Source organism: Sorghum bicolor, chromosome 4 (assembly GCF_000003195.3).
Source record: "Sorghum bicolor cultivar BTx623 chromosome 4, Sorghum_bicolor_NCBIv3, whole genome shotgun sequence".
Taxonomy (NCBI): Eukaryota; Viridiplantae; Streptophyta; class Magnoliopsida; order Poales; family Poaceae; genus Sorghum; species Sorghum bicolor.
This window is the reverse complement of record NC_012873.2, coordinates 15,610,508-15,754,686: the sequence shown is the minus strand read 5'-3', so window position 1 is coordinate 15,754,686 and position 144,179 is coordinate 15,610,508. Positions and strand designations below refer to the sequence as shown.

The window sequence follows — 144,179 nt, the reverse complement described above, 5'->3', positions numbered from 1 at the left end:
TTGAGTACTTTAATCTATAGGACGCTATAGGTGAGAGTTGTAGTATAGGTGTAAGCGTGGTGCTTAGACCTAGATTACTTGTGGATATCCCCTGTTAGCTGGATCGTGTGGTAGGCTGCATAGGTGACAGTTACATTGGTCCCCTGTAGTCCACCTCCCGTTAGCAGGACTGGTAGGGTTTATCGACCTATGGATAAGCATCCTTTGTGGTGTATTCTTATCACGTGGTTCGTCCGAGACATAGACATACCCCTTTGAAGTAGAGAAACCCTAGTTATCCTCTCTATTCTTCTACCATCACCCATATACTAGATTTCTCTACTCTCTATTCCCATATTATCACCCATTGTTATCTTACCTTTAATATTGTTCTTATTCAATTCTACCATCTTTCATATTTACACCTACCTATCCATCTAGGTTAAGTTAGAGCATAGATCAGTTCTCCCGTTTCCCTGTGGATAAGATAAAACCTTTAACCGGGTAAAAGCTACAACGGTATCCGTGCGCTTGTGGATTTATCTGTGTGCGTATAAATACCATAGTACACTCTAGTGCCATACTGGGGATGACAACCTAATATTCAAGTGGTGTTAACAAGTGTCAACAATGTGCAAAAAGTGAAACACTTGGTGGTTAGCACGTTTGAGCATAGGTTCAAGAGGTGGAGAGGAGTTGGGTCTCTCTCTCCCACCTGCTGAGCTTGCAAGGCGAGATTTGGTGCTTTTGAGAAAATGAAACACATATTTTTATTGTGCCAATGAAAAGTTTAGCGAAGTTGTGGAAGTGTTTTTTCATAGGAAAAACACTCACCAAACGCTGACTCTAGGAGCATCGGATGCTGGACTGCGTCCGACATGTGTTGGCTGAGTGTGCGCCAGGAGCGTGCGGTGGAGCATCCGGTACTCACACTATAGCAATGGTGTTCCTGCGTTGTGTGCATCGAACGCTGGCGTATGTCTGTTGTTCCACTATTGGATGCATCCAACGCATCTCAAAGAGTTTCTTGAACTCTTTGAGTAGCGCTCGGTGTGAGGGTCGCAAGTCCGACGCCTCCTAACTATGAATTTTAACATTTAAGTGACGATTGGAAATCAACAGGTCACATTTAACTAAGGATACATGGCAGCGATCCAACAGTGCTATCAAGGGAGCATCGAATGTTGGGCAACATCAAATGGCCAGGCGTCGGCGCGTCTGACACCCTCGACAGAGGCAGTCCCTAGAGTCTAATGGCTCTATTTGTTGAGAAGGCTTATAAATAGCATTTGGCTAGCTTGGGGCTCACTCTTTTGACACTTTGACATACTTGACATCCTTATGAGCCTAAGGAAACACCTTCCACTCATCTCCATCATTGATTCATCATGATAGTGAGATTGGGAGTGATTCCAAGTGCATTTACTTGAGTGATTGCATCTAGTGGCACCAAGGGATCGTTGTGGCTGTGGTTTTCTTGTTACTCTTGGTGGTTGCCGCCACCTAGATGGCTTGAAGTAGTAGAGGAGCATTCACATGAGTTGGTGATTGTTTGTGGCCATCTCCCGGTGTTTGTGAAGGGTCTTTTAACTTCCTCGACGAAGAGCCAAAAGGTAACTCTAGTAAATTGCTCATGTCATTGAGTTACCTCACTTGTGGATAGGTTTTTGTGGTGTCCTAGTGAGGATTTGGTTCGTGCTACACCTCTTAGCCACCTAACCACCAAGTTTGTTCGACACAACGGGGACTGCGTGCCGGCAAGCACATGAACCTCAGAAGAAAAATCAGTGTCTCATTTGTGATTGATTGGCATTCTCCTAATGTTTGGTTGGTTCACATCTTGGTGATTGGTTCATCCCCTACAAGGTGGTATAAAGATCATAACCTCTCTTTTACATTCTAGCAAAGTAGTGTGATTATTTTATCTGCTAGTTTTTCCTTTTGTAGCTTAGTTCACTAGTGTAGCTTGTAGTGACCTAGCTTGTGTGTGCCTAGTGATCTTAGTAACTAGAATTATTGGATATGTGGCTTGCAACCCTTGTAGAGCTAGAGCAAAATTGCTTTACACTTTTTGTTGTACTAATCGTTTGCTCTAGTGGTCTGTAGATTTTTAAATAGGCTATTCACCCCCTCTAGCCATATTAGGACCTTTCAAGTGGTATTAGAGCCGTGGTCACTATTTTGTGAAGGCTCAACCTCGATGTTCAAATTATGGCTCAAATAGTGTTCAACCATGTTGAGGGCAAACCACTGTTCTTTGATGGCACAAGTTCCTTTGACAATTGGAAGAGAAAGATGAAGATGTACCTTGGATCAATCAATGATAGAGTGTGGGAAGTCACCAAAAAAATGACTTTTTGATCTTTGATCCCGCCAACCCCACCGATAATGAGAGAGCTAACAAACAACACAATACAATGGTTCTCAACGCAATTTACAATGGCATTGATTCAAAGGTGTTTGAGCAAGTCAAAGATTTTAAGAAGGCTATTGAAGTGTGGACAAGGCTAGAAGAAATATATGAGAGCACTACAACAATAAAGAGTGCCAAGCTCTGTATGCTCAAGGACAAGTTATCCAACTTCAAGATGAAGAATGATGAGTCCATACCAAAGATGTTCTATAGGCTCCAAGTCATCATCAATGATCCAAGGGCCTTGGTGAGAAGGTCAAGGATGAGGACTTTATTCACAAGTTCTTGATGTGCTTGCCTAAGAGGTTCAAGACATTGAGAACCATCATATTTGGAGGTGGATTGAAGGATGTATCTCATAATGAGGTACTTGGAGATGTCATGACTGAAGATCAATACAATGATGATGATGATGAGGTTGTGAAGAAAGAGGATGATGACAACAACAAGAAGAGTGTAGCATTCAAAGCTAGCTCTTCATCCAAGAGCAAGAGGAAGGGAAAAGCCAAGAACGAAGAATCAAGTGATGAGGAGTGCTCTAATGATGATAGTGATGATGAAGCTCTAGCCCTCTTTGTGTGCAAGTTTGGTAAGATGATGAAGAATAAAGGCTATCACACAAGAAAGAGAAGAGATCACTCTAAGAACAAGGAGTATGTGAGGCTATACTACAAGTGAAAGAGTCATGATCATGTTGTAGCAGAGTGTCCCTACAATAGTGACAATGATGAGCATGAGAAGAAGAAATACAAGCGTGAGAAGAAGGATAAGAAAATGGTCTTCAAGAAGAAGAAGGGTGGCTCATATGTTGTGACTTGGGATAGTGATGCTTCTTTGGATGATGACTCTAGTGATGATGACAAGACATCTAAGAAGAAGAAGGCTCTTGCAAGCATAGCTATCAACAACAAGGCCTCACTCTTTGACACTCCATCATGCTTCATGGCCAAAGGCCACAAGGTAAAATATGATGAGTGAAAATGAAAGTGAACATGATAGTGATAGTGATAGTTATAATAAGATGAATTTACTAATGAATAACTCATGGACATGCTAGAGCAAGCCGATTCACCTATTCACTCTAAAAACAAGTAGTGCAAAGAATTGGTCAAGAAGTTAAAAAGCTCTTGAATAATCCTTTGATGAGCTCAATGCTAATCATGAGAGGCTAATGGATTTCCATGAAAAGCTTGGCAAAGCTCACACTAAGCTTGAAAAAGCTCGCTCCTTGTTGTTAGAAGAGAACAAGAAAAGGTTGTTGTATCATGTGATGTGGGCACAACATATGACTTAATTAATGAATCATCTAACAAACCTATTGTTGTTGTCACTAACTCTTCTTGTAGGTCTTCATCCATAAAAACCAACTCTACCTCCACTATTAGTGATGGTCTCACTTATGATGCCTTACTAAAGGTTGAGAATGAGACTCTCAGGAGAGAGGTGGATGAGCTCACTCACACCCTAGGCAAGGCCTATGGTGGTGAGGCCCGCTTGCTAAAGTGCTTGGGTAGCCAAAGGTTTTCTCTCAATAAAGGAGTAGGCTACACCCCAAGAAAGGCAAGGCGGCCTTTGCATCTCACAAGCCTAGCTTTGTGAAGAGCAATGGTCGGTTTTGCAATAGATGCAAGCAAGTTGGGCACTTAGAGCATAATTGCAATAAAATGAACAAGAACAAGAAACATGCTATCGTACCTTACATTTATTTTGATTCTTGTTATGTGCTTACCAAGGGTGAGAAGGTTGTGCATGCTAAGTTTGTTAGTACACCAACTGTGGGTTCAAAAAAGAAGGCCATTTGGGTATCAAAAAGCTTAGTCACTAACATCCAAGGACCCAAACAAGTATGGGTACCTAAGAAACATTGATTTATTTTGTAGGTAAACTATAAAGCTAGAGGAAGGCATTGGGTGCTTGATAGTGGGTGCACACAACACATGACCAATGATTCAAGAATGTTCAATTCAATCAATACAAGCGATGACAATGGTGTTGATAGTATCACATTTGGTGACAATGGGAAAGACAAGGTTAAAGTACTTGGTAAAATTGCTATATCCAATAATTTGAGCATTTCCAATGTTCTGCTAGTAGAAAGCTTGAACTTGAACCTATGTCGGTAGCTCAACTTTGTTATCTTGGTTCGTGCATATTTGGAGTTGATGATGTAGAGATCATAAGTGTAGATGACTCTAACTTGATCTTCAAATGCTTTAGATATGAGAATCTATACTTAGTTGATTTCAATTCTAGTGAAGCTCAAATGTCAAAATGCTTGCTCACTAAATCTAGCATAGGTTGGTTATGACATAGAAGACTTGGTCAGGTTGGAATGAAGCAACTGAATAAGTTAGTAAAGCATGATCTAGTTAGAGGCTTGAAAGATGTCACATTTGAGAAGGATAAGCTTTGTAGTGCATGTCAAACTGGAAAACAAGTTGGCAACACACATCCAAAAAAGAGCATCATGAGCACATGCAAGGCATTTGAGTTGTTGCATATGGATTTATTTGGTCCAACCACATACACAAACATTGGTGGCAACAAATATGGATTTGTGATAGTGGATGATTTCACAAGATATACATGGGTGTTCTTTCTTAGTGACAAGAGTGATGCTTTTGCAACCTTCAAATCATTTGTCAAGAGAATACACAATGAGTTTGAAACAACCACTAAGAAAGTAAGAAGTGACAATGGAAGTGAATTCAAGAATACAAGAGTTGATGAGCTTTATGATGAATTTGAAATTAGGCATCAATTCTTGGCCAAGTACACCACAATCAAATGGTCTTGTTGAGAGGAAGAATAGAACTTTGATTGACATGGCAAGATCAATGTTGAGTGAGTACAATGTGAGTCATTCCTTTTGGTCTGAAGCAATTAATATGGCTTGCTACTATAGCAACTGACTTTACTGTCAACCAATGATGGAGAAGACACCATATGAGCTCTTGAATGGTAGAAAGCCCAACATTGCATACCTTTAGATTTTTGGTTGCAAATGCTACATATTGAAGAAAGGCACTAGATTGAGCAAATTTGAAATGAAATATGATGAAGGTTTCTTGCTTGGTTACACCACTACTAGCAAAGCTTATAGAGTTTGGAATTTAGCTAGTGGCACTCTTGAGGAGGTCCATGATGTTGATTTTGATGAAACTAATGGCTCTTGAGAGGAAAATGAAAATTTAGATGATGTGAGAGGCACTCAATTGGCCAATGCAATGAAGAATATGGACATTGGTGACTTAAGACCTAGAGAGGTGATTGATGTTGAAGATAACAAAGATCAAGTGCTCTCTACCTCAAATATAGAAGCTAGTGGTTCTCATGATCAAAATCAAGCTAGTACAAGTGGCACTCAAGTGCAAGATCAACAAGCTAGTACATCATCTCATGATCAACCAAGTACAAGCAATCAAGTGCAAATACTCCAACCAACTAATATTGCAAGATATCATCCATTGGATCATATAATTGGTGATATATCAAGAGGAGTGCAAACAAGATCAAGACTACCATAATTTTGTGAGCATTTCTCATTTGTGTCTCACATAGAACCAAAGAAGATAGATGAAGCTTTGAGAGATGTTGATTGGGTTAATGCTATGCATGAAGAACTCAACAACTTCAAGAGAAATCAAGTATGGGAACTAGTTGAGAGGCCTAGTGATAATAATGTCATTGGTACTAGATGGGTCTTTCACAACAAACAAGATCAAGATAGGATATTTGTAAAAAGCAAAGCAAGATTGGTAGCACAAGGCTATACTCAAGTTGAAGGTCTTGACTTTGGTAAAACATATGCCCAGTTATAAGATTGGAAGCAATTAGGTTCTTGTTAGCCTATGCTTGTACACATAACATCAAGGTATACCAAATGGATGTAAAGAGTGTATTTCTCCATGGCTACATCAATGAAGAAGTCTCATTGAGCAACCTGTCGGTTGAAGATGAAAAGAAACCCAACCATGTTTACAAGCTAAAAAAAGGCACTGTATGGTTTGAAACGAGCACCTAGAGCATGATATGAGAGATTTCTTACTCTCTAGTTTAAGATGGGGAAGGTTGACACCACTCTCTTTACCAACAAGATAGGCAAAGACTTGTTTGTGTTGTAAATCTATGTTGATGATATCATATTTGGATCAACCAATCAAGAATTTTGTGAGGAGTTTGGAAACATGATGGCTAATGAGTTTGAGATGTCAAGGATTGGAGAACTTAGTTATTTCCTTGGACTTCAAATCAAGCAATTGAAGAATGGCACATTTGTAAGTCAAGGCAAGTACATCAAAGACATGCTCAAGAAGTTTGGAATGGATGATGCTAAATCAATTAGTACACCAATAGGAACAAATAGAAGCTTAGATAGTGACACAAGTGGCAATATGGTAGATCAAAAGATGTATCGGTCTATGATTGGAAGCCTACTCTATGTGACCGCATCAAGACTAGATATGATGTTTAGTGTATGCATGTGTGTAAGATTCCAAGCCTCACCAAGGGAAAGTCATTTGAAGGCAACAAAGAGAATATTGAGGTACTTGAAGCATACACAAAATGTTGGATTATGTAATCCCAAAGGTGCAAAGTTTGAACTTATTGGATATTCTGATTCGGACTATGCGAGATGCAAAGTTGAGAGAAGAAGCACATCGGGAACATATCAACTATTAGGAAGATCACTTGTCTCATGGTCATCCAAGAAGCAAAATAGCGTTGCACATTCAACTGTCGAAGCAAAGTACATTGCCACCGGTAGTTGTTGTGCACAAATTCTATGGATGAAGGTCACATTGAAGGATTTTGGAATCAATTTCAAAGAAGTGTCATTGCTATGTAACAATGAAAGTGTTGTGAAGCTCACCAACAATCTGGTTTAATATTCAAGAACAAAGAAGATAAATGTCCACCATCATTTCATAAGAGATTATCAACAAAAAGGGGACATTTGCATTGAGAGTGTGGGCACCGATGATCAACTTGCCGATATATTCACCAAGCCACTTGATGAGAAGTGGTTTTGCAATCTAAGGAATGAATTGAACATACTTGACTTCTTAAATATGTGTTGATGCACCCCACTTATATGACATGCCTCTCCTTCAAGCAAACTAAGGTAAAATTGGTTGACATGTGTTATTAAGGACTTGTTTAGTGCATCTAGTCATTCCTAGCATGTCTTAGGTTCATTCATGAAAAATAAATAAATTTGATGCTTGTTTGGTACCACTATTTCTTCCATGCTTGAATTGATCTAGTGGTAGCATATTGACATGTTTGTGCGCTTGCAATCCTAGTGTTTGATCTAGAATATGAGCTATAAGTGTTTAACTCAACATGTTACAATATAACTCTTACTTGAGGTGTGAAAAAGCTTGTCCTTAGATCGAACTGAGTTAAATATCTTAGGCAAGTAATCTAGATTGAACCAATTTTGGAAAAATGATCTCACTTCACATGGTTTCACACTAACTTATCTAAAATTTGAGCTCACCTTTTGTGGTCTTTGATGACAAAGGGGGAGAGAAATTTCCGAAAAGATTTGATAGAAGAGGGAGAAGTACATGATAAAGCAAGGGGATCAATTAAAATTTGGAAGCACGCAAGTAGAGGGAGCAAGCTAATAAGCTTGTATGTTACAATTGAATGTGCATTACATATGTTTGCTTGCATTTGCATTAGCTTTAAAGCTTTTCTCGGATACCTTTCTTGTGTGGTGTATGCTAGTTGTAGGTTTGATTGTTGAAATGAAGAACTAGAATGTATAGAAAGTGTAACTAGACTTATGTGCTTTTCACAAGTGGTGCTAGAGCCTTGTTTATAATGTTGATCTCACGAGGTGTTATAGTTTTTGTGTGCCTAGTTACTAATGGTGCTAAGGATGGTGTTGAAAGAGCATCTAGGCCCCTAGTGATTTCGGTGATTAATGACAAAGTTAATTACTATGACTAACGTGTGTTTTGCAGAGGCAAAGTCATAGGTAAGGTCATGGTAATAGGTACTCGATGGACAGGGACGTACATGCCTACTTAATAGTGAAAATCGTTTCGGTCTTCAAAGGATGGTTGGACATCGTCAAGACTAGACTAGGTCTAAGTGCCATATGGTGAAGAAGGGTACTTAGAGTAGTTTAGGACTTTGTTTTCCTTAGGCCGAACTATTAAGAGGGGCTTTGATCTAATAGCTTGACTTAGGCAAGGCTTTAGGTTTAGGTGTGGTGCACACTTGGTAAACCTAGCACTAGGCAGCTCAGAGATAGTCCATAGATCGAGAGGAACCAACTTTGTTTTGGAGCGATCGCGTTTCGACGAAGTTTGGGTGCCCAAGGGGGCATCGGACGCTGCACCGGACGCTCTGTGAGTGCGTCCAGTGAGGTCCTTAGCTGTTGGAATAGTATGGTGCTTAGGATTAAGCACCGGACGCTGGCACCGGTCGCACCGGGCAGCGTCCGGTCTCACACCCAGGGAGGTTGTAAACTTCCCCTGAGCACCGGACGCACCGGGTAGCGTCCGGTCCCATGCGCAGGGAGCATGTAAAACTCCCCGGAGCACCGGACGGTGCCACCGGACGCTGAAAGTTAGCGTCCGGTGACCTGTCAGACGCAGGTACAGTTAGCCGTTATGGAGCACCGGTCGCTCGGTGCAGAGCGTCCGGTGCAACATAAAGAGCGTTCGGTGACCCCGTTTTCAGTGGAAAACGGTTGGCTGACCTTTGGACTTTGTGGGTAGTATTTATACTCCTCCACCTCGTCCATGAGAGGTCTCTTGCCCATTTGAACATCTGAGAAACTTGTTGTGGAGCAAGAGAGTAGCAAGAGCCTAGAGAGGATTGAGAATTGAGTGATTTCTTGAGAGAATCCTTCTCTAGTGAATTCCAAGAGTCAAGTGTGCATCCACCACTCTCTAGAGCCTTGTTTGGGTCAAGTGAGAGTTCTTTGCTTGTTACTCTTGGTGATCGCCATCACCTAGACGGTTCGGTGGTGATTGGAGGCACGAAGACCGCCCGGAGTTCTTGTGGGTGGCTCGTGTCAAGCTTGTGAGCGGTTTTGGGCGATTCACCGTGACGGAGTGTCGAAGAATCAGCCCGTGGAGAGCACTTGGTCCTTGCGCGAACCAAGGGGGAGCAAGACCCTTGCGCGGGTGCTCCAACGAGGACTAGTGGAGAGTGGCGACTCTTCGATACCTCGGCAAAACATCACCGAGCACTTTCTTCCACTACTCCTTTACATTCTAGCATTTACTTTGTGCTTTTACATTCTTAGAATTGCCTTGCTAGAATAGGATTGGAACTAGGTTGCAAAACTTTTATCCGGTAGCTCTCTAGGTCACACTAGGCACAAGGGTTTGAATTGGAGCTTATAGGTTGCTTAAATTTTTAGAGAAGCCCAATTCACCCCCCCCTCTTGGGCATCTTGATCCTTTCAATTGGTATCAGAGCCTAGTGCTCATTATTTAGGCTTCACCGCCTAGAGAAAAGATGTCTAATGGGGATGGACCGCCACCCATGTTCGATGGGGATGACTTCCCGTATTGGAAAATACGGATGGAGTCATACCTTGAGGCATGCGATGTAAAGTGCCTAAAAGCCGCGACCGAAGGTTTTACCCCTCCGGCAAGAGACACCGCTCTTACTCCACAAGAGCAAGAAAACGAGAAGTGGAATGCGAAGGCCAAAAACCACATCTTTAGAGGCCTTTGCAAAGAGGTGTTCAACCGTGTTCGGAGCCACAAAACCACCAATGCCCTTTGGAAGGAACTTTGTGCGCTTCATGAGGGATCAAAGAGTGAACGCGAGGAACGCTATCACTTAGTGATGAACAAGCTTAATACATTTGAGATGCTTCCCAAAGAAAATGCTAATGAAATGTATTCTCGCTTGAATGACATTGTAGAGGAGCTTAATGGACTTGGGCTCACTCAAATGAGTATGGTGGATGTAGCAAGAAAGATACTATGTGTGCTTCCCATTGAGAAATATGGGCACATAGTAACCGTACTTCACCAAGGCGATCTCTCCACCGCTACACCAACCGCCATATTGGGGAAGATCAATGCTCATGAGATGTACATGCACATGAACCCCCAAGATGGCTCCTCATCGGCCAAGAAAGAGAAGAAGGACTTGGCCCTCAAAGCTTCTCACAAGGGCAAGGCCAAGAAGATTGAAGTTGAGTCATCAACTTCAAGTGATGATGATGCATCTATTGCCCTCATGGTGAGAAGAACCACAAAGATGTTGAAGAAGCTCAACAAGAATGGAGTCAACTTTGACTCCAAGAAGAAGAAGTTCTTCACAAGTAGCAAGAGAAAGCCCATCTCCGAGATGGATTGCTACAATTGTGGTGAGCTTGGTGTTGACGGTCCTTAATGCTCATATTTAACCATCAATTAATCATAGAAAAGGATCCAAATGCAACCAACACCTAGACTTAGGGTTTTATCTGACAGAATTCCACGAGTTTTGGTGTTTGTCTATTTCTGCAGGGGGTTATCACGAAATACGGAAGAAAGGCCCACGCGTCGGGTTTACATAGAGATATTAACGTGCCGCGCAATTTTCTATCATCTAGAAGACTCCAGAAGCCACGGGACCGAAGCGGAGGCCGAGAGGACACAGGGACAGGGCGCCCGCCCTCCTTTCCTGGGCGCCCGCCCTCAGCCAGAGTCCAATCAGGACTCTCTTTCGGGACAACACTCCACCGACCTAATACTTCAAGGAAAACCACACGATCAATGTCGGTTTGATCCGACGGCCCAGATTCACTTGAAGGGACTATAAAACCAGACCCCCTGGCCCCTGGAGATCATACCTCTTCTACAGAATCAAAGTTAGGGTTTCAATTCTTCATCCAAGTAGAGAGGATCCCTCTAGTTCTTCTAGTTCTACCTCTAGTTCATCTAGATCTAGTTCTAGTTCATCTAGTTCTAGTTCTAGTTCTTCTAGTTCTAGTTCTAGTTCTAGTTAGTTCTAGTTGTAATCTAGAAAATAGGGAGAGAGAAGAGGAGAGCGGAGGAGGAGCCGGATCTGTCGGATCTTCCTCAACATTATACTTTTGCAGCATTTGGTTCGTTCTTCATCGTTCTCCAGGTTCTTCAATTCATAATTCCTGAGTTCTTTAATTACTTTTATTTACATTCAAGTTATTTATTGGATTCCCGCTTGCATCAAGTGCTCTAGTCTTTATAACGCTAGAGTAGTAATTAATAGATTAGACGTGGTGTTTAGTCTTGCGATTACCTGGAATTGCACCCAATCCTGCGGATTGTTGTGGTAGCCTTAGGGTAGTGACAGCCCTAACGGTCGACGTATTCCACCACGTTCGGATCGGTGTTTGTAGGACCGTAGTCAGACCTTCCTAGCCCCCTTCTCATCTCTTTCTGTGGTTAGTGCTCTGATGTCCCGATATAGATAACCTTGAAGTAATTCTTGATTCTTAGATCAACTAGAGAACTCTCAGGAAACTTCCTCTCTTCCCACCAAAAACAATTATATAGTTATCCTTGGGCGATCTTGGATCTTAATTAGTACACTCACGTTCCCTGTGGAAAATCGATACTCTGGAATACTCCCGGGTGAAAGCTACATCGGTATCCGTGCGCTTGCGGATTTTTCTGTTTGCATTTAAAATACCCAACAAGCTTTCTGGCGCCGTTGCCTGGGAGCGGTAGCTGTGCTAGTTTCGAACCAAGTCGTCCGTGTATCCTTTTTATTTTCCTTTTTTACCACACTCACCATATCATTTTCACCATACCACATGGATTTCACTCTAAGCATTAATGAGCATGGAATTTATTTCATAGCCACTTCATTTACTCCATGCTCATATGCAACATCTTCACAATCCATTGGTTTTTCCAGCATCACCACATTCGAGATCTCCAACCCCCTCATCCTTTCTATTTATAAAAACTTTAAAAGGGCGGTTGTCGATGCATATGTCTATAATAAATTTTGCAGATTTCGTTGAGTTGATCTTGATATAGGTTGGTGTTGGAGGGGAAACCACTTCACCAACATAAATTGATGGTTTCCCAAGGACAAGCTTAGTGTCCTAAAACAAGCACTGATCAGATCGTAACATGAGCTTTTAATTATTTGCAACATTACCTTGTGTGTTGAGCATATAAGGATAATTGTAAAAACATTCCTTCGGGTATTCTTGTCACTAACCTTTCTAGGATTAGAGCAAGAAGATCGGAGGAATGACAAGCACAAGGTATGTCCAACCAATCATCATACAACATTGAATTAAATTCACCCAAACTTGAATTTTGCAAAATTCAAGCTTGGGGGAGTACTTTATATAAAAACATCATTTGCCATGTTGCTATGTTGGTTGTCCCTACCTTTGAGACATGCTCAATTTGTTAAATAGTAATTACACTACTTCATCTCCACTTGAGTAGATCTCTATAAAAGCCATCACGCTACCTTTGTTTATCCTAGTAAGTGTTAGTTTGGAAGTACTGTACATACTTCTATTGGTTTTTAAATTAAGCATGGTGCTTAGGTTAAACAGCCTTCCTTAATCTAATTAGACATGGAGTCTAGTTTGGTTATTGAACTAAAAACTGCTTGTGTAGACATTGGTATATTTTGTTGGACTAACCCCTGCAGGAAAACTTTCAATATCGACCTGGGAAGTCCTGAGATAAACTCACATTGGAGACAAAGAGAGACACACATGAAGTTTAACAATTTACACAAGGAAGGCGTAGCTCACAAGAGATGATCCATGGAGGGTGCCACAAACACGATGCACAACCGCTAAGAGAGGAAAGCTTCCACAAGGTGATACTGTACCATCACTCTTCAAGTAAGGTAACATCTTAAGGTACTTGACTATCACTTCTATAAGCTTCTCCTTGGTTCTGGCGTTCACATGAATAAAAGAGACAAACATGTATGATTTGCAACTCTAGATTAACCAACCCAATCGATTCAACATGTTTAGTCCTTCCACCTTTGTGATCCCACACTCCTAATCATATGAACTAAAATGTTGCACATTCAATCTCTGGAAGATATAAACAAAACATAAGTATAGATAGATTATCTTTCCATTAGGTTGAGTGATCTAATCTGACAAATGTTAAATGCTACACTCATGATCTTATTATCCATCAACTTTGTCTTGCTCACTATGCTTAAGGTTAGAGAAGAACAAATACACTTTTGGTTCTGTTGGTGTTTACCACCAACAGGGCCCATGCACTTGATCTCTGCCTTGTCTCTATGAGCAGGTACACTTCGAGCAAAATATGAAGGACTTTTATAACTCCCAGACTCCACCAAGTGAAGAACTTAGATCTACGAGCACAAACACACTGGAGAGACTGGACACTCAGGCAATCACTACCCTGAGATGCTTGAGGACATAACTACTGGAGTAACCCGTGGAAGTAATTACTGACCTTCTGCCGATCAAGAGAGGCGATCCAGGACGCACCGTCATCCCGATCTCCATCGGCATGATGGACTTCCCAGAAGCACTCTACAACTTTGGCTCCAGCGTCAACATTATGCCCAGGGGAATATTGAAGAACCTTTACGTCCGAGTTGGTACCTTGTACGTCCCAGCAGACTTCATAGTGATAGAGACTGGTACTGATGAGAGGGCACCCATCATCCTAGGGAGGCCATTCCTAAACACCTCAGGAGCTGTCATCTACGCTAGTGCTGCTAAGATCAGTTTCTACATCAAGGGAAGGAAGGAGACGTTTACCTTCAAGAATAAGACTACACAAATCTCGGAGCAATCCCGACATGAAACAAGGAAGAGGACCAACAAGAGGAACAGGAACAAGCAAATGTGTACCGCGTCAGCTAAGATGGTCACTGCAGCTCAAGGAGGTCAAGATCGTCAACTTAAGTCACCGTTCCTAAAAAGGACGACCCAAGTATACCAAGCATCCAGTGCTCCATTGATGGATACAACTTCCAGAAGATGCTTTGCGACACCGGGTCAGGCGTCGACATAATGGCCGCCAGTCACCTATCAGCTCCTATTCGGAACCATGCCCCTAAAACCGACATACATTCAGCTTCAGATGGTAGATCAGACATTCTGAAAGATTGAAGGTTATTGACATGGGAGAAGACGAGTACGATCCACCCATCATCCTTGGAAGACCATTCCTCAGCACTGTTAAAGCAATCATCTAGATTGGAACCAGAGAAGTCCACATGCACTTCCCCTCTAACAAGGCACGCCGCTATTTTACTGAACTTAATTATATAGTTGAAGACTCTAAGCAGGTCAGGACAAGAAGAAGACGACGCAACCGCAACCAGAGAAGGCAAAATCATCAAGGACGGATGGGTAGACTATGATGGAGAAGTTGTAAGGTCTGAAGTCATATAACTTGAACAGAACTGTCCTGAGGAGACCGTAGCATCGAGTCAGGTGTGGAGAAAAAAGATAGTTATACATGAAGAGCAGGCTCCACCGGAACCACCAACTACGCCATCCAGCAAATCCCAGGACGACTGAGGAAACGGAGAGTCCCGTTCGGAGGACTTAAAAACACCGAACGCCTTGCCAAGAGGTAAACTTGGTAGTTATCTTTCTCCTTTCAATTATTTAAAATAGTTTGCTTAGTTAATCAGGTTCACATCATCTTGAAAAGAAAATAAAAATGTTAAAAATAGTAAGCCCCATGTGAGTATGCTCATGGCATAAAACCCATAAGTACATTCACTGTGGTGGCGTAAAAATAAAATAAATATATTCCTGTCCTATAAAAATAAAAATATAAAAATAAATTTATGATCCTACCAAAGAAAGTAATATTTATTGAGGAGGCTCAACATGATAAAGGCTAGATATTTATGCTAACACTTAACTAGTTCCACAAAGCTTTGTTGTCTATTTGAGCTCCACAGAATTCAAGGATCAAAGAAGACTAGCAGACGGAGGACATCCTACTCGCTGTCAGAGTGCTGCAGACATTCAAATTCACCTCCACCATGTGCTAGCTACAACAGAAGAAAATACGTCAAAATCCAGCTTGGGGGAGAGCACCCCCATTTATCCAGCTAAGTATTCTACTCACGTTTATACTTTACTCTAATAATAAAAAGATGCATAATCATATAAACCCAAATAAAGATTTTGTGCTTATATACATATATCTTTGCTTAGTTTGCTAAATAAATAAATAAATAAAGTTTGCTATGAACCCTCATGATAAGCTCTCACATGGATATGATGAGTAGTTGCTCTGCCATGACTAGTTCTTAAAATTGAAATCTCTCTCAAGTTTAGGCATGACTGTTATTAATTAAGATTTGCTCTAAACCTGAACTTGTGGGGAGAGTACTTGATCTAAAGTCTAAGTCGTTAACGGATATGATATGGGAAGGTTGAGCTGCTGTTTATCTGTTTCTAGAGATGCTAGAATTCTGGAGAATTTATCTTTAAAAAAATCTTTAAAATGTTGCATGATGAGTTCCTGTATGATGAGAGTTTAAATTCCTACCACAGCCATATATACATGCTTGCTAAACTTTGAGCCACACATTTACTTTACTGCTTATGAGCATTGAGTGTGGTCAAGCTTTGTAGACCCTTAGGAGCTTGTCATGTGGTTAAATCAAGATTCACTTGCACGTTCACTCATACATGCTACTTCTACTCCGGAAGTACCATCCATATATATCCATTTCCATCTCCAGAACCACCCAAAAATATTCTACTCCTAATCCGGGAGAGAATAGCCAAAAAGATTATCATATTCCTGTTTTTCCCCTGTGAAATAAATGCTCAAGTTATCTTGTTACTACCACTTGCTATATTATCTCATGAGATGAGTGCTCTAAAAAAAAGAAAAAAAAGAAAAAAAATATATATACGAGGAAATAAAAAGGGGCAAGTGCCCGGAACCTCAAAGAAAAGAAAAAGTGAGACGAGAGGTAAAAATGGACAAGTGTCCGACAGTAGAATTAGGGGTACAAGATACCCACTTGAGAGAAAAGAAAAAAAAAATATAGAGCATCTCGTTCTCCTCAAAACGTTTCAAAAGAGCACAAGTAGAATTAGACTTTCACCATTGTTATCACCATCATCACCATATACCATTCATTCGCCACACATGCACATCTTGATTTGACTTATTGACTTGTTCTTCTGGATCCATGGTTTGACTATGCAATAAATGTCTTGTAAGTATGTATTAGCTGTCTCCCACCTATGAGCTCCAAATATCAAAAGCCTTATTAGAGTAGGGTGAGCGAGAAGGCAATGTCACTATGCCTCATACCAAAAATACCACATACTTTGAGAGTAGGCATACACCATTACTGCCTTGGTAAGGATCTAGAAATACCACAAATGAGAGACTAGAGAGAGTCATACAAGGAATCTCTGAGTTTTATTTGAAAATCTGCAAAAACCCAGAGCTATAGCTGATCAAGAATAAGAGACATGGTGCTTGACTAGACCGTTCTATCTTTTAACTACTCAAAACAGAAGTGACGGTTACAAGTCCCATGGTGAAAGGTAAATGAGTAAGTTTTAAGTCTTAACAGTTTACTCTAACCAGAGATGAGATCTTGTTTAAACGCATCTGTATCTTTAAGTTATGAAACCACTGCAGAAACTCTTGAGTCAATCTTTGCTCAGGGACGAGCAAAGGTTAAGCTTGGGGGAGCTTGTTGACGGTCCTTAATGCTCATATTTAACCATCAATTAATCATAGAAAAGGATCCAAATGCAACCAACACCTAGACTTAGGGTTTTATCTGACAGAATTCCACGAGTTTTGGTGTTTGTCTATTTCTGCAGGGGGTTATCACGAAATACGGAAGAAAGGCCCACACGTCGGGTTTACATAGAGATATTAACGTGCCGCGCAATTTTCTATCATCTAGAAGACTCCAGAAGCCACGGGACCGAAGCGGAGGCCGAGAGGACACAGGGACAGGGCGCCCGCCCTCCTTTCCTGGGCGCCCGCCCTCAGCCAGAGTCCAATCAGGACTCTCTTTCGGGACAACACTCCACCGACCTAATACTTCAAGGAAAACCACACGATCAATGTCGGTTTGATCCGACGGCCCAGATTCACTTGAAGGGACTATAAAACCAGACCCCCTGGCCCCTGGAGATCATACCTCTTCTACAGAATCAAAGTTAGGGTTTCAATTCTTCATCCAAGTAGAGAGGATCCCTCTAGTTCTTCTAGTTCTACCTCTAGTTCATCTAGATCTAGTTCTAGTTCATCTAGTTCTAGTTCTAGTTCTTCTAGTTCTAGTTCTAGTTAGTTCTAGTTGTAATCTAGAAAATAGGGAGAGAGAAGAGGAGAGCGGAGGAGGAGCCGGATCTGTCGGATCTTCCTCAACATTATACTTTTGCAGCATTTGGTTCGTTCTTCATCGTTCTCCAGGTTCTTCAATTCATAATTCCTGAGTTCTTTAATTACTTTTATTTACATTCAAGTTATTTATTGGATTCCCGCTTGCATCAAGTGCTCTAGTCTTTATAACGCTAGAGTAGTAATTAATAGATTAGACGTGGTGTTTAGTCTTGCGATTACCTGGAATTGCACCCAATCCTGCGGATTGTTGTGGTAGCCTTAGGGTAGTGACAGCCCTAACGGTCGACGTATTCCACCACGTTCGGATCGGTGTTTGTAGGACCGTAGTCAGACCTTCCTAGCCCCCTTCTCATCTCTTTCTGTGGTTAGTGCTCTGATGTCCCGATATAGATAACCTTGAAGTAATTCTTGATTCTTAGATCAACTAGAGAACTCTCAGGAAACTTCCTCTCTTCCCACCAAAAACAATTATATAGTTATCCTTGGGCGATCTTGGATCTTAATTAGTACACTCACGTTCCCTGTGGAAAATCGATACTCTGGAATACTCCCGGGTGAAAGCTACATCGGTATCCGTGCGCTTGCGGATTTTTCTGTTTGCGTTTAAAATACCCAACACTTGGCCATCTTGCTCATCAATGTCCAAAGCCCAAGAAGGACAAATACAAGAAGAAGAACAAGGAGCAAGATGACTCAAGCGATGATGACAAGAATGACAAGAAGCAATACAAGAAGAAAGGTGGCAAGAAGAAGGAGCACTACAAGAAGAAGAATGGCAAGGCTTACATTGTTGGTGATTGGCTCACCGACATTGAGAGCTCAAGTGGTGACTCCTCCGACAATGAAAGTGATGATGAGAAGGTTGCCGCCATTGCCATTGATGCTTCATCACCATCATCTTCACCACCATCTACATCCTCTACACACCTATGCCTCATGGCTAAGGGTGACCGGAAGGTACATAGTGAGGATGAGAGTAGTGAAAGTGATAGTGAATATGAATCACCCTCTTATGATGAACTTGTAAAATTTCTTAACAAATACACTAAAGTCATAAGAAAGTCTAGAAGTGAAAATGAAAAGCTTGAACTTGAAAATGAAACACTTCTAGCAAAGCTTAAGTCTAGTGATGAGCTTAGAGACCAAAATGAGATCATGACCACTAAGCTCAAGGAGCTCAAACTTTCTTTAAAAGAGCTTAAAGAAAAACATGATAAACTTGAGAGTGTTCATGATGAGCTTATCACTAGATATAGAGCAATGAAGGAAGAGCTAACAACTCTAAAAGCAAACTATGACAACCTTGAGATTGCTTATGAACTTGCAATTGATGAAACACATGTTGCTACTAACAATGTTGCTAAGCTTGATGTAGCCACATCTTGTGATGACTTACTTGTGGAGAGCTCAAGCAAATGTGTTGATTGCAAGGGCAATAAAGTGGTAGTGGCCGAGAGCTATGAGGATACTATCAAGCTCAACGATGAAATTGTTATACTCAAGAAAGAGTTGCAAGACCAAGCCAAGCACAAGACTATTGTGATTGAGTCACTTGATCAAGACAAGAAGCTTGCATATGAGAACAAGTTACTCAAGGAAGAAAATCAATATCTCAAGCTTGGTTTGATGTATGACAAGCAAGAAGAAGATGAGACATTCATCTTGGATGAGTTAGCTAGCAACAATGACCCAATCATCAAGAAGTTAACTCAAGAGAACAACAAGCTCAAGAAAGAGAAGGAACATCTAACCATGGGGTTAGCAAAGTTCACAAAAGGAAAGGACCTTCAAAGTGAGCTTTTCATGAACACCGTCATGAAGATGGATAAGAGTGGGATTGGCTACAAGGCGCATCAAACAAAGCTCATCAAGTCACTAGCCACTCATGATCAACCAAGCAAACCAAAGCCAAAGAGATTGTTGATGCAAAAGCGGATCTGCAAACATAAAGGGCTAATACCCGATTTAAACGTTAAGGCGTGCCAGCCGATTTGACCTTACTATCGGCAAAGGTGGTAACTCGAATACTTTGGTCCCGACAACAGCGATGCGCCTGGATGCCACGGCCAAGAGGTATTCACGCGGAACTTGAGAACACGTCGAGCTTAAGTCGACGAATTCCTAAGAACTCGTAATAAAAGGAAAAAAAGGTATGACGAAGTCGTCGAAAATAGATGCTAGAATATGAGTAAAAACTGGTGTTTGATTGATTGATAGATTGTTTGATTACAAAGCCCTAGGGTCTACATTTATACCCTGCTCAAAGAGCTACAACCAGACACGACTAGAACTCAAATTCCAAATTAAACAGAATCCGTATGCAAAACGATCTAAATAACTAAGGAAAACGTAAAACTATCCTCAGGTGACAAACTAGAACACCCCCACAAGCCGATCGGCAACTTCCAGGCTCTCCCTCCGTATCATCTGCAGACTTTCTTGTTATAGCCATCGGCACAAACGCATCACCACCTATGGACTTGGTCACGTTCAACCATCCTTTCATCGGCAATCATCCTCATCGGCAACTCTAAAGATCAAGCACTGCCGTCTTATCTACATTTTACCAATCATGGACACATGCCCAAAAATGGTGTCAACACATGCCCCCCAATTTCGGAGTATGAAATCATTAATGCTCCGAAATTCTCTGCAGTAATAATGCCTTTTCGTAATGAACTCTCCCAATCTGGTAACCGACAGCCTTAATCTGAACAACTCTGATCCTATTTCTTTATAGATTCTTCGAAATCCTCAACCTCCCAAACGGACATTTCCACTTCAGTCGCGCATCGGCAATATTACCGTTACAGGGACTTGCCGATGGACTGACCAGGACGTCCATATCTTATCCTCCCAAACGGCTATCCCCACTTTATTCGCCCATCGGCAATACGACCGTTACAAGGCGCTACCACTGGACCGACCAGGAGATCTCGCACAGTAAAATATCTCTGGATAATGACCGCTTCCTGTCAAATCGCCTGCACAATCCATTGATTACCGTGCGAACAGTTATCACATCTACCTGAGTACCCTCGGATTTCACGGATACGGCGAAGAGATAAGTCAGACTTGCCCTTGCCCGTTTTGTCCTATAAATAGTTCCTTCTCGGGTACTCCTCCTCCATCACATCATTCCACAGCTCCAACTTCACTTTCCCAGCGGCGGCGCTGTTCGAGAGCTCCAAGATCTCCAACGAAGCCCCTCCTTCACCAACTCCGAAGCCTTCGACCACCCTCTTCGTGACAAGATGGCCATCAACTTCACCGTTCCTGAGGTCAGTTCTTCACTCCACCTTTTGTGCTTTTTCTCGCATCCCTGTTCATCCGCAATCCATTTTACTGAACATTTTCTTTTTCTTTCTTTGTTTTTCCTTTACCTTCAAAACCATTAGGATCTGTCCAACAAAATTGTCATCCCCACCGATCAACCACACCTCCAATGTCTTGGTCCGTTAGGGAATCCAGATCCAACCGACCTTATTAACGCAGAAACCAACAGGATCCCTTTTAGAGCCGAGAACTTCTCTTTGGATCTATGGAAGGATACTTTCCGTTCTTGGCCCAGTCCTACCGTGGGATGGAAAGACTGGTTCTTGATGGTTAGCCACTCGAATGAAGTCAAATGGGGCGAGAAAAAACTGGACCAATGCATCAGATTGTCCATCGCCGATATGCATAGGAATGAGTCATTGTTGATAGCTGCATCGTACTTCTGGTCAGACACACTCAATGCTTTTGTCTTCGGCCACGGCCCTGCTTCCCCTACTCTTGCCGATGTGGTTATGCTTACTAGCCTAGACGTATCTTCTGCCGATAGCACCCACTTCTTTGACACTACGCCTAGTGCCAAGGTAGAAACCCGCTCCATCGGCGGCTGGTTCGGGTACATTCAGAAGTACCGCAAAACAGGGTCCGTCGATATAAAGGAACAAACCACCTTTCTGAACATGTGGCTGGACAAGTTCGTATTCTGCGGCCGATCGGCAGGCCCGACCTCCGTCTATCTATCGGCAGCAGAGAGACTGGCTAACGGTGGCCGATTCCCTCTCGGTCGATACTTGCTTGGTGCTGCCTACCATCTTCTCCACCAGGTAGCTAAGAAACTCCTGCTCGGCCAGTCTATCGGCAACTTGGGGGTCCCTGGTGGTTTGTCAACATGTGGCTCAGCCTCCACATGCACAGGCGCCTTGAGTTTGATCTCTTCGCGCAGCGTTTCCCCAGAGATATAACCGAGGACCATGAATTGGATGAAGAAGAATCGGCAACACACCCTCCCCTAAACTTTGGCGAGGCTGTCATAGTTCTGCCCGGCACAGGAGGCAATGCAGACCAAATCAGCCGATTCTTCCAAACCTTGTATGAGGGCTTGACCAGAGAGCAGCGAGCATGGTTGCCTTATGATGATCCAGACACCATGTTTCCTCTGGTTTTCAACCTGTTCAATGATGCTCTCAACAAGGATCATGAAGTAATGATGGCACTGATCACTCCCAGAGCTATACCAGTGAATTTCTTTGGCAGTGGGAAAACCTCCATCTAGACCTATGAGTTCTACAATCCATCGACACTAGCTCGTCAATTAGCTTTCGGTCAGCTGCCGATTGCACTCTGTTATGTCGATGTGATAAAACCCAGGGAAACCATCACTAGCCTCCTTGAATGGATTCGAGTAGCCCAACTGACATTAAGTGCCGATACAGATGCAAACTTGTCAGAGTGGGTTCCAGCCGCCTTCATCACTCAGGCGTACAAGCAATGGTGGGCAGAATGGAAGGAGCATCTGTTCTGCAGATCGGCTCTTACGTACCGCGGCATGATCGATCCCGAGTACGAAGTCCCCAATAATACTATAAGTATCTTCAAACCGATGTTTCAATTTTCTCAATTTTAATTCTATCGGTGATTCACCTTTGTGTCATCTTGCACGTTGACAACACCCCTCCATCGGTCAGCAGGAGTGGCAAGCCGATTGACCTATTCCCACCAGGTCCAATCTCTTCAATCGGCAACAACGCTCCCACTCTAGCTGCCATCATGCATCGAGGCGTACGCCTTAAGAAAGTGACCACCAAGAGGACCAAGACATCTCCATCGGTAGCCGCCTCCACCTTAGCATAGGCCTTCAAGGTAATTTTTAAACCTTTTCATTTATACCAATTCCATTTTTACATCTGCCACACTTGTGCTTACGAATTCTTATTCCTGACGCAGCATACCGGCGCATCGGCAAGGACCAAAAGCAAAGGTGTCGATGCCCCCCAGTCTAGCCAGCAGAAGAGAAAAGGTGCCAAGAGTACCAGAGCACAAACAAAGCGCCAGAGAGTGGCAACTCCCCCTCCTCCTCCGGTATCTCCAATTCCGGTGGAATCCTCTCCTTCTCCAGAAACACAGACTCAGCAAGTACCATCTCCTCCTCAACCGCAAGAAACACCACAAACGGAAGAACCCCAACCAGAAGAGCCCCAACTAGAGGTGCCTCAGCCAGAAGACACATCGGATGATTTAGGTGAGCAGACTACCAATCCAGCAGGATCGATCATAGCATCGGTAGCTTCCTCAATCCAGACAAGTACTGCACCTCCCCAAGGTAATATCTTTACGAAGTTGTTGCCGATAATCCCATCTTTTGGTTCTCATGATTCCTTCTGCCAATTTTTAGCTGACATAGTCCCATCGGCAACTCCGGCCGATCAGCCTATAGTACCACTGGCATCTTCCACTCAAAGGCGAGAGATTGCCTTGAAGCAAGTAAGCCATCCAATCTCCATCAGTATCATTTGCCGATGCTTTGACCATAGAATGACTCACCTTGTTTTCTTTTTTAGGAACAGGACTCTCCCGATAGCTTATTCTCCTTTGCCATTGATATCTCCGAAGACGAAGGTGAGGAAGCAAGCTCTTCTCGAGCAGTTGGGGTTACATCAGCAGAGATCAGGGCAAGGCTGGAAGAACTGTCGGCTCTCTTTCATCAAGACACAGCCCAACTAGTTGATGACTCCGACCCGGCCAAGGCTTTGTTGAAGACCCTGAGAGGCCAAATCCCCGCCGACGCCGAAGAAATCCTTTTCCAAGCAGCACATCTAGAGAGTCGTCAATTGCAATACCAGAGGGCTGCCCGGCGCCTTGCCGATAGAGCCGCTCAGACCCGGCTTTCTGAGGAGATGATGAAAGAAAAGCTCCTGACCGATGAGAAGCACAAGAACATCGGCACCTTGAAGTCCTCAGGAGACGTACTGAAGCAGAAGATCTCTGATCTATCGGCCAAAAGAGAAGCCTTGTTGGCAGAACTCAAGCAAGTAGAGGATGCCCTGTCCCAAGCCCGATAGGAAGAAAGCCAACTGCCGGAGACAATCTAGCTTCTTGAGCAGGAGCGAAATGTCCATGGTCACAAGGCACTGCTACTGAAGAAGAAGTTAAAGCCGATAGAAGGTTCTGCCGATGACGATTTGAAGGAGATAGAGGACGCCAACCAGATCCGCCTGCGCGCCATATCGGCGATCCAGGCACTGCTGAACCCATGAGCTCCTTATCGGCAATACATCCTCGTTTCTCTGCTTTCCAGCTTTCCTGACATTTAGTCTAGCCGATAAGACTGTTATCGGCGCCTTTTAAAACGCTGAATGTTATCCTCAGATACATTTTGACCCAACCGATAGGGATGTTATCGGCATTTAACTCTTATGCATCGACCCATATACTGGGGTAGTATTTCTTCAGATATTTGCCATTTAATGCTCTAGGAAATTCAACTCCTTTGAGAGTTTCCAAAATATAGGCATTTCTAGGAGCCGATCGACTTACCCGATAGGGACCTTCCCAATTGGGAGACCACTTCCCAAATTTTAAACTTTTAGTCCCGATCGGTAAGATTAATTTCCATACCAAGTCTCCATCGGCAAATTTCTTAGCCTTTACTTTCTTGTCATACCATCTGGCAACTCTCTTCTTATTCTCTTCTATACTCATCAAGGCCTTCAGCCGATGTCCTGCTAGATCATCCAACTCGTCTGTCATTAAAGTAGCATAATCATCGGCAGCCAATTGATCTTGAAAAGATATTCGCCTAGACCCAGCCTTAATTTCCCAAGGTAGCACTGCATCATGCCCATACACCAATTGATAAGGTGAAACCTTGGTCGATCCATGACAAGCCATCCGGTATGACCACAAAGCTTCATTTAATAATGTATGCCACCTCCTAGGATTTTCTTCAATTTTTCGCTTGATAAGCTTGATAATCCCTTTGTTAGATGCCTCGGCCTGCCCATTAGCTTGAGCATAGTAAGGAGAAGAATTCAATACTTTAATTCCCATACCGATTGCGAATTCATCAAACTCCCCCGATGTAAACATGGTACCCTGATCGGTAGTAATTGTTTGAGGAATCCCAAATCGGTAGATAATATGCTCTTTCACGAAGTCAATCATATTGGCCGATGTAATTTTCTTCAAAGAAATAGCTTCAACCCACTTAGTGAAATAATCGGTGGCAACCAAAATAAATTTATGACCTTTGCTAGACGGTGGATAAATCTGGTCGATCAAATCAATAGCCCATCCTCGGAACGGCCAAGGCTTTATAATAGGATTCATGGCCGATGCGGGCGCCCTTTGAATATTACCAAACTTTTGACATTCTTGACACCCTTTGAAATACTTAAAGCAATCCTCAAGTATAGTCGGCCAATAATATCCATTCCTTCTAATCATCCACTTCATCTTGAAAGCCGACTGATGTGCTCCACATGCCCCTTCATGGATTTCTCCCATCAAACTCTTAGCTTCATCATCACCTAAGCATCGGAGAAGAATCCCATCAATAGTTCGATAATACAATTCATCTTCAAGGAGCACATACTTGGTGGCCTGAAACCGAACCCATCTTTCAACTTTCTTAGATGGATCCTTCAAATAATCAATGATTTCTTTTCTCCAATCATCGGCACCGATTGCCGATTTTTCATTAATCATAGGCTGATACCCTGAGGCATGATGAGCCAACCGATTGGCCTCTTCATTATGCAGTCGAGGAACATGCTCTAATCGGAAATCTTTGAATTCCTTCAACAGTTGCATACTCCTTTCGTAATAATTTATGAGAACTTCACTTCGGCATTCATAGCTTCCAGCCAATTGATTTATAACTAGCATAGAATCCCCGAAGACTTCCACAGCATCAGCATGAACTTCTCTTATAACTCCAATCCTTTTATTAAAGCTTGATACTCAGCCTGATTATTCGTCGACGTGGCAACAATCGGTAAGGAAAACTCATACTTCCTTCCCCGAGGGGAAATTAATACTATACCGATTCCTGCCCCCGGTCACACGTCGATCCATCAAAGAAGAGTGTCCAAGGTATAATTTCCAAAGCCTCCACTGTACCGCAATGTTGAGTTACAAAATCGGCTATAATCTGTCCCTTAACCGCCTTGGCCGATTCATATCGCAGATCGAATTCCGACAGCACCAAAATCCATTTACCGATCCTGCCACTCATGATCGGCATAGCCAGCACGTACCGGACCACATCATCCTTGCAAATAACAGTGCATTCGGCCGATAGCAAGTAGTGCCATAACTTGGTACAAGAGAAATACAAGCACAAGCATAACTTCTCAATAGCCGAATACCTGGCCTCATCATCAATCAACCTCCTGCTCAAATAATAAATTACACGTTCTTTCCCTTCAAACTCTTGGATTAAAGCCGAACCAATGACCATCCCATCGGTAGACAAATACAATCTGAAGGGTTTCCCTTGCTGAGGTGGAATTAGAACCGGAGGATTCACTAAATAATTCTTGATTTCATCCAGAGCTAACTGCTGTTCTTTCCCCCAAACAAATTCTTGATCGGCCTTCAACTTAAGAAGAGGACTGAAAGCACGAATTTTACCAGACAAATTAGATATAAACCTTCTGATAAAATTTACCTTGCCGATCAAGGACTGGAGCTCGGTCTTATTGGTAGGGGCAACTATTTTGTTGATAGCATCAATAGATCTTCGACTAATTTCAATCCCCCTTTGATGCACCATGAAATCGAGAAACTGCCCTGCCGATACACCAAATGCACACTTATTGGGATTCATTTTCAAACCATGCTTCCTTGTGCACTCCAACACCTTTCGTAGATCGGCAAGATGTTTTGCGAAGTCTCCAGACTTAACCACCACATCATCAATATAAATCTCCACCAGCTTACCGATGAACTCGTGGAATATAAAATTCATGGCCCTCTGATAAGTAGCACCAGCATTTTTCAAGCCAAAGGTCATGACTATCCATTCAAACAACCCGACATGACCAGGACATCTGAATGCAGTCTTTGGAATATCCTCTTCAGCCATGAATATTTGATTGTATCCTGCATTGCCATCCATAAAGCTAATAATCCGATGCCCAGCCGCAGCGTCAACTAGCAGATCGGCAACTGGCATTGGGTATCCATCCATCGGCGTAGCTTTGTTAAGATTCCTGAAATCGATGCAGACCCGAAGCTTCCCGTTCTTCTTGTAAACCGGAACAACATTGGAAATCCACTCGGCATATCGACATTGCCGAATAAATTTGGCTTCAATAAGTTTAGTTATTTCGGTCTTGATATCGGGAAGAATATTAGGATTACATCGGTGAGCTAGCTGCTGATGTGGCCGAAATCCAGACTTGATAGGTAACCGATGTTCAACAATCGATTGGTCCAAACCAAGCATCTCAGTATAATCCCAAGCAAAGCAATCTTTATATTCCTTTAACAAATCAGCTAACTGTTGCTTACACTCAGGACTTAACTTAGCACTAACAAAAGTAGGCCTAGGCTTATCACCACTACCTATATCTACTTCTACCAAATCATCGGCCGATGTGAACCCCTGGCCTAACTTTCCATCATCGGCGAACCTATCCATTAAAAACCTTCGTCAGAACCGACTGCTTGGATCGGTGGAATTTCATAATCAGCAACCTTGAGAAAATCCTTTTTCCAAACTTCTCCTGAAATACACCTAGTCCTTTCGTAGGTGTCTGCCTCTGCCGATGCAATAACATAGGAAGAATCTCCCGGGACAATCTCAATCTTGTCACCTACCCACTGGACCAAGCACTGGTGCATTGTAGACGGGATGCAACAATTGGCATGAATCCAATCTCTCCCTAGCAACAGATTGTAGGCACCTTTCCCACCGATTACGAAGAAGGTCGTCGGCAAGGTTTTGCTGCCGATGGTCAATTCTACGCAGATAGCTCCCTTAACTGGAGACACATTGCCTTCAAAGTCTTTGAGCATCATATCGGTCTTGGTTAAATCTTGATCTCCTTTCCCAAGCTTCCGATACACTGTATAAGGCATAATGTTGATAGCAGCCCCACCGTCAATTAAAATTTTGGTCATTGGCTGACCATCAACCCTTCCTTTTACAAACAGAGCCTTAAGATGTTGCCTTTCATCATCGGCAGGCTTCTCGAAAATAGCTGTCATCGGATCTAGAGCCAACTGAGCAATTTGATCAGAGAACTCCAACTCATCATCGCTGGACGGCGCAAGGAACTCCATCGGCAACATAAAGACCATGTTGACATCTGCTGATGGACCCTTCCCCTTAGGATCTGGTTGTTGCTGATCCCCAGACTGTCCAGAGTTCTCCCCTTGCTTAACTCTTCTCGCCTTTCGCGCTGCAGCCTTCTTTTCTGTGTCCTGGTCAACCCCTCTGGACACCATGGAGGAAATTGCTGCTGCCTCACCGCTGGGCGACAATTTTCCCTTGACTCCATCCGATAAGTGTTGGCATCCCTGCAAAATATGAACTCATTGGGAACCCGTGCATTAGCCATTTCTTCAAGTTCTTCCTGGCTCCTGGGGAAATACTCAACACGATCTCCAAGCCTGTCGTGCACGCTGAGCCTGCCCCCCAGTCGATCATGAACGGATGCTCTCCCTCTAATCGGCCCATTAAATTGTCGATCATTATCACGATAGCGCCGATCAGACCTGTCATACCGGTCATAACCGTTGCACTCAGGACAATCTCCGACAGTGGGAAGTTTGATATTCTCCTCCCAACAATGAATGAAGAACGGGCAATTCCAATGATCCCTATGCCGATTCCACTCCTGTTGGCGTCTTTCTTCTTCCCGGCGATAGTCCTCTTACTGGCGCCGATACCGATCTTCACGTTGCTGCCAAGTCTCCCGAGGCCTTCTGTGGGTTATCACAATACCAGATCGGGGAGGCCTCCCTGAGTTAGCTCCCTCTTGGACTAGGCCTTTTCCTTTTGCATCGGCGGTAGTGATTTGATGCTGAGGATCCACCGATGCACTTCTTTCAGCTGCTTCCGATGTCAAGACCTTGGCCTTTCCCTTAGCATCCAGCATGTTTGTTGGGAAAGGATGTTGATCAATCTTCATCGGCTTCTGAGCTTTGGAGCTGTCAAATTTGATCCTCCCTGACTCTATAGCCGATTGCAGCTGTTGCCTAAACACTTTGCACTCATTGGTGCTGTGAGAAGTTGCATTGTGCCATTTACAATACTTCATCTTCTTCAACTCCTCAGTCGATGGGATCACATGATTAGGTGATAATTTTATCTGACCTTCTTGAAGTAAAAAGTCAAATATCCGATCGGCCTTAGTGATATCAAACGCGAACTTCTCTGGTTCCTTGTGCCCGAAAGGGCAAGACATCGGCTTCTTATTTTTCACCCATTTTGCCAAGCCGATGACCGGTTCCTCATCAGAATTTGAGCTTGCTGCTTCATCAACAAAGGACACCTTCTTATTCCATGCTCTTTTGAGTTCAAATGGCTTGATATCTTGATCAGAAATCCTCTGAACCAAATGACTTAAGCTTTCAAACTCCTGAGATGCATACTTGTCCTTGATGTGTGGCAACAAACCCTAGAAAGCCAAATCGGCTAGCTGCCGATCATCCAGAACCAGGCTATAGCATTTGTTCTTGACCTCCCGTATCCTCTGCACAAAACCTTCCACCGATTCATCATTGCGTTGCCTCAATTTAACCAAATCGGTGATCTTCTTCTCATGGACCCCAGAAAAGAAGTATTTGTGGAATTGTTTCTCGAAATCGGCCCAAGTAATCACTGAATTAGGAGGTAATGATATAAACCAGGTGAAAGCCGATCCGGACAATGATGACGAGAATAAACGAACCCTTAACTCGTCCCTGTTACCAGCTTCCCCGCATTGGATGATGAACCTGTTGACGTGTTCCATGGTCGACGTGTCATCCTGCCCAGAAAACTTAGTAAAATCCGGCACCTTGTACCGATTTGGAAGCGGGATCAAATCATACGCTGGAGGATACGGTGTTCGATAAGAGTAAGTGTTGACTTTGGGTTTTATCCCAAATTGATCTCTCATTACTTCAGCAATCTTATTGGCCCAATAAGCATCGGCATCTTGCCGATGAGGTGGTTGCGGATCTGGCGCCTGCTGGTAAGCTTCCACGTGTCGGTGCGGTGCGCGATCTACATAGAACATTGGATTAATAATTTGTCCCCCAATCTGCAGACCACCGAGCTGTTGTGCGCCAATCTGCTGTCCGCCAATTTGCTGGCCTCCCAGATGTTGACCTCCGAATTGCTGACCAGCGATCTGTTGGCCGTGATTCATCAGCTGATTGATTGCCCCTTGGTTCTGAAACCCGGGATAGATTTGGCTTTGCTGGAACCCTGTAGCCTGATGATTCGGTTGGGGCGTCTGCGGAAAGACTTGCTACCCAAGCCATCCATTATTAGCGTTCATCGGCATAGGACCTGCCGATGACTGGTAATTGGGCATGATCATTGAATTGACATACCCTGGCTGAGTCACAAACCTCTGTTGCATCAGCATTGAGTCTGCCGATGTATTAGGCATCTGGAACGTCGGAGCTTGAGAATTCCCAGTGTAAGGTCTTGCAGTAGTAGTTGTTGTATACTGGGGACTCTGATTCATCGGCACGCTTGGGGGTGCCGATGCCATAGTAGCCTTGCCTCTCACATCAGTTGTTTGTGATGTACCCGGTGTTAACTCTGGAGGAATACCATAACCCCACCAGTTAGGAGAAGGAATCGATCCCGACATTGCCGATGCCAACAGATCTGTAGCGAGTTTAATCTGCCCATCTGAAGTCGGTGGATTTGTCATCGGCGTAGATCGTGCATTAGTGACTCCTAACGTGCTTGGAGGAACAGGAATTTCCATGCCCGCAGTGGCTGTAGCAGCCGATGGAGCTGTGACTACTGGTGACCCTGGTTGATGATGAGAGGGGCCCACATAATCTGGCGGCAATTGTCCTTCCTTGAAAGTTCTAGCCACGACATTGAAAACCGTATTGGACAGCACACCAGCTTGGTTGATCAATGCACGGTTGATAGCACTATCGACCATCTCTTGAAGTTTACCAGGATTGGCTTCAAAAGTAACCTGCCGAGGCATCGGCAGCGCATCCTTCTGGATCACCTCGCTGCTCCTGTTTATGCTGAAGGATCTCAGGCATTGCTGCTTGTAATCCTCCATGGCTTTAGCAATAGCTTGCTTCTGCTCGTCTTTGAGGCTATCTTCTGTCACGGGGATGACGTTCTCCAAGTCGAACTCAGTATTCGACATGTTGATCTTGACTTTGAATCTTGAATTGGTCCCACTGGGCGTGCCAAAAGATGCGTTGATGCAAAAGCGGATCTGCAAACACAAAGGGCTAATACCCGATTTAAACGTTAAGGCGTGCCAGCCGATTTGACCTTATTATCGGCAAAGGTGGTAACTCGAATACTTTGGTCCCGACAACAGCGATGTGCCCGGATGCCACGGCCAAGAGGTATTCACGAGGAACTTGAGAACACGTCGAGCTTAAGTCGACGAATTCCTAAGAACTCGTAATAAAAGGAAAAAAAGGTATGACGAAGTCGTCGAAAATAGATGCTAGAATATGAGTAAAAACTGGTGTTTGATTGATTGATTACAAAGCCCTAGGGTCTACATTTATACCCTGCTCAAAGAGCTACAACCAGACACGACTAGAACTCAAATTCCAAATTAAACAGAATCCGTATGCAAAACAATCTAAATAACTAAGGAAAACATAAAACTATCCTCACGTGACAAACTAGAACACCCCCACAAGCCGATCGGCAACTTCCAGGCTCTCCCTCCGTATCATCTGCAGACTTTCTTGTTATAGCCATCGGCACAAACGCATCACCACCTATGGACTTGGTCACGTTCAACCATCCTTTCATCGGCAATCATCCTCATCGGCAACTCTGAAGATCAAGCACTGCCGTCTTACCTACATTTTACCAATCATGGACACGTGCCCAAAAATGGTGTCAACAGAGATGTTTTGAGTGTGGTCAAGAAGGACACTTTGCTCATGAGTGTAAGGCACCACTACCACCACCCTTGCCCAAGCATGCAAGACCATTTGCCTTCAACGCTCACTACATTGTAAGGAAAGACAAGTGTGGCAAGGTCAAGGTTAGCTTCATGGGGCCGCCCAACAAGCAAAGGCCAAAGAAGATTTGGGTGCCAAAGCAACTAGTTGAGAAGGTCAAGGGCCCTAAGCAAATGTGGGTCCCTAAATCTCAAGCTTGATCTCTTGTGTGTAGCTGAACTACAAGACCGGTGGATCACATTGGGTAATTGATAGTGGTTGCACTCAACATATGACCGGAGATCCCCGGATGTTCACCTCTCTTGATGATGTGACAACCAAGAGAAGATCACATTTGGTGACAATTCAAAAGGCAAGGTCAAGGGACTAGGAAAGGTTGCTATATCAAATGACAACTCCATCACCAATGTGCTCTATGTGCAATCATTGAGTTTTAACTTGCTCTCGGTTAGACAACTTTGTGATCTTGGATTTGAATGCCTATTCAAGAAGAAGGAAGTGATTGTGACCAAGGAAGATGACAATGAAGTGATATTCAAAGGCTTCCGACACAACAACTTATATGTAGTTGATTTCTCATTCGATGAAGTTGATGTCAAGACTTGCTTATTCACCAAGACTTCACTTGGGTGGTTGTGGCATAGAAGGTTAGCACATGTTGGAATGGGCACACTCAAGAAGTTGATGAAGAAAGAATTGATTAGAGGCTTGAAGGATGTGACATTTGAAAATGACAAGCTTTGTAGTGCATGTCAAGCGGGCAAGCAAGTTGCAAACACTCATCCAACCAAGGCCTATCTCTCTACTTCAAGAGTGCTTGAGTTACTCCACATGGATTTATTTGGACCAACCACATATGCTAGTCTTGGAGGCAACAAATATTGCTTGGTCATAGTTGATGATTTCTCACGGTACACTTGGACATTCTTCTTGCAAGACAAGGCCGAAGTTGCATCAATATTCAAGAAGTTTACAAAGAATTCCCAAAATCAATTTGATGTCAAGATCAAGAAAATTAGAAGTGACAATGGGAAAGAGTTTGACAACACCAACATTGAAGAGTATTGTGATGAAGTGGGAATCAAGCATGAGTTCTCCTCAACATACACACCACAACAAAATGAGGTTGTAGAAAGAAAGAACCGGACATTGATCACCTTGGCAAGAACAATGCTAGATGAGTACAACACTTCGGAGAAGATGTGGGCCGAGGCAATCAACACCGCATGCTATGCTTCAAACCGGCTCTTTCCTCACAAGTTCCTAGAGAAGACACCATATGAGTTGCTCAATGGGAAGAAGCCCGATGTCTCATTCTTTAGAGTGTTTGGGTGCAAATGCTACATCTACAAGAAGCGCCAACACTTGGGGAAGTTTCAAAGAAGATGTGACATTGGCTACTTGGTTGGCTATTCATCAAAGTCCAAGGCATATAGGGTCTTTAACCATGCCACAAACATGGTTGAAGAAACATTTGGTGTTGAATTTGATGAAACTAATGGCTCCCAAGGAGCAAGTGATAATCTTGATGATGTAGGTGGTAAACCATTGAGGGATGCCATGAAGAACATGCCGGTGGGAGACATCAAGCCAAAAGAAGAAGATGATGATGTGCAAGTTATTGAGCCACCATCCACCTCACATGTGCAACAAGATGAAGACAAGGATGTGAGAGATGCTCATGAAGACACTCAAGTCACTCATGAGCAAGTGGTGGCACAAGCACAAGATGTTGATGCTCCCCAACCAACCCCACAAGTGGCACCAAGAAGAACATCACATCTCCTCCAAGATCACTCTCAAGATCTCATCATCGGGAGTCCATCACGTGGTGTAACTACTCGTTCTAGACATGCTTTATTTATTGAACATCACGCTTTTGTGTCTCTTGAAGATGAACCAAAGACTATAGAGGAAGCTCTTCGTGATGCGGATTGGATCATGGCCATGCAAGAAGAGTTGAATAACTTCTCTCGAAACCAAGTATGGACACTTGAAGAGCGACCCAAAGATGCAAGAGTGATTGGAACAAAGTGGGTCTTCCGGAACAAAAAGGATGATCAAGGCAAAGTTGTGCGCAACAAGGCAAGACTTGTGGCAAAAGGCTTTTCACAAGTGGAAGGTCTTGACTTCGGTGAAACCTTTGCACTGGTGGCAAGACTTGAAGCAATCCGTATCCTACTTGCATATGCATCTAGTCATGATATCAAGTTATTTCAAATGGATGTGAAAAGTGCCTTTTTTAATGGATATATTAATGAGCTTGTCTATGTTGAGCAACCCCTCGGTTTTGAAGACCCTAGGTACCCCAAGCATGTCTACCGGTAGTCCAAGGCTCTCTATGGTCTCAAGCAAGCTCCTAGAGCTTGGTATGAGAGGCTTAGGGACTTCCTCATTGAGAAGGGCTTCAAGATTGGGAAAGTTGACACAACACTCTTCACCAAGAAAACGAATGGGGAAATCTTCATTTGCCAAGTTTATGTTGATGATATTATTTTTGGCTCCACTAATGAAGTTTTTTGCAAGGAATTTGGTGATTTGATGTCCAAGGAGTTTGAGATGTCCATGATTGGCGAGCTATCCTTCTTCCTAGGATTTCAAGTCAAGCAAATGAAGGAAGGAGTCTTCATCTCTCAAGAGAAGTACACTCAAGATTTTCTCAAGAGGTTCAAGATGATGGCAAGCCAATCAAGACTCCCATGGCATCAAATGGGCATCTCGACTTGGATGAGGGAGGTAACCCAATTGACAAGACTCTCTATCGCTCCATGATAGGAAGTCTACTCTACCTCACCGCATCTAGGCCCGACATCATGTTTAGTGTGTGTATGTGTGCTAGATATCAAGCAATCCCTATGGAATCTCACTTGATTGCCGTCAAGAGAATTCTTAGGTATCTAAAATACACACCTTGCCTAGGTTTGTGGTATCCCAAAGGTGCAAGATTCCAACTTGTAGGCTATTCCGATTAGGATTATGCTGGGTGTTGGATTGATAGAAAAAGCACATCCGGAGGGTGCCACTTCCTAGGTAGATCACTTGTCTCTTGGTTGTCAAAGAAACAAAATAGTATTGCCTAGTCAACGGCCGAGGCGGAATACATTGCCGCCGGTGCTTGTTGTGCACAAATACTCTACATGAAACAAACTTTGCTAGACTATGAAGTAGTCCTAGACAAAGTACCTTTGTTGTGTGACAACGAAAGTGCCGTAAAACTTGCAAACAACCCGGTTCAACACACCCGCACAAAAACACATTGACATCCTCCACCACTTCCTTAGGGATCGTGTTGCTAAAGGTGACATATCTCTAGAGAATGTGGGAACGGAAAATCAATTGGTGGATATCTTCACAAAACCCCTAGATGAAGCTAGGTTTTGTATGTTGAGAAATGAACTTAATGTGCTTGATATCTCTAACTTCACCAAAAGATAAAGTTGTGTGTTAAAACTTGTAAATAGCTTTTGCTTTGCATATCATGCATACTAAAACTAAAAATGAACAAATCCTGTGTGTAGGGCTTGTCTAACATGGTTAAGATAACCCCCTTGTGTGTGTGAAAAAGCTTAACCTTGGATCAAACTTGACAAGCATTAGTTTACCTACAAGTATTGCATTTCACCTCATATCATATGCATGCTTGTTAGTAGATCGTTTCTTTTTGGTTATTCTTTGAGCATCCGTTGTGTTCGTCCATAGATAGGGGGAGCATTCAAAGCTCATTGTGATTCAAACCCCTAGCTTTATGGCCATATGATGCTCCTTGGTGATTTCTCGAATTATTTTCATAAAAACTACTAAGCCTATGGCTAAATATTTGTGAAAATTTGAGAGTTTGAGAGAAGTCACTCATACCAGTTCCATTTCGTGTTTATTAGTGTGACTTTGAAGATGGAACTTGGTTGGGTCAAAATCGGACGTAGTGCTAAGTTGCAAAAGGACTCAGAGGTGCACCGGACGGTGCACCGGACGCTGTCTTGGTGCGTCCGGTGCGGTGAGTGTGCCAGATTGCACTCACCGGACGCAGGAACAGTATCCCTGCAGCGTCCGGTGAGGTGCGTCCGGTGCTCACGAGGCGTGCCCTAGGGCACCGGACGCTAAGGCCAGCGTCCGGTGGCCATCGTCCGGTGATATGCCAAATTTCATACCTCTCTACACATGAGTCCGGTGCCACATAATGTGCGTCTGGTGACCCCGCGGCAGGCGCATATAACCCTCGCCCAGAGAGGTATCCTGGCGGTTTCTCTTTTCTCACTGCGTCTCAGCCCGACCGCCACCCGAGCCCTAGCGAAACCACCGATCCGCCGCCGTCAGTTCGTCGCCCCCGGCGACCTCGGAGCTCTTCCCCCACACCAGATCCTCTTCGCGAACTCCTCTCTTCCCTCTCCTCGCGCAGGGTCTTCTCTCCTGCGAGGTGGTTAGGGTTTGGGTGAGTTCCTAATCTCCTGCCCTCAAGGTGTTCGATTCAATGTCTGAATGGATCTAATTGTTGTTTTTGACGACGATTCGATTCGTTCTACTCTTGTAGCACCTTGAGGAGTTGGTTCGCGTCCTCCGGCAGGATTTGAACGTGTTTTTTCTTCCAGAACGCGTCCCGTCGCCCGATCGTAAGCCGTTCGCGCCCGTTCCTTATCTATTCTTGCGGTCTATAGGGTTTTCTCATCTCTAGCTACTATATTTGCTTATGTATGCCCTATCTTGTCTATCTCTTGCAGCGCGTTGCTCTCCTTTGTCAGTTGGGTAGTTGTCGGCAGTTCTTTCAGAAAGTTGTTCTTGCGATGGCTCGTACCAAGAACGTCAGTGGTCCGGCAGCTGGCTCAGGAGGGTCTCCAGGAGGTGATGGTGGAGGTGATCCTCCCCGTCGCCTGTCCGCGGCAGAGAAGGGCAAAGGCAAGAAGTTAGCCACCAAGAAGCGCAAGGCCAGTGACAGAGAGGCAGAGGTGGCTGAGGCAGTTGCAGCAGCAGCAGAGGCAGCTGAGAGAGGTGGACGCTCAGGTGCTCTGAGGATAGGAGCCGATCTCACGCCATGTCAGAGGCGTGCTGTTCTTGAGGCAGAGGCTATGCATGGATCACCTCCAGGCACCGTGATGATAGGAGGGCAGCGTGTGAGGATCAGTGTCAGAGATCCAGCTCAGGAGGACCCAGACACAGAGACAGAGGCTGAGGCCCAGGCAGAGGGTTCTACAGAGGGACAGCAATAGGAGCAGCCTCTCAGGAGGTCGACTCGTGCCCGTACTCAGGCCACTCCCAGACCTGGTACACAGGGCCAGTCTACCTCCGCTGCTCGTGCGGCTCCAGCTAGAGGCACACCAGTTCCTCGTCAGGCACCAGTCAGGATTCATAGGGACCTCACTCTTGTGTCAGCTAGGGAGATCCAGCAGTTGTGGTTCCTTTCTTTTCCCACTTGGTTTCCACCTGCTAGGGATCCCCGAGCCGGTGCCCGGTTCTACACAGTAGTCCAGGAGGACATCTATGAGGCACTTGTTCGCTCACAGTCTCAATTCAGGGAGCACAGAGTGATAGATCTTGAGATACTAGAGAACGTGGTTGGAGCAGATATCCGTCAGTACTTCACTTACCTCCACGGCCTCCCTGAGTTACTAGCTCTCCCTGGTACTTACTGTGAGCAGTGGGTTCGAGAGTTCTACGCGTCAGTGTGGGTGTCTCCAGATCACAGCTATATACACTACACACTGGCAGGGACAGACTATAGGGTCACAGCACAGAGGGCCAGAGAGGTGCTTGGCCAGAGGGCTTACTCCACCAGGATTCACCAGCTTTGCTATGGGAACTTTGAGCCTCCCCGATGTCCTCACGGTGGTGAGATCCCACCTGTTGACTTTGTGGCTCCTTGTTTCCGTCCACCTTTTGGAGAGGGCTCCAGTCGGACAGTGGGAGACTTGACTCGCCCAGCTAGGATCCTCGACTTTGTGTTGAGGAAGACACTACTCCCCAGGACAGACTACAGAGATGGTTTCACTCGGATTCAGCAGTGGCTCGTCGCTCATCTCATCTCGAAGACTCCGTTTGACCTATGGGATTTGATAGTCTCAGAGATTGAGGACACTATCTCAGAGAGCTTCAGGGGACGGCGTCAGTTGCCATATGCACACTAGATCACCCTGCTCATTCTTCGTGCTAGGCCCGTACCCCTGCCAGCTCACCTGCAGAGGGAGTTGACAGACTCAGACACCGTCTTCCCCCACTACGACCCCAGGCAGATGTTGAGAGCACATCACGACCTCCGAGCTACACCACCTCCTCATGCTCCATGTGGACCGGTGCCCCCACCTTCTCCAAGGGGCACTCGCAGTACAGGAGCAGTACCAGAGACCGAGGAGCAGCAGGACATAGCCATTGGGGTTTTTGCAGATGCTAAGGCTGAGGGAGAGTTTGACTTCGCTTCAGATAGCTCAGACGATGACTATCGTCCTCCAGTGTCAGACCTTCCACCGAGGGCACACGACCACGAGGCAGGAGGCTCCTCGAGTGCTTCAGAGCCCGCTCTGCTTGCCATTTTAGAGGGGATGAGAGCCGATCAGCAGCGGGCAGCTGAGGAGCAGGCGAGGAGAGACAGGGACCAGGCTGCCATCAATGCAGCCGTGCAGGCTAGGCAGGATGAGCTCCAGCGATAGTTTCTGACCTTTCAGGAGCAGCAGCTTGCGTTCCAGGCTCAGCAGACAGCGATGATGGCCACTATCATGGCCGCCTCAGGGATTCAGATTCCTCAGATACAGCTCCCAGGCACTTCGTCTGTCAGGCCTCCTACTCCAGCACCTCAGACTCAGAGTCAGTCTCAGCAGCCGTTACAGCTTCCCGCTCAGAGTCAGCCGTTTTCGACGCCTCAGCACCAGGTCTCTCAGGGTGCTATCTCCTCTGGCTTTGAGCAGGTACCTCAGTTCACGCCTCTACGCTCTGGATTCACTCCTCAGTCAGCGACAGCATCACAGCTTGTGTTAGACTCGTCGACAGACCCGCACCTCAGTTTCACCTACAGTGCTCTGACTGGTGACCCTACACCTCCACCTCTGCAGGCTCCTGCAGCCTTTACGACGCCAGTCACCACTACGGAGCGTCTGTCGTCGTCAGTAGCGTCGTCCGAGCAGCTTGCACCGTCTTCTACCGTGCCAGAGACGTCAGCTACAGCGACTGAGTCAGTGCCAGCTTCGTCTGTAGGACTCAAGCAGCCCGCATAGCCAGTGACAGCTTCAGCGCTTCCAGAGCAGACCCGGACCGCTTCACCAGCTCCAGCAGCTTTTGAGGGTCACTCCACCTCCTCCGCCTCGACGGCCGATGGTTCAGACGATGCAGCTCGCTTTGAGGCCGTCCCGAGGGTCTCCACTGCTCCGCCTCCACCTCCGTCGTCTTAGGTTTTTGGCGCTTGATGCCAAAGGGGGAGAGAGACAGGGTTGTGAGTATGAGAGTTAGGGGGAGCTAGAGAGGGTAGAGGGTCTTTATTATTTTGATATACTCTTTTGTGTGCTACTCCGTCATGCATCACGTTTATCTTTATGCATTGCATTTGTGTGAGATACACTGGTTGTGAGACATGACCTATGCTTAATTGTGATATCTTTATGTCATGTGTTTGGCTCATTTTATCTTTGCTTCCGCATTTTACTCCGATGTACCTATGAGCCTTGTGTTTATATCCTGTTGTACTTCACTCACATATTTGGATGCAGGATGTCAGACTTGGTTGATATAAGCATGACTAATCTCTTTGTTCTTATTGTATCATGATTATTGAAACCAAGCCACTTGTAAACCTCAACTCTTTTCATACTCGAGGTTATTGTCATCAATCACCAAAAAGGGGGAGATTGAAAGAGCATCTAGGCCCCTAGTGATTTCGGTGATTAATGACAAAGTTAATTACTATGACTAACGTGTGTTTTGCAGAGGCAAAGTCATAGGTAAGGTCATGGTAATAGGTACTCAATGGACAGGGACGTACATGCCTACTTAATAGTGAAAATCGTTTCGGTCTTCAAAGGATGGTTGGACATCGTCAAGACTAGACTAGGTCTAAGTGCCATATGGTGAAGAAGGGTACTTAGAGTAGTTTAGGACTTCGTTTTCCTTTGGCCGAACTATTAAGAGGGGCTTTGATCTAGTAGCTTGACTTAGGCAAGGCTTTAGGTTTAGGTGTGGTGCACACTTGGTAAACCTAGCACTAGGCAGCTCAGAGATAGTCCTTAGATCGAGAGGAACCAACTTCGTTTTGGAGCGATCGCGTTTCGACGAAGTTTAGGTGCCCAAGGGGGCACCGGACGCTCTGTGAGTGCGTCCGGTGAGGTCCTTAGCCGTTGGAATAGTATGGTGCTTAGGATTAAGCACCGGACGCTGGCACCGGTCGCACCGGGCAGCGTCCGGTCTCACACCCAGGGAGGTTGTAAACTTCCCCTGAGCACCGGACGCTAGCACCGGACGCACCGGGTAGCGTCCGGTCCCATGCGCAGGGAGCATGTAAAACTCCCCGGAGCACCGGACGGTGCCACCGGACGCTGAAAGTTAGCGTCCGGTGACCTATCAGACGTAGGTACAGTTAGCCGTTATGGAGCACCGGTCGCTCGGTGCAGAGCGTCCGGTGCAACATAAAGAGCGTTCGGTGACCCCGTTTTCAGTGGAAAACGGTTGGCTGACCTTTGGACTTTGTGGGTAGTATTTATACTCCTCCACCTCGTCCATGAGAGGTCTCTTGCCCATTTGAACATCTGAGAAACTTGTTGTGGAGCAAGAGAGTAGCAAGAGCCTAGAGAGGATTGAGAATTGAGTGATTTCTTGAGAGAATCCTTCTCTAGTGAATTCCAAGAGTCAAGTGTGCATCCACCACTCTCTAGAGCCTTGTTTGGGTCAAGTGAGAGTTCTTTGCTTGTTACTCTTGGTGATCGCCATCACCTAGACGGTTCGGTGGTGATTGGAGGCACGAAGACCGCCCAGAGTTCTTGTGGGTGGCTCGTGTCAAGCTTGTGAGCGGTTTTGGGCGATTCACCATGACGGAGTGTGGAAGAATCAGCCCGTAGAGAGCACTTGGTCCTTGCGCGGACCAAGGGGGAGCAAGACCCTTGCGCGGGTGCTCCAACGAGGACTAGTGGAGAGTGGCGACTCTTCGATACCTCGGCAAAACATCACCGAGCACTTTCTTCCACTACTCCTTTACATTCTAGCATTTACTTTGTGCTTTTACATTCTTAGAATTGCCTTGCTAGAATAGGATTGGAACTAGGTTGCAAAACTTTTATCCGGTAGCTCTCTAGGTCACACTAGGCACAAGGGGTTGAATTAGAGCTTATAGGTTGCTTAAATTTTTAGAGAAGCCCAATTCACCCCCTCCTCTTGGGCATCTTGATCCTTTCAGGTGTATATTGGCAACTCCGATTGGTATCACACTTCAAAGGTCCATTCTTTACACCTTAGCATAATTTGGTAGAAATTGACTCCTATCTTTCCATTCAAGAATATGTGTAAGTTTTCAAATCCAAACTCTTAACACATATGTAGGGGGAGCAATTGCTACCAATTTGAGTTTATAAAACATGTTCATATCCTTTACACATGATAAATTTACAGCAGAAGAGACTCGATGTAGTCTGCGCGTCGTAGCAGTGCCATGTAGTTGTGGGGTCGTCCGTCCATCCGTCCCTCTTGTGCGGTTTGTCCTTGTGCTCCAGATGCAACACCTCCAAGGTATATCCATATGTATAGGGAGGAAGCGTTGCGCCTCCAGACTGCTAGGTCTGTGAGGAGCAACAGGCGTAGGCGTGGGTGAGCGGAGGCGACTGGCCAAAGGCGTGAGTTAACCCTGGCTGTCCCCTCCCTCTCTTTATATAGGCATCCCTAATGTGCTCCTGAGTTAGAGGCCCATTAGCAACCCTAAGCCCTGTCTAATTCGGGTTCAATCTGAATTAGGCTTCCAGCCCCTTAAGCGTGTGACCCTATGGGTTCACGCATACATAGACATGGCTTGAATACTCCTAGTCGACCATTAGTTGATAGTGACCTCTAGCAAGACGTGTCAACTCCTATGCATACACAAAGATCATATCGGACGAACAACCACAAACCATATACTTGTTATTCCCTTGCCACACGATATTTGGTCTAACTCATAGGTTAACATTTAACCCAAGCACGGCCATGTATTTCTTGATCTAATCATTAGAGTGATCCAGTGATATCTCTCTCATACAGAGAGGGGCAAGTTCCATGTTGATTGTCTATGTCTCACAACATGTTTCCCAACAAACCCAAAAACTACCTTTATAACTATCCAATTACGGAGTAGCGTTTGATAGTCCCTGAGCATGTCATTTCACATCTTGAATATATACAACAATCTCAGGTCTAAGGACATAACATACATAATGTGAATAGAAATGATAATAACATCTCATGTCGGGTCAGTCCAGCCCCATATCATACATGTGCCCACATTATTAGTTCGACATCTCTATGTCTATGAGTTGTGAAACATAGTCATCAACTAATACATGTGCTGATCTAATATTCATGTGTGTCCTTACATAAACTCTAATCAGAGACAACTTAAGAATAACCATACAAGTAAAATATATCATAGATACATAGCAATATCACCATCTCTATAATTATCTCTAGGGCATATTCCCAACAACTAATCACATAGCTTGTGATTACGAGGGCACTCGCAATGGGTGACTCATAAGCTACCTCTAAATATTTTTTTTATATTTTAATAGAAGAGAGAGAAAATCTTACTCTTGATTAAAAGTTAGGTTCATGCACACATTTTCAACAACATGTAAGAGTGTCACATTGGTTTAATCATACCATGAGCTATTGCTGAAAGCTAACACTACTGGATAGTTGGTCTAGAGCTAGTAACTAACTATTACTCTTGCTGGTGCCCTAAGCATCTTCAGTTTGAGTCGTCACATAGGCTAGGGCTCCGCTTGACTTAAGACATTTGAAATCGAACGTTTTGAGTCATTTGAAATTGAATTGGCTAACCTTGATGCCTTCCCTAGACATAGGCCTTGTTTAGATCCATTTTTTTTTGGATTTTGACACTGTAGCACTTTCGGTTTTATTTGACAAATATTATCTAATTATGAAGCAACTAGGCTTCAAAGATTCGTCTCGTGATTTACAGTTAAACTGTGCAATTAGTTATCTTTTTTATCTATATTTAATGTTCCATGCATGTGCCGTAAGATTTGATGTGATGGAGAATCTTGTAAAGTTTTGGGTTTTTGGGTGTATCTCAACAAGGCCATAGTGTGATTTTAAAGCGGTCGCACGCTGTCAAGCGTGTCAATGTGTCATCAAACATCCTGCGAAATCCAGCTTTACGGCTCTGCGCGGGTCCCATAGGCCATATCCCCACACATTGACAGGTGTCATCACCAGCTCAACCGCTCTTTTCATACCGGTCCAGTCTCCCAACGGCCTTTGGCACTTGGCAGCGTCCACAGCCGTCCACAGCAAATACATATCGCTGCACCCAAGCGAGCGGCCTGGAATCAAGGATAGCACGAGGAAGGCGCGCCAAGCAAACCGGGTCGACCAGCAGACAATGAGGACTCTACAGGTGGCCGCCGGACGCGGGGCTGTCGCCTGCGCCGCCACGCCCGTTCCCCGGAGATCGCTGCTCCTCTCCACCGCTGCCGCAGGTGACCACCGCTCGTCACGCGACTGTAGCAGTAGCCGCGCAGCTATATCCTGACCGGTTGCGTTTTCTTGGCTGTTTCCTAATCGCAAGCAGGTGCGGCGCTGCAGTCCGAGCAGGTGCCCTTGAGGCTGACCAGGAACGTGCCCGGCGCCGCTGCAAAGTTCCGGGCCTCGGCGGACGCCGCGCAGGCGGCCACCTTCGCCACCACGGACGAGGCCTTCTCGTGGGCAAAGAAGGATAACCGCCGGCTCCTCCACGTCGTCTACCGGGTCGGCGACATTGACAAGACAATCAAGTACATCTCGTTACCTTACGACAATACAAGTCACCAGCTCGCTCTGCAGTCCCAACTGAAACAGCTGATACAATGCAATGCAGGTTCTACACCGAGTGCCTGGGGATGAAGCTGCTCAGGAAGAGGGACATACCAGAGGAGAAGTACACCAACGCGTTCCTAGGATACGGCCCCGAGGAATCGCATTTCGTCGTCGAGCTCACATACAGTCAGTGCTGTTACACTCGGCATCAGCCACAGTTCCCCCTGTGACCTCTACAGTCTGCAGTTTTTCAGGTTCCTGATTTTGCAGAATTAATTAATTTGCAGATTATGGGGTGGACAAATATGACGTTGGCGCAGGTTTTGGCCACTTCGGTATCGGAGTTGAGGATGTAAGATAGCAAACCTAAGACTTCTCCATCGATCGGTCAGAATTGAGATGCTGCCTCAATTATTATATTGACATACTAGAACCGTGCTTGGAATCTGGATGATTTGAGTGAAACAGGTGGCCAAGACAGTAGAGCTCATAAGAGCAAAGGGAGGCAAGGTCACAAGGGAGCCTGGTCCTGTCAAGGGCGGCAAGACCGTCATCGCCTTCGTGGAGGACCCTGACGGCTACATCTTTGAGATCATCGAGAGGCCTGGAACGCCGGAGCCCTTGAGCCAGGTGATGCTCCGCGTCGGCGACCTTGACCGTGCCATAAGCTTCTATGAGAAGGTACGTAGGTGTAGTAGTAGTAGTAGGCTTATACGCTCCATATGCTTTGTTGTCCACAAAATCCTCACTAGTCTCTTCTCGCCTAAACCGCAGGCCTGCGGCATGGAATTGCTCCTGAAGCGAGATAACCCTGAATACAAGGTGATCAGGTTGCAGAAACCATCAATCTTTTAGATTTAGCTAGTTATTAATTGCCGAATATAACTAGTTATTAACTGCCGAACATAATTAATTCCCCGGAACTGCTTCTGCAGTACACGGTGGCAATGATGGGTTACGGCCCTGAAGACAGGAACGCGGTGCTGGAGCTGACGTACAACTATGGTGTCACCGAGTATGCCAAGGGGAATGCATATGCCCAGGTGTGCAATTTGGTTTTCTTAGCGATATGGTCTCAGCAGTCGAGAGGCTTAACTCTGGACACACGATGCCAAGTTCAAGTAGATTGCCATTGGCACCGATGATGTCTACAAGACCGCGGAGGTGGTGAAGCTGTCCGGAGGGCAGGTGGTGCGAGAGCCGGGGCCCTTGCCGGGGATCAACACAAAGATCACATCCATCCTGGACCCTGATGGCTGGAAATCGGTACTATCCCAATGCACCCATCTTTTGGTCAATATAGGAGAACGACTCTCTTTGCTCTTTTAGGGAAAAACTTCTTACAGTGTCCATATATATCATAATGCAGGTGTTCGTCGACAACATCGACTTTGCCAAGGAACTGGAGTAGCCACACGAATGAGCTCAGACGCCCTGCAACAGCATTCCATCTTGAAAACAAGAACCAGAGTTATAGAGACAGAGATGGCTCCAGCTGTGAAAAAACTCAAAAAGTCGGCTATAGTTAAACCAGGAATATTATAATCACCGACTAAAGGTGGACTTCATTCTGCTCTGTTACACGTCGCACAGTTCTAGGCACGACTTGGACACTCAGAAAAATGATACACCTAAATATGGACACTTTGATCAAGTAAATCATCTCATTTCACCTCAAAAATTAAACAGCCCTTTAAGAATTTATGTACAGTTCATTATTTTCATGACAGTTGGAGAGAGAATGCCAACCAAAAAAACACCAGCAGGAAAAACCAAGATGCGTTAGAACTTCCTCACAATGTTATAAGAAGTATATTCAATCCTCTCATTCAAATGAAACACAAGCGACAATGTCACCATGTCTATGGAAGGAACATGGCACGATATTTACCTCTGCCCAGCCAGATCGTTGTGGATTGAAGTTTTAACCTTTTTTTTATCTCGAGCCCAAGGGCCACAACATGTGTTTGTTGAAAGTTGAAGTCATATACATGGATGCTAATCAATCATAAACTTCGCGGACCTCTTCAGTCTTTGTATGGTGAGATTTGGTATCAAACACATTGCAAGCTGCAAGCCAATCCAAGTAGAATATGACAGTCTTTCAACAAAGAGGGTTCTTCTAGTTGATGTATGAATGAATCAGCCAACCATAAACTTCCAACTCTGGTTTTTGTATGGTGATTTGGTGTCAGACACATTAAAAACTGCAGCCAATCCTAGTCGAATATGACGTCACTTTCAGCAAAGAGGTGCTATCCTAGTTGATGCATGCATATATCAATGATCGTGTATGCTGATCAATCATAAACTTCCCAGATACCTCTTCGCAATCATTGATTGTGTTGAACACAGTGGAACCTGCAGCCAATCTAAGTCAGATAGTACCTCACTTTCTGCAAGTAAATTGACAGCATCAAATTGAAATATGGTCAGAAAAAATACAGCGAGAAATCCTATTCCAGTTACTTGCAATAGAATGCAACAAATAGCAAAAGTAACTTGCCTTATACAATTTAAAAAGTTGTAACTGTTGCTGTTGGTCTATATTAAAATGAATGAAAGCTATCATGGTGAAACCCCAAATTTTCATTATTGTATAGAATACAGCACCATTATATATTTGTAAAGGACCCTGCAATGTATCCACTCATGTAGAACACAAAAACAGATATCTGACATTACTAAGCAACTTTTCATATTATCCACAGATGGAAAAGAATAAAATCAACCAGAACAGCTAACTGATGCTGATTTCATAACCAGCATCAACCATATTTCTGGTTGGTAGTAATCACCTCAAGCAATACAGAAGTCCCCATAAAAACCCGACAGCTATTTCCAGCAATGGCATTGAATGTTTGTCCAGAATGCATCCATGAAACCACATCAGGCAACCTACAATAGCAAATATACAGGTCACAAAGAAATTCAGGAATAATACCCAATAAAGTGCCACAGAAACATTGGTTTGTCTGCTGGTGAACAAAATTATCTCTTAAAGTTTGCCCCCAAAAAAGTGGCATTACTAAATCAGGAAAATATTTAGTGGAAGCCACCTTCTTGAGGGAATAGTGAAAAAAACCATTAAAGCATACTACGAAGTTTACCCAAAAAAAAAATTCAAAACTTGACACATTCATAGATCCTTTTTTGTCACAAAAGTTGGGATGCAAAATGATTGTTTCAAAATCCAGAGGAAAATGACAAATTTCAGATACACTAGAAGCCAAAAAAAGAGATTTGTCCTCTAGTGCACACACACTAGAATTGTCATTTTCATATAATTTTTCAGAAACAATTGTTCATCTCAACTTTTGAGACAAGTTCCATCTATGGTGCCAAGTTTAAATTTTTTATTAAAAAAAACTTGTTAGTATGTTTTTATTAGGAGTTTTCATGATTCGACCAAGGTGTTTCCACTGTATATTTCCCCAGCTGTACTAAATCAGGTTTTACATAATTTCTGTTGGCACAAGAACTCTGCACCGAGGTGAGCGGCACCTGCTCTCCTCCCCTTTCCCTCTTCCCTGCTCCAAGGTAGAAGAAGAGCCTTGAGCTACTTCAGCACACACACACACAGCACACACTCAGTTTCAGACTTGAACTGAAACTGAAACTCTGAGTATGTGGCAAATTGACTGCCTCTTCCATTGCATTGAGCTAGCTTATATACACCAATACATGTACCTTCTAAGGTACAATTCTACCTACTGCATACTCCTAGGGTACAAGGCTGAAATCAGCCATCATCTACTCTAGTACCAGCCATACAGCTGGTGTACTTCTACAGGTACATAGGTATGGCCTATTGCCAACCAAGCTACAGGAACAAAGACTTGGACAGCCATGAGCTGAACTATCTACCTGTCTTTGACCTGATTAGGAAGAGAAGAGAATGGGGACAGCAGATTATATCTTACAATTTCTAGTCCATGGATGCTAAAATTATTATTATTTTTAAATCAAAAAAAGAAATGAACAATTACCTTCCTAAATCACATGCCATGAAAATAGCAGTTAAAATTAAGTCTTCCTAAATCCCATGCCATGAAAATAGACGTTGAAAATAAGTCTCCCTAAATCTCATGCCATGAAAACAACAATTAAAATAGTGGTTTAATAGTCGCCAAGTAAACCTCAGTGTAATACTATCAGCAAAAATTGATTACAGGCCAATTTTAGCTACGTCAAACATTAGGTAAGGATATGTAGGGTCAGGTCAACAAACCACCCCAAGTTGCACAAAGGAAATGAATTTCACTCAAAGCAAAAAAAATTGAATCATACCAAATTTAAGCTGGTTAACCTACCAAAATTTTGAAAACTAGACTTTAATGTGCTTCCAACCAAACATCTTACTTCCTAAAAGGATATTTCCCAATTCTGAATATTGTCGCCTCATAGTTAAACCATTATTGTGATTTAACTCATAATCTACGCATGGACGATTCTATGTGCATGGTAAAACTGCTAGGATCAACCATACTAGTAATTAAAGGCTTCCAGATTTCCACCGGATTGAGGTGGCTTGAACCTATTCAGATATTTTAAATAAGGCTTTTCTTCACTAATTAGAAACCTCATAATGACTCAGGAATTATTTTAAATATACCATACCACCTACAAAACATCACTTCACAAAAGGGGTTATTTAATGCTGTCCAGGTTTTGCCAAGCTGAAATCTTATTGTGACACTAGTTATATGCCCGAATTTCTTCCCATGAATTAACCAAAATTTTTGTAAGAAAAAACAAATCTTGTTACAACAAAAGGTGAATGTTAAAAAATTAAGCAACTAACAAATGGAGGCCAAATCTTGTCAGGACACCAAATTTTTGTTTAGGATTGAGCTTAGTTCCCAAATACAAAAACTTTTAATAATGAATGAATGGTAACATGACATGTTTAGAAAAATTCTAAACAACAAACATGATCATATCGTTTGAGCGCTAGAACATCTATATATCAAGTGATCGTTTTAGTTGTAGTCATGCTTAGAACTTGTTGCAATATAATTCCTTATGGTTCAAACCCAACTTTTATAGCCCGCATGCACTCACCAATCTTGACAGGAGTAGCGATACTCTTATATGAGGTTTTTGAGTCCTATAAAACGCTTCTTTAGACATGGCCACCAACCAGGTAGCTCAAATATGCTAAAGTGTGACCCAATCATGTTGTGATGTGTACCTAAGGTCTATGATTTTATGTTGACTCAACTCTAAACTAAAGTATGTTTGACCAAACTCTAAACTGAGGTACGTCTTCAAATCACCGAATCACGGTACAACTAAAACCTGACCAAAATCAACTAATCTCTCTACCCTTCACTCTTTTTTGTTGAGTATACTGGTGTATCCATCTATAATCCTCCAAGCATTAAATACTATCCGAATGCCACATGAAATACTCCTGATCTACACCAACCACCACTTTCCATTTTGAGCTAGAGTTCCCTTGGCTAGCGTTCAATAATCAACATCACTACAAAGTACTTTTGGTGGGAAGTCTTGCCACAAATTACCTTTTCCAGACTGTCATGATATTTTTCTTACACCACAGGTCAATCTGCATTCTCCCTCTAATTATTTTCATGTTCATTTGGTAGTTCAGTGGACATTTGACATCCTAACTATCTATTTTGCTTGCTATGCTCTGCATTTCACTTCTTTAATTGATTTTTTTTTGGAACATTTTATCTCTTGGTCCAGCTCGATTAAGGTTGCTTTGGATCATATTTTTCATCTGATCTCCCAGATACTTGCTCAGTGCGAAATCGATCACAGTAGCAATCATTACAATCTAGCCTGCAAGCATTAAAACACTACCAGCATGCACCTTAGATCCATAACCAACTACAAGGAGACAATATTCAAGTGAGCCGCATGTAAGCAGTGAAACACCAATACAACCTACACAGAAGATGCGAGACGTAGTAGCATCAAAGGTAATCTCACCAGTTATTTACTGAATGGACCCGCAAGCTTTTACGAACTATCCAAAAGGTTAAATGTGGTTAGAGGGCCCTGGACTATAACTTCCACGAGTGTGTGGATCGATAGACCCCTGCGTTTTCGAATGTGTCGCATTGTTCATTGGAGCATCAGCATGGCCAAGTGACGTGGATTGCAGCAATGCATTATTAGAGCTAGCAGCAACTCCCTGCAGTGAAAAATGGGGGACATTATTATACCACAAAGAAATGTAAAACAGAGTTTGAAGCCTAACGGATAACAAAATGTATAGACCTGTGATGAAGACCAAACTGACTCTAAAATTCAAATAGCACGTAAAGATAATACAAGCAGAAAAAAATAACAGCATATGCTAAAACTTTAGAAAGTTCAGCATCATCAACAATCAGAAAGGTGAACATTCCTAGTTGAAGCTGAATCTCTGTCACGCTCTCTGAAAAAGTGCCCAGTGCACACAACTTATGGAAACTCACACTCATGAAGCCCTTTTAGTATAGTTCGTTCTCAAGACAATTATGGAGGATGAACACGGTCACACCCATTTACATAGAACCTACATGCCTACATACTGCTTTTTTTTGCCTTGTGTTCTCAATATTTATAGTACAAAACTACAAGGCAAATTCACGAGTCAACTAGCATGAGTGCACTACACATTCACCTACAAATGTCACCGATGTGTGCACCACATATAGACATGTGAATGGACACTACCCACATTCACCTACAAATGTCACTGATGTGGGAACCACGGACCTGTGATTGGACAGACATCCAAATCCAATTAGAAGAATCCAATCAGCCTCCAATTAAAATTGTGCTCCTATCCAGTCCAATCCTAATAATTAGTGGAGATATCCAATCCAACTCCATCTAAATTCAAATCCATCCAATACTAGTTGCCTGTTTGCTGCAAACATCCGAACAGAGCTTCCACCACTAATCAGACTGAAGCTGAGGAGCAGGAATTTGTTGCTCTATGCTGGCTTCTCCCGCAGCCTACATTACACGGATACGTGGCAGAGGGAGCGTATCGCGTATTGGATACGCATCCGATATGGATACGCGTCGGACACGCGGTAGACACGTGTCGGTGGAGTATCCTGTTTTTTATAATTTTCCTGAAATTTGAGTATGTTTCTGGATACGTATCAGTGTATTCGATATGGCCCAGCCCAACAAAAACGATGTTCCTGTCCCCGACGCCCTAGCCCCGATGACCGCACCTCGCGCAGCCGCGTCGCCTCCAGCGAACGAGTGCACGAACGCCTCGTCCGGTCGTCCCTGCTCGCCGGCGACGAGCCTCCACCCCCGCTTGCAGGCCGCTGGCGATGAGCCTCCGGACCTGATCGCTGGAGACGAGCCTCCGCCCCCGCCCCCACGCACAGCCTCCTGTGTACACGCGCGCCGCCGCTGCGCAGGGGATGCACCACCGCTCACCGACTATCATCGCCATGTCATCAATCGACTTCTCTTCCTCCTGCAGACCGCCGCGCAGGGGAGCACGAACCAGTCCGCCACGGCGCCGGCCAGCTCCCATGATGCAGGGGATGCAAATTAGAGGATGATTTGAATCAGCAGCAAAGCAAAGCTGTCTACTCTACTTCTGCCTGTACATCCCCTTCCCCATTATCTACTCTACTTCTGCAGTTCTTAATTCTGTTTGCTCCCCACTTCCCCGGTTCTCCTTCATTAGTGTTGCCCATGCTTCATTGCTTGCATGCAATAGATGGCCTCTCCAGATTTGGTAGTGCTGCACAAGTGAGTGCTAGTGCTAAACCTACAAGTTTTAGACTTTCATAGCTTTTATTTGTATTACTATTAATTTATTAAAAAAATAGTAAAACGTATCTGCGTATCCTGTTTTCTAGAAAAATACCTTCCGATACCAATACACGTATCCGTATCCGTGCTGCATAGCCCGCAGTGACACGGACACCCGGACCACCCATGGCGACTGCTACGTGTCCTGGTCCCAGGACGAGTCCTCCACGCTCGCTGTCTCATGGCCACCTTGGCCTCCACGACCTCGCCTTCTGCGTCAGCAACAGCCTTGGCATGCCCCAAGACCCTGCCCAAGTGCCAAAATCCAATTGGATATTGGACTAAAGCCAATCCAATCCCAGGTCTAACCACGTACATGTAGATGTTGTAACTCAACCTACATGATTTATTCACTCAATCTTATTCACTATCTCTACAGCTAATTTAGGACTAATGCATGCTTAGACCACTTCCAATGCAACTGCTCTCCAGCGTGCACTACTACATGCTAACAGTGCAACACTTCTAAACTCATGTGTATATCGAGTTCATAGCCTCAGACTCCACACCAAACAATTATGGATAAGTACATCAAGATTATATCCAACACTCATTAATTAAACTTGGCTTACCAATCTCTCAGGATGCAGATTATTTGAACGGCTGTTTTCTGCACTACACTTGAATTGCATTCTGATTGCCGGGCGTTGTTCTGCTTCAAGCAGACCTGAAGCGTCAATTGGGCGTGCAACACCAACTGAAAAAGGTTGTTATAAACATGCCACTGTGAATAGACATCCTATAGAAGTTACAACTAAAAAAGTATATTGTCTTGGAAAAAAAATCTAACACCACAAAACAGAAGAATTATACAGAAAAACTTGAAATCCATAAAGCACAATGTATTGTAGAAGAGGAAAATGACTATAAACAGCACTATTTTTATACTACAATAGATAGAAAGCAATTTGAAAACCCTACCTTGGTGCTTGTCCACCTTCGTTGTAACTGGACGGCTGCTTACGCCTACATCATGCTGCCATGGTAGAGAACAATCAGCAAAACTGCTAAAACAATTGGAAAAGATAAACTTCATTTGTTGCATCAAATCTATATTAGAAGATATCACTTTCTGAAAACCTCCAACATATTTTAAAGGAAAATGAAATACTGAGGGAAGTTATAACTCCAAAAACAAGCAGAACTTACAGAGCATCCTTGTTGAGCCTTAGCCTTCTGGGATTGCTTACACTTCAACAAAGTCCAGTCATACACATAATCAAACTGATAGCCTAGAGAAGATCAAATAATAAACAAGTTAACAAGCTTTTCATTAATAATATGATATGACGGGACATTGGACACCAGAATTCCAAATGTTTACCTTCGCGGTCAAATAATGTTCGAAAGGTACGCCTCAAGAAATTATAATCGGGACGCTGATCAAATGTCAGAGAATGGCAGTAGTTGAAATAGGAAGCAAATTCCATAGGGTGGGATTTACATAGAGCCTATAATAATAAAACTTATGAGTACTCATCTTGTCAAAGATATCAAAGGATTTAACATTCATAAATGCTTAAACAACCTCAATAGGAGTTGAAAGCTTCTTCTCACTTATTTTGTCATACTTCTGTTTCTTTGTGGCTGCTTTCAAGCCCTGCCAAGGAAGACTGGACACAACATATAGTTTACTTATACTTACACCAAGTCCATAAAATGTTTCTTCATACACAGCAAATCACGATTAAAGATAGCTGGCATATAAAATGTTTCATACACAGGAAATCATGATCAAAGATAGCTAGCATATAAAATGTTTCGCAGTGTTTTCAGGTAAACACTAATGCAGTCTTGATGCTTGCTTGATTGTTTATGATATAATATATAGAGAGAGGTATATATATAGGTATATGTCCTGATATACATGGACGACCAGATGGACAACCAGGGTTGATTAATCGACCTGGTCGACGATTAATCACAATTAATCGTCTGGTCGGTCCCAGGTCGACCAAGTTCGACCTAAAAACAATGATGTTTCATGTTAGAATTAGGGTTTCATTACTTGGGCCAACCCTAACCAGGGTGGCAATATAGTTGCCATACATGGGCCTAGCCACATGGGCCTGCAATACTCTACTCTAACACCCCCCCGCAGTCTGAACTACCAGCGCAGCGGAGTTTGCAGACTGAACACGAAAAGAAGTACAACAAACGAGCCCCGCCACAGACGCAACTAGCCACTGGTGATGTTGAGGCTGGAGCGGAACTCGATGAAAGTCGAGGACAGGAGACCCTTGGTGAAGATGTCGACGAACTGGGAGGTGGTCGGGACGAGTAGGACCTGAACATCGCCGATGGCGACCCTATCCCAAACAAAGTGTAGATCGATCTCCACATGCTTGGTCCTCTGGTGCTGGACCGGGTTGGTGGAGAGGTACACCGCACAGACGTCGTCGCAGTAGACCAGCACGCTCTGGGAGAGAGGGCTATGGAGCGCGGCGAGGAGCTACCGGAGCGAGGAAGCCTCAGCCACGCCGTTAGCAACAGCGCGGTACTCCGCCTCGGAACTGGAGCGGGAGACGACCGACTGGCGCTTGGACGACCAAGACACCAGGTTGCCGCCTAGGAAGACGACATAGCCGGAGGTGGAGCGGCGAGTGTCTGGACACCCGGCCCAGTTGGCGTCAGTGTAGACAACGAGCTCGGTGGAGGACGACCGCTGGTGAAGGTAGAGGCTGAAGTCGATGGTGCCACGGAGGTAGCGAAGGATATCAAGAGTGTACTGCCGCTGGTGAAGGAGTAACCCGGCAGGATGAGGGTCAACAGTGACCCCAAGGAAGTGATGGAGTGCACCCAGATCCTTCATAGCAAACTCCTGCTGAAGAGAGGCGATGATCCAGCGAAGGAGGGACTCACCGGAGGCGGTGAGGACAATGTCATCAACATAGAGCAGCAGGTACGCAGTCTCAGCGCCATGGTGATACATGAACAGATAAGTGTCTGACTTTGCCTCCACAAACCCCAGGGTCAGGGTCAGTAGGAAAGCAGCAAACCGATGGTTCCACGCCCAAGGGGCCTACTTGAGGCCGTAGAGAGACTTGTTGAGCCGATACACCATGTCTGGACGAGAAGAGTCACCAAACCCCACCGACTGGCTGCAGTAGACTGTCTTAGTGAGAATGCCATGCAGGAAGACATTCTTGACGTCTAGCTGATGCACGTGCCACCCGCATGTGAGAGCCAGTGAGAGCACCGTGCGGACGGTAGCTGGCTTCACCACCGAGCTGAAAGTCTCGTCGTAGTCAACACCAAGGCGCTGAGTAAAGCCCCAGATAACCCAGCGAGCCTTGTAGCACTCAAGAGTGCCGTCAGCTCGGCTTGCAAGTCCAGATCCACTTGTCAGTGACAATGTTCGAGCCCGACGAACAAGGCACTAGATCCCAAGTCAAGTTGGCGAGGAGAGCCCCGTACTCCTCTTCCATCACTCGGCGCCAGTGAGGGTCCAGCAAGGCCTCACAGATGGAAGAGGGTACCGAGGAGACCTGCGAGTCCCCGGAAATCGCCGCAAAAGCCTGGGGCTGCAGGGTACTAGCCGCTTGTCACGTCACCATCGAGTGAACATGATGCGGGTGTCGGTGAAGAAGCGAAGGGTGGTACACCGGCGTCGCGACACGGGTAGCTGGGGGCCTTGGCGACAGTGTCGGTGTCGTTGGCGGAGAAGACGCCGCCAGTAGCGTAGGCGGGCCACCGGTGCCGACGGAGGCAGCGGCGCCAGTCGGGCACGTCGCTAGTAGACACGCATCGGCTAGGCGCGTGCCGGTGGGGCCGGAGTTGCCTGTCCGGGACCCGCGGCGTGGGCACGTCGCTGGTAAACGAGCACCGACTGGGCGAAGCGTGACGGTGGGGCCAGAGTCGGAGTCGTCGACCCGAGACCCGTGTTGTGCGCAGGGGCCAGCCCGGAAGGTGACCCCTCGAGGCCCAGGCCGGGTACAGGCCCCGTGGTGTCACGGGCAACCGGCGGGCTGGGGCAGGGCTCCGACGAGGGGCATAGCGTAGCAGTACCTGCAGGAAACAACGGCAAAGGTGGCTCGACCACCGGGTTAGTGGGAAACATAGAAGATAGGTCAAGGTCCGGGCTGGAGGCAGGAGTTGTGGTGGTGGAAAACAGAAAGACAAACTCATCGAACACCACATGGCGAGAGATGAGGATGCGACGAGAGGTAAGGTCGTAGCATTGGTACCCCTGATCCGGGGACTATCCGAGGAAGACACAGAGGGTCGAACAAGGAGCCAACTTGTGAGGAGCGGTGACGGTGGTGTACGGGTAACACGCACACCCAAAGACACGAAGGTGATCGTAGCGAGGAGGGGTGCCGAAAAGAGCGTGATGTGGCGTGGGAGCTGGGCAGGCAGCAGAAGGAAGGCGGTTAAGGAGGTAGGTGGAGGTGTGCAAGCCCTCGGCCTAGAAGCGAGCCGAAAGCGAGGTCTGAAGGAGGAGTGCGCACGGTGTCGTTGGTGGTGCGAATCATGCGCTCAACCTTGCCGTTCTGAGAGGAGGTATACAGGCAAGACATGCGCAACTGGACACCGTCAGAGAGGAAGAAGGCACGTGAGGTGGAGTTATCGAACTCCCGACCATTGTCACACTGGACGGCCTTGATGGTGAGGCCGAACTGTGTGGACACCCAAGCGAAGAAGTGGAGGATCAAGGGGAAAGCATCAGACTTCGCACGTAAAGGAAAAGTCCAGAAATAATGTGAATAATCATCAACCACCACAAGATAGTACTTGTATCCAGAATCCATAAGTCGCAATGTACAAGGTCAAAAATGCAGACCGCATGAGAACTATGAAAAGGAAGACGAACATGACGGCCCAGTTGGCACGCATGACACAAATGCTCATCGTGAGGCCGAGTACATCAAATACTAGAACTACGACTGAGCTGCATCAGGGCATCACGTTTAGGATGGCCAAGGCGCCAGTGCCAAGTAGTGGAGGAAGTAGTAGTGGCGAAGGCAGCTGACAAAACAGGTGAAGGCGAGGCAGATGCCGGAAAGCGAAGAGTGTAAAGGGACCCCGTGTTGTCACATCGGTGCAAAGGACGCCGAAAAGCCAAATCCCTCACAGTAAGACTAGAAGACTCAAATTCCATAGAACAGGAATTGTCAGCTGTAAAACGATGAATTGAATGAAGGTTGTGAACCATGGAAGGAGCAACAAGAACGTCGGGAAGACAAAAAGAGCCATGGGGGGCGACGGCACCGACTGTTAGTCGCTGGATCCTTGCTCTAGGTGTGAGCAGGATCCTTACTCTCATCGAGAGGATAGCACACAGAGTTGAGGCAATTTTCTGGGTTTATTTCTCACACAATGCTATGCCAACCTGAGGGGTTGGGAATACATATTTATAGGGCTGCTAACCAGCCAGCATATGCCAACATGCTAGTCTAAGATGCTATTGATAACTGCTGTCCTAAAAGCAGTCAAGGATTCTGTCTTATAGATGCTAACTGCTGTCCTATGCTGTGACACAAGGACCATGTGCTGCCTACTGCAGCCCACAACCACCAGCCAACAGAGACTTATCCATCACCGACAGATGTAACAGGAAGACACGACCCATTGGCGACCATAATGGACGAAGGAAGAGAGGAAGACGAAGTGGTGTGGTAAGTAGCGCAGAGTCGGCGACCCATTCCGGCCCAACAGGTTAGGCCAGGGCCATGGTGCTGAAGAAGTTGGCCAAGGTCGCCTGGTCCCAACCGGCAGGCCCGAGCCACGTGGACGTAGAGTACGCGCTGGGAGGTGCCGCCCACCGCCCACGGGGTCGCTGATGGGAACCCCGGGCGAGCACCAACGAGCATGGCCACTGGTGGGCGAGGCTCACCACCGGGAGCCTGGAACGGCCACATGGAGATGCGCCCCGACCATGGGTTGTGGAAGGATGACTAGGGTGCACCCAGTGGAGGTGTCGGCGTCGTGTTGCCCCCACAGCCTGCACCACGTCCCCCACCACGGCAACGGCGGCCGCCACGGCCCCCCCACCCCCGCTCGGCCCGAGGGAGGAAGACCAAGAAGAGACGACGACGACGGAGTGGACGGGCGTGGTGGGGGAGTAGCGACGAGAGCAGTCGAGGAAGTCAATGACCCTGGCACGGAGGCCGATGCGACCTGAACTCCCTGCTGGAGCTCCTCCATGACGAGGTCGTCACGGACCTACAGGAAGGTGGGACAGGGGCGCTGACGGGTGATCCACGTCCGGAGGTGAGCGTAGCCATCGCTGAGCCCACGGAGGACGTTGAGGACCAAGATACGGTCCTCCACGAGCCAGCCAAGGTCGCCGAGGGAGTCCACCATGCCCTTCATCTTGCGACAGAACTCGCTGACGGAGAGGTCGCCCTAGACGAACGTCCAGAAGCTCGCATTGAGACGCAAAGCCCGGGCCTCGGCGTTGCCTAGAAACTGGCCCTCAAGCGTCAGCGATCGAAGTGTTGCGGACGAGGTCATGGAGGTACAGGGAGATTGTCCCCAGGATCCAGGAGAGGACGATGCTGTCGAGGCGGAGCCACGAGGCGGTCTGGACCGCGCCCACGGCATCGAGGAGGACATGGTCATCGAGGGCGTAGCGGCGAAGGATGGCGACTCCGGCTCGAGGACAACCGAGACCAGGAGTCGGATGTTCTGAACACCCCCGGCCTGGTAGTGAAGCTAGGCCATGAGCGGGTCGATCGGGTCGTGCCAGAGGACCACCGCTGTGTGAGCCATGCGGTGGCCGGTCGAGCCGAAGGACGTGGCCCCGACGTCGGCCGAGGCAGGGAGACCGAGGAGCTGCTCCGCGTCGGCGATCTGGCGGGCCAAGGCATTAGCCGTATCACGCTCGCGCTCCCAGGCGATGGCGGCCTCACGCATGCAGGCCATGCCCTCTTTAGCAGCGACCCGGGCTGCGACAAGGGCGGCAGCGAGGGCTGAGGTGGGAACCATGGCATGAGGCGGAGGTGGGGCGGCGACAACCAGCATCCCCAACCCGGCTGCAATGGCGGAAGCAGCCCCTGCAGCCATGGCTGCGGGCCCTATAGCCGCGGCAAGGGCGTCCACACCGGCCACGCTTCCTGGGGCATCAGCAGCATCCGCCCTGGCGTGCTCTACCGCAGGCAAGGCAGCATCCGCTCCGGCTCCCACTGCCATGAGGGGAGAGACGGGCGGAGCAGTCCCGTGCGGTGCGGCGGCGCTGGGCGGGCGGGTCGAGTCGGCAGCTACGCTGAAGGTGCTGGGCGGGCGTCCCTACGCGGCTGCAGTACCAGGCAGACGGGCTCCCTGCACAGGCGGGAGGTTAGGGTCGGTTGCAGTGCTGGGCGAACGCGCCCCCTGCACAGGCGGGCGGTTGGGGTCGCCCGCGGTCAGAGCGCCGGCGGGTATGGGCGAGTGCGCCCCCTGCATGGCGGAGGCGGCGCCCTGGACGGCGGCTGCGGGGGTAGCGGCGCCAGAGCAGGCCAGCTGCGCCCAGGAGGAGTGGGGAAGGGGAGGAAAGCAGGAGAAGTATGTGGGAGGAGGTGGAGGAAGGTCATCCATGGCCGGCGGCGGCAGGCACCAGCTAGCCTCTAGCGGCGGTTGGAGGAGAGAGCTAAACCTAGTCTGGTACCATGTTAGAATTAGGGTTTCATTACTTGAGCCAACCCTAACCAGTGAGGCAATATAGTTGCCATACATGGGCCTCATGGGTCTGCAACACTCATAACATTTCATACACAAGAAATCACGATCAAACATAGCTGGCATATTTAGACAACTGTACTAATTGTTTGGCTTCAGGCATATAACGACATAATATACTAGGAAAAATGGTGTTTTTGCCCCCATCCAAAAAGCCTCCAATAGCGGTGGCCCACCAGAAGCACAGCCACAGCAGATCCTTGGTATCGCCTCCTCATTCGTTAGCCTTGCTTTTTGCCCCCATCCAAAAAGCCTCCAATAGCGGTGGCGCACCAGAAGCACAGCCACAGCAGATCCTTGGTATCGCCTCCTCGTTCGTTAGCCTTGCTCAGACAGATCCCAAGCAGCAGTCTGCAGGCTGGCCTCCCAGCTGATCTGCCGTCACCTAGACTTGAAGTCAGCGTCGTAGGCATCCTCAGCACGATTGTGTCTCCCCTTCGCATGTAGGATTTCGATTGTCTGATGCCATACCCAGTCAGTTGCGCTCCCCTTGTAGCCGACCCTAGATGTGGGTTTGCTAAAGGTCTAATATTTCACCTAGGAAATAATCATGGGCCAGGCCATGAGCGCAGATCGCAAGATGAGGATGATGTGCCAAGGGTCACCAGCACCCCCGTGGTCACAGCCTCACAAGCGATGGGCCACTCAACGCAATATCGAGAAGGAAACCTGGCTCGGCCGACAACCGATTCCAAGAACCGAGGCGAGAGAAAGGGGGAGCCACCACCACTTGGAACGATAGACAGGCACGTAACAGCACGGTGATGGCACCCGCAACCCCAAAACCCCACCGCAGGCGGGGCATGTCCTGGTTTGGATGTCCGTAATTTGGAGGGGGATTAAACGATTTAAAAAAAAAATAGAACGCATGCCCTTATCCAAGCTATCGAACCAAGCCCATCCCCACCGTCTAGATAGCCTGAACCTAGTGTAGTCAGTGGCGCAAATGGCAGGGTGGCGCAGGCACGCGCAGCACGCAAGTGGGCTGGCGCGGGGTGGCCGCAGCCAGCAGGTGGCGGTCATGCTGGGCGAGTGCAGCATGCCCACGCAGGGCGGGTGCAGCGGTCACACAGGGCGAGCGAGGAGGGTGTTGCGGCCACGCACGGTTGGCACGGCAGGCTGATTTCGTTTCTCTTTCGCCTGTATGTCTTCTCCCAATCTGTTCCGACGACCTTTTTTTTCCTTTGTTTGTCTGTCCACAGACCTGCGTCCTTAAAGTGAATATCCACTGTGACGGCTGCCTCAAGTGAAGGTCCTTCAGAGGATTGATGATAAGTTGCAGGATCAAGAAATAATCTTTTTTAAAAACTGTAGAGAATCACCACACACCCAATGTGCCGAGGCTCCTGCTGGACGGTGCGGAGGCTGCCTGTCTGAACGGGTCACAGGGCGGGCCGCCACTGGTGCTACAGGAGGCACTGGTGTTGTCAAAGGTGCAAGAGATGGCGCCAGTCCTGCAGGAGCTGCACAGTAGGCGCCGGCGCTACTAGGGGCACTGCAGGGGCCACAGAAGCAGCTGCAGGAGCCACGGTGCCGGTCGGTCTTGGAGGACGGGCACGGCGAGAGTAGACGGCACCGAAGCACTGGCCACCCGGCTGAGGTCCGCCCGCAGGGGGAGCAGATGGAGGGTGCCCGCCCACAGGGATAGCCAGGGGACCCAGCTAGAGGATGGTCGGGTCCAGGAGCTCCGGGGATGTGTCCACGCTGGTGGTGTCAGCGAGCAGCGTGGCAGCACCCGCACAGGAAATCAAGTGAAGACGGCATGGAAGCCACCGATGATGCTGCCGAAAATGGGAACAGACTCATAAAAAATAACATGGCGGAAAATGATGATGCGGCGAGTGGACATGTCAAGGCAGTGGTATCCCTTGTGAGAGGATGGATATCCTAGGAAGACGCAGGGTGCGGAGCGAGGAGCAAGTTTGTTGAGGGAGGTGGCTGTGAGGTTAGGGTAGCAGAGGCACCCAAAAACCCGGAGTGAGGAGTAATCTAGTAGGGTGTTGTGAAGGAGCTGATGGGATATTTGGTTTTGGATGGAAGAGGGGTGCCTATTGAGAAGAAAGGTGGCTGTGCGCAGGGCTTCAGCCCAGTAGGGAGGTGGCACGAACGCATGGAGGAGCATGGTACGGATGGTGTTATTTGTGGTACGGAGCATGCGTTCAACCTTGCCATTTTGTGGGAGGTATAGGGGCACGCGAGGCAGAGTGTAATGCCATGGTTGGCGAGGAAGGAGGTGGTGGCATGGTTAACGAACTCGGTCCCATTATCAGCTTGGAAAGATTAGGGTATGGTGCCAAACTGTGTTTGAGCATAGGCTACCAGCGGACGCCACTACTGCTGTTGTGCCCCGCCTGTCCAGGGAGCGTAGCAGTACCAGGGGCTTGCTGGCGAAGCAGGGGCCCGCTGGCCGCCCCCACCCTTCTTCCAGCGACCGCCACCACCCTGGCCGCCGCCACCGTAGCCGCTGTTGTGGCCGTCGTGTTGGTGATGTTGCAGGACATTGAGGACATTGAGGCCGCGCAGGATATTGAGGACGAGCTCCGAGTCGATGATGTTGCAGCCAACATCACGGAGGGCGTCAGTGGTGACCTTCATCCACTGGCAGTAGTCGTTGACGGAGGAATCGCCCTGCGTCATGGAGTGGAACTCGTGACTCAGGAAGATGGCGTGTGGGGCCTTGTTGGCCTCGAAGAGGCACTTGATGGTGATCCAGAGCTCACGCGCGGTCTGATCTGGTGGCGCAGCAAGGTCGAGAACGTCGGAGCCGATAGAACCGAGGAGCCAACTGCGAACACAAGAATCAGCAATAGCCCAAGCAGGGTTAGTGGGTCGGGCCTCCACCGTGCCGTCGATGTGCAGGAGGAGACCAAATTTCACGTAAAGGGAGGTGAAGAATGGCGACCACTGATTGAAGTTGGGGTGCTTCAGTTCCAAGGTTAGCGAGATGTGGTTTTTGATATAGATCGTCGCATAGGGGGCGACGAGGAGAGCTGAGGCAGAGGAGGTGGCAGGGGCTGCCGTGGAGGCAGAAGAGGTCGACATTGTCAGCCTAGGAGGGAGGACGGCTGGTGGGTGAGGGAGGGAAGGGGAGAAACCTAAATCTCTGATACCATGTAGAGAATCACCACCCCCCCAACGTGGGTGGCGAGCCTTTCATATATAGTGCCAATTAGGCACACATGGAAGGTACATACATAACAGGCTATCACCTGTACAAGGTAACTAGGCTATACATAGCAACTAGCTAAACTAGGGGATCTAATTGATCTTGATATATACATATCCTAATAAAAACGCTAATTGCTTGCTTTTTTGTTGTTTTCCATTGTTGTGTGTTCGTCTTGCTATTAAGTTGCATGCACCAACCAATTCAACCCAAAAGCTTAAGCTGATCGGAAGAGGTGGGCAGTTCACTTATACTCCAACATGCTTCTGCCAGCCTGCCAGGGCTCTGGGTCTGTTCTGTTTGGTTCAGCTGCACTAATTTGTTCTTCTCCGTAACAGAAACGATGGATACTTCTGTTCATTCCAAAAATAACTTTTTCTCTTTTTTCTTCTATTCTAAGAGAAATGTGCTGGAATGGTTTGACATGCAAGGGTGTACCAGAGCATGGTGGATGTGGAGCAGGGCACAGTTGATGCGGTGTATTTTCAATATTAAATCTGATTTGACATAATTGCAAATTGTGCCAAATACATTTGACCAAATCTAATCATTTTTGTCAAAATACAATATAAATGTCTTGTCCCAAATTAGGAGAAAAATCACAAACAGCCCTACAAAACCAGGGGCAAAATCACATGGGCATATTTGTCCTGTACAAAAGTTAACTCCATTAAGGGAGGATGACGGAATAGGGGCGAAGTGGTGCTTCATTTTGAAAACGCAGGGGCAAATTCACAAAGTTAAAAAAAACAGGGGCAAAACCACAATTTCAATAGAAAACGGTATGAATGCAAAGAGCCAATGGGGAAAACGGTGTAATATATTTTATTTCCAATGGACATTTACTGTCTCAAAACATTACAGAAGGCCAGAAAAACATGGTTTTTAGTAATGACCGCTACACATGCAGCATTATTCTAGGACAATGGTGAAAAAAAAAGCACAATAGAGATCTTTAACACAAAATCATACCTTCCCCTGAGGAAATACAGGAGAACGTATCCAATCGATTCCAAATCATCTCTGCGGCTTTGCTCTAGTAACCAAAGTAAGTTAGTGATAGTGGACCAAAGGAAAACACAATGCCTATAATTGTTCAATAATCTATAGAACCAGTGCTATTTTAGTGTTACAATATACATGTGCACAATACAAACATTCAGGGTAACTACACAAGAGATAAATGCAAAATAGAACGGCCATATACTCACCAATCCCAAGATGAGTATTGCGGCTAGCATAGCGAGCTGTGCCAGTCAAGTTTTTATTTTCTCTGTAAAAACAAGTATGTAACCACAATGAACATTGTATTACCACAGTTGGAAAAAGAAGAATAAAATGAAAAGTCAAACAAAAACATGATAGTTTGGGAAGAAATGTGTTTCAAAAATCACTGCCTCACCTATAAGGTATATGACGGTTGGTGGTTGAATCACGATATCTCTTTGCGAGCCCGAAGTCGATTACATAAACCTGACAGTTAGAACACAAAATAATCAAAATAAAAAATTGTGGCGCAATCTTTCTTCAACGATACGCAACTCTCCTGATTGTTCGATAAAATTCATAGTGCAATCTAAGAATTCACAGGCCAACTAAGGTTCTGTTTGTTTTACCTTACAGATTGACACAGACGGTCAGGTTGTAACCTGATTGTAATAATACACATGCAAGATTGTTACAATCCACAAATCTGCATCACCCCAGCAGCCCAGATTCAAATGTATATACATCTATAATCTATCACGACATGCAACTCATCGACATCAGCAGACCACTAGCACATGCAATGACAGTACATATTTATTCATGCAAGTAAGGATGCAAATGGGGCAGCGGTGGGCAGCCCGCCCCATGTCCGCTCAAGCCACAAGTCCTACCAGAGCTAATGTGGCCGCAAACATGTTGTCATTATCTTTTTGTGGGTTGGTGCAGCAGCCCACAAAGGGCCGCAGCCCTTGTTGAATCGATCCCAGGAAAACATGTGAGCCAGTGAATCCATCCCGGAAAACAGCTTGCACGCAAAGGTGTCTGAACTACAACGACAAACATTGGTTAAATCACAATCGCTTGGTACTGCACACACTGAACTTCTCAAACAAACATAATCATCGCCAACGACCATGCCCCTAGCAGGCATGGAGTCGATGCCGGCATCGTAGCGCATGCCTATGGATGCAAATGGCACAGCGACGGTCAGCCCGCCCCGCATCCGCCAGAGCCGCGAGCTCTCTCACGGGCATACGCGACAGCCCGCGCAGCACCGCTAGCTTTTGCGGGCTTTGCGGCAGCCCGCACAGCACCACATAGCTCGAGACTGCGCACGTCTAACCAACACACCGATGCAGCCATGCAGCCCTCTAGCTAGAAGACTGCAAAGATAGCTAGCAGATTCACTCACTCACGTTAACTTGCACAAATTTACAATTCATCTCACATAATTCCACAAAATCTTACAAAATAAAAAAAAAACTGAAAATAAAAAACATGACAATACCATTACTGGTGACAAATAAAAAAATCTGAAAAAAAAAGCAACGAGCTCGCCTCGGGCGGCGGCGGCGGCAGGCACTGCATTTTCGTGTCCAGCGGCATCAACTGGTTCGGCTACGGCATCGTCATGTCCAGCGATCCTCCTTGTCGTGGCCCAGGCATGTGGATGTCCGTCGCCACACCACGGCCACGACATGGAGCGGAGCGTCAACGAGGCAACACTTGAGGCGTTTCTGGCGGTGGCCTAGGCGAGGAAAGCGCCCTCGGCGGCACAGTAATGCAGCATGCTGCTGCCCTATTTGCCTCGACAAACGACAACTACAGGGACAGCGACGTGATCCGGGTGCTCTTTGACTGCGGCCATCTGTTCCACTGGGCTGCGTCGACCCCTAGGCTCTAGCGGCGGCCCATGTGCCCGGTTTGCCGTCATCGCTGCCGAGCCCTAAGCGCACGCTGCTCGCCGAGGTCATGCCACTAGCGTCAGCAACTGCGCGCAGCTGCAGGAAGAGCCCCCCAGGTGACCTCCCATCGACCTTGAACGCAAAAGCGTCTCTCGGCGCGCCTTGCTGTTGTGTGGTCTTGGTCCTAGTTGTCGGCGGCCGGATGCGGCAGGGGACTAGGCTGCCACCGGGACGGTGCTAGCATAGGGTTTGTCGCCTCCTCTATTGGAGGCGAACACGTGCATCGCGTCTTGCGAGCGGGCAAAGCGGCGCCGCTGGGTCTATGCGCAGGCACGCATTGACATATGCGGGTTCGCGGCGCGGGTTTTGTGGGTTCACGGCGCATGGTAACCCAACCGGCACACGGCGCAGCCCGCGCCACTTGCATCCCAACACACACCCTTACTAGCACAAAAGTCTTGTGTGGCGTCCTCGCTACCACGACCAACCTACTGCGTAAGGCCACACCCGCTTATTCTAGAGACATGCCCCACACGCGCCTTGGCGTTGGCAGCCCGGGGCCCAGAACCTCCTCCATCTCGGCGGCCCGGTGGATCTGAGCCTCGAGCGCCCTTATCTTGTCCCGCAGCAAACCCATGCACTCGTCGCATGCGCGGACAAGCTCCACGGCCTCCACGAGCCTGTGCTCGTGCGTGGCGAACGAGCGTTGCATCAGCGAAGTCGGTCGTGCAGCGGTGGCGGTTGAGGTGGGCGACAAGTTCCTCGGCCAACATGGCCACGAGCTCGGGGTTGATGTTGGGCTTGAGGGTGTGGGGGTATAAACCCCTATACCCTCATGGGCCTATATGGGCCGCACCATCAGAGGTGGCTCGGCCCACAGGATGAAGACGTGCGGCGCACGACTGGTCGGCGTGCACCGCAAGGCTACAAGATATTGTACCAAATAGGATACTTTGCTTGTAACTCTGTCCCTTCACGATATATAAGGAGGGGCAGGGGTCCCCTAGAGGACAGGGGATACATCATATTCTCTCAGCACAAATCAATACAACCAGACGCAGGACGTAGGTATTACGCCAACTCGGCGGCCGAACCTGGATAAAAAGCTTGTCCGTGTCTTGCGTCACCATCGAGTTCGTAGTTCACGCACCGTCTACCGATAAACTACTACCGTGGGTATACCCCAAGGTAGACTGCCGACTAGCTTTCGTCGACAGTGGCGCGCCAGGTAGGGGGTGTGCGTACAGCTCTCCCGACGAACAAGATGGCCATCATCCCCGACTTCGCGGCCATGGCGGGCGACTTCACGTTCACCGTCAGCTTCAACAACTTCACCGCCATGACAACGGAGGAGGTGTAGATCCGATCTGCGCCAACCACTTCTTCATCGACGTCGGCGGCGGCTTCAACCACGCTGGCTACGACTCCGACTACTCCAGCAACGTCTCCGACCACGCCGACAACGCGTCACCCACTTCCCTGCTACAAAGGGAGGCAGATCGACAACACCGACCTGCTCGGGCCATCGACCAAATTGTTTGGCCTACTTGCTCTGACCACGAGTCGCAATAATAATCGCCGCGAAGAACGACGCTACGACAACAGCGACCACCATCATGACAAGTCGAAAAGCTCGAAGGCCGGACAATTTTGTCGTCACTAACTAGACTTTCATCCAAAGATAAGTACACTTCTAATATCTTATTTATTTTTGGCATAATATTTTTTATTATTCTTCAAAACAACTTTTTTAGCCACACTAGTTTTTTCTCCTACACGAGCTTTCCAGAGCCGGTACTGTCTCCGACTCCTCCCTACACGTGCACGAGATCCGCCCTCTGCGTTCCGGGTGGTCGGCAGTAGCTCTCTGGCGAGGCTGGCAATCCCACGCGTGTCTAGGTTCCGCACCTCATGCTGATTGTTGGCTAGACCAGAGCTGGTACAAGCTCTAGGATGAATTAACTACTTGTGCTAATTTTATAACAAAAAATCTAAAACTTATCTCAGTACCGATTTTTATCTAAAGTATTTATACATCATGTACTACCTATTCTTTATATTTATTTTTCAGGGGTTTGGCCCAGTCGACAAGCTACGCTCGGGGACTCGTCGACTATTCCCTACGCTGTGCCCGGGGACTGCTCCGACCACCGAGCACGTTTACGTTCCCAACCACGCTCGGGGACTTGTCGACTACTCTCTATGCTGTGCTCGAAGACTGTGCCGACCACCGAGCACGTTTACGTTCCCAACCACGCTCGGGGACTTGTCCACCGGTCCCTACGCCGTGCTCGGGGACTGTGCCGACCACCGAGCACTATACGCTCGGGGACTGGTCGACCAGCTCACCAATTTATGAACTTGGGGACTGCACCGACCACAGAGCAATTGATGCTCGGGGACTGGTCGCCCAGTCCATCAGCTCGGAACTTCAAGGACTGCACCGACCACCGAGCACTCGACGCTCGGGGACTGGTCGCCCAGTCTATTAGCTCGGAGCTTCAAGGACTGCACCGACCACCGAGCACTCGACGCTCGGGGACTGGTCGATTAGTCTATTCAATTGCAGACGGACTGGTAAATTCAATTTTTTAGACCTTGCTACAAGGCTCATACTTCGCCTTCCAGCAAGCTCGGGGACTACATCGGTACGATGCATCTGGCGATGCATCTCAGTTACAGAATTTCTTTGAGGACTTTTATTTTGACCCTGGCACCACGTGCCTACGTCACCTACTACCAGGCTCGGGGACTAAGTGGGCACACTTCACCTTGCGGTGAATATGCTTGCTTTTTGAAAGACTATACTTTTCAGAAAAATAAAGTGGGCACACTTCACCAGGAAAGAAATCTTTTTTGATTAAGAGCACCATGCATTCTTCGAACAACCTGCTTCTTCGATGTCAATGTTGATCAACTGTCTTTTGAGTTGGTCAAAATACCGTTGCAACTGTTTGGGCGACTTTCCTACTTATTGAAGACGTCAAGCCTCACTGATCGAAGAAGCTCAAGACGGCGTGTTACATCACAATACATGGTGCTCGGGGACTAGCTGTGGGGGTATAAACCCCTATACCCTCATGGGCCTATATGGGCCGCACCATCAGAGGTGGCTCGGCCCACAGGATGAAGACGTGCGGCGCACGACTGGTCGGCGTGCACCGCAAGGCTACAAGATATTGTACCAAATAGGATACTTTGCTTGTAACTCTGTCCCTTCACGATATATAAGGAGGGGCAGGGGTCCCCTAGAGGACAGGGGATACATCATATTCTCTCAGCACAAATCAATACAACCAGACGCAGGACGTAGGTATTACGCCAACTCGGCGGCCGAACCTGGATAAAAAGCTTGTCCGTGTCTTGCGTCACCATCGAGTTCGTAGTTTGCGCACCGTCTACCGATAAACTACTACCGTGGGTATACCCCAAGGTAGACTGCCGACTAGCTTTCGTCGACAGAGGGCGAGGTGGTCATCTACTAAAGGAGCTCCGGCGGGGGTCAACGGTTGCCTTCGGAGCTAGATCCGTGGCAACAGGATCTAGAGCTAGAGGGGCCAAGCTTCGTTCATAGTTGTAGCTCGATTGGATTGACAAATGAACTTCTCAAGCGTCGGTAGTGGAGATGGCGGCGGGCGATGGTGCATGGTGTGCCATGGGGCTAGCGCCTGCATTTCTGTTCGCCATGGAGTGGAGGTGGCGGCGACGGAGATGTCGGTTGTGCCAGGATGTGGGTCAGACACTTCAGCCCACTCTAAGTGGGCAAGGCCTTGTGCGCCCAGATCTCGTCTCGCAACATGTCCATGCACTCGTCGCCCACGCGGGGCCATTGGGATAAGTGGGTCAGACACTTCAGCCCACTCTATCCAAGTAGGCTAGGCCTTGTGTGCCCTGATCTCGTCACGCAACATATCCCTACACTCACACGCGGCAAACCTGAGCACCGTGTCAGCAAAATCAGCCATGCAGCAATGGCCTCTGGTAGGCATGGTATCAACGTCAGGTCCACAGCATACGCCAGGACTAGAACAAAAGTCTTGTGTAGCGAGCTCGCGACCATGGCCAACCGGTCACGGCCTCACGCACGCCCTTACTAGCACGGAAGTCTTGTGTGGCGAGCTCGCGACCATGACCAACCTACAGCATGAGGCGGCGCCTACTAGTTCCAGAGCCAGTACCCAGCACCTCCTCCGTCTTGGCGACCCGATGAGTGAGCCTCGCGTGCCCTGATCTCGTCCTACAACATGTCCATGCACTCATAGCATGCGTGTACAAGCTCCTCAGCCTCCGCGAGCCTATACACGCGCGTGACGAACACGAGCACTGCGTTAGCGAAATCGGTTGTGCAGTAGTGGCGGTTGAGGTGGGCGACGAGTTCCTCGATCAGCATAGCCACGAGCTCGGGGTTGATGCTGGGCTTGACGGCGAGGTGGGTGTCATCCGCCGGAGGAGCTCCGATGGTGGCCTGACAACTGCCTTGGGAGCTGGATCCACGGCCACGAGATCTAGAGCTAGACAAGGCCATGCTTCCTTCACAGCTGTAGCTCGATGGGATCGACAATGAACTCAAGCAATGTAGTGGAGGTGGCGGCAGCGATGGCACAGGGGGTGCCATGAGGCTGGCGCCTGCGTTCGCGTTCGTGTTCACCATGGAGTGAAGGTGGCAGCACAAGCGATGTGGGTTGCCGCCGAGATGTGGGTCAGACACTTCAGCCCACCCTAAGTGGGCTAGGCCTCGCGTGCCTAGTTCTTGTCCCACACAATATCTATGCGCTCGTTGCCCGCGTGGACAACCTCATCGGCATTCGTGAGCCTGCATTCACAAGCAGCGAAACCTAGTGCCACGTCAGCGAAGTCAGCCATGCAGCACTGGCCCCTAGCCGTTACTAACACAGAATTCTTGTGTGGCGAGCTCGCGCCCACTAATTCAAGAGCCATGTCGAGCGCGCGCCTTGGCATTGGCGGCCCTGGGCTGCTGCAGTGCGCACATCTCGGTACGTAGCACCTCCTTCGTCTTGGCGGCCCGTTGGATAAGCCTCGCGCACCCTGATCTCGTCCTGCAGCATGTCCATGCACTCGTAGCCTGCGCGGACAAGCTCCTCAACCTTTGTGAGCCCGTGCACACGCACTGCGAACACGAACGTTGCGATAGCAAAGTCGATCGTGCGACAGTGCCGGTTGAGGTAGGCGATGAGTTGCTCAACCGCAAAGCCACGAGCTCAAGGTTGATGCTGGGCTCGACGACGAGGTGGGTGTCGTTCGCTAGAAAAGCTCCGATGAGGGCCTGTTAGCTGCTTTGGGAGTTGGATCCACAGCCACGGGATCTAGAGCTAGAGAAGGGCATGCTTCGTTGCAGTTGTAGCTCGATGGGATCGAGACTAAACTTCTCAAGCAACGGTAGTGGAGTTAGCGACGGCAATGGCACAAGGGGTTGCCATGAGGCTAACACCTGTGTTCGCATTCACCATGGAGTGGAGGTGGCGGCGACGGCGATGTGGGTTCCTGCCAAGATGTTGGTCAGACACTTCAGCCCACTCTATGTGGGCTAGGCCCGGCACGCCTAGATCTCATCTTATAGCATGTCCATGCGCTCGTCGCCTGCGCGATGCCACCGGGATATGTGGGTTAGACACTTCAGCCCACTCTAAGTGGGTTAGGCCTCGCGCGGCCTGATCTCGTCCAACGGCATATCCATGCACTCGCTGCTCGCGCAGACAAGCTCCTCGGCCTCTGCAAGCCTGCACTTGTACGTAGCAAACCCAAGTGCCACATCAGCGAAGTCAGTTGTGCGCCAGTGGTCCCTGGCAGGCATGGTTTTGACGCCAACATCGTAGCACATGCCCTTACTAGCATGAAGTCTTAAGTGTGGCAAGCTCGCGACCACGACCAACCTACCATGGCCTCATGCACAGCCTTACTAGCACGGAAGTCTTGTGTAGCGAGCTCGTGACCATGACCAACCTGTAGCATGAGGCCGCGCCCACTGATTCCAGAGCCATGCCGCGCGCATGCCTTGGCATTAGCAGCCTTTGGCTGCTGCAGCGCGTAGATCTCGATCCGCAACCCCTCTTCGTCTTGGCAGCCCGGTGGGTGAGTGAGTCTTGCATGCCTTAATCTCCTACATCATGTCCATGCACTCATAGCCTGCATGGACAAGCTCCTCGGCCTCCGCGAACCTGTGTTCGGCGCGGCGAACACAATCGCTGCATCAGCAAAATCAACGTGCAGTGGCGGTTGAGGTGAGCAACGAGTTCCTCTACCGGCATTGGCACAAGTGCCTTGGGAGCTAGATCCACGACCATGGGATCTTGAGATGGAGGAGGCCATGTTTCACTCACAGTACCTCGATGGAATCAACACTGAACTTCTCAAGCTCAATGCGGGTCAGACACTTCAGCCCAAAGAACTTATACAAAAATATTAGACACTATGACCCGAAGAATTCCTCTATTAAAACCAGGTTTTCTCATGGAAGCAAAAAGTCATGGGAAATATGTCAAAAGGAAGACATGTGTTTCCAAGGAACTCATGGCACCTAGAAACCCCTGAAGAACCAAAGAACTCCAGCTCAAGGATTTTCACGAAATCCACGAAAGGATGCAAGAAATGAGGGTTTTCTCAGGGCTTCAAGCCATCACATGAACAAAGTTCCAAGGGTACCAAAAGACTCCAAAAACATTTCTACAACTCATCCCAAGCAGCAGATAAACATTCCCCAAAAATTGGCTCCAAAAATCTAATCTAAAAAAGATAAATTTCAGATTTAAATAGAGGGGAACAAACAACTTGCACAAGATTGATACCTTGATACCTAGATTACCTCAAGATGTTCGATTACAAGCTTCTCCTAGTCTAATGCATACCTAGAATGTCAAATTGCTCAAGAAAAAAGAGCCCCTCCCTTTCTTCCGCTAACCCTAGCCTTCACTAACACACAAAATGAGAGACCTCACGTTTATCTAGACTAGCCTTCTCTACTATATATAGGCACTTTACTCTTTCCAAATTTGTCCTTACATAGCACAAAACCTAAACACCCCAAGGGGAAGAAAGGTCAGTGTTTTTGTCACTTCATCGGACACTTCAGCCCACTCAAAGTGGTCTAGGCTGTGGTATTATCAGCAGGTTGAAGCCACGGCCCGCCCCACCATGCATGCTTACATGCAAGCTATTGACGTCAGCAAGCCACTAACATGCATTTATTTGTCCACATCGGCATACCACACCATAGACTACAATTCATTTATAATAGTTTATTCCTTCACACAAGTAAATATAAGTCGTCTACTTTCAATCCAAATCAATTGTGATCCCCGCAGCAACGTGCAGGAATGCTTCTAGTTGTATAACAATTTGCAAGCTAAAACAGAAAGGGCCCACATACAAACCTGGTTGGCTTTTCGACCAAGGCCCATGAGGAAATTATCAGGCTTGATGTCTCTGTGCAGATAGCCTTTAGAATGCATAAATTCTATTCTTGTTATCTGCAAATAGTAAATGAAAATCAGTTATAACCAACTACAGCATGGGTAAAAGAAGTGTCAAGGGCCTGGTAATCTAGGGTAGGTGGCCCTCGACTACGGAGTTCGTAGTCTCCTGCCGTTGTCTTCCGATCGCGGAGGTTATACCCCTCTCGGCGGCTCGGACTTGAGAACGTTGGGAGAGAGAGAGAATTAGGGTAACAATACTTTTCTTAATATCTCAAAGTCTGTATATATAGCCAAGGGCTGAATACTAGTAGGAGTAAAACTCTCCTAAATATAAGGCTAAGTATAATTCTACTTCCTAATCTAGCCCCTAGTCTGTTGGGCGCCTTCTCCCTACGATGCGCTGGACCTGGCCTGCGCGCGCTCGGTCGCCATGCGTACGTCGCGGGCGCGGCGTCTCCTGGAGTACGAGATACCTGTAAGTGCATCTAGCCCTTTAGTGGGTTTTGGTGAATTGAATGACAACACAATTAAAGGTCTAACAAGTTTGCTAAGTGTATCAAAGGGTCAACAAGAAAGCAAACTTGATGGTATTTCACACAAAGTTCAAAGAAGACCAAAGTTGTGTGTTGGTGTAAACTGAAGCTTGATTAATGTCAACGCTCATATCAAGAAGATATTCAAGCAAGAATCACAATATTGAAGAAACAGTTTTTCAATGGATGCTTAACATGATGTGACTTGAGTATGGCTTGATAGAGTGAAGATAGCAAGGAAAAGGCTTCGAGAGACTAAGCGAAGGTGAAGGTGAAGCAATGGCTTGTAGACCGAGGTACCATGGCTAAGGTGAAGAAGAGAGTACTTGCATTGAGTCGAGGTACTAATTAAGCTATGAGGAGTCATATTGTGTTGAGGATCAAAATCTTTAATGGAAGTGACTTGAAGTCATGGATTGAACTCACATATGTTGAAATGATTCAAGTCACATGCTCAAGCTATATTTACTCAAAGAGAGGAGACAAAGTTAATTGCATCCTTGATGAAGTGATATTGAGAAGAAGTGGCATATGAAGACATTGAAGACTCAAGTGGTTAAATTGGTTATATACTTTTGACCTTGAGTTTAGGATTTGCCGCACTATAAAGAGGGATGCAAATTTAGTTGGTTTGAGGAAGATAGAGTGCTCAAGTATTAAAACTAAATCAAAAGAGAGACACTCTAACACTTGCACGCACGAACATCTAGGAAATTTCTTCTCTGCCAGGGTGACCCGGTAGTACCAACCCTCAGGGCCGGTGGTACCGGCAGTGCCAGCCCTTTCTCTTGAGTTTTGCGAGAAAATGAACTACCGGTAGTACCGGGCTCGGGCCGGTGGTACCGGCCAGCACCAGTAGTACCGGTGTGAAACGCCGATAGTACCGACAGGCCAAATCTGCGCTGACTTTGGTTGCGGAGATTTGAACTACCGGTGGTACCGGCCTTCTACCGGTGGTACCGGCAATGGTCGGTAGTACCGACAAAAGCCCGGTGGTACCGGTAGGCTTATTTCTCGCAAATCATAGAGACTTCTTACCGTTAGATCTGAGGGCCGGTAGTACCGGCGTCTAGCGCCGGTAGTACCGACAGTTGTTCTGAACACATGTATAAATAGCTTTCCCCTCATTCTAACCGTTGGCTGACTCTCCCACTCGACCAAACCTTCAGCCAAGGCACCTCTCTAGCTCCCTAAAGCCTCTCTCTTGTATCCCCTTTGCTCCTAACTTCAAATCTTGCAAGGGATTGAGTGAGAGAAGGATTCTTGGTGAGAGAAACATCAAAGCAAAGCTTGAGCACCTGATTTCTTCGTCAAGCCGGTTGGATTTGTGTTTGTTACTCTTGGAGCAAGGCTCCTAGCCGGCTAGGCGTTGCCCATAGAGCTTCCTACTCATGTGGTAGCCTCGGGAGGTTTGTAATCACTCAAATCATCTAGTGAAATCACCCCTCATCTCAAGGGATTGCTCTCTTGACTTGAGAACGAGGATAGGGTTGAAAGAGACCCGAAAAGCCTGTGTGGCTTCCTCAACAACGTGGACATAGGCAAGCCTTGGTGGCGAGCTGAACCACGGGATAAATATCTTATCTTGCTGTGGAGGTAGCTTCGACTACCCTTGTTCTTGTTTTCTTTGTGTTCTTCCTATCTACCCCCGTTCATAGGTGAACAAGGGCCGATCTACGTTTTGGAGAAGAACCAAGCCAAGGGAACTTCAACTTCATCCTCTACTACATCTAGGAGAGTGGGGTAACTCTCAGATCTGGAATGAAAACTCAAAATACTTTGATTTTGTAGCTCTCTTAGGGCGTCGGTAGTACCAACAGTTGCGTCGGTAGTACTGGCTGTCTTACACCAGTAGTACTGGCCCAAACTGTCGGTGGTACCGACAGGCATTTAACTTCCGCAACTTGAGTTTTGAGTTTCAGGTTTTTAGATACGCCTATTCACCCCCCCTCTAGGCGACATCAAGGTCCTTACAATACCGTACATGACATCTCTCCCCCCCCCCTCGATGACCAGCTCGTCCTCGAGCTGGAACGTTGGGTACTTGGTGACGAAGGAGTCGAGGTCTTCCCATGTAGCAGATGCAGCTGGCTCGCCCTTCCAGCGGACGAGAACCTGGCGGACACCCCGAGCGACCCTGGCGCGAACAGCCAGCTCCGGCTCAGGCTCGACGGCGCCATGGTGTACTGTGGGCAGCGGTGGGGGCGCAGGCGGGGGCGCGCCGACCCATTTCTTGAGGAGGCCGATGTGGAAGACGTCATGCAGCTTGGCGCGGGGAGGTAGCTCGAGGCGCACAGCCACCTCGTTGATGATTTCGGAGACGCGGTACGGCCCGTAGAAGCGGGGCTGCAGCTTGCTCTTCGGCGCTTGGGACAGGGAGGCCACAGGTCGATGGCGAAGGCGGAGCAGCACCCAATCCCCAACAGCATAGGACACAGCCCGGTGTGCCTTGTCGTAGTAGCGCTTCTGCACGGCCTGTGCCTGTTCCAGCCGATGCCGAACGTCCGCCAAGAATTGCTCGCGTTCTTCCATCTATTGGGCCACTGCAGCGACCCGAGTATCGCCAGCTTCATACGACTGGAGAGACGGCGGATCGCGACCGTAGACCACGCGGAAAGGTGTCTCCCGCAGGGATGACTGGTAGGCGGTGTTGTAGGTGTATTCCGCCCACGGCAGCCACCGCAACCACAACCAGTCCCGGGGCCTGTCCCCTGAAAAACAGCGGAGGTACATGGCAATGACACGGTTGGCAGCCTTCGTTTGGACATCGGACTGTGGATGAAACGCCGTAGTCATGTGCAATTTGACTCCCAGGAGTCTCATCAGCTCCTTCCAGAAAATAGAAGTAAACACCGGGTCCCGGTCCGAAACCATGGACTGCGGCAGCCCGTGGAGGCACACGATGCCGGAGTAGAACGCCTGTGCCACAGACTCAGCAGAGTAGGGATGAGCCAAAGGTATAAAATAACAATACTTGCTGAAACGGTCGACCACGGTGAGGATGACCGATTTCCCTTTGACGCGCGGAAGAGCCTCGATGAAGTCGAGGCTAATGTCGGTCCACACTCCGGTGGGCACGGGCAGAGGCAGCAGAAGGCCGGCGAGGTGCAGGTGCTCCGTCTTGAAGCGTTGGCAAGTGGGGCTGGCGCGAACAAAATCCTGCACAACACGGCGCATGTCGGGGAAGTGGAAGTCGCGCCGGAGCCGGTGGAGGGTGCGCTGCACCCCTTCGTGGCCGTCGTCATGCACCGCAGCCACTATCTCCGGGAGAAGGGCCAAGGCTGATGGCACGTACAGCCAGCTGTCATAGGTGACCAGCCCGTCGACGATGCTCCAGGGCGCCGATCGCGTGCTAGCAGACAGCTCGTCGCGGATGGCAACGAGGGCGGGGTCCTGCACTTGGGCCTGACGGAGCCGCTCGATGTAGTCGAAACGTGGAGCGGAGATGGCCAACACCACCCCCTCTGGAGTGTCGCGCCTAGACAGTGCATCGGCGACAGTGTTCTGAGCGCCCGGCTTGTACTCCACCGAGAAGTCGTAGCCCAGGAGCTTGCCGACCCAGTGGTGCTGCGGGATCGTAGAGAGGCGTTGGTCGAGGAGGAACTTCAAGCTGTAGTGGTCCGTCCGAACCGTGAAACGCCTCCCCCACAAGTATGGCCTCCAGTGACGAATGGCGTGCACCAGCCCGATGAGTTCGCGCTCGTATGCAGCGAGCGCACGATGGCGAGGCGCGACGGGGCGGCTGAAGAAGGCGATGGGGTGCTTATCTTGGAGCAGCACCGCGCCGAAACCGTGCGTCGACGCGTCGCACTCGACGATAAACTCCTGCTGAAAGTCGGGGAGGGCCAGCACCGGTGCCGAGGTGATGGCGGCCTTGAGTGCCAGGAAGGCCGCGGTTGCGGCGTCGTTCCACGCGAAGCCATCCTTCTGCAACAACGCGGTCAGCGGAGCGGCGATGGTGCCGTAGTCCTGGACAAACTTGCGGTAGTACCCCGCCAAGCCCAGGAATCCCCGCACAGCACGCACCGAACAGGGCTGCGGCCAGTCCGCCACCGCCTGCACCTTGGCAGAGTCCATGGCCACGCCCGCCTCGGAGATGATGTGGCCGAGGTAGGAGATGGACGCCACCCCGAAGGCGCACTTGGAGCGTTTGACGAACAGCTGGTGCTGCTGCAGCACGGTGAGGACAGCACAGAGGTGTCGAAGGTGGTCTGCCCACGAAGTGTTGTAGATCAAAATATCGTCAAAAAACACAAGCACAAACCGACGAAGGAAGGGGCGCAGGACGTCGTTCATGAGGGCTTGGAATGTCGCCGGCGCGTTGCAGAGCCCAAACGGCATCACCAAGAACTCATAGAGGCCATCGTGGGTTCGGAACGCCGTCTTGTCGATGTCGGACGCCCGCATGCGGACCTGGTGATAGCCCGAGCGAAGGTCCAGCTTGGTGAAGAACTTGGCGCCGCGCAGTTCATCGAGCAGCTCGTCCACCACCGGGATGGGAAAAGCGTCCTTCACGGTGATGGCGTTCAAGGCGCAGTAGTCAACGCAAAAACGCCAAGAGCCGTCCGCTTTCTTGACGAGGAGCACCGGGGAAGAAAACGCTGAGGAGCTGCGACGGATCAGCCCTTGCTGCATCATGACCGCGCATTGGCGTTCCAGCTCGTCCTTGTGCGCAGGAGGGTATCTGTAGGGCCGTACCGCCACTGGTGGCGCGCCCGGCTGAAGAGTGATGCCGTGGTCGCGAGAACGTGGCGGGGGCAGCCCCTGCGGCTCAGCGAACACCTCCCCGAACGACGCCAGCAGCTCGTCCAGGAGGGATGGGGAGGCTGTGGTGGTGCAGACGGAGCTGCTCCCAGCTGCGCGCCACAGGATCGTAGCGCCCTACTGCTGGAAGGACATGGTGCGCGCGGTGAAGTCCCAAGTGACGGGCCCTAGCGTGCCCAGCCACTGTGCGCCTAGAACGACGTCGAACCCGGCCAAGGGCATGATGAAGAGGTCGGCCGTGAACGACGAGCCCTGGATGACGAAGGGCGCCTGAGGCAGGACGCCTGGACAAGCGATCCGTTCACCGTTGGCTACCACGGCGGAGAGCCGGGGTCAGGAAACGACCGGCAGTCCCGTGCGTTGCGCTGCCCGCTCGGAGATGAAGTTGTGGGAGGACCCGAAGTCTAGGAGGGTGACGAGGGAGACGGAACCCACCACCACGCGGACGCGCAGCGTGTCGCTGAGCCGAACGCCTGCCACGGTGTGGAGGGAGTAGCAGGGCGCGTCCGTCCCCGCGGCCTGGTCCCCAGCATCCGCGGTGTCCTCGACGTCGTCGACCTCCACCCCGTCCACGAAGAAGAGTCGTTTGCAGAAGCGATTACGGCCCCTGGTGTACGGCTCATTGCAGTTGAAGCAAAGGCCCTGGCGACGTCGTTCTGCCATCTCGTCCTTGGAGAGGCGGCGGATGGTGCCCTCAGCGCGACCCTGCTGGTTGGCGGCCAGGGGAGCCGGGAGTGCCAACGGCTGCGGGGAGGCAGGGAGCGCCGGCCGGGGCGCCGGGGCGGCCAGGAGACCGCGCTGGGGCGCTCGGTAAAGAGTCGGAGCCGGCCTCGACTGCTCCATCAGTTCCACCTGGCGCGCCAGGCTCATGGCGGCTGCCAGAGTCTCCGGATGGTGGAGGCGGACGGCATGGCTGAGCGGCGGGAGGAGGCCGCCCGTGTAAAGCTGGACCCGCTGCGCCTCTTCCAGCCTGCCGGCGCGCGGAAGGAGGGCCTGGAAGCGGTTGGAGTATTCCTCCACAGTGCCCGTGCGGCGGCACTCGGCGAGCTCGAACATGGGCGCTGAGCGGAGAGGGGGCCCGAACCGCAGGTTGAGAAGATCCTTGAAAGCGCCCCAGGATGGCGTGCCGTCATCGTCCTGCAGTTGGGTGAACCAGAGTTGCGCGACATCATCAAGATGGTAGGACGCCATGAGCACGCGTTCCTCCGCCATGGTGCGATGTTGGCGGAAGTAGGCCTCGCACTTGTTAAGGAAGAGCATGGGGTCGGACGATCCATCGAAGCGGGGAAAATCCCACTTCTTGTGCTTAGGGTGGAACTCCTGGTCGCGCAGCCCCTCAGCACGACGATCGTCCCCGCTGCCAGATGACAACGAGGATTGGGCCTTCATGGACGCCATGTCCGCTTTCATGGCGGTCACGTCCGCGGTGAGCATCTCCATGGCCTTCAGTAGATCAGCCAGGGTGGGTTCAGCCATGTTAACGGAAGTAGCAGAGGTGGGGGACGACGGGAAGATGTTGCTGTGGTCGGCGGCGGCAGCGGCGGCGGCGGCGGTGGGAGCTTGGCTAGATGCAGCGGCGGTGGAAGAAGATCAGCGGGTAGCTGATACCAGGTTGTCAAGGGCCTGGTGATCTAGGGTAGGTGGCCCTCGACTACGGAGTTCGTAGTCTCCTGCCGTTGTCTTCCGATCGCGGAGGTTATACCCCTCTCGACGGCTCGGGCTTGAGAACGTTGGGAGAGAGAGAGAATTAGGGTAACAATACTTTTCTTAATATCTCAAAGTCCTGATTACAGGTATATATAGCCAAGGGCTGAATACTAGTAGGAGTAAAACTCTCCTAAATATAAGGCTAATTATAATTCTATTTCCTAATCTAGCCCCTAGTCTGTTGGGCGCCTTCTCCCTGCATACGTCGCGGGCGCGGCGTCTCCTGGAGTACGGGATACCGTACATGACAAGAAGAGATAATATTTTGTAAGGTTCAGTAAGGAACAGAAAGACAGGACCATTTCGCTGTTTTGCTCATGTGCTATCCCAAAGTAGCTATTTGTGTGTAAGCCACTGGAGATTGAGTGTGTTCCAGTGGCAGCTATTTGTGTGTAATCCACTTAAAACTGGGTGCAATCCACTTAAATTTGAGTGTTCCCTAACATATTCCACAATACAGTGGATCACAAACAGGTGCTAATCGCATATGCACAAATAGCAATTGTTTCATGCAGTGTGACTAATATGGAGTAAAAGAGTGCTAGACAGGCATCACAGAAAAATAAACATAAGTGGTTCGCACCTTCCACAAATTCATCTCATTATTAGTAAATAAAAACTAGGGAGATTGAAGAAGAATTATTACCATCTGATCTGCCAGCATCAAGACCGTCTTCAGTGAGAATCTCCGGCCACAGTAAACAAACAGATCTTCAAGGCTTGGTCCGAGTAAATCGATAACAAGAATGTTTTCATCGCCATCAATGCCGCACCATTTTATGTTTGCGATACCAGCTACATGGATTCAAAATAGCAACAATTACAACACAAATAATGGTATGCCAATCAGCAAAGTAAGATTTGTATGTACTCAAGCACATACTCCCTCCTTGAAGAGCATTGTACAGTTTGGCCTCATATAGCAACTGTGGATGATTGGTTTTGCTGTTTTCCTACATAATAATAATGCAACAAAGTTCCAAAAATAAATGTGTCAAATATACATCTACAGCGTATATTAATTTGTAACATGAAAAGTCATATAGCTCCATTCAGTTGTAACTTCATTAAATAACTACTTATCCTATCCTAATAGATGTCATTTTACAGAGATGGTTTTGTTTTCTGAGTGAACTGTTTGCACTTGATTGTTCTATTCATTGCTCATTAGTGGGAGATCAGTAGTCACATACAGCTAATGGGACAGATTCTGCCTAAAAGTGTCATGTACACAAGCCGAACATATTGATTTTGGATACGAGGGACTACGAAGAAACTCTTGTTTCCCTAATCAGGACAAAAAGATATGGAAATTGCAGGATATGTGGCTGACACACCATTACACCAACATATGTGACCAATGAGAGAAAAACAAAACTTGACCTGCGGGGCGTAAGACAGCCCCCGGCATTGCATTAAGAAGACCTCACGCAGGTCAAGAGAACCCCTGCCCCACCCTTACATGGCAGCACTGTAGCCCATGTGAGAACGACCACGACCAGGGCCAGACCTTAGACCTATGCTTTGGCATGAGACAGACAATGAGGTCTTTTAATGAGTACACTCTCTGGTGAGTCCAAGTGGCTAAGTATGAAGGGGGCCAACATAGGGGAAAGCACTCGAGAAATGAAGCAAGCATGAGCAACACATTGTTGTAGGCAAAGAGGTGTGAGATGATACCCGCTAGGAGACTGGAAGCGATCTATGGCAGCGAGGCGAGATGGCTGTGATGGGTAACAAGCAACAGACCACGGCGGAGGGGGGGTGCAGCGGTGCCACTGTGTGTCTGTCAGGAGCAGAGGGATTACGACATTATTATTAAGGTCTCTATAGTTTGGCTGGATGGGCCAGCAAGCCAAGTACAAGGAAGCCCGTCTCGTTTTTTCTCTATTTTCCCGCCTTCCCCATTTATCCTGTGGACCTATATTCACCGTAAGTAATTACTATATAGGTTAGTACCTATGGCATTCATTAGGAGCCCGTTTTGTGCCAAAATACTTCAAATTGACCTTATATAATTGATGAGTCCTCTCCTCTAACCTATTTTCTAGAGTTTGCCAAGTCGGAACACTAATATCCCAATTCGAACTCTGATAGGCAACTGTGTCCAGGTAACACTGCTAGTGCTGGGAATAAAACAGTGCAAGTACAAAGAGCAAATACTTAGTAGTGCAGAATGAAACAGTAAGAAAACGTAAAGAAACACCACATAGCTCCTACAAAGGAGAATTTGAACTTGTAATGCATTAAAGCATACCATACAACAACTCTACAAGCAACATTCAGGAGATATTAATAAAGTTAAGAAATTAAAGTTACAAACAACCAAATCCTTCAATGGCTTTGGGAGTAAATTTCTCAGACTAGACAGACAGTGGCTGATGGTTATACCAAGCTCATACAGTCATACTTAGGTCACAAGATTGCAACCCGACAATGGAATGTTTGTGATTGTTCTCATGGTCTTGAGCAGCTTACTAGCATACAAGTGTCAAATTGCTATTTACATAGAAGTTAGGGACCCCTCGGTACTTATTAATGAAAGCTACCCCTGCATGCAAGGCATCAAACAATGGAATGTTTGTGATTGTTCTCATGGTCTTGAGCTGCTTCCTAGCATACAAGTCTCAAATCGCTATTTACGTCGAAGCTGGGGACCCGCTCGGTACTTATTAATGAAAGCTACCACTGCATGCAAGGCATCAAACATCGCAGGAAGTCATAATCTATTACTATGAACTAGCTTTAAGACAAACTGGAAACAGATTCAAGGAATACAATCAAGTGTACATGGCAGATGCTAATTATAGCTAATCACCCATAGACCTGCCTAATCACACATAGACCTGCCTAATATGTCTAATAATCAGTTATCTGTGAATCTGATGTCTGTTGATCAAATAACAGATATGAACTGTTCTGTTGGATTTGATGATTCATCATGTTTTTATTCAGGACGGTAATAGTGGAGGTGTGATTGGGACTGGTCATCAACGTAGAGATTCTTCTAACCTCTCTGTCTTGGACACCTTACATCTTCCTTCTGCTCATGTGTCATCAGCCATGTCCTCACCACCCTCATCTTTTGCCAAATGGCATCGTCATCTTGGGCATCTATGTGGCTCTCATTTGTCCACCGTTGTTCAACAAGGATGTTTGGGGCATGTATCTATAGTCTACCTTTCATTGCAAAGGTTGCAAGCTGGGTACACATGGATTTACTTCATGAAGCAAATTTGCATTCTGCTAAGCCATTTGATCTTATTCATTCAGATATATGGGATCACAATTTGCGACAAAGGGTGGCCATAAATGTTATGTCGTTTTTATTGATGATCATTCCCGCTATACATGGATTTACTTCATGAAGCATCGCTCTTAGTTGTGTTCTATTTATGATTCCTTTGTTCACATGGTTCACACACAGTGTTCTACTCCAATTTGAGTTTTTCGCTCTCACTGGGTGGTGAGTATTTGTCTGATGCTTTTTGACAATTTTTGTCCTCAAAGGGTACTCTTGCTTAGCTCTCTTGTCCTGGCGCTCATGCTCAGAATGGTGTCGTTGAACAAAAACATCACCATCCTATAGAAATGGCTCGCACACTTATGATTTCATCTTCTATCCCTTCTCATTTGGGGGGTTTACTTGTTTCTACTGCTGTCTATCTCATCAATAGACAACCATCTTCCAAACTGTTTGGCAATGTCCTAGTGAAGTTCTTTTCGGTACCCCTCCGAGCTATATTTGGATGCACATGATATGTTTTGTTTGCACCTCTGAGCTTACTGCCCAATCTAATGAGTGTGTTTTCCTAGGATCAGTGTTATGATCCTTCTCATCGCATACATATCAATCGTGATGTGACATTTGTTGAGAACTGCACTTTCTTTTATCATCCCTCAACTTAACCCTCATATTCACCCATAGAGTCCACATCAATTTTGTATCTTCCTCCTATTCCATCTGGTGATGATGTCTCTACCCCTTCTCCATCCATTACAGTCATTCTTGATCCTTCTATTTCCATCACGCCACATGTACATGTGACACCTTCATCTCCACCTCCACATCCTCCTCAGCCACTTCACTCTTTTTCCAAACCACCTATCACACATGTTTCCATCGCCGTCCCAAAGACCCCCACTGCCCTTCCATCTAGCTCTCCCACCTTGGCTAGTTCTGATGAACCCCATTGTTGATACTACAAACAAGAACAGTGATGAATCACATATCGTCTCTGCCAGGATGGTCCACGATAAAATCTTCGAGATCATAGTACTATTCATCCTGAAGACAAGTATGGGTTTCCCCGTGTAAATGTTGTTGTTAATGAACCATCCACCTATTAGGAAGTTTCTTGTATTCCAGAATGGCATCTAGCTATGTCCAAGGAACTTGCTGCCCTTAAATCGTACATAAACTTGGGATCTTGTTCCACTACCGTCCCATGCAATGCCTATCACATGTAACTGGGAGTCACATGGTTCCATCAAGAGATATAAAGCTCGTCTTGTTGCTAGAGGTTTTCAGCAGACTCAGGGATGAGATTATGACAAGACATTTGCCCCTGTTGCTCATATAACTACTATTCATACTTTGATTGCGGTGGCAGCTACTTCTTCATGAACTATGTCTCATATGGATGTCAAGAACGCTTTTCTCCATGGTGATTTGCATGAGGAAGTTTATATGCAACCACCTCCTGGTGTTGATGCTCCTTCAAAATATGTCTATTGTCTTCGTGTTGCTTTATATGAAACAGGCTCCTTGTGCTTCGTTTGAGCGCTTTGTTTATGTGATAAAGGCTTCTGGTTTTTCACCTAGTGCTCATGATTCTACTTTCTTTATTCATCTTTCTCCTCGTGGACATACTTTGCTTCTTTTATACGTTGATGATATGTTCAGATGATGCATAGCATATTTCTCATGTGAAGAAGAAACTTAGTAAGCAATTTCAAATGTTTGATTTGGGACCTTGAGTTATTTCTTATGGATTGAGGTTTTGTGGTCTGCGAAGGGATATTATCTCTCTCAGTCCAAACACATACACGATCATGCTTGTTTAGGTATTACTGATAATCGGACAACTTCCACACCTATGGATCTTCATTTGCAGCTTCATCCCATTGATGGTGTCGCTCTTGAGGATCCTTCTCGATGTCGCTATCTTGTGGGCAGCCTTATCTCTTTCATTGTTACCCGGTCAAATGTTGCTCATGCAGTCCATATTTTGACTCAGTTTTTGTGTGCACAAACTTCCATTCATTTTGGACATTTACTTTGCGTACTACGATACTCACGGGGGACATCATCTCAGAGTTTATTCTGTGCTCGTGATAGTCCACTTCAGCTTCATGCTTACTCAGACTACACTTGGGCGAGTGACCCAATAGATCGTCATTCCATCACAGGATGATGAATTCTTCTTGGACCCTCTTGCACTACTGCCACAAAGATTGTATGGCTCCTATGGTTGTTGCTGATTTTGGTATTTCTTGTGATGTTGCCAAACCTCTTCTATGTGACAATGCAAGAGCCATACAAATTGCCAATGATCCTGTGAAAGCATGAACTAACAAAGCATGTCAGCGTTGATGCCTTCTTTACTACATCTCATTGTCATCAGAAAACCAGTGCTCTCTGGTATGTGCTCTCAGAGTTGCAGTTGGACTGACTTTTTCACTAAAGCACAGACTCGAGAGCAGCATCGGCTTCACTTCCACCTTGAGTTTGAAGGGGGGTGTTAAGCGTATGAAGGTCCATCTATACTAGTCCAATATGGCCCACGAGGCTCTATATACATGCTATCTCCACTAATGGAGTTGTCTCTCTTCTAATTTCCCAAAGTAACAGTTACTTTGCTTCGTTAAATCACAGCTTCATGATACGATTAAACAGAAAAACAAAGGTGTGCTACCCAGTTCTATTACTTCAATTTCTAACAGCATCTCAACTCAAAAACTCCTAAAATTACTGCACAGCACATGTTGCAAGCAAAATTACCGAACTTTTTTTCTAGGACTCTCTAATATAATATAATGTATTGTGTGTACAAGAAAAATTACGAATAGAATGCACAATCCTGAAATCAGAAAGAACATGTTTGACACAACTAGATGTCATGGAGTGCCAACTCAACACAACCCACATAGTTCCCACACAAGAGAAATTAAACTAGTACTGCATTACACCACACCATATGACAATTCTACAAGCAATAACGTATGAAACATTTTAACAAAATAAAGAAATCAAAGATACAACCAACATCATCATTTGATGTTTACGGGAGAAGATTTCCTAGAATAGACACACATGTGGCTTATGGCTCTGCCAAGCTTAGGTCACAAGATTGCACACCAATAATACTATAATAGAATAATAGAATGTTTAGTGATTATTAGTCTAATACTCTCGAGGCCTTGAGATGTTTCCTAGCATATAAATGTCATATCACTGTTCACTAAATGTTGGTGCCTTGGCAACCAAGTAGGATCAGGCATCTGCTTTTAGCCTGAGAATATGCTGTGGTAGGTGGCTGTCCACTTAGGCTATATAAGCAGTGACAGACCCCCCTTAGAGAACTAAGTGTTGTAATTTCATCTTTCAATCCAAGCAGCCTAAGTGCCAAGTTGTCCTCTGGGTTACCCAGATCTGATCTGAGTTCATATGTTGGGCAACAATTGGTATGTAGAGCCTTAGGGTACCCAAAGTGCAGCCATGTCCACCGAGAGCTCCAAGGCCAAGGCCGCTGCCGCTGCCGCCGCCACCACAGTGCTGCCGGTGGGCGCTGGCGCGGACGGTGCAGGAGTGGATGACCGCAGGACACTCATTGCTGCCGCAGAGGCAGCGGCACGTGGAGATGGAGCGGGAGGGTGCGCTGACTGCAGGATCATGGTCGTGCAGCCCCGATCGCCACCACCAGTCGCCGTCCCCGTTGCGGCGTCGTGGTCATCGCGGGTGATCGCCGGCGCTGCACACCGTCTACCACGACTCCAGGGCTGGATCGTCGTGGCCAATGCTCACCAAGAGCAACTACCACGAGTGGTCTCGAGATGAAGGTAAAGCTGCAAGCTTGCCAATTTGCCATCTTTGGGATGCAGTGCGCGTTGGTGGCGTCAGCTACAACGAGGATCGACGGGCCTTGGAGGCCATGTGTGCCTTTGTTCCCACCAACGTCACGGCCTCCATCGCCAACAAGACAACGGTGAAGCTGGCATGGGACGCCACCGCGCTGCGGAGGATCAGAGGTGGCCGCGTGCGACGGGCGACGTTGCAGCAGCTCAGGGCAGAGTGGGAAGCACTCGCCTTTTAGCGCCGCAAGCAAGTCAAGGACTTCGTCGCGCAGCTGACCAACCTGATGGAGCAGATGGTGTTAAACGGCGACACCGACCTCACCAAGGAGCACTCCATCGAGAAGTTCCATGACGAAGAAACAGAGCACGAGAGACAGGGAAAGAAACAGAGGAAGAGGGAAAGGAACAGAGGAAGAGGAGGGACACAGGGCTGCAGAGACCTGAGAGGAGGCAGGGAGCATACGAGGCAGACAGGCAGATGGTCGACGGCGGCGGGCGAGCAAGTGCGGTGTGGATAGACTCCTGGTGGACTCGAGCAGCCAGGCGGAGCTGCAGGGGCGGACCCGATGGAGGCGCAGTCAACAGGCGGGCCGACGGAGGAAGACTCGAGGCAGAGTCACACAAGCAGGTGCGGACTGCAGCAGCGACGTGCGATGATGCTGGAGAGGCTCCATTGCAGGAGTGGACGGCCAAGCAGAGATGCAGGGCCGGCTCCGCAGAAGGGGTGGCTGGCCGGTGGACACGAGCAAAGGAGCAGCCAAGCGGATGTCGAGGTCCGTCCGCCGCCTTCTCTCTTCCTCTCCCCTCGCCCGCACTCGCGGTAAATGACTTGTGCGGTAGATTTCCCGTGCTAAGAGGCTATCTAGGCGGAGACGCAATCGATTTCCGCGGGGCCACACTCCTTTTGGCGCCCTTCCCTCGCGACCGGCAACCTGTACGCAGAAGGAAAGGTAGGATTGCTGTCGTGGGTCATAAAAGGTTAGCTTACTGGCTTGATGGAGCGTCCGCGGCTGTAGGCGTCCGCCCGACGCCGTTCGCGCCTAGGCGACGCCTAATTCTATGAGGCGGACGCCATACACATTGAGGTCGTGGTGACCCCAATGCCCAGACCCTTGACCACGCCTTGTCGCCTAGGCGACGACTAGGCGATGCCCCAAAAACATTGTTATTAGGCCAGTTCAATTCTTATTAATGAATATGATACCTACCCCTGCATGCAACTTATCACTAGCACTTTCCGATTTCAGTCTCATGCTTCAATGCATGGCACCAAACATCACAAATAGTCATAGTCCATTGATATGAACTAGCTAAAGACAAACTGGATAGAATCAAAAACAGATTCATATCACAAGACCTTTATGTTGACTGCAGTGATGAGAAAATTATTTGGAACCACAACATCCATTGGAAAACATAAAAGTACAGAACCCTACATAGAAGCAAAGCAATGCACACCTCCAAAGAACACTACTTTTAGTGGGGAACAGGTTATATCATGCCAAACCCATGATCCCAATGGAAAGGTACATTGCTTCGTTAACCTCACAGGTTCACAATATTAAACAGCAACACAAAGGTGTGCTACCCAGTTCTAATACTTCAATCTCTAACAGTGTTTCAACTCATAAAAAAACTTCTAAAAGTTGGACTGCGAGTATGTTGTGCAAGCAAAACACCAAAGAAGAAAAACTATATGTCATGAAGTGCCAACTTAACACAACCCGCATAGCTCTGACAGAAGAGAAATAAATCTTACAATGCATTACACTACGCCATTGCCACATGACAACTCTGTGAGCAAGAATGTTTTGAGATTTTTACAAAATAAAGAAATCAAAGAAACAAATAACAACACCGGTCGATATTTTCTGGATAAAATTTCGCAGAATAGACAGACATGTGATGGCTCCGCCAAGCTTAGGTCACAAGATTGCATGCCAACAATAGAATATTTGACAATTGACCTGATACTCCCATGGCCTAGAGGTGTTTCCTAGCATTTAAATGACAAATTATTATTTACTAAAAATCAGGGATCCATTTCAAGTTCTTCCTGGTGAACACTACCCCTACGTTAAACATAGCACTGTACTTTCCTATTTCAAATTCACAGTACATGCTTCAGTGCAAGGCGGCAAGCATCGGAGATAAACATAATATGTTGATATAAAATATAAAATAACATGAAGAGAAACTGGATAAAATTAAAAACAGATTCATATCAGACGACCTTTTAGATAGCATTGTTTCCATCTATCAGACTAAGGCAACAGTAACACAAAAGTATCACTGTGGTGGCTGGAAAACTATTTGAAACCACATATCCACTGGAAAATTAGAAAGTCTGGGAGCTAAAAGAACACTTAACATACACCTCCAAAAACATTGCCCCTCTTACTAGCAGCAACTCATAGTCAAAAACAACAATGATCGGATTCGACACAACAGAGCTCCACTTTCCTTTGTGAAATTCGCAGCTCCACAGTACCTATAAACAGCAACCCAAAGGCATGTTGCCAGGTCTGATACTTCAATATCTACCAGAAAATGAACTCAAGACTAAAAACACTTGTAATCGCCGGACCATGCATACATGCACACGAGGCTGCAAGTAACCTTTTAGAGCACAAAAAAAAACTTGGGATCCAGGACGTGGAATCAACATTACGCAATTTTCAAGCTCCACCTCACAACCTACTGCGGCACGCAATAGGCATCACCAGAAGGCGCGAAACCCTAGACGAATTCCAACAAAATCAAGCAAAACAGGGAAGGCTGAGGGAGGGAAGGTGCTCACTATCTTGACGGCGACGATCTCGTAGGTGTCGACGTGTGTCGCTGCATAGAGAGGGAGAGGACAACAACAAGCACAGCACCAAAACCTCGTCAGATCCAAACACCAAGCAAAGTGAATAACAGCGGTCATGATTGGGGTCGAACCGAGGTAGATCTCCCCAAAGGAGCCGCTCCCAATCTTGCGGCCTAGCTTGTACTTACTGCCGACGATCCGGTCCATCCCCTCCTCCACCTACGCCTTTCAGGCCAAGCTCTATCGGCGCCGCGACGGCGGGTGGAAGGAAAATGAGGGGGGAACTAGGGTTCCGACTGTGCTGCGACGAAATGGGTACCGAAGAGGGAAGAAGCAAAGAGCGGCGGGCAAAGCGGCGGGTTGAAAGGCTTCTAGAAGGTCGGAAATGGATTGGATTTGCAGCGCACACGCAACGGTGAACGGTGACAGAAAGGGATGTCGGAGCAGCTTGCTACCAAAAAAATTTTTTCATCCATCACATCGAATCTTTAGACATATGCATGGAACAATAAATAACCATAAAAAAATAAACTAATTACACAGTTTGGTTGAGAATCACGAGACGAATCTTTTAAGCCTAGTTACTTTATGATTATCCTTAAATGCTACAGTAACCCACATGTGCTAATGCCAGATTAATTATGCTTAATAGATTTGTCTTGCAGTTTTCCGACTATGTAATTTGTTTTTTTATTAGTTTCTAAAAAACCTCTCCCGACATCCTTCCGACACATCCGATGTGACACCCAAAAAATTTTCATCTCCAATCTAAACAGGGCCAAAGTGCAGCAGCAAACTTTCTGAGGGCTATCTTGATGAGCCCGGGCTATTTTGACGCTTTCACTATAGACCACATTTAGGCGGTTGCTATTGACTAAAATTTAGCTATCCCTGTTTGGTTTCCCCAACTAAAAGTGACTAAATAAGAACATCTCCAGCAGTACTACCTAAATATCTGTTTAGATAGCCACCTATTTTTATGCTACCCAAATTTTGCTTCCAACTCCAGCAGAACTACCTAAAATTGGCTACCCATTTTATCCTTGTAGAGAATGACATGTGGGTCCCGTTTGTCATCCTCACTTTGCTTCTTCTCCCCATAGATGGAGCCAGAGGTGTGCCGAGGGCAGCAATCGTTGCGTGATAAGGGTAGGCTGGCCACGTCGCGTTGGGGGCAGCTCGTCGGGGCTACAGGCCGCGCCACGCCGCGCGCGGGCAGCTCGTCGTGCAGTAGCCGCTCGCTGCTCACTGGGCAGCTCACCGTGCGGTAGCCGCTCGTTGCTCACTGTGCGAGGCTAGCCAGGCCTCATCGGGTCGGGGCAGGCAGGCGAGCCATCGGGAAGGGCCGCCGTGCCCACGCCGTTGGGAAGGAGGCGTGCGAGCGGTGGGAGAAGGCGTGCGGCCGGCCGAAGTTGAGGCAAGACGAGCAGGCGGTGGCGTCGGGTGCGAGTGTGTGCGGGAGGAGAGGGAGGGAAGGAAAAAATAGGTAGCCACGTTTGTTGGCCCAACAGATGTAGGTAGTGGGAGGGAAAATTTGTTGGGTCAATAAAATTAGGTAGTCAAGTAGGTAGCCTGTTGGAGTGAGTTTTTTTGACCTCCACTACCTAAATATAGGATAGGTAGTGGGTTTAGGTAGTCTGCTGGAGATGCTCTAACATTAAAGTAGTTGAAAAAAAGACTGTTTTGCTCTTATGATGTGAACTCTCAAAGAGGCTCTTTTCTGGCGCTGGTTGCTCCCACGGATGCTGCTACCCCTGATGCTCTCGCCAAGATTGGCAGCCATTGCCGCCAAGATGGCCAAATATTGTTCATATTTTCAAATCCCTTTATTACAAATTACAAATGCCAAAGTGGCTCCGGCTTACGGCGTGGAGGAGAAGTCGTGGTGGCGGCGGCGGCGAGATAGATAGGAGAGGAGATTCGACGCAGGGTCAGGACGAGACCCGACGCGGGCAGGGTATCTCGTGACAATTGTGTGTTTTAGTCCCTTTTTGCTTCTCTTGAGTGACTAATGGACTAAAATATTTTAGCTCCTTTTTAGTCAATGTGTTTGGAACTTTAGCTACTAAAGTAACTAAATTTTAGTTGGCTAAAATTTAGCAAGAGGATCCAAACTGGGCCTTAAGCAAAACAAAAGAATGCTAAGTACCCTCCAACCATTTCTTTATTTGGTTGCCCTCTAATAAGTCTCTAGAATTTACACAAAATATAGGGAAAAAATTGTTTTTTATAAAAAAACTGTTACAAAACAAAAAGACAGAAAACAATTTTTATGCATATGAGGCCTTGTTTAGTTTGCAAAATTTTTTGTTTTTGGATACTGTAGCATTTCGTTTTTATTTGACAAACATTGTCCAATCACGGAGTAACTAGACTCAAAAGATTCATCTCACAAATTACAGGTAAACTGTACAGTTAATTTTTATTTTCGTCTATATTTAATGCTCCATGTATGCGACCAAATATTCTATGTGACGGGGAATCTTGAAAATTTTTGCGAACTAAACAAGGCCTGACTTTTCAAAGATAATTTGAAGAGTGAGTTTGTAAGGTCTTTGGGGTGCCCGCCTTGGTAACTTGGGTGTCATTCACTCGACTCAGGCGTATTGCCCTTGGTTGACAACAAAGATCTTAGGAGATTGTCATCCGCACCTCCTTTTTGGTAACTTTTATGATTGAGTTACACAACACGAATCATTCATCAAGCAATTTGCACATAACAACCATTATATATATAAAAAAATTGACCTAGGGTATTTTTGGTTGGTGACCAAAACTTACCGCACCAAATATTCGTGCTACAATTTCTTTGGCAGTTGTTTAGTTCATTGTCATACTTATGGCACGCCAAACTTTCTTATCCCCCTACCCCATATGTCATAGACTCATTTTTGTGCCAACCATTGCCCCAAATGTAGTTTCTATTTTAGTCGCCACACTTTCTTTGGCAGCCACAATTTACTAAAGGTTAGGCATGGCAAGTTTCGATCACCAACCAAATAGGCCCTTAATTGCTGAAACATCATTCTTTAACCCATTCTAGATGACCATGCTTTAACCCATTCTATATCATAGGTTGTCTCGCAGTCACTTAATGTTATCATCGTAATAACACACAGCTCTGGTTGGGGATGCCCGTCTCAAGGTCAGTGACGGACCCAGGAATTAGGAGCAGGGTATGCCCATGGTAATTTTTTTTTGATAAACAATACAAAATGTTCAGATCTGCTTAGATAAAAGATACATGTAGTTCAAACTAAATGACATTTATTTTGCAATTGAAAATAACATTTAATAGAACCAACAAAGGGAAAAGAAAATGGATTTGAGTTTATTACCTCTGAGTCCAAGCAAAGGGGGCATCGTAGCCGACTGGCCGCGCGGCGGCGCGGGGACGCCCGATGCCGAGGAGCGGAGCCGCCGGAGCGGCAGCGCGGGGACGCCGGCGACGTGAGCGTCCCCACAGGCCGTAGCGCCTGCCTACGCGTCAGTGGCGAGTCGCGAGCGGCGGCACGCGGTCGAGAGTCGCGGAAGCACCTACCTGCGTGGCAGTGGCGAGTCGCGAGCGACGACACATGGTCGAGAGTCGCGGAAGCGACTGCCTGCGCGTTAGTGCGCGGCTGCCCTACCCCTACAGATCAGGCCTGATGGTTTTGGGATTTTGGGGGAGTAGGGAAGTGAGTGGGAAGGTTAGATGGGCCATTGGCCATGTGGATTCGCGTGGCTAATGAGCTCCTTTCGAGTTATAGGTGAATTGCTAAATAAAATGGCCCAGAAACGCAGAGAAACGTAGTTTTAACACCTTATGTATATTATCTTAAATACATATTAATTTTTTTTCCAAAAATATAGGGTATGCCCGGAAATACCAGGGCACAACTGTAGGTCCGTCCATGCTCAAGGTTTGCTAACTATGGTCACCGAGCCAAAATACCTACAAAATAACTTATCGGTAGCATTGTGAGTACTTTGCATACTCATAGCACTTAATTCCAAGGTACATATTTCGTGGATGTAAAGGGAATTATCACATAGACAAGCATGGCGTTCATTAATAGGATGACATGCTCATGACTCATGTTTTGATTCTTAACAAGTATAAGTTCATTGGAAAGTGACATTCAAAACATGGTTAAATGATCAACATTATAATTCATCTCATTGTCAAGTTTCATCATCAATGCTATACTGAGTCTAGAAGTAAGAACAACAAAAAAGGTTCCGTTCTGAAGGACTTTAGACTTTCGAAAAGATCTCTGCAAAGGTTATAACTTTATCCACACGGACACCAAGGACAAACCACCATACTCATGCTCGGATAAGGGTTGCCTCATGGTTCCAAACTTTCCTCAATGTGACTCCCATATCAACGAACGGTTTGATTGGGTACCGGTGTGGCACCATCGCATCTACATTGCATCACCCGTTGCACCGAATCGGGGTTGATTAAAGACTGCTGCCTTTTGCTCGCACCAGATGAAATCGAAGCCTTGGTGTATTCTTCTGGGCTCAACACCCGTCTCAACCCGTATTGCAGAAAGAACCTCCAAATTCTTTAGAACCAACCCGCACTCTACTTCCCCAGACCAGAGCAATATCTACGTTTGTCTCTTTTTGACGAACGACCCCCTCAAGGAACTTTACGGAGAGCCCCCTCCACCTGTCCTGAAGGCCTGAACCCTAACCCTCTCCCGCATTCCTCTTCTCACAGCCGCCAGGCCCCTCCCCAATCCTCTCTCTCTTCCTGCCGCCTCCGCCGCACTTCCGTGCTGACCACGATGGCTCACCCAGAGGGCTCGCCAATGTTGCTCTTCCACCTCCCGCATGGGCGCATGCATCGCGGCGAAATCGTACTCTTCCTCCCCCTCATGACGCGGCGAGCGGTGCTTCGATGGCGAGTGGCGACGCAAGTGCGAGATTCGTCGTCCACTAGCTTGCCTCCGAGGTTTCCCCCTTCCGTCACCGCCCCCTCAATCTGCCACCATTTCTAGGAAAGGAGCCCGTTGTCTCATGGAAAAGTGCTCCAAGGGGAGGGATCGGTGGGCTCCTCCATCCGTTGTGTCACTAGGAGTCAGCGGTGCAGCGCATGAGGCCTCCATGTTGGGAGCGGTGGCGGCGGCAGCCAAGAACTCCAGGCCCCTCCACCTCCAAGGCGAGCATGGTGACCATAGCTGCTCCAACATGTTGTATCTTCCACAATGCACGCCTCACTGGATCAAAGCAGACCCAGCTGCTCTGCAGTCAGATCGAGGAGATCCAACCATGTCTGCTGCAGATCTAGCTACCCGTGTAGTGGAACAGGCCCATCGTGCTGGTAATCTCATCTGCTTCTGTTGGGATCTAACTTCTGTGTTCTGAGCGCTAATTTTGTTTTGTTTGGAAATCCAGGTGGAGGCCATGGGTTAGTTCGCCAACTCTCCGCCTCTCCATCCAGCCTCCTATTCAAGCTGGTAAAAGTATGAATTTAGATCCTGGAGTTTTCATTTATGTTGATAGCGTGTGGACTGTGAAGCCTAAATATGTATTTATCCTACGACTCCCTCCATCAGCTGTCCTAAGTTTTCTTTTAAGTTCTATACAGGAAAAAAACTAATATGTATGACACAATTAGCATAGTTAGATATAATATGAAATACATTTATGCTATACTTTTTTGAGGACTTTATAGGAAAAAATACTAATATTTATGACATAAAATTACTATATGTAGATATAACATGAAATATATTTTTATCTTGCACTTTTTTGGGTGTCAGGCTTAGCATGGCGCTAACCATGAGTGCTGCTGCTAACTGTATAGTTAAGGACAGCCCTTCCTTTGCTACTTTGTGGAATTAAAAGGGCAAAGTGCATGATAATGAGACATGCACACTAGGCTAGCTGCCTCTGCCTAGGCCAGCAAATGTTGGTGTCTTTTGTTAAACAAATTTGTTACGCCGCATTTGTCCCCCTCATTCTAAACTTCATTTTTTATTGGCTGATGTGAGTTTATTCTTTAGTCCTTGAACTTGCTCCATGATTTGGGACCAATATCCATAATGCACTTGCTCCATGAAGTAGCTATCGCTACTTTGTGATGTTGCTCCACATAATAGCTCTATGAAACAAGTGTAGGAATTTACAGGTCACTTTCCTTCTTTCTCTACTTTAATCAAATTAGTTATAATGAGTGATAAACTTGACAGGAGTGTAGGATATATGATGCTTTTGGGACCCTTTCAGTACATTCCCACTGATACTTTAGTTGTTGAGTTATGCAATTTTAAAACAAACTCTTTACAGCTATATCCAAAATTCGAATATTCATTGTAGGTTAATACCAATTCACAATGTTTTACTTTTACCCATCACCATGGTGGTAGTGGTAATTCTTGACAGTTGCAAGGGACTCCCAAATTTAGATTAAAGCAAGTAGTGATGGTCTTGGGTAAGTGTCTCCATGAAAGTAACGGTGTGTGAATGTAACTAATATATTTGATTTTGTCTTAATTATTATCAAGGTTTTAAGAATACTGATATTAGTATTGTTTTTCAAGGAATAGATATTGAGTATATTTGTGGCAGCACCTTTTCTTTGTAAGTGGTTTGCAAAATGGCCGGGATATAGGTATGGTTACAAACATTAGCATTGACCTCCATTTAGTTGCACAACTTTGATATAAAGTTCTAATTGGTTGATTTTAGTTTGATGTTTCTGCACCAATATTGAGTTAGTTGTGGTTGATGACTTGAAGTCCTTTTGTATCCATTGTTGATGTTTTACCATTTATGATAAATTCACCAAGGTTAACATGGTCGAATAAAATGGGAATGTCATAGTTTCCTTCTTATGTTGTACTCTGATCCACTTTGTGTTTGAATGTGTCTCTAACACCCTTTTCCATTTATAGAGCAGCCAAAGATACCAAATCAATAGAGGACGGTTGCATTGCTTAATCAATGGTATGGCTAAATAGAAACATATGGGCGACTGAGATGGACATACAAACCATGCTATCTGCACTATCAGTACACTGAAGATATGTGGTTGCTTCATAATTTGTACTCTGCTTTGATTGGTTCGATATGCCAGATCATAATTAGATGATGATGGCAATGATCGTATATATAAAATGATTGTATTTGAATCTTAGTGTTACCATCTAATTATAAAAGCAATACTCATTGGACATGATAATAGCTTATGTTTTAAGATCATTGTAGGTTTCGGGCGCCTGATGTTCTAGTCTACATGATAAGCGAGTTACTACCAAGTACTTGGCTCACTGCCCCATTTGTGATATGTGGTCTGTATGGGTGGTTACTCAAACTCGCTATCTAATGAGTGGTCCTTAGCTACTCCACGAGCTACATCACTTGAAACCCAACACTCACAGTGACCCAACGCTTACAGTCACATTGACAAAATTGAGTCGAGTTGACACCCTTGTAGGGTTTTTATTGTTAGTTGGTTATATGGGTGTAGCTCCTATACGTGCGAGAGTAGGTTCCTTCTCACACATGGCTTCTAATGAAACTAGCCAAATAAGCAATTAAGCGGTACCAGTCCGTTGATTAGGTCAGGGATATGGTTATATTAATTAGGTGAGTTGGTCTATCTTAGTGAGACATGATTATGTAGTTCGTCATTTTATATGAATGCAAACCTGTACTATTGCATGCAATAGTAGGTAAGTATCCAAAATAGGATAATAATAGTGGGTTACCTGCGTGTCATGAAGTCCTGATGACTGAGAATGATCATGACTGCTCTTACGCGTTCCTCACATCTTAGAATAACCAGCAAAAGAACATGAGGATGAATGTGAGGGACCGATAAAGAGCATATATATGAGAGTGATCTTGTGACAAGGACCTTAGGAAGAGATATCACTACCACAATCTCGAATTGCCTTGAGTGCCAAAAACTGACAAGGAAAGGGGTTAAACCGCGAAGAAAATTATCCTTGACCACAATCCGCCAAGCAAAGGCACTCAAGGATAGAAGCTAAGGGAAATTAGTTTCCTTGGCGGTTCTGACACTCAAGGATGATTTTCTTGAAGGTTTGCCCCCAAGGAAACTACGACCATACTTAATTTGCCAAAGCGCCAAGGAAATATTGCGACCGCCAAGGAAAGTAGTTTGCTTGAGGGCCAACAACCTGCAAGGAAAATATTTTTCTTGAGAGCCAACAACCGTCAAGGTAATACATATTTTCTTGACAGTTCCAAACCTTCAAGGAAAGACATTTCCTCGGAGGCAGCCAACTTATAGGTTAATTATTATTCTTGAGGGTATGGTTGTAAATCCTTGACTGCTTATAATCACACTCAAGGAAAATGAGTCATTTCCTTGGAGGTGATTGGAAACAGCCAAAGAAACACCTATATTCCTTGGCAGTTTACTTAAACCTCTAAGGAATATATGTTTTCTTGAGTGTGCACTAGCACCGCCAAAGAAACTGTCATTTCCTTGGCCGTTTGATTTTAGCCCCCAAGGAAAATCGGAGCCGCTAAGTCAATTCGAGTTTCCTGTAGTGTATCTAAAAGTGGATTAGTTGTACTAATTTACATTTAAACATGTGATAGGGTGGTTAGGTCCTAGGGTTAAGGAGGGTGGTTAGGTCCAAGGGTTAAGGGTTAAATATTTTAACATTATAAAATATTCGACGGACACTCCATCGGCAAGGACAGACACGCATGGAGTTATTTCCCGAAGCTAGCAAGTTTGGGTTAGGCTGTAAGGCCTTGTTTAGTTTCTAAAGGCGACACTGTAGTATTTTCGTTTGTTTGTGGTAATTATTGTCTAACTATAGACTAACTAGGCTCAAGATTCGTCTCGTAAATTTCAACCAAACTGTGCAATTAGTTTTTATTTTTATTTATATTTAATACTTTATGTATGTGTCTAAAGATTCGATGTGACGGAAAATCTTGAAAAAATTTTAGGTTTTGTGATGAAAGTAAACAAGGCCTAAGTGAACTAACGAAAATACAAAATGTTCTGTAGACATTGATGGCCGCTCAGAACGATCTGTGGTGGGTGATTTATGTCTCACGGACGCTCCGTGCGATTGGACGGACACTCCATGGTGAGCTAGATGCTCTCGGATTCTCTAGAAATTAATTTTGAAACTTGACAGATGGTCCGTAGATCCTCACTAACAATACGTTAATAAAATTATTAACAGTGAGGATAAAGTGTGTGGATGTAAGTTTTGGCTAAGTATTACTCCCTCTATCCCAAATTGTAAGTCAATCTTGGAGAGTCAAATTTTTCAAAGTTTAACCAAATTTATATGATAAAATAATAATTATTATGATACTAACTAAATATCATTAGATTCTTCCTTAATTATATTTTTATAGTATACTCACTTTACGTTACAAATCTTAGTAACGTGAAAATGCTTTGACTCTCCAAGATTTTTGAAATGACTTATAATTTGGAACGGAGGGAGTAACGTTGATGGACACTCCGTGAAGTGCGATGGACACTCTGTCCTGTGTGTCGAAAGAACATATGTTCTTCATTGTTCATATTACTCAAGTTTGATTGAAACCTATAGAGGGTGAAATTGACCATGCATGTGCAAGGGGTTTCTAGGATTGTTTAGGTGACATGTTGAGCTAGTTGTAGCTAGGTTTTGAGCTCTAGTTATCAAGTGCAACAAGTGAATTTAAGTAAATTTAAGATTGGTTAAATCATGTGCACTGCTAGAGAACTAGATTTTGGTTTTGGTCTCGGCAATTTTAGCGCCCGGGATGAAATGAATAATTATTCCCGGTGTGAGAGACCAACCACGACTAAAGTCATCTGTTCAATGGCTCTAGTGGTAGGCTTTTGCAGCGGGGCATCTTTAGTCATGGACGATATAACCAACCGGGACTAAAGTTCCTATTTAATGTCGGTTGCGATTGTCATCTGGGACTAAACCTTTAGTCCCAGTTTGTAATTACAACCAGGACTAAAAAGTTATGTTTAGTCCCAGTTGAGAACCCAAACCAGGACTAAAGGTCCCTTGTTATATATCCTGGATCTTCTTCTTCCTCTAGCTCGAGCCATTCGAACTCACAGTTTTTTACTTCATCTTTGTTCATCTTTGGCCATCACAAGACTACTCCCCCCTTTAATTCTTCAATTGTAACGGTTACTAACTTCATCCTTTCATGATTTATTAGTAGCATATCTGATTTCGTGGTCTAGATATATGTAAAATTTATGGTGGATTTTTTTATTATTTGTGCAACATTTGAACTCAAAGTCACTTGATAAGCTTAAATTAGTTCATCAAAACTAGTATACACCTTTTTTTGCTAGTATGCATACCACATTTCATGGTTTATGTATCTAGAGCAATAGAGGATTTTAAGGGTCCTTTTATAATTTGATTTGTACGTTTAGAAACCGAGAAATTTATGGAAGTTTGCAAATAAAAAATGGATATAGAGAGTAGATGGCAACTGCTTCCGGTTCCTCGGCCTCTCATCGGGTTCAAAAGCGAATAAGGCCAGACCTTCCTCTCATTTGTGTGTGGTGAGTGTGAGCAGAATATTGTGATGGAGTACTGAGTGAAGAAGTGTCCCAACAAGGGTCATATCTTCTATAAGTGTCTAAATCGCATTGTGAGTTATTTTATCACATTCGATGGTTATGGTTAATTTATACCTATTTTTCTTAATGATTTTGATTAAAGTTCTTATTTATATGTTCTAATTTTAGTGGGATGGCACTGAATGTCCAGGCTGATACTAGGAGGAAGACTATGTTGAGCATGTGCAAAAATCTCTTGCACAGGCGGCTATTGCAGCTGATGAGATAGTGAGCCAGCAGAAGAAGACCATCGATGTGGAACAGGTAAATGATCTCTCTGTTTTAGTTGGCATTGATCATGAAATTGTTTTGCTACTGGAGTTCATTTTAGGTTTACTTTGTATAATGCTAGTTGCGAGCATTTACATTGTAGCAAGGTTTTATTAAACTTAGCATACTTTTGGTGTCATACAAGTAGTGTAACTTAACTAGTAATTATATAATGATGTTTTTCATATGTTATGTCATATAACTGTAGATGAGATCATGGCATTAGATGTATAACATTGATTGTTGTTGGTATTTCTAAGCGTCACTTACTAAGAATAGAATAAAGACTCTATCCTCAGTGGCCAGGTTGTCATCCCCAACATGACACTAGAAATACACTGGTGGTAGTAAATATGCAATGCTCTCTTAGAAGGATGAATATAGAATAGGGTATTCACAAGCGTACAAATATATACTATTGTAGTATTTCACCCACGAAAGCTCCAAGTATCGTATTTATAATTTTACCCATAGGAAGGATAGCCAAGGAAATAGATATCACTTGCATGTATTCTCAAGAGGTCAACCATGTCTTATCTATCTATCTTAATGCAGGGGTAAGTTACATAATAAAAATATATATAATGAATAAAAATGATAAAAAAACATAGAATGATAAATGCATCTCTAGAGTACTCTAGTCTATAGCACTAGCATGGATTAGAATGATCTATGAGGATGTTTCCTATGTTATTTTAACTATATAGTCTAAGGCCTTGTTTAGTTCACCTTGAAAACCAAAAAGTTTTCAAGATTCCCTGTCACATCGAATCTTGTAGCACATGCATGAAACATTAAATATAGACGAAAACAAAAACTAATTACACAGTTTAGCTGTAAATCACGAGACAAATCTTTTGATCCTAGTTAGTCCATGATTGGATAATATTTGTCACAAACAAACGAAAGTGCTACAGTACCGAAAACTTTTCACTTTTCGGAACTAAACAAGGCCTAAGCATATCATGATTAATGCAATTATACTTGGGAATCATAGCAAGAGAAGGTTATATCTACACATATGGACATTACTAAGGAAAATCAGGAGCAGAGGAATCATCTCCCCGTAATTAGTGTCTACAGAAAGAACTACATTCGGATGGTGAATGTTGGTTATTCTTAACATCATTACCAAAAGTAGACTTAGTTTTCTAATTCTGATAACGGTGCCAAAAATGCCAAACCTATCTCTCATGCCACTTAAGCCAAGTTGTCATCCCCAGCATGACATAAGAGAAGCGGTATTGAAATATGCAATTGCTCTTCTAAATAAATAATGAATGAGATCTGCAAGCGCACAGATTAATACCGATGTAGTATTTTAACCGGGAAGTATTCCAGGTATCGTTATTTATATTTTTACCACTGGGAAGGGATTAGTAACCATCAATGTTGATTATAGAATGGAATATGAGATTGAGTATCTATCATTGCATGTATAATTGAGAACATTTATCTAACTCTTTCATACACGTATAAGTGTCACATAAAAGATATATAAAGTAATGAATAGTGACAAAGATAATTAATCTGATCAGCATAACTTAGCCCCATAATAAATATGATAAGCATCTCAATTAGATATTCTAGCAAGTCATTAGCATGGAATTAGAACAAACTACAAGAATATTTCCTAAGTTATTCTTAACTATACAGTCTAGCATATCATAGTTAGTGCAAGTATACTTAGCAATCATTGTGAGACAAGATTACGCCTATGCATAGTGATATTATCAAGGTAAATGAGAAATATAGCAATCACTTCCCTGTAATAATGTTGCTTTGCCAGCCCAATACATGAGAGGGGGACTATATAAGAATCAATGAAGCTGTCACTATCACGAACTACCCCACGATCTGGCATATTGGGTACAATCGCAGATAAATACGGTATAAGCACCACGCCTACACAATATCTATCATTTACCCATGGATCCGATGGATAAACGCTATACGATCCTAAACATGTATATAGATCCAATCTAACTAAGCCAAGTATATAACTATGATAAACTAAGAACAATATAATCTTGAATATAAACAAGTAGAGCAAAGTCATAAGTAATATATTGAAGTAGAATAAAGTCATATTCATAATATTGAAGAACAAAGATGAACAATTAGAAGAACAATTAGAGAATTACCAAGAATCCTCTTGACAGATCCGGAAACCAATCGAAGATTGACTCCTTCTAGTTCTAATCCTATGTAGCTATGCTAATCAAGATGTCTAATTGATGTGGTGGCTCTAGGCTTGATCAGAGGCTTCTTATCCCTTGAGGAATAATGAATTAGGGTTGAGAGTCTCTCTCCTCCAGGGGCCAGGGGTCTGGTTTTATAGTCCCTCCAAGTGAATATGGGCCGTCGGATCAAACCGACATTGATTGAACGGTTATCCTTGATCCTTTAGGTCGGTGGAGATTGATCCCGAAAGAGAGTCCTGTTTGGACTCAGCAGGGGGGCGGGCGCCCTGGTCTCCTGGGCGGACGCCTAGGGCCAGGCCCCGTTTCGCCTCCGCTTCGTTCCCGTGGCTTCTGGAGTCTTCTAGATGTAAGATAATTACGCGGCACGTTGATATCTCTATGTAATCCCGACGTGTGGGCCTTTCTTCCGTATTGTCGGTGTTTTCCCCCCGGGGGGTCACACCAACGAGTAAAACTAGTGCATGTTCCCCTTTCTAGATGGTGATGCAAGAAAAGACACAAAGATTTATCCTGGTTCGGGCAAGAGAAGGCCCTACGTCTAGCGGGGGAGGGAGTGTTTGTATTATCTTGCACCCAAGTGCTTGTGCAGGGGTGAATACATGCATGGTATGAGCGGGGATGGAGTAAGGTTGCTCTACTATGTATGACTTGTGTTCTCTTGCGTATCCGCTCCCGGACCTCCCCTTTTATAGTTCCAAGGAGAGGTCTAGGGTACATACATAGCCGACAGAATAGGGGTCGATAGGGGTATGGCGCGCTGACCCACTTGAGGCCTCCGTACCGGCGTGGCCTCGAGCCGTCTTGTCTTGGTACTCTGATGATGATTACGCGTGCCCCTAAATCCTGCTCCTGTGCACTGTCCTGGACCGGTTTATCCGTTGCACGCTTGTACGTCGCGACTGCGGCAGCGTCAGAGTGGTTGAGGTGTCATCCTCTGTTGCCCGACCCTTCTCTAGGAAGGAACGTGTCTGCTCGAGGGTCGAATACCACTCAAAGCCTCACTGGGCAGAGCGCTGACTTTAGACGTCTCGAGGGGGGTCTTGACGGGACGTTCCGACCACCTTGCTGCGCCCTGCCACACTCTGGCTTATTTGGTGGGCAAGGCTGCAAAAAGAACGATTGGACGGGTGCTTGTTCCCTATCACGCTTCCCGTGACTGACGGGTTAGGTGAGAGCGTAGCAGACACATTAAATGCCCTGGTCCCCGTGCCCGTGTTAGGCGGCGGGCGGCGTCCTTGCGCTCGAGGCCTTTCGATTCGTATGAGCCTGTTTCCGTATTCGACGGTTACCGGCACTCGAGCCTTAATCGATTTGCACGACGCTCTTTCCGTGTTCGAGGCTATGGACGTCGATGACCGTTTGTGCGCCCGAGGGGCGTCGAGTCGGAGGCGTCGACTTGTGTACGGGTGCTCTCATTATATGTGTTAGTTAGGGTATCCCTTATTGGTACCCTCGACACGTATTTCCTAATAACCCCCTGCAGAAATAGACAAACACCAAAATTCGTGGAATTCTGTCAGATAAAACCCTAAGTCTAGATGTTGATTGCATTTGGATCCTTTTCTTTGTTTATTTGATAATTAAATTTGATACTTAAGGACCGTCAACAGTGAACTACAGAGGACTCAACGGGTATGTCACCCCCGTGATCTACCACACGACGTGGAACATAGGGTGCAAACGCAGGCAAACACGATATAGGCACCACACCTACATAATGTCGACCACCCACCCATGATATCAGTGAGCGAGTGCTATACGAACATATGTTTGAATATAAATCTAAACTAGCTATGCTAAACATATAATCATAATAAACTAAGAACAATATAATTAAAAATATAAGCAAGTAGAGCAAAGTTCATATCCAATGTAATAGAATAGAGCAAAGTCATATTCATAATAAGATGAAATAATGTATACAATGATGAACTAGAATAAAGTAGGAGAAAGATTACAATAATTACCAAGTAAACTCTCTAACGGATCCGTAATCCAAGCAATGCTTGCCTCCAATTAGATCTATTCTATGTAGCTTTGCTTCTAAACTTGGAGCTCTAGAGAGATGAGGGTAGAGAATGAATTATATGAATGAGAATGATATGTGATGCCTCCATATCCTAGGGTCTACCTCTCCTTATATACGCCGGTGGGATGATTCGTAGCCCTTAGATCAAACCAACCTTAATGGACGAAGATCCTTGCTCCTGTAAGTCGGTTTAGCCCACGATCCGAGACCTAGCTTCTGATTGGACTAGGGGGCAAGCGCCCTGCTTGGTCGCCCTAGCCCCACCTGCCCTCTAGTTCTCCTTCGTTCTAGTGGCTTCTCGACTCTTCTAGATCCTTCTTCTTCATATGTGGCGTAGATATCTCATTTCTCTCTATGTAATCATGACATGTGGGCCTCCATGGGTCATTTCCTGATAACCCCCCTGTAGAAATAGACATTCACCAAAACATGTGGAAATCTGTCAGTTCAAACCCTATTCTATTGTTGGTGATTGTTTTATGCCCTTATTCCATTTTCTTGTTGATATAAAATTGATACTTATCTACCATCAACAAGCTCCCCCAAACTTACATTTTGCTCATCCCTGAGCAAAGACAAACTCAGTGTTGGATCAAGAGTTGCTGCAATACTTTCACACCTTAAGAGTACACACGCATTCAAACAAGAACTCTCCTTCGAATTAAAGTGAACCGTAATGACTTAAACTTATCCATATTACCTTCCACCATGGGGCTTATAGCTGTCACCTTGGTCTTGAGTAGTTGAAGGATAGAATGGTCAAGTCAAGCACTATATCTCAAGCTCTTTGATCAACTTTCATTCTGGAGTTTTTTGCAAGATTTTCAAATAAAACTCAGAGACTCCTTCGTATGACCCTCTCAAGTCTCTCATTTGTGGTATTTATGGATCCTTTCCAAGGCACTCATGATGTTTGCCTTCTCTCTTCTCTCGAAGTATGTGGTATTTTTGGCATAGGCATAGTCAGATGCCCTGTCTCTCTCTATCCCTACATCTAATTGGCTTATGTGGAGCTCATAGATGGGGAGACAACTCATACATACTTGTAAATATATATTGTAAAGCCAAACAAACGATCCAAAGAATCAAGTCATACAATCAAATCAAGATGTGCATGTGATGTGAACCCACTAGGTTTTTCGCCTGATCTTTCGATGAGAGGCGCTGGATAACTCGATTAGTGAATGGAGATTACGTTCACGGCCCGACTACAGCCCTCAAGACTGCGCCTTAGCAACCGATACACCGCCTCCAATGGCTGTCACGATCTTGTGGAGCGCAACACCCGGCCACTAGGGCACTCGTCCTGCAAGCAATCGAAGAACCAGCAAGAACAAGTAGAACAAGTACTAAATTACTAGATGTAAATGAAGGTTTCAAACTCAATCTCTAATGAAGTGGGGTTTCGAAAACAAGAAGACGGGCGGCTGGATCAGCACGCGCGTTTACAAGCAAGTAGCGAAGGCTAAACTTTATCTAATCAAAACCCAGTTGTTCATGGCGGCTCTAGCTGTAAATAAATAGAGGGGAGGACGACCAAAGGGGTGCTAGAGTCGTCCTCCAACCCTAGGACGCGTCCCTAATGGACTCAACTTGATACATGGGCCATTGGTCCAAAATAGGGTGACGCAGCACCAAAACAGAAAAAGGTGTCGGCACGAAAACAAGGACTGCGCCCGACTCATAAGCTGCATAGATATGTGGTTGGACCCATTGGAAAGTAGACTTCATGAGCTTTCCAACAAGTATAGGAACGTCCCAGTTAGAGTCCATATGACGCCGTGGTGATCCATACAAGTTAGAGTTATTTTCCAGTCCGAATCCAACTCCCAAAACGTGTTGGGTTTGGACTCTTTGTTTCCTTGCTTTAGAAGCGACGTGGTAACTTGATAGAGGATGTTGTGGAGGCTTGGACCTGATCTCCAATCACCTTTGTTAAGTTATCACTCTTCCTGTCACACCCATATTTTAGGAACAAAATAGGATGCATAAAAGACTCATATGTGCCCCAGAAACAGTCGCACACATAAGTAGGTTGAGTTGACGGGCACGAGCACAAGTAAGAGGACCAGCTATAGGTTGTGTCGGAGAGGATGTAGGATATGTATCGCTGGTGGATGTAGGATATGTATCGCTGGTGTTGATGTCCTCATCATCCTCCCTTTCTTGCATTTGAGTCGTCCTCGACTCAAGCTCATCTTCCTCACCCAAATAAGGCTTCAAATCTGCAATGTTAAATGTGGGACTAACCCCAAAATCTGCAGGAAGATCAAGCTTATATGCATTCTCATTAATTCGTTGCAGCACTTTAAAAGGACCATCAGCTCTAGGCATCAATTTGGATTTTCTCAGTTCTGGAAATCTATCTTTTCGCAAATGCAACCAAACCAAATCCCCAGGTTCCAGAATCAATTGCTTTCTACCTTTATCTCCCAATTTCATACGAATCTGGTGGTACCCACTACGTAAATCAACTTTTGAAAACACAACAGCACCACTCAGTTCATCTAGCATATCATCTAATCGTGGAATAGGGTGTCGATATCGAATGGTGATATTATTAATAGCTCTACAATCAACACACATACGCCATGTTCCATCTTAATTAGGCACTAAAATTACTGGAACAGCACAAGGACTAAGAGATTCTCAGACATAACCTTTGTCTAGTAGTTCTTGCACTTGTCGCTGAATTTCCTTTGTTTCCTCCGGGTTTGTCCTGTATGGTGCACGATTTGGCAAAACTGGTCCAGGAATAAGATCAATTTGGTGCTCAATCCCACGTAGTGGAGGCAGCCCCGCTGGTACATCACTTGGAAACACATCAGAATACTCCTGCAAAACGTTAGCAACAGCAGGGGGCAAAGAACATTGCATATCCTCAACTGAAATCAAAGCATCCTTGCATATCAAAGCATAAGCAACAGAAGTGGATGCATTGAACTCATTAATATCTGATTTGGTAGCTATCATACAACGTCCTTTCAGTTTTATCTCATCTTTGTTACCAATTACAGATTTATCATTTTTATTGCTCTTGCTCTTTGCTTTAGTAGCCCTAGCAACATCAGTTTGCATAATAGTTTCAGGGGACATAGGATGCAACACAATTTTGCGATCATGGTATAGAAAAGAATACTGATTTGATCTACCATGATGCATAGAATCTCTATCAAATTGCCCAGGTCTACCTAGCAGAATGTTACAAGCTTGCATAGGCACAACATCACATTCAACAATATCTTTGTAGGATCCGATGGAAAAATTAATTCTCACAAGTCTAGTTACCTTTGCCTTACCACTGTTGTTCAGCCATTGGATGTAGTAGGGATGCGGGTGTGGTTTGGTGTTGAGGGCAAGCTTCTGCACCATATCGCTGCTTGCCAAGTTGTTGCAGCTACCTCCATCAATGATCATGCGACAAGAACGCTCTTTGATGACACACTTTGTCTGGAATAAAATGTGTCGCTGATTTTGCTCCGCCATCTCCATTTGTGCACTAAGCACTCGCTGCACGATCAAGCTCTCATTATGGTCCGCTTCACCTGCATTAATATGTTCTTCTATTTGATCTTCATTACCTGCATGGTCAGTCGCAAGCAGTGCAAGTGTATCCTCATCAAAATCACTAGCAGATGAGTACTCACCATCATCCCTGACAATCATAACTCGCTTGTTTGGACAGTCACGCATCATGTGCCCATATCCCTTGCACCGGTGACATTGTATGTTGCTTGTTCTACCCGTTGATGCCACGGATGAAGTACTCGCAGCAGGCTTTTGCATCGTCTTCGCAACTGAATTGGTGGGGGCAGCTCGAGTCTTGTCACTAGATGATGGAGTAGAAATACGTGTAGATGGAGTTGAAGCCACGCGTTGCTGCCATGAATTAGCCTTCCCTGCAGAAATATTACTCCTTGCGCTAGCACGTCGTCCCTGCACTTCCCTTTCAGCTTTACAAGCAAGATGAAACAAACGGGTTACGTTAGTATAATCTTTATAAGCAAGAATGTCCTGGATTTCACGATTTAACCCGCCCAAAAATCTAGCCATAGCAGGTTCTTCTTCCTCCTCTAAATTACATCGCAGCATACCCATTTGTAATTCCTGATAATATTCTTCTACACTTTTAGCACCTTGTCTCAATTGCTGCAACTTATTAATCATGTCACATGCATAGTAAGAAGGAACAAATCTAGCCCTCATGACTTGTTTCAACGCATTCCAAGTTCTAGGTATGTTATTAGGATTTTTCTTGCCATGTTCTATCCACCAAACGGAAGCAAAATCGGTGAACTCACTAGTAGCAGCCCTAACACGTGTATCCTCAGGGAATTCATGACATGTAAACTTTTGGTCAACAGCAATCTCCCAAGTAATGTATGCATCAGGGTCATATTTACCATCAAAAGGAGGTATTTTAAATTTAATCTTACTGAAAGCATCATTATTATTGTGTACCTCGCGTCGGTGGTGGCCACCCATACCTCTACGGGTGTGACGTAGGTGACGTCGATGATGAGTGTCTTGATCATCTCGTTCCGTATCAGCAGTGTAATCATCATCATAATTGCCATCCACTCGGTCTTCCTCCTTGTTTTCTTCCTTATGCTTCTCTTTGTCCATTGTGTGGAAAGCATCAAATCGCCTTAGGAGAGCAGCAAGGCTTTTGTCCACACTAGCAACAGATTCCTCCAAACTTGTGAGCTTGTTGTTTGTGGCAATCTGCGTAGCCTCCAACTGTCCCAGCTTTTCATTTGTCACCTGCAAGTCGTTATCAAGTCCCTCTGTGTGCAGCTTCACTTTCCTTTCAAAATGTTGTATGATGCCCTTAGTGCGAGGTGTAAGTGGTGTTTCGTTACCATCTTCTGCCCCTGGCATGGTTCAAAGACAAAGACAACAAAAAGGCAAGTGAAGAAATAAAAGCCCTACAACTACTAGGATGTAGCTACAGCAAGTCGCTCACACTCAACCTGTAACACAAGTTCTTACCAATTCTTACCTTGCTTGACAGGAGGGGTCGTCTGCCAACAAGTGTACAGCAATGGACGAAGTGTATCGGTGCTGCAGCACAAGACCTATCAAGCTGTAGAGTATGTGGAGCTATAGGTGGGCTGAAACAAGGAACGAACTAGCACCACGTTAGTTATAAAAGCGAGCTGAATAAACGCTCAACGGTGGTACTGTGCTGGTCCTAGCCTAGACCGTGCTAGAGACGCGAGCCTGGACACAAAGGGAAAACACAGCACACCACTAGAAACAAAATGAGCAGCCCTACTGGAAACAAAAGGAACAACAATCCCCTTTTTTTGATTTTTTTCTTTCTTTCTTTTTTTTTCTTTATTTTTTTTTCTTTCTCTTTTCTTTTTTTTTGGGGAACCTCAAAACCTGATTATATAAACAAAATAGTACAAAATATCACTTCACCACTCTCACCCTCTCACTAGAGTAAGGCTGAACCTCAAAATTCAATATATCTAGCACAAGTATGAAGTGCTATCTTTCCTTTTGGATCACGTTGATGGAAACGCAGAATAGACCAACAAGTGGCTGCACCTATTATCAAGATCTACTCAAATTCCAACCCACAATAGATTGGACACAGTTGTGACTAGATGGTGACAAGAACTCAAAACTCTAAAGGACTAAACTAAAACCAGCACTGGACACGACCGAAGCAAACACTCATTCAACCAGCCCTAACTAAGTAGTACTAGCCACGGCACAAAGGATTTATAGGATTATGGAAAACAAATCTGCTATATTTTTTTGTCTTTTTTTTGGACTATAGGAAAAACAAACACGAAGAATTGGAAATCTCTCAAAGATAAACCTTGCTCTGATACCAACTGATGTGAACCCACTAGGGTTTTCGCCTGATCTTTCGATGAGAGGCGCTGGATAACTCGATTAGTGAATGGAGATGACATTCACGGCCCGACTACACCCGTCAAGACCGCGCCTTAGCAACCGATACACCGCCTCCAATGGCTGTCACGATCTTGTGGAGCGCAACACCCGGCCACTAGGGCACTCGTCCTGCAAGCAATCGAAGAACCAGCAAGAACAAGTAGAACAAGTACTAAATTACTAGATGTAAATGAAGGTTTCAAACTCAATCTCTAATGAAGTGGGGTTTCGAAAACAAGAAGACGGGCGGCTGGATCAGCACGCGCGTTTACAAGCAAGTAGCGAAGGCTAAACTTTATCTAATCAAAACCCAGTTGTTCATGGCGGCTCTAGATGTAAATAAATAGAGGGGAGGACGACCAAAGGGGTGCTAGAGTCGTCCTCCAACCCTAGGACGCGTCCCTAATGGACTCAACTTGATACATGGGCCATTGGTCCAAAATAGGGTGACGCAGCACCAAAACAGAAAAAGGTGTCGGCACGAAAACAAGGACTGCGCCCGACTCATAAGCTGCATAGATATGTGGTTGGACCCATTGGAAAGTAGACTTCATGAGCTTTCCAACAAGTATAGGAACGTCCCAGTTAGAGTCCATATGACGCCGTGGTGATCCATACAAGTTAGAGTTATTTTCCAGTCCGAATCCAACTCCCAAAACGTGTTGGGTTTGGACTCTTTGTTTCCTTGCTTTAGAAGCGACGTGGTAACTTGATAGAGGATGTTGTGGAGGCTTGGACCTGATCTCCAATCACCTTTGTTAAGTTATCACTCTTCCTGTCACACCCATATTTTAGGAACAAAATAGGATGCATAAAAGACTCATATGTGCCCCAGAAACAGTCGCACACATAAGTAGACAAATCTCAAATGTACCATTGCAGTTTTTATTACATAGCGGAATATAATATATCACATAGTCTCATACAAAGATGATAGCATAAAGTAAACAACGCTCTCAACGGAAGCTCCACACAGGGACACTGTTGACTGGTTGACTCCAAACCTAGTACTCATAACGGTAATCCTCATTCCAGTCACCTTCATTATCATATCCTGAGGTGTTGGGAAAATGCAAGAGTGAGCACATATCGTACTCAACAAGTATAACCAGGGGTTCATGAGGCTCAAATAGCTGACACTGGTTTGACTGCATTTAGCTTTTACTAGTAGATAGCATATCCATAATTAAATATCAATTGTCAAGGTAGCATAAATAATCCATTAATCACATGATCCAGTGTAAGCATAATTAATTCATAGCATAAACGATAATCAAATGAACATAATAACTTAATAAGCTCATCATCGGCGCAACAAGAACCCCCAAGGCCGCTCATAACCGTGAGCACGGCTAGTATACCAGTTTTACACTTTGCAGAGGTTGTACATCTTTACCCATGAGTCATGATTTACCCTTTCGCCCGAGGTAGCTAATCTCTTAACCCCCTTCCTAGGGAGGTCGGCAGGGATCACTATGAAGCCTTTCAAAAGTTCGTCTAACATGTTAGGGCCGCAAGGTTTCCTTTGCGAGCAGATATAGATACCCCCCTTCCGAATGGCACAATGACGCGCAGCCTATACACATAGGGACAGGGGCTCGCACTATACCCGTGTCGGTTCAGCCCCTCCGCCCTTTCGGGTAACCTCTAACAAGCTAGAAAAGTTCTTCATACTGAGCTAAAGCCAGAGCCATTATAGCCCTCATGGTTGCACTGTTGTCCCGGTGATCACTTACAGACAAGATCTCATATAGTTATTTGTCATTCTTTTATGTTCATTGCATAGCTATTAATCATCTTACAAGATCATAGATTATATCAAGCACTAGCACATCTACACCAAATGCATATCAAGTAGGTAACAAGGAATCCAGGTAACAATCATCTATGATTTTGCTAAGGTCGACAAGGTGATAGCATGCATATGATATATATGTGTAATTATAAGTGAATAGGTAACAAGGATAATCCCAAGTTATACTTGCCTTGCTCAAAACTCTCGTGAGCCTGCTGGTCTTCAAAAGCTTGGTCTTGATCACCAACGTACGGCTCATCGTCTAATCCCAATCATCAATTAACAACACGCAATCCAATGGAGACAATCATACACAAAGCAAACAAGATATAATTAGAACATTACACCAAACAGTGGTAAAACAAATATAAAAGTTTATAAAAATATTCTACGCAGTGCTACGATCACACAAACGTAAAGTTCACGAAAATCGAAATTAAAACGTGAAAGATATGAATTTTCTAAGATTTCCTATAGAGAAATAAATAATTAAATGCTACTGCAGAATTAAAAAGTTTCAAAACAGTAAACTAATAATTCTAACTTGTAGAGCTCGGAAATACGAATCTAACGAAATTTGAATGGACAAAAACGGAGTTATAATGAATATTTTATGAGCAAAACAAAATCAGTGACAATCTTGTAAATAGGCAGAAAGCGCGACAGGCTTCTCGATTCCGAGCACCGTTTCGCGAAAGAAAAACACCGCGGGGTAGAGGAGCTCACCGCGAGTTCAAGGAGGTGCTCAGTTGGGACCGAAGGGCAAGGAGCGGAGCTCGCGGCGTGCGGCAGTTCGTCCCCGACCTCGGCGAGATTTCCAAGATGAGAAAGACGGCGGCTAGGGCTCGGTTTCGCAATTTAGACGCAAAAGAACGACGCGGGGTATCGTGGGGTACTTTATAGGGTCTCGATTCGCGATAAGGGCAAGAAAATCCCGAGATTTTAGAATGGATTCAGTGGCCGGTTTCCTATTCGGTTACGAACAGGAAGCAGGAAGGTGGAGGAGAGAGAGCTGATGCGCGGGCCCAAGCTGTCAGCGAAATAGGGGGTGGGGATTGGGCTGGTTGGCCTCTCGGCCAGCAGGCCACCAGGCCGAGCTGATTTTTTTTTCTTTCTAAATTTTCTAAAGCCTTTTTAAATCGAATTTTGAGAGCAAATAAATTCCAACAAAAACCAGCAGCACAAATAAATAAAGATGCTCCAGCATGAATGCATAATCAGGGTTGCTAAACCTATGATGAATTTTAATTCCCACAAAATTATTCATTTTGCTAGATTCAATGCTCACAAAAATTCTTAATTAAATCAGATTAATTTCTATTAATTGAAAACAAATTTTTGGGTGTTACACTTCCCATATGCAATCAGCCCTTGAAGTTGGTGTTGCCTCAAATTCTGAATGCAGTTGAACCTTCCCTTGCTGATCTTGTCCATTATTCCTGAGCAACACGAAAGTGCACGTGTCTCCATTGTCTAAATATGATTGACAAGAGTTTAAAACTAAACTTACTTGAAGGTTGAGTTGACGGGCACGAGCACGAGTAAGAGGACCAGCTATAGGTTGTGTCGGAGAGGATGTAGGATATGTATCGCTGGTGGATGTAGGATATGTATCGCTGGTGTTGATGTCCTCATCAGCATGTGTGTGGCATACAGTGGAATATAGTGGAATGGAGTGTAGTGGATAATGGCAAATGGATATGGAATGGATTTATGGTGATGGTGATAGTGGAATCCTAGTTCTAATTTGCTCCTTGAAAACACATCTACCTTTATTGTAAGTTTTGGGGAGAGTTTGGGTTTCTCTAATTTTCTCTCTTTTTCCTCTTTCTTTTTTTCGAGAGCACCCAAATCTTCTGAATAATATAATGGAAGGTAGCAACAAGAAACAATTGGAGCTTTATTAAATGGCAAGGGAAAAATGAGTGGAATATTCTTGGTGTTCACTCTAAGTGTAGGAGTAAAATAATTTTGTGTGGATCTAGATGAGATAGAGGTGGATGCGTACTTCCAGTGTAGAAGCAACATAAGTGGGTGGAGTGTACGTTATCTTGATTTTAAATGCATGACTAGTTCCTACGGGTCAACAAAGCTTGACTCTACTCAATGCTCATAAGCAGTAAATAATAGTGAAATGTTTTCCTAGTCTACAAGGCATGTATATCTCGTTGTGGTAGGAATTCAAGCTCTCGTCATATAGGAACTCATCATGCAACATTTTTATGTTTTTCAAAAGATAAATTTTCCAGAACTCTAGCATCTCTAGAAACATGATAAATAGCAGCTCAAAACCTTTCCATTTCATATCAGTCAACTACCTAGACTTAAGCTCAAGCATTGCAACCCACAAGTTTTAGGCTCAGAGTAAATCTTCAATCAAAACAGTTGTGTCTAAAACTTGAGAGAAGAATTCAAGGTTAAAAACTAGGTACTCAAAAAGTATTGTGGCAAAGCAACTATTCATCATTTCGATGCGAGTCTAATCTATAGTTTGGTTTAAGCAAATTAATCCTGGTATCTTCTCCTTTTATTTATTAAGCAAGCTCTAAGATCACACAAAAATATATAGGGAAATCTTTATTTGTGCTTTAATGGTTATTCATCTTTTTATTTATTTTTATAATCTTAACAAAACAAACTCAATTTCAAAATTCAAAGTTCAAATTAAAAAGGTGGAAGAAATACTTAGTTAAATACATGGGGGTATGCCCTCCCCCAAGCTAGATGTTGATGTAGTCTCTTGCTGTAGCACACTGATGTTGACGGTCGATAACGTCAACTTTTATTAGAACTTTAGACCCAAAATAAAACATGAAAACACACTAGTCTAGGGTTTTATCTCACAATTTCTACGAGTTTTGCATATTCTGTATTTTCTAGGGTGAATTTCAGAAAAACTGAAAAGAGGGATTCTAGTGCATAATTACCACAAAACTTATCCGTGACGGAAAACATCGTCATCAGGCTCAGGAAGGGTCTACAAGATACCCGAAGGAACAAGACCCGCAGAGGAGAGAAGGTGGGGCCAGCCGGTCCCACCCTAGCGCCGGCCAGCGCCCTCCTAGCGTTTCTAGCCACCGCCTTCTGGAGTCTTCCTCCTACGCCTCCTTGGAAGCCAAGCAAATTATCCCTAGGTTGATTTTAAGTTGGTTTGATCCGACGGTGCACACAATATGAAGATGTGGATCGATGACGTGGCAATTCCTTGCCCCCTACTCCACCTTGGCCTATATAATGACGCCCAAGGCTCCCCCCAAGAGGCATTCTACACCCTGGTGCTTCATATTCTCTACATAATTAGGGTTAGGGTCCCTCTAGTTCATCTAGTTCTAGTTCATCTAGATGTAGCAATTAGGAGAGACTAGTTCTTCTAGATCTAGTCTTGTTTAGAGATTAGAGAGATTGAGTAGAGGAGTAGAGATTGTGGAGGAGTCCCGGCCTGTCAGTGCTTCTTCGTGGTTGCATTCATCTAGATTCAGCTCCCTTGCCCAGAGTTGCGTTCTGAGGTACTTTTGTACTTACCATTCCGATTTAAGTAAGCAACTTGTTCTTATTCGTTCTTTGGTTCACATCTCATATTAAGTGCTTTGATCTTGGTCATTACTTGGTTGAAGTAGTATTTCGTAGTGTAGGCGTGGTGCCTAGGCTAGGTTTACTTGTAGATGTCCCCTGATCAGCCGGACAGTGGTAGCTCACGTAGGTGACTTTATAGCTACGTTGAATCCTCTACAGTCCACTTTCCGTTGATAGGACTGATAGTGATGCGACACGTTGTCCCGATCTTCATGACTTAGGATGAACACCGATAACTAGCTGAAGAACAGCCGGATAACTCGTAGCAAGCAGCGATAACTAGTGCAGCCTGGCAAATAAAACTCGAAGTCAACCACTGTCTTTAACTGACAACCTGAATCGAGGATTCGCCCAACCACACTCTCAAGGAACCAACCAACACAACCTACAATCAATCAAGGAATACCTTGAAGGGAGTAGGAACACCAATTGGGAGTGGATGAAGCCACCGCCTATGTAATCCCGTGAGGAAATCACAAGAGCAAGGGCTAGAGATCACTCTCTGAATATTTATTAGCACATAGCTAAACAAAAGGGGTTATAGATTTCAATTATCAAAAGTCTGCCATTACAATGAGTTTTAGGGGGTATTTATACTAGCAACAGCCCTGATAGATAGGTAGAAACACGAAATAGAAAAGCTAAAGCATCAACCTCTTCGAGATGACTTCCTGGAGAGTTCCCACGTGGCTGTTGATCTTTGGTGCAATCTTTAGTATTTTGGCAATAACTCCACCTTGGAACATCCAAATGATGCATGGCTGGATGCATTGGAAATATAACTTAATAACCTTTCACACCATGTGCATCATGGACCACGAAATAATATAGAATAGTACAGTTTTACATGGGAAGTCGAACATCATGCTGACTGTTGATTTTCTGATCAGTCTGTATTCACGTAGTCATATCTCGACAAAGGAGAAACCAATTCAGGTGCAACCACATGGGCTTGAAACTAGAGTTGACAAGCTTTCCAACAAGTCCTCATGGGCCTTCATAGCTTTTGTGAGTAAAAAGTTATGAAGATTTCTTTGCACTGGTCCGTTCTAAATTCTACTGGTCCGTTTTGCTAGTTTGTCTTCTAGGTCTTGCACTGGTCTGTTCTTCACTCTAGTGGTCCGATTTGCTAGTCCATCTTCAGGGTTTGATTCATCCTTCTCTTCTTCTATATACCTGAGTACAATCAAGGTACAACACTTAGGTAGTATATAAATCTCATTAATGTTAAAATAAATCTCACAAAGTAGCACGTGGACCTCATGTTGTAGCTTCTTTGCACGACTATGTGTAATCGGTCCATCGATGACCTGGACTGGTGTCGGTGTAGGTGAAACTTGAGTGGGTGTAGCTTGACTTGGAGCTTGTGACATCTTGCTTGGTGGCATGGTCATATCATCCTCCCTCCCTTGAAAAGGAGTCGTCCTCGACTCTGAAGTGTCTTCACTTGTGAATGGTGAGAGATCAGCACCATTGAAAGAATTGCTCACACCATAACTTGCAGGAAGATCAATCTTGTATGTATTGTCATTGATCTTCTCAAGAACACGAAATGAACCATCTCCTCGTGGCAGCAATTTTGATTTGCGCTGCTGAGGAAAGCGATCCTTGTGCAAGTGTATCCACACCAAGTCCCTGGGTTCAAATAACATCTTCTTCCTATGTTTGTTCATACTTGCAGCCTTGTGTCCTGCCTTGAGTTCAATTGCTTCCTTGGTCTTCTCGTGTACCTTCTTGATGTATGCAGCATGCTTGGAGACTTCCATATTTGTTCTTTCCTGCAATGGAAGGGGCAACAAATCTATCGAAGTAATAGGTTTGAACCCATATACAATTTCGAAAGGACACATATTAGTGGTAGAGTGTACTGCCCTGTTATATGCAAACTCCACATATGGCAAGCATTCCTCCCAAACCTTCAGGTTCTTTTTCACCATTATTCATAGCAATGTTGAAAATGTGCGATTCACCACTTCAGTTTGTCCATCGGTTTGAGGGTGACAAGTGGTGGAGAACAAAAGCTTGGTTCCGAGCTTTGCCCATAATATTTTTCAAAAATAGCTCACAAACTTGACATCACGATCAGATACAATGGTTCTAGGCATTCCATGCAGCCGTACAATTACCCTAAAAAACAAATTAGCAATATGTGAAGCATCGTCGCTCTTGTTACAAGGAATAAAATGAGCCATCTTTAAAAATCTATCAACCACAACAAAAATTGAATCTTTTCGTCCTTTCTGAGTTCTAGGCAACCCCAAGACAAAATCCATGCTTATGTCTTCCCAAGGAGTTTTAGGAGGAGGTAAAGGAGTATATAAACCCTGAGGGTTTAGTTTAGACTTAGCTTTATGACAGGTGACGCATCGCTCCACAAATCTGATGACATCTCTTCTCATCTTGGGCCAATAAAAATGGTCACCTAGCAGTTCAAATGTTTTCTTTTGTCCAAAGTGACTTGTTAGCCCACCTCCATGTGATTTCTGTAACAAAAGCAATCTAACTGAAGAATTTGGAATACACAGTTTGTTAGCTCAAAACAAAAAATCGTCATGTATGTGATATTTTTCCCAACCTTTTCTATCTTGGCAATGATTATATGGTTCGGAAAATTCAGCATCATTGAGATACAGATCTTTTAGACATTTCAGACCCAAAACTTTTACCTCAAGTTGGTTCAACAACACACTCTTTCGAGACAAAGCATCACCAACAACATTGCCCTTACCTTTCTTATATTTCACAATGTATAGAAATGTTTCGATGAACTCAACCCATTTGGCATGACGATGGTTCAGTTTTGCTTGCCCTTTCAAGTACTTCAAAGCTTCATGATCAGAGTGAATAACAATTTTTTTTGGCCATAAGTAGTACTGCTATGTTTCAAGCACACGCACCAAAGCATATAATTCTTTATCATACACAGAATAATTCAGTTGAGCACCTCCTAGTTTTTCACTAAAATATGCTATAGGTTTTCCTTGTTGCATTAAAACTCCTCCTATCCCAATTCCACTAGCATCACATTCTATTTCAAAAGTTTTAGTGAAATCAGAAAGAACAAGTACAAGTGCTTGAGTCAGACGTTTCTTTAATTCTTGAAATGCATTTTGTTGTGATTTTCCCCATTTAAAGTCAACACCTTTCTTTGTTAATTCATTTAAAGGAGCAGCGATGGTACTGAAATCTCTCACAAACCTCCTATAAAAACTAGCAAGGCCATGAAAACTTCTTACTTGACTTACATTCGTTGGAGTTGGCCAATCCTTGATGGCTTTCACCTTGGTCTCATCCACTTCTATTCCCTTTCCTGAAACAACAAAGCCAAGAAACACAATATGGTCTGTGCAAAAGCTGCACTTCTCAAGATTAGCAAATAATTTCTCCTGTCGAAGCTCATCCAAAACTTGACGAAGGTATTTTACGTGCTCTTCAAAAGACTTAATTTAAAACAAGATGTCATCAATGTAAACAATAACAAATTTGCCAATGAATGCTCGCAAGACATGGTTCATTAATCTCATGAATGTACTAGGTGCATTAGTCAAACCAAAAGGCATAACTAACCATTCATACAACCCAAATTTTGTTTTAAATGTAGTTTTCCATTCATCCCCTGTCTTCATTCTTATCTGATGGTATCCACTTCTCAAATCAATTTTAGTGAATATGGTGGAACCACTCAATTCATCAAGCATGTCATCTAAACGTGGAATAGGATGGTGATAGTGAATAGTGATATTATTTATAGCTCTACAGTCAACACACATCCTCCAAGAACCATCTTTCGTAGGCTCTAAAATTACAGGAACAACACAATAACTTAAACTTTCACGAACAAAACCTTTATCAAGAAGTTCTTGCACTTACCTTTGTATCTCATTTGTTTCTTCTGGATTGGTTCGGTATGGTGGTCGATTAGGGAGTGCAGCCCCTGGAATGAGATCAATTTGATGCTCAATCCCACGAATTGGACGTAGTCTAGCCGGTGTCTCCTTTGGAAAAACATCTACAAAAGATGAGACACAACACTAGGGAGAGAGGTCATGTCGTTAGCTGAAATTAAAATGTCTTTGTACACAAGTACAAAGAGCACTTGTTTGGGCTTGTTCCTCACTTCTCTCATTTCAGATTTTGTGGCTAGCATGACTAAATGCTCTCCCTCTCCTTTCTTTTTCTCCCTCAAATTTGGCTTGTGGCACTCACTCACAGAATTGTGGATGGCACTCAATTTCGTTTGCTCTTTCCTCTCTACTCACTAGAACAATTTCAGATTTCTTTTGTAAGTGTTCAGCCATGATTTGTTGGGGTGTCATAGGCTTGAAAACAAACTTCTTCCCTTTTAGATTGATAGTGAACTGATTTGTTCTCCTACAATGTTGGCTATATCGATCATATTGCCATGGCCTTCCAAGCAGCAAGTGACACACCGACATAGGTGCCACATCACACTCTACTGTGTCAACATATTCACCTATCTTGAATGGAATGTTTACTTTATATCCATTCTTGATATCTTCCGAATCATTCAACCACTGTACGTGATATGGATGAGGGTGTCGTAGCAGCTTCATGCCAAGTTTATCAACCATCTCACGACTAGCAAGATTATGGCAGCTCCCTCCATCAATAATCACCTTCACCACTTTATCATGCACCTTTGCTCTAGTTTGAAATAAATTATATCGCTGCTCATTGTTGACACTTGCTAACACCACTTGAATACTAGGTTGTCATCCCCAGCGTGGCACTAGAGTGTACTATGGTATTTATACGCACACAGATAATCCGCAAGCGCACGGATACCGTTGAAGCTTTTACCCGGTTAAAGGTTTTATCGTATCCACAGGGAAACGGGAGAACTGATCTACGCTCTAACTTAACCAAGATAAGTAAATAGGTGTGAATAGGAAAGATGGTAGAATCGAATAAGAACAATATTAAAGGTAAGATAACAGTGAGTGATAATATGGGAATAGAGAGTAGAGCAATTCTAGTATATGGGCGATGGTAGCAGAATAGAGAGGATAACTATGGTTTCTCTACTTCAAAGGGGTATGTCTATGTCTGGGATGAACCACGTGATAAGAGTACACCACAAAGGATGCTTATCCATAGGCCGATAAACCCTACCCGTCCTGCTAACGAGAGGTGGACTACAGGGGACCAACGTAACTGTCACCTACGCGGCCTACCACACGATCCAGCTAGTCAGGGGATATCCACAAGTAATCTAGGTCTAAGCACCACGCTTACACCTATACTACAACTCTAACCTATAGGGTCCTATAGATTAGAAGTACTCAAAAGAGTTGTGAACCAGAACATACATGATTAGTAATTGCATAATGAATTAGAAGTAGATTACCAGAGTCATCCCATGAGCAAGCTTGATTAGAGCTTGATCATGGCGAAGTACAACCGGAGGAAGAACCGACAGGCCGGCCCCTCCTCTAATCCTCCTTCGCTCTCCATCTCGCTACTATCTAGATCTACTCTAGTTTAGAGAAGAGAGGAGAGCTCTCATCTCTAAACCCTAGCTTTTGCTCTGTCTATGAATAATGAATAATGATCAAGGGGTGTCTCCTCCAGGGGCCAGGGGGTCTGGTTTTATAGTCCCCTCAAGTGAACCTGGGCCATCGGATCAAACCGACATTGATTGAACGGTTATTCTTGATCCTTTAGGTCGGTGGAGCATAATCCGCGAGATTGAGCGTGATTGGCCGAAAAAGGTGGGCGGGCGCCCTAAGGACTTGGGCGGGCGCCCTGTCCCTGACTCCGTTCGGTCTCCGCTTCCTTCCCGTGGCTTCTGGAGTCTTCTAGATGTAAGATAATTGCGCGGCACGTTGATATCTCTATGTAATCCCGATGTGTGGGCCTTTCTTCCTTATTTCCTGATAACCCCCTGCAGAAATAGACAAACACCAAAACTCGTGGAATTCTGTCAGATAAAACCCTAAGTCTCGATGTTGATTTCATTTGGATCCTTTTCTTTGTTTATTTGATAGTTAAATTTGATACTTAAGGACCGTCAATAAACTCCCCCAAGCTTACCTCTTGCTCGTCCCTGAGCAAGGATAGACTCAGCTATGGATCATAAGTTGTTGCAATATCTTTAAAAATTGACGGTACACATGCTTTTAAATGAGGTCTCATCTCTGAGTTAGAGTAAACTGTCAAGACTTAAAACTTACTTACTTTACCTTTCACCATGGGACTTGTAACCGTCACTTCTGTCTTGAGTGGTTAAAAGATAGAACAGTCCAGTCAAGTGCCATGTCGCTTATTCTTGATCAGCTATAGCTATGGAGTTTTTGCAGATTTCCAAATAAAACTCAGAGATTCCTTTGTATGACTCTCTCATATCTCTCTTTTGTGGTATTTTTGGATCCTTACCAAGGCAGTGATGGTATATGCCTTCTCTCAAAATATGTGGTATTTGTGGTATAAGGGATTGTGACATTGTCTTCTCTCTCACCCTACTCTAATAAGGCTTTAATATCTGGAGCTCATAGGTGGGAGATAAAATATACATACTTACAAGACATTTATTGTATAGTCAAACCATGGATCCAAAAAAACAAATCAATAAGCCAAATCAAGATGTGCATGTGTGGCGAATGAATAGTGTATGGTGATGATGGTGATAACAATGGTGAAAGTCTAATTCTACTTTTGCTCTTTTGAGGGGATACATACCTTCCTTGCTTTTTGAAACTTTATGAGGAGAATGAGATGCTCTTCTTTTTCTTTCCTCTCAGGTGGGTATCTTGTACCCCTAATTCTACTGTCGGACACTTGTCCATTTTTACCTCTCGTGTCACTTTTTCTTTCTTTCGAGGTTCCGTGCACTTGCCCCTTTTTATTTCCTCGTTTATTATTATTTTTTTTCTTTTCTTCTCTTTTCTTTTTTTTCTTTTTTTCAGAGCACTCATCTCTTGAGATAATATAGCAAGTGGTAGTAGCAAGATAACTTGAGCATTTATTTCACAAGGGAAAATAGAAATATTTTTGGCTATTCTCTCCCGGATTAGGAGTAGAATATTTTTGGGTGATTCTGGAGATGGAAATGGATGGATATATGTGGATGGTACTTTTGGAGTAGAAGTAGCATATATGAGTGAACGTGCAAGTGAATCTTGATTTAACCACATGACAAGCTCCTAAGGGTCTACACAGCTTGACCACACTCAATGCTCATAAGCAGTAAATAATAAATGTGTGGCTCAAAGTCTAGCAAGCATGTATATATGGCTGTGGTAGGAATTTAAACTTTCATCATACAGGAACTCATCATGCAACATTTTAAAGATTTTTTCAAAGATAAAATTCTCCAGAATTCTAGCATCTCTAGGAATAGGTAAACAGCAGCTCAACCTTCCCATATCATATCCGTTAACAACTTAGATTTCAGATCAAGTTTCCATCCCACAAGTTTAGTCTAGAGCAAGCTTTAAATTATAACTGTTATATCTAAACTTGAGAGAGAACTTAAAATGTGCAAATTAGGCAGAGCAACTATTCATCATATCCATGCTTGAGTTTTATTTATTAAGATTCATAGCAAACTTTATTTATTTATTTATTTATTTAGCAAACTAAGAAAAGATTTATATATATATAAGCATAAAATCTTTATTTGGTTTTTCATAGTTTATGTATTTTATTATTCTAATATAATATAAGTATAAACATAGGTAGAAATACTTAGCGAGATAAATAGGGGTGCTCTCCCCCAAGCTGAATTTTGACGTAATTTCTCTTGATGTAGCTAGCAGGTGGCAGAGGTGTATTTGAAAGTCAGCAGCATTCTGACAGCGATTAGAATGTCCTCCGTCTGCTAGTCTTCTTGATTCTTAAATTCTGTGGAGCTCAAATAGACAACAAAGCTTGTGGAACTAATTAAGTGTTAGCATAAATATCTAGCCTTCATCACGTTGAGCTTCCTCAATAAATATTACTCCCTGTTTTTATATTTTTATTTTATAAAGTAGAAAAGAAATTTTTATTTTATTTTTATGCCACCACAGTGAAGGTACTTATGGGTTTTATGCCACTCGTATACTCACATGGGGCTTAGTATTTTTTAATATTTTTATTTTCTTTTCAAGATAGCATGATTAACTAATAATCTATTTAAGGAAAGTAAATAATTAAAGGGAAAAGGGAATGCAGAAAGGATAAATATGGATAACTACCAATCTTACCTTTCGGCGAGGGTTCAATGTTTTAAGTCTTCTTGACAAGACTTCTCACCGTGTTCATTCTTCAGGTGCGTCATTTGATTCAGGTGCGGACCTTGACGTCTTCACCTTTTAATACGGTGTCACCCATCTTCTTCGTTTGCCCAGCAGTTAGAAGTGCGGTGTTAGCAGTATCTTGCTCAGTGTGTTTGTGCTCGTAGTGTACCTGCTCATAGAGACAAGGCAGAGATCAAGTGCATGGGCCCTGTTGGTGGAAAACACCAACAGAACCAAAAGTGTATTTGTTTTTCTCTAACCTTAAGCATAGTGAGCAAGAGAAGTTGATGGATGACAAGTTCATGAGTGTAGCACTTATAACATTTGTCAGATCAGATCGCTCAACCTTATGAAAAGATAATCTATCTATGTATATGTCTTTTTCTTTATATCTCTCAATGATTGAATGTGTAACATTTTAGCTCATATGATTAGGAGTGTGGGATCATGGAGGTAGTACTAAGAACAAGGATTAAAGGACTAAACATGTTGAATCAGTTGGGTTGGTTAATCTAGAGTTGTAAATCATACACGTTTGTCTCTTTTATTTATATGAACGCCAGAACCAAGGAGAAGCTTATAAAAGTGATAGTCAAGTACCTTAAGATGTTACCTTGCTCGAAGAGTGATGGTACAGTATCATCTTGTGGAAGCTTTCCTTTCTTAGCGGTTGTGCGTCGTGTTTGTGGCACCCTCCATGGATCATCTCTCTATGATGAATGAGCTATGTCCTTCTTGTGCAAATTGTTAAACTTCATGTGTCACTCTCTTCGTCTCTGATGTGAGTTTATCTCAGGACTTCCCAAATCGATATTGAAAGTTTTTCTGCAGGGGTTAGTCCGACAAAATATACCAATATCTACTCAAGCAGTTTTTTTTAGTTCAATAACCAAACTAGACTCCATGTCTAATCAGATTAAGGAAGGCTTTTTCACCTAAGCACCATGCTTAATTTAAATGCCAATGGAAGTATGGCGAGTACTTCCAAACCAACACTTGCTAGTAAATAGACAAAGGTAGCATGACAGCGTTTATAGAGATCTACTCAAGTGGAGATGAAGTAGTGTGATTAGTATTTAACAAATTGAGCATGTCTCAAAGGTAGGGACAACCAGCATAGCAACATGGCAAAGGATGTTTTTATGTAAAGTACTCCCCCAAGCTTGAATTTTGCAAAATTCAAGTTTGGATGAATTTAATTCAATGTTGTATGATGATTGGTTGGACATACCTTGTGCTTGTCATTCATCCGATCTTCTTGCTCCAATCTTAGAAAGGTTAGTGACAAGAATACGCGAAGGAATATTTTTTTTACAATTATCCTTATATGCTCAATACACAAGGTAATGTTGCAAATAATTAAAGGCTCATGTTACGATCTGATCAATGCTTATTTTAAGACACTAAGCTTGTCCTTGGGAAACCATCAGTTTATGTTGGCGAAGTGGTTTCCCCTCCGACGCTAACCTATATCTAGATCAACTCAACGAGATCTGCAATATTTATTATAGACATATGCATCGACAACCGCCCTTTTAAAGTTTTTATAAATAGAAAGGAAGAGGGGGTTGGAGATCTCAAGTGTGGTGATGTCGGAGAGACCAATAGATTGGGAAGATGTTGCATATGAGCATGGAGTAAACGAAGTGGCTATGAAATAAATTCCATGCTCATTAATGTTATCTTCGTCTCTAATCTGAATGTTCGGAGTTTCTCCTGGATTGGTCTCACCTATGTCCTCTTCTGTAGTTGGATGAATCTCATCTTCAAAGGGAGTCAAGAACTCACCATTTGAAATTGAGCCAAAGTCAGAACCTATTAAGGCTTCTTCCTTATCCATCCATTCTACACATTCTAGCCATTTAGAACTTGTGATCAAAATAGGGGAGGTGTTAGAATTTTCTATATGGCTTAGCTCTCCTTCTATGGCATTACTTGACATGCCATCCTTATGGTCTTCATGACTCCTATGGTTTGGTCGTCTTGGTGAATTGCTAGGATCATCATGAGACTGAAAAGAAGAGGGATAAGAGGGATCTCTAAGGTCAAGGATGGATTTAGAACTTGTGAACATGGAAGGGGAGTAGATAGAATTGTCTATATGGCTTAGCTCTCCTTCACTTGATATGTCATCCTCGACTTCTTCATGATAGGAACCAGGACATTCTCTAAGAGAAACATTATTGCAAGGATTTGAATTATCCCTGCTTGAAGGTCTCTTATAGAACCAGAAGTCTAAACCATCAACATCTAAAAGATTTAAGGTCGGAATTCCTTCCTCCCTTGGAGAATTTTGGGGTATTGATGGTTTAGGATCGATAGCTAAAGTTTGGGATTGAAGTGGTTGTGATCTGGCTATCGAAACTTCTTCTTCTTGTCTAAGAACTGGTTCTTTCTCTTTCTCAGGGATATAAAAGCTAGGAGACTTTCCGCTCATTAAATCAATCAAATTCCAAGCTTCACTAGCGGATAGGTGGTGGAAAGATCCTCCAGAGGCCGCATGAAGGGTTTGCTTATTTTTCCTACTAAGGCCCTCAAAAAAGTGAATTAGAAGAACTTCTTCTGGAATAGAAAGTTTTGGGCCAGTGAGAGTAAGGTTAATAAAGCGGTCCTATGATTTGCCAAGAGATTCTTCTTCCAGTTGTCTAAAAGAAAGAATCTCACGCCGAAGTTCCACCACTTTGGAGATTGGAAAATATTTAGAAAGAAAACTACTATATAACTCCTTCCAATCTCCATGAACACTCCCTACTTTGAGTTTATACCAATGTCTAGCTTTTCCCGTTAAAGAGAACGGAAAGAGCTTCCATTTAAGGGTCTCATCGGACATGCCTTCTATGCCAAGGAGGTCACAGACTCGATAAAACTCTCTTAGGTGTGTGTATGGGTTTTCCTCACCTTTTCCTGAGAAAGGTTGTTTTTGAATAAATTCTATGTATTCGGGGTCTATCTCAAAACTAGATGCTATGATAGGCTTTGAAGATTTTGGTGGTTCGAGATGTGTGCCCATAGGTCTATGAAATTCATAGATAGACATGTTTGAATTCATAATAGACCAGAGATCAAGGATTAGATAAGAAGAAAGAATAGTAGAGATGAGGCAAAGGATAAAAGGAAAATATATTTTTTTATTTATTTTTTATAAAATGATTAAACTAGTTCGTAGTCAACTCAGCAACCGTTTCCCCGGCAACGGCGCCAAAAATGCTTGTTGACACTTGCTAACACCACTTGAATACTAGGTTGTCATCCCCAGCGTGGCACTAGAGTGTACTATGGTATTTATACGCACACAGATAATCCGCAAGCGCACGGATACCGTTGAAGCTTTTACCCGGTTAAAGGTTTTATCGTATCCACAGGGAAACGGGAGAACTGATCTACGCTCTAACTTAACCAAGATAAGTAAATAGGTGTGAATAGGAAAGATGGTAGAATCGAATAAGAACAATATTAACGGTAAGATAACAGTGAGTGATAATATGGGAATAGAGAGTAGAGCAATTCTAGTATATGGGCGATGGTAGCAGAATAGAGAGGATAACTATGGTTTCTCTACTTCAAAGGGGTATGTCTATGTCTGGGATGAACCACGTGATAAGAGTACACCACAAAGGATGCTTATCCATAGGCCGATAAACCCTACCCGTCCTGCTAACGAGAGGTGGACTACAGGGGACCAACGTAACTGTCACCTACGCGGCCTACCACACGATCCAGCTAGTCAGGGGATATCCACAAGTAATCTAGGTCTAAGCACCACGCTTACACCTATACTACAACTCTAACCTATAGGGTCCTATAGATTAGAAGTACTCAAAAGAGTTGTGAACCAGAACATACATGATTAGTAATTGCATAATGAATTAGAAGTAGATTACCAGAGTCATCCCATGAGCAAGCTTGATTAGAGCTTGATCATGGCGAAGTACAACCGGAGGAAGAACCGACAGGCCGGCTCCTCCTCTAATCCTCCTTCGCTCTCCATCTCGCTACTATCTAGATCTACTCTAGTTTAGAGAAGAGAGGAGAGCTCTCATCTCTAAACCCTAGCTTTTGCTCTGTCTATGAATAATGAATAATGATCAAGGGGTGTCTCCTCCAGGGGCCAGGGGGTCTGGTTTTATAGTCCCCTCAAGTGAACCTGGGCCGTCGGATCAAACCGACATTGATTGAACGGTTATTCTTGATCCTTTAGGTCGGTGGAGCATAATCCGCGAGATTGAGCGTGATTGGCCGAAAAAGGTGGGCGGGCGCCCTAAGGACTTGGGCGGGCGCCCTGTCCCTGACTCCCTTCGGTCTCCGCTTCCTTCCCGTGGCTTCTGGAGTCTTCTAGATGTAAGATAATTGCGCGGCACGTTGATATCTCTATGTAATCCCGACGTGTGGGCCTTTATTCCTTATTTCCTGATAACCCCCTGCAGAAATAGACAAACACCAAAACTCGTGGAATTCTGTCAGATAAAACCCTAAGTCTCGATGTTGATTTCATTTGGATCCTTTTCTTTGTTTATTTGATAGTTAAATTTGATACTTAAGGACCGTCAACACTCATTTTCAGCTTCTTTCATCTGAACACTAAAGATTTGAGTAATCACAAGAGCAGCACCATGCTCAAATTCACACCCAGTATGTTCCTCATCTTTATGGGCCTCATCAATATGTTCTTCCTCAGCTTCCTCTTCACTAGGTGATTCAAATTCTCCACTATCATTCACAATGATCACACAATTATTTGGACACTCTCTTGATACATGTCCACGACCTCCACACTTGAAGCACTGAATTCCACTACTCTTGGAAGTGGAACCCACTGAAGTAGTGTTTGATGCTACTGGTTTTGAACTTGGGACAACAGTGTTCTTTCCACTAAAGTACCTTGAAAATTAGATCGTGAGCCTTTCACCATGGATGGTTCAGCAGCAAACTTTGTGATTGATTTGCTTCCTCTAGAGAAGTTCCTCGTACCAAAGGACAAAGTTCCTCGTACCAAAGGACAAGGACTTTCTGCTCTTAGCATCTTGCTACAATTGACGTTCAGCTTTGGTTGCTTGATGTACCAAATCAATAAGATAACGGTATGGCTGAAACTCAACAATGCGCTGAATATTGCGATGCAGCCCAGCCATAAAACGTGCAATAGTTTGCTCTTCATCTTCATACACATAGGCTCTAATCATAGCTTTCTCCATCTCCTTATAATACTCTTCAACAGAGAGACTTCCTTGCTTCAAATTCTGCAATTTATCAAAAAGATCATGCCGATAGTGCTTCGGCACAAAACAAATTCTCATTTCTCTCTTCATTTCATTCCAAGTTGCAATATGATGTCTTCCATCTGATTCACGATCACTGAGGAGCTACTCCCACCATAGCAGAGCATATCCTTCAAACTCTAGAGATGCCATTGCTAGCTTCTTCTCTTCTGAATAATTATGCAAGTGAAAGATTTTATCCACTTTCAACTCCCAAGTGAAATAAGCTTTAGGATCAGACCCACCATCAAACTTTGGCGTGATAAACTTTAGTTTTCCCAGCCTCTCCTCATGATTGCCTCCTCTACGATGTCGGCGACCATATCGATATTGAGAATGATTATCATCATCCTCTTTTTTAGATTCATCATCATCATGATTTCTTCGACCTTGACCTCTTCCCCTACCTTGGTTCCTCCTTCCTTGTTCCCTTGAGCTTCTACTAGCAGCACTTCTATCACTCATATCTCCATCGTCACCATGGTTGCTTACTCCATCATGAGGTTGGCGACGCCTTCTGATTTCAGTCATAAGATTCTGAAGATCTTGTGTCAACCTATCTTGTTTTTCTTCCATGCTTTGTCGGAGTTTATTAAACTGTGCTATGGTAACATGATCTTCTATATCCACTCGACCCATCTTCTTGTAAGGTTAGCTGAATACAAATAATTTGTATTTGTGGAATGTGAAAATTTGGTGGCTCTCACAACTCACCTCTCTAACCACCAAAGCTCTTATGATTTCCTCTCTTCCGGATTACAAAGAAAACAAATGTGTGGTGGCAACTGAAAGTGATGGCAAGGCGAATACAAGAACAGAAAGTACCGATTACGATGGTTTTATGTGGAGCTTGGTGGGGAAAAATTAACAAGGAATGCAATCTAAATTCTAGTTGTTGTAAAGTTAAGTAACAATCCAAACTAGAACTTTCCTGCTTAGTGCTGATCAAAAGATTCAAAGTATATAAATAGATCACACACACACACACAAATAAATTTCAGAATTGATGCAAACAAAGAGTATGATTGGGATGCAAGTGTTGCAATCAGACCCAACCAAAGTTTTGCACCAAACAAAGATAGCAAACTGGTTGCACAACTTGATATGATACTTTCAGCACTTATGCACATGAACAAACTAATCTTTCAAACTTTCTCTCTGAACCTTTTCTCAACTTTTTTTTCTTCACTTTTTTTTGCACTTTCTTTTCTATATTTTTTGACACATTTTTTTATAGAACTAAGCCGAGAGATCAGATTATGACACTTGCAGAACTAAAGATAGAAATAAAACAACAACCAGTAGCTAGATAGGATCAAAGTTAACACAAAGGAAGATATAGGCTATAGAGTTTTTTTGTGGGGATCTTTAGATATAAAAGAGGCACAGCAACTAAAACAAAAACTCTAATGGATAGAAACCTAACCGAACTCACCAAAATAACAAATTGAAACAAAGGGGCTAATGCATATATTTTTTAGGCTTTTTGGTGGATAGGACGAAACAAATTATATGTAGCTAAGGGTGAAGAATCCTACTGTGGTAACGAAAGCTTTGATACCAGATGATGCGACACGTTGTCCCGATCTTCACGATGTAGGATGAACACCAATAACTAGCTAAAGAACAACCGGATAACTTGTTGCAAGCAACGATAACTAGTGCAACCTGGCAAATAAAACTCGAAGCTGACCACCGTCTTTAACCGGCCACCTGAATCGAGGATTCGCCCAAGTACACTCTTAAGGAACCAACCAACACAACCTACAATCAATCAAGGAATACCTTGAAGGGAGTAGGGGCACTAATTTGGAGTGGATGAAGCCGCCGCCTATGTAATCCTGTGAGAAAATCACAAGAGCAAGGGGTAGAGATCACTCTCTGAATATTTGTTAGCACACAGCTAAACAAAAGGGGTTATGGATTTCAATTATCAAAAGTCTGACATTACAATGAGTCTTAGGGGGTATTATACTAGTAACAACCCTGCTAGATAGGTACAAACACGAAATGGAAAAGCTAAAGGAGACTATGTGAAAGGGTCTCTTCGAGATGACTTCCTCGAGAGTTCCCGCGTGGCTGTTAATCTTTGGTGCAGTCTTTAGTATTTTGGCAATAACTCCACCTTGGAACTTCCAAATGACGCATGGCTAGATGCGTTGGAAAGATAACTTAATAACCTTTCACACCAAGTGCACCATGAACCACGAAATAATATAGAATAGTACAGTTTTGTATGGAAAGTTGAACATCATGTTGACTGTTCATTTTCTGACCAGTCTGTATTCACGCAGTCATATCTCGACAAAGGAGTAACCAATTCAAGTGCAACCACATGGGCTTGAAACTAGAGTCGACAAGCTTTCCAGCAAGTCCTCATAGGCCTTCATAGCTTTTGTGAGTAAAAAGTTATGAAAATTTCTTTGCACTGGTCCGTTCTTGACTCTACTGGTTCATTTTGCTAGTTTGTCCTCTGGGTCTTGCAACTGGTCTGTTCTTCACTCTAGTGGTCCGATTTGCTAGTCCATCTTCAGGGTTTGATTCATCCTTCTCTTCTTCTATATACCTGAGTACAATCAAGATACAACACTTAGGTAGTATATAATTCTCATTAATGTAAAAATGAATCTCACAAAGTAGCGCGTGGACCTGTTGTTGTAGCTTCTTTGCACGACTACGTGTAATCGGTCCATCGATGACATGGGCTGATGTCGGTGTAGGTGAAACTTAAGTGAGTGTAGCTTGACTTGGAGCTTGTGACATCTTACTTGGTGGCGTGGTCATATCAGATAGGCTTATGGGTGCCTGGTAGGAGATTACTCTGTTTCTTCTCTTATTCGGGTTACTTGTCCGATAAGACGATTTTATACAAAGTTTACCGGAGTCAGAACCTGAGTGCATTAGCTATTTCCTTTTTCTTGATATGATCTAGCCTAATTGTAGGATTAAGTCTATATACTTTGACATCATCACAACTGTTCCCTGTGGATACGATATTTAAAACCTCCGGGTAAAATGTGACATTGGTATGATATCTGTGCGCTTGCGGATAATCCTACTTAAAACCTATTTAGTGGAGTGCAGTTACAGTAAAGATACCTCCTCTGGTCATCGGCTTGTCTGAGTCCCTTTAAATTATATGGAGCTCAAATAGACATCAAAGCTTGTGGAACTTGATTAAGTCTTAGTAATAAACCTCTAAGCCTTGCATGTCTAGAACTTCACAATTGATTGAGCACATAATTTTTAGGATCTTTTCTTTTTGGTTTTTAAATATTTATATTTTTTTTTGGATTTTCATATTTATAATGCAAAAAAGGAAAATGTAACTAGACCAACTGTAAATTTATTTTTGTGCCACCGTGGTGACTAATCTTTATGGATTGTCACAAAGTTATTCACACGGGGCTTAATATTTTTGGAAAGTTATGCATGATAAATTTTTATTTTCTTTTTCTAATGCAAACGAGTGTTGAAATAAATGAGTATAACCATAAGGAAATTAAATATGCTCTAAGGGAAATTGATGCAGTACTAAAATGGAAAATATGGATAATTACCAAATGTACCTTTTGGCGAGGGTTCGGTGTTTTGAGTCCTCCGAACGAGACCTCTCTCTTTCTCTTCAGCTTTCTTCGGTCACCTTAGATGGTTTCTCCAGTGACTCCAATTGTGCCTCTTCCTGTGCTGGTGTGCCAGAAATAATTATAGCTTTTTGAATCCATACCTGTTTGGTCAGTGAGGTGGACTTTGATGAGGGAGCTTCAATGATGTCTTCTTTCACTTCTTCTATGACGTTCTCTTCTAGGTATCGATCTTCATATCTAGACACCTCTCCTTCATAGTCAGCCCATCCATCCTTCAGGATTTGTTTCTTTTGATGTTGAGAATGGCGCCTCCTTATTCTTCTGGGGTTCTTCACTCACTGTATAGTTAGTGAAATATCGACGTACCTTCACAACTGGGAATTGGAAGTGGACTTCTCCTATCCTGATGTAGATGATAGCTCGAGTGGTGTTGAGGAATGGCCTTCTAAGTATGATCGGTGGATCATGGTCTTCTTCTCCTATGTCTGAGACTAGGAAGTCAGTAGGGATGAAGTGGTCATCGATTTGTACTGGTACGTCCTTGTCAATCCTGTCTGGGAATCGGTAGGTCTAGTCTGCCATCTGCAGCTATATAAAAGTGGAATACAATGACATTTTTCCATATAGAAATTCATAAGTTACCTTAGCCATGATGTTGACATCTGCCCCGGTGTCACAAACCACCTTCTGGAAGGAGCATTGATTGATGGTGCATTCAATGGTTGGCACACCTGGATCTTCTCTCTTGATCAAGTGGGGAGACACGAGGAGATGGTCATGGTCTTTGTGGACTGCACTAACTATCCTCACTGTCTCAAGCTTTGGCTGCTTGTTCTTGTTCCTCTGATTCTTCTTCTTCTTCTCGGTTCCATCATAGTTCTGGTGATTGTACGACGTCTAGGGATGTGCAGGAGCTTTGAGTGTACACTTCCTGAATGTGAATATTTCTTTTCTCCCCTTGATGCTAAAACATATCTTTGCATTGTCGGCATAGATGATGGCCTTGGCGGTCCTTAAGAATGGATGCCCCAAGATAATGGGTGCCCTCTCGTCTCCACCAGTCTCTATCACCATGAAGTCTGCAGGGACATATGAATGACCAACTTGGACGTAGACGTCTTCAAGGATGCCTTGGGCATGATGTTGACGCTTGCTTTGAAGTTACAAAGAGCCTCTGGGAAGTGCCTGCCTCCAATATTGATGGGGATGACCTGCCTTTGTGGATCGCCTTTCTTTTTGGGCAAGGACTCGTCTTTCCAGCCTCTGGTTGATGTTGCTCTAAAATAACTCCCTGAGTAGTTAGGCCTCTATTGATTTTAGCCTTGATTTTGTTGAGGACAATTGTAGTAGTTGTTGTTGAGGTAACTCACATCCTCCTAAAGTGTTGGGCAGTGGTTGCCTAAATGCCCAGTATCTCGACATTCTTCAGAAGTCATGCGGGAATCATGGATGTGCATGACTTCATTCTTCTCACTGGCTCTTTCATTAAGCCTCTTCATCAGCAGGTCCATCTTGGCGCTCAGCATGTCTACTTCCTTGAGCTAGTGCATACCTCCACCTCTCTTGCGGCTTTGAGTATGTTCTTCACTCCAACTTTGATTGGAGGCCATCTTTTGCACAAGAGCAGTGGCTTGAGGAATAGTAAGTGATAAGAATGCTTCTCCAGAAGCGGCATCCATGGTCTCATGGGTGCTGTTGGAGAGCCCATGATAGAAAGTTTGCATAAGGAGTCGATTCTCCATCACATGATGAGGATATTCTAGGATGTAATCTTAAAAGCGTTCCCAGGCTTCTGGTAATGTCTCATCATTGTGTTGCTGAAAACTTGAAATTTTTCTACGCAGAGCATTTGTCTTGCCTACAGTGAAGAACTTAGCCATGAAGTTGGTGGAATAGATTGCCCATGTAACATTCTTGTCTTTATTAGCGTAGAACCACTTCTTCGCCCTTCCCAAGAGTGAAAATGGAAAGAGGCGGAGTAGTATGGCGTCTCTCATAACTCCTTTGATGGTGAATGTGCTCTATATCTCTAGGAAAATCTGAAGATGACCACTTGCATCTTTGTGTGTCTTTCCACAAAACTGACTAGCTGCATCATGTTGATTAGTGTCGGCTTGTGCTCAAATGGTTGATCTTCAACATTGACAACATGTCTAGTGTGGATGTTGTCAGTGGTGGGAGCAAAAAACTCGTGAAGTGATCTTTCAGCCATCACTTCAAACTCTGGTGTTAAACTTCGAACAACGCTTGAGTGATCTTCCAAATTAGTTGAGACTTGAAACTCAGATGATGATGATGACGGTGATGATCATACTTTCTTCAACTTAGCTCTATTTCTCTTGATTAATACTTTAGGATTATCAATGAAATTATCTGGATGGTCAGACCTGTTCATACATCACCCTGCATAAGATCCATAAATAGACAAAAGACAAGGGTGAGCCTGCATAAGTATAGATAATGATGGTTCCTCAATTGAGAGTGGTTTGCAAGTGATGTCTCTAATTCCTTTGAATGAACCTTCCCTGGCAACGGTGCTATGTTGGTATTTCTAAGCATCATTTACTAAGAATAGAATAAAGACTCTATCCTCAGTTGCCAGGTTGTCATCCCCAGCATGTCACTAGAAATACACTGGTGGTAGTCAATGGTTTCTGGTCGGCTAGTTGATCCTGGTCGACCTGGGACCGACCAGGCGATTAATCGCGATTAATCAGCGACTAGGTCGATTAATCGATCCTGGTCATCCCTAGTCGTCTAGGCATATCAGCTGGTCGACCTATATATATACCTCTATATATACACTATATTATACACAATAAAGGAAGCATCAAGACTGCATTAGTGTAAACCAACATTCCTCTTCATCTTCAACTTGTGCTGGCGCCTCTAGAATAGTTCTTGAACTCTTTTTGATGTAAACCAACATCTCATTCTTAACTATTTCTGGAGAACTGGGATAACCAACAGCATCTCCATACCCCCCACATATCTACCCAGTCAAAGAAGCCCAAAAATAGAGCACAAAACCTAGTCGTCCATGTCCTAATCAGGTTTCTGGTCGACCTAGTTGGGTCAGACCTCCTAATCGAGCACTCCTGACCAACTAGGATGATTAATCGCGATTAATCAGACGACTTGTAAACATTGCTGGTAGTAAATATGCAATGCTCTCTTAGAATGATGAATATAGAATAGGGTATCCGCAAGCACACAGATATATACCAGTGTAGCATTTCACCCAGCAAAGTTCCAGGTATCGTATTTATAATTTTACCCATGGGAAGGATAGCTAAGGAAATAGATATCACTTGCATGTATTCTCAAGAGGTCAACCATGTCTTATCTATCTATATATCTTAATGCAGGGGTAAGTTACATAATAAAGATATACATAATAAATAATAATGATAAACAAACATAGAATGATAAATGCGTCTCTAGAGTACTCTAGTATATAGCACTAGCATGGATTAGAATGATGTATGAGGATATTTCCTATGTTATTCTAACTATATAGTCTAAGCATATCATGATTAGTGCAATTATACTTGTCAATCATAGCAAGAGAAGGTTATATCTATACATATGGAAATTACTAAGGAAAATCAGAAACCGAGCAATCTTCTCCCCGTAATTAGTGTCTACAGAAAGAACTACATTCAGAGGGTGGACTACAGAGGACTCAATGGGTATGTCACCCCCACGATCTACCACATGGGCCAGAACATAGGGTGCAAACGCAATCAAACACGATATAGGCACTATGCCTACATAATGTCGACCACCCACCCATGATATCAATGAGCGAGCACTATACGAACATATGTTTGAATATAAATCTAAACTAGCTATGCCAAGCATATAATCATAATAAACTAAGAACAATATAATTAAAAATATAAGCAAGTAGAGCAAAGTCATATCCAATATAATAGAATAGAGCAAAGTCATATTCATAATAAGATGAAATAATGTATACAATGATTGACTAGAATAAAGTAGGAGAAAGATTACAAGAATTATTGAGTAAACTCTCTGAGGGATCCAAAAACCAAGCAATGCTTGCCTCCAACTAGATCTATTCTATGTAGCTATGCTTCTAAACTTGGAGCTCTAGAGAGATGAGGGTAGAGAATGAATTCTTTGAATGAGAATGATATGTGATGCCTCCAAACCCTAGCGTCTACCCCTCCTTATATAGGTCGGTGGGATGATTCATAGCCCTTAGATCAAACCGACCTTAATGGACGAAGATCCTTGCTCCTCTAAGTCGGTTTAGCCCATGATCTGAGACCTGGCTTCTGATTGGACTAGGGGGCGGGTGCCTTGCTTGGCCGCCCTAGCCCCACCTCCCCTCTGGTTCTCCTTTGTTCTAGTGGCTTCCTGACTCTTCTAGATCCTTCTTCATACGTGGCATAGATATCTTGTTTCTATGTATGTAATCATGACATGTGGGCCTCCATGGGTCATTTCCTGATAACCCCCCTACAGATATAGACATTCACCAAAACCTGTGGAAATCTGTCAGTTGAAATCATATTCTATTGTTGGTGATTGTTTTATGCCCTTATTCCATTTTCTTGTTGATATGAAATTGATACTTATCTTCCATTAACAATCATTGCTCCCAAGAGTTCATTGATGGTGTGCATTGTTTCTTATGTGTGGCCAATGCAAATAATAAGCGGGATGGTTTCGTGTGTTGTCCATGTGCCGTATATAAGAATTTGACATAATATGCTAGTGCAAGGACTCTACATGCACACTTGTTTAAGTCACGTTTTATGCCAAACTATATTTGTTGGACCAAGCATGGAGAAAGTAGGGTTATGATGGAAGAAGATGAAGAAGAACAATTGGACCATGATGATATTATTGCTGAATATGGTTACTTTTTAAATGATACTCCATTTCAAAAACTTGAAGAAGAGGCGGCAGTAGAAGATGAGCTCATGGATAATCTTGGTGATGCCATTCGTGATGCATAGAGAGAATGCGAAAGTAAAAAGGACAAGATCAAATTCAAACGCATGCTAGAGGATCACAATAAATTGCTATACCCGATCATCGAAGAGGGGCAAAAAAGTTGGGTAGAACACTAGAATTGCTGCAATGGAAGGCAAATAATGGTGTATCTGACAAATCATTTGGGCAATTATTGAAGCTCCAAAAAAAATGCTTCCAAAGCCAAATGAATTGCCCGCCACTACATATGAAGCAAAACATGTTTGTCCTTTGGGATTAGAAATCTAGAAGATACATGCATGTCCTAATGACTGCATCCTGTACCATGGCAAGGACTACGAGAATTTGGATGAATGCCTAGTATGTAAAGCATCATGGTGTAAGATCAGGTGAGATGACCCTGGTGATGTTGAGAGCGAAGAACGTCTTAGGAAGAAAATCCCTATATATGAAGGTTATGTGCTATACTCCTATAATACCATGTTTGAAACATTTATTCAGAAACAAAGACCATGTAAAGTTATTGTGATGGCACAAAGAAGACCGTAAGATCGACAATATGTTGAGACACCCTGCTGATGGGTCCCAATGGAGAGCAATAAATAGAGAACTTCAGGAGTTTGCACATGACATAAGAAACTTAAGGTTCGCTTTAAGTACGGATGGTATGAATCCTTTTGAGGAGCAGAGCAGTAGTCATAGAACTTGACATGTTACTCTATGTATCTACAACCTTCCTCCGTGATTATGCATGAAGCAAAAGTTCATTATGATGCCAGTTCTCTATGCCTACCTCGCAACCTGGCTTCATGCAAACTCCAGAGTAGAGTAGAGCAGAATGGTTGAAGTTCATTATGATTATGCACAAACCCAAAACGAATAATGAAATAAAAATGAAACCAAAAAAAGAAAAAAAGAGAGCCCTTCAGTCCTGGTTTGTAACATCAACCGGGACTAAAGGTGTGCTACGTGGTGGCCCAAGGATGGTTCAGGTGGAAACCCTTTATTCCTGGTTTGTATCAAGAACTGAGACTAAAGATTCACCTTTAGTCCTAGTTCCATGACCTAGGACTAAAGGGTGGGCCTTTAGTCCTAGAATTGTTGTCCCGGTTGGGAAACCGGGATTGAAGGGGGTTCCCAACTAGGACAACTGCCCCGTCCTACACTACTGGTGGAATTGAGAGATAAATCATGAGAGGGCATGACACCCGGTTTTCATAAACAAAATCAAGTGCACTCACATGTGTGCCATGATCTATTTAATCATACATGAGATGACAAAATAGTGATACATAGGAGTGTTTATAACGAAAGTGTACATATTTCAAAATGACCAAAGGGTCTAAAACAAAAGTTACATAAGAGTTTGAGCGAAGCAGGGTCTCCATTTCTGTAGGCAGCCAACCAGGGGTACACCAGCCTAGCAACGACACTGTCTTCAAGAAAAATGTCATCTTCTAAGATTCTGTCTTCTAGCCTGAACAGTTGGGCGGGGGAGGGCTCGGTCTGCATGGCTGGGGCTTGGTCATGTGCTCATTCAATGATGGCGAGCAGATAGGAAGGAGGATCCAAAGGAAGGAGATGGACTTGACACATGGGTCCACGAGGAAAGGAAGGTCGTCGATGGGTGGGATCGGCCTAAAGTGAGAGAGAGGAGCTGGTGGGCTACTACCGCTGTATGCCTGTATGCCTGCGTAGAGATGGGCTTTAGCCCAGGGAAAGTGAGAGGGAGGGACGGGAGGTGAAGCTGGGCTGGCCTGAGAGAGGAAGTGGAGGGAGCGAGAGGGAGAGCGTGCTAGGGTGAGAGAGAGGAGAGAAAGAGGGACTTTGCCCCTTTTCTTTTTATCTTATTTTGTTTTGCTTTGTAAATTATTCTGAAAATCAAAACCAAAAGCCTTTGAAGCCAAAATAAGTTTTGAAAATGTTTTAAATACTTCTGAGTTCTGGACACTAAAATTTGAACTTGTTTCACAATTTATTTGTAAATAGAGCAAAAACCGATTGAACCTAGATCAAGTTTTAAATAATTACTTTTCACCCAATAAATTATGCAAGCAACATGAATGGAACAACCCCATCAAATTAAATTGTAAACATTAACTTAAACTTCATAATTTGCACAATTTTATTTACTGAAAGCCTATTTAAATCTTTGAAATTTTAGAAAATTCACAAAATCATTTATTTTATTTAGTGTTTTCTATTCACAACCCAAAATAGAAATTTTAGGGTGTGGCGTTCGTAAGCCACAAAGATTGGAGATGGAGTCGTGAGAAACCTTGCCTCCAAGCTAGAGAAATGGATTTGGCCATTCATGAGATTTTCTTGCAAAAATCCACAAAATGCATTAGAGAGATGCATGAGAGGATTGCGCTAAAGATGATCCTGAGCTTACTGTTGGGAAGTTGGAGCAACTTCCAAACTTCTTGGTTCATCCATGCATAGAGAGAATCATAAGTTAGGGGTTTGAGGGTTGATCTCAAGGAAATGAGAAGAGAGAGTGTTCTTGAGCTAACCATGGATTGAGAGAGATGGTGATGCTCATGTGTTTGGCATGGTGCTGATCCTTCTTTTTTTTTCTTGTTTTCTCATCTTTCCTTCACTTCTTTTCCTTCATCTTCTCTCTCTAGTTCATCCTTGTTCTTGCTTTCTAGGGAGAGATGGAGAGAGTGGGAAATGGGAGGATGTAGCCTAGGCAAATTATCCGATACCCATTACCTGTACCTGAATTACCCAAAACCGGACCCGAATTACCCGAGCCTGAGTAACCCAATCCTAAATTTGGATAGCAATTTTGATTACCCGAAATTAATTTACATAATTCAGGTAATATCCCCTGGTACCCGAACTACCTGAATTACCCAAACATTTGTCTGTCTTTGTATTTATCATGTGTTGTTAGTTAAACATTATAACTTCTCAATTTATTAGAATATAATTCTCTTTGTTTGAACAAGTGAACATAATATATTATTCTCTACAAAATGCTATTGAAATTCTATACAAATTGCTGCTGAAATTATGTATAAATTGCTATTGAAATTTTATGAAGTGTGTTGTTTTCTGAAAATTTGGGTAAATCGGGAATACGTGAACCCGAACCCGAATTATTGGGTACCTGAAATTGCGGGTAGTGTTTTTTCGAGACTAATATTGGGTAACAATTTTCATTACCCAAATTTTGAATTACCCAACTCGAAAAAATCGGGTAACCCGAACGCCCAAGCTTAGGAGGATGGTTGAGAGAGAGTGTAGAGCCAAGCTGAGTTTGTTGCCTTTTAGAACAAGTACAATAATGAGCTTATAGCCAAGCTAATGTTGATGTGGATGAGAGAAGAGAGGAGAGAGATGATAGCTTGGCTCTTATGTAAGCACCAAGCTGGGCACGAATACATAGGTAGTGGTGGGACCAAATAACAAGTGCTGTGAGAAGGAATAGGAAAGAGAAGATGTTTTAGAGACAATTACGAGACAACTTATTGTATAACTTGGCTCTAATCACTTGGCTTATAGCCAAGCACTTGGCTCTTCACCTTGCTCTTACAGTTTTACTCCTGCTGACTTGTGGGGTCGTTGAGGATAGCTCACTCTCCACTTGTTCTGATGAACTGATAGACGATCCGCCGATAGTGTCGGACACCTCTGATTTTTTTGAACGAAAACCGTGGGGCAAAGCCCCCCGGCAACCATGAATTAAATAGCAACAACAAAGGTTCAAACTTACAACTTACAACATTCTAACCAGTGGTTAGAAAGGAAGGAAAAAAAGACAAGGAAAAGAAATAGAACTGTACAACCCTACTTGAAAAGGAAAAAACTAAGAAAGACAGAGAGAGGGGTAGGTTTAAAGGGCATCAAGCCACTGCAAAACCGAGGAGTGTAAGTTGTTTTTTATTCTGATAAGATGATCTGAAACAATAGCCCTGAAGGATGCTTTCCATGCTGCAAGGCTTGGGGACTTATTGTTGAAAATAAACCCATTTCTTTCATTCCACAAGCACCAGGCTGCAACTAAGAAGATCTCCATGAAGAAAGGTTGCTGAAATTCCTGTCTGGCACAGTAAATCCTCTGATGGATATTGACATTCTCCCTCCACGAGATGCCTAAGGCATACCAGGCAAGAACTTTTTCCTTCTTCTAAGAATATTTCTAGTGTTTAATCTGTCATTCAACAATAGCCATCCGAATACTTTGATTTTTGGGACACACTTAGTCTTCCATATCCATAACACAGAAGCATGACATTGAATGGCTCTAAAGTGATGTTGATAGTACTTGTTCGAGGAGTATTTCTGATGATCCCATATGAAGCTCCACTTGTCATTTTCATGTAGTAAAGAGGAAGCTATAGCAGAAAGGTCTTGCTGCAAACTCTGCATCTCACATTACCGGACTCACGAGCTTTGCCGTGTGCCTCAGGCACACGGCAAAATGCCCAAAGCACACGGCAAAGCATTTGCCGTGCGCTGCACACGGCAAAGAGTGTACGGCACGGTAGCTGACGGTGAAGACCATCTTTGCCGTGTGCCAGCCTCAGGGCGCACGGCAAACATAATGCCGTGTGTCTTTTTGGCTCTCGGCACACAAAAGCAACATAACGGTCGTGTGCGCAGTAACGGCCAGCTTTGCCGTGCGCCACGTCACAGGGCTCACGGCAAAGTAATTGTTTTTGCCGTGTGCTTCCTAACCAGGCTCACGGCAAAATGTGAGGCTTTGTCGTGCGCTTCCTGACAAGGCACACGGCAAAGGCAGTTCTCAGGTAGCTCTGCCCAGCAGTCTTTGCCGTGTGCTTCCTGACCAGGCTCACGGCAAAATTTGAGGCTTTGCCGTGTGCTTCCTGACCAGGCACACGGCAAAGGCAGTTCCCAGGTAGCTCTGCCCAGCAGTCTTTGCCGTGTGCTTCCTGACCAGGCTCACGGCAAAATTTGAGGCTTTGCCGTGTGCTTTCTGACCAGGCACACGGCAAAGGCAGTTCCCACGTATCTCTGGCCAGCAGTCTTTGCCGTGTGCCTTAGGCTACAGCACACGACAAACAAGCTCTTTGCCGTGTGCAACGCACGACCTCTATGGTCAATTTTTTTTACTTGTTCACTTGCTTTGCCATCAAAACAAAAAGATATATATCACAGATCACACATATACATTCATAAGCATCACAGATCACATATATATCATAAATACGACAAATCCATCACATAAACTCCATGTCCATCTCATGTAGGCCACAACCAACAAATAAACTCCATGAGCAACACATATAAACCCACAAGCATCACATAATGTCCATAACCATTACAAGTCTCACTCCATGCGTCCCACATCATGAATCAAACTCCACCTACCTCGGCCCACTCCATGCGTCCCACCCCGATCCTCCTTGTAGCCTAGGAGGTGGATCGTTTGACGCCGCCGATTGATTCGTACACAAAGTTAAATATGTTGCATGTGTTAGACAAAGGTTATAAATAGAAGTGTTGTCTAACAACGGATATATGGACTTAACAAACATTATAAATAGAAGGCAACTCATAGGAGTGTTGACAGCAGGTTGTATAGGTTGGAATAACTCAGGTGGAGGAGGTTGACCTACAGCTGCTCCAATACTTTGCATATACTGGAACATCGCGCCTCCTGTTCTGCCTCCTGCCTAAGTCTTTGTTCCTCCCTTAGCCTCTCTGATTCGGCCAGCCGCTCCTATAAAATTGACAGCAATGTTACAATGCAAAGCAAACGTATGTCGAAATAAATGAACGGAGAATAAAACAGAAATTACCTGGAGAGATGCCACAATGCTCATCGTACTGTTCGGCCGTTGGCGTATGGGCGCGCTCGAGCTTGTGCTCGTTG

At 45.0% G+C, this 144,179-nt stretch overlaps 3 protein-coding genes across 17 annotated transcripts; 2 read left to right on the top strand and 1 right to left on the bottom strand.

Moving 5' to 3' along the window:
• LOC110434927 (probable lactoylglutathione lyase, chloroplastic) lies at positions 43,600 to 45,658 on the top strand. Its single transcript, XM_021459960.1, has 9 exons — positions 43,600 to 43,766; positions 43,859 to 44,060; positions 44,144 to 44,268; positions 44,370 to 44,434; positions 44,551 to 44,763; positions 44,857 to 44,904; positions 45,018 to 45,125; positions 45,208 to 45,348; positions 45,452 to 45,658. Exons 1-9 carry the CDS (start codon positions 43,670 to 43,672, stop codon positions 45,491 to 45,493), a joined length of 1,041 nt encoding a protein of 346 aa, XP_021315635.1. The 5' UTR covers positions 43,600 to 43,669; the 3' UTR covers positions 45,494 to 45,658.
• On the bottom strand, positions 45,603 to 90,334 carry LOC8080405 (casein kinase 1-like protein 3). 5 transcript variants are annotated; one of them, XM_021459957.1, is made up of 17 exons: positions 90,059 to 90,333; positions 89,916 to 89,956; positions 80,922 to 80,991; positions 80,685 to 80,833; positions 72,993 to 73,088; positions 64,113 to 64,183; positions 63,922 to 63,983; positions 63,683 to 63,746; positions 53,414 to 53,498; positions 53,210 to 53,336; positions 53,035 to 53,117; positions 52,807 to 52,861; positions 52,458 to 52,582; positions 50,044 to 50,248; positions 46,881 to 46,980; positions 46,589 to 46,717; positions 45,603 to 46,478 (listed from the first exon to the last, which is right to left on the bottom strand). In XM_021459957.1, the coding sequence occupies exons 1-14, from the start codon at positions 90,132 to 90,134 to the stop codon at positions 50,093 to 50,095; spliced, it is 1,260 nt and encodes a 419-aa protein (XP_021315632.1). In that variant the 5' UTR covers positions 90,135 to 90,333; the 3' UTR covers positions 45,603 to 46,478; positions 46,589 to 46,717; positions 46,881 to 46,980; positions 50,044 to 50,092. The 5 variants fall into 5 exon arrangements, with proteins under 5 accessions (XP_021315632.1, XP_021315631.1, XP_021315630.1 ...); XM_021459956.1 differs by lacking the exon at positions 46,589 to 46,717; XM_021459955.1 differs by lacking the exon at positions 46,589 to 46,717 and having other exon boundaries at positions 45,603 to 46,443.
• LOC110434571 lies at positions 94,615 to 97,098 on the top strand. Of its 11 annotated transcripts, none has more exons than XR_002452091.1 (4): positions 94,615 to 95,241; positions 95,316 to 96,354; positions 96,464 to 96,534; positions 96,823 to 97,098. XR_002452091.1 is itself a non-coding variant. In XM_021458848.1 (3 exons), exons 1-3 carry the CDS (start codon positions 94,938 to 94,940, stop codon positions 96,467 to 96,469), a joined length of 378 nt encoding a protein of 125 aa, XP_021314523.1. In that variant the 5' UTR covers positions 94,616 to 94,937; the 3' UTR covers positions 96,470 to 97,098. The 11 variants fall into 11 exon arrangements, 5 of the variants coding, with proteins under 5 accessions (XP_021314523.1, XP_021314522.1, XP_021314519.1 ...); XR_002452093.1 differs by having other exon boundaries at positions 94,616 to 95,241; positions 95,316 to 95,383; XR_002452092.1 differs by having other exon boundaries at positions 94,616 to 95,241; positions 95,316 to 95,383; positions 96,818 to 97,098.

Bases quoted from the DNA above. Each gene is read 5' to 3' on its own strand.
- LOC110434927 (XM_021459960.1), top strand. From the start codon at position 43,670: ATGAGGACTCTACAGGTGGCCGCCGGACGCGGGGCTGTCGCCTGCGCC. The intron at 43,767-43,858 runs GTGACCACCGCT...AATCGCAAGCAG, and splicing joins CCTCTCCACCGCTGCCGCAG to GTGCGGCGCTGCAGTCCGAG. The intron at 45,126-45,207 runs GTGTGCAATTTG...AAGTTCAAGTAG, and splicing joins AGGGGAATGCATATGCCCAG to ATTGCCATTGGCACCGATGA.
- LOC8080405 (XM_021459957.1), bottom strand. From the start codon at position 90,134: ATGGACCGGATCGTCGGCAGTAAGTACAAGCTAGGCCGCAAGATTGGG. The intron at 89,957-90,058 runs GTTCGACCCCAA...CTCTCTATGCAG, and splicing joins CTTTGGGGAGATCTACCTCG to CGACACACGTCGACACCTAC. The intron at 80,834-80,921 runs GTATGTGCTTGA...GAATCCATGTAG, and splicing joins CAATGCTCTTCAAGGAGGGA to CTGGTATCGCAAACATAAAA.
- LOC110434571 (XM_021458843.1), top strand. From the start codon at position 94,938: ATGGAAAAGTGCTCCAAGGGGAGGGATCGGTGGGCTCCTCCATCCGTT. The intron at 95,242-95,315 runs GTAATCTCATCT...TTGGAAATCCAG, and splicing joins GGAACAGGCCCATCGTGCTG to GTGGAGGCCATGGGTTAGTT. The intron at 95,384-96,817 runs GTATGAATTTAG...TTCCATTTATAG, and splicing joins TCCTATTCAAGCTGGTAAAA to AGCAGCCAAAGATACCAAAT.